The 140,799-nt window shown below is 35.8% G+C and overlaps 2 long non-coding RNA genes and 1 pseudogene across 2 annotated transcripts; 2 read left to right on the plus strand and 1 right to left on the minus strand.

Moving 5' to 3' along the window:
* Nucleotides 1–49,351: 49,351 nt before the first annotated feature.
* LOC141374762 (uncharacterized) lies at nt 49,352–94,322 on the minus strand. The gene is made up of 4 exons (XR_012381891.1): nt 94,251–94,322; nt 91,035–91,097; nt 78,904–79,028; nt 49,352–49,518 (listed from the first exon to the last, which is right to left on the minus strand). It is a non-coding gene; the product is annotated as an uncharacterized lncRNA (long non-coding RNA).
* Nucleotides 94,323–94,406: 84 nt separating this feature from the next.
* On the plus strand, nt 94,407–99,267 carry LOC141374736 (uncharacterized). Its single transcript, XR_012381858.1, has 3 exons — nt 94,407–94,464; nt 97,083–97,116; nt 99,175–99,267. It is a non-coding gene; the product is annotated as an uncharacterized lncRNA (long non-coding RNA).
* On the plus strand, nt 95,375–96,181 carry LOC112829791 (cyclin-A2 pseudogene; annotated as a pseudogene).
* Nucleotides 99,268–140,799: the final 41,532 nt, after the last annotated feature.

The following is a 140,799-nucleotide window of genomic DNA, read 5'->3' on the forward strand; positions in this document are numbered from 1 at the left end:
GAGATTAAGAATTCCTCATATCAGTGAGGTCATATGATACATGTCTTTCTCTGATTGACTTATTTCACTCAGCATAACACCCTCCAGTTCCATCCACACCGTTGCAAATGGCAAGATCTCATTCCTTTTGATGGTTGCATAATATTCCATTGTGTATATATACCACTTCTTCTTTATCCATTCATCTGTCCATGGACATCCTGGCTCTTTCCACAGTTTGGCTATTGTGGACATTGCTGCTATAAACATTGGGGTGCACCTAACCCTTTGGGTCCCAACATTTGTATCTTTGTGGTAAATACCCAGTAGCACAATTGCTGGATCGTATGGTAGCTCTATTTTCAACTTTTTGAGGAACCTCCATACTGTTTTCCAGAGTGGTTGCACCAGCTTGCATTACCACCAACAGTGTAGGAGGGTTCCCCTTTCTCCGCATCCCCACCAACATCTGTCGTTTCCTGACTTCTTAATTTAGCCATTCTGATTGGTGTGAGGTGGTATCACACTGAGGTTTTGATTTGGATTTCCCTGATGCCGAGTGATGTTGAGCACTTTTTCATGTGTCTGTTGGCCATTTGGATGTGCTCTTTGGAAAAATGTCTGTTCATGTCTTCTGCCCATTTCTTGATTAGATTATTTGTTCTTTGGGCGTTGAGTTTGATAAGTTCTTTATAGATTTTGGATACTAGCCCTTTATCTGATGTCATTTGCAAATATTTTCTCCCACTCTGTCGGTTTTCTTTTGGTTTTGTGGACTGTTTCTTTTGCTGTGCAAAAGCTTTTTATCTTGATGAAGTCCCAAGAGTTCATTTTTGCCCTTCCTTCCCTTGCCTTTGGCGATGTTTCTAGGAAGACGTTGCTGCGGCTGAGGTCGAAGAGGTTGCTGCCTCTGTTGTCCTTTAGGATTTTGATGGACTCCTGTCTCACGTTTAGGTCTTTCAACAATTTGGAGTATGTTTTTGTGTGTGGTGTAAGGAAATGGTCCGGTTTCATTATTCTGCATGTGGCTGTCCAATTTTTCCAACACCATTTGTTGAAGAGACTGTCTTTTTTCCATTGGACATTCTTTCCTGCTTTGTCAAAGATAAGTTGACCATAGAGTTGAGGGTCAATTTCTGGGCTCTCTATTCTATTCCATTCATCTATGTGTCTTTTTTTGTGCCAGTACCATACTGTCTTGATGATGACAGCTTTGTAATAGAGCTGGAAGTCCGGAATTGTGATGCTGCCAGCTTTGCTTTTCTTTTTCAGTATTCCTCTGGCTATTTTGGGTCTCTTCTGGTTCCATACAAATTTTAGGATTATTTGTTCCATTTCTTTGAAAAAAGTGGATAATATTTTGATGGGGATTGCATTGAATGTGTAGATTGCTCTAGGTAGCTTTGACATCTTCACAATGTTTGTTCTTCCAATCCTTGAGCATGGAGCGTTTTTCCATTTCTTTGTGTCTTCCTCAATTTCTTTCCTGAGTATTTTATAGTTTTCTGAGTACAGATCCTTTGCCTCTTTGGTTAGATTTATTCCTAGGTATCTTATGGTTTTGGGTGCAGTTGTAAATGGCATCGACTCCTTAATTTGTCTCTCTTCTGTCTTGTTGTTGGTTTATAGGAATGTCACTGATTTCTGTGCATTGATTTAATATCCTGACACTTAACTGAATTCCTGTATGAGTTCTAGCAGTTTTGGGGTGGACTCTTTTGGGTTTTCCACATAAAGCATCAGATCATCTGCAAAGAGTGAGAGTTTGACTTCTTCTTTGCCAATTTGGATGCCTTTGATTTCTTTTTGTTGTCTGATTGCTGCGGCTAGGACTTCTACTACTATGTTGAATAGCAGTGGTGATAGTGGACATCCCTGCCGCGTTTCTGACCTTAGGGGGAAAGCTGTCAGCTTTTCCCCGTTGAGAATGATATTTGCTGTAGGTTTTTCATAGATGGCTTTTATGATACTGAGGTATGTACCCTCTATCCCTATACTCTGAAGAGTTTTGATCAAGAAAGGATGCTATACTTTGGCAAATGCTTTTTCTGCATCTATTGAGAGGATCATATGATTCTTGTTCTTTCTTTTGTTAATGTATTGTATCACGTTGATTGATTTGTGGATGTTGAACCAATCTTGCAGCCTAGGGATAAATCCCACTTGGTCATGGTGAATAATCCTTCTAATGTACTCTTGGATCCTATTGGCTAGTATTTTGGTGAGAATTTTTGCATCCATGTTCATCAAGGATATTGGTCTCTAATTCTCCTTTTTGATGGGGTCTTTGTCTGGTTTTGGGATCAAGGTAATGCTGGCCTCATAAAATGAGTTCAGAAGTTTTCCTTCCATTTCTCTTTTTTGGAACAGTTTCAGGAGAATAGGTATTAATTCTTCTTCAAATATTTGGTAGAATTCCCCTGGGAAGTCATCTGGCCCTAAGCTTTTGTTTTTGGGAGTTTTTTGATGACTGCTTCAAAATCCTTAGTGGTTATAGGTCTGTTCTAGTTTTCTATTTCTTCCTGGTTCAGTTTTCGTAGTTGATACATCTCTAGGAATGCATCCATTTCTTCCAGGTTATCTAATTTGCTGGCATAGAGTTGCTCATAATATGTTCTTATAAGTGTTTGTATTTCTTTGGTGTTGGTTGTGATCTCTCCTCTTTCATTCATGATTTTATTGATTTGGGTCGTTTCTCTTTTTTTTTTAATAAGTCTGGCTAGGGGTTTATCAATCTTGTTAGTTCTTTTAAAGAACCAGCTCCTAGTTTCGTTGATCTGTTCTACTCTTCTTTTGGTTTCTAGTTCATTGATTTCTGCTCTGATCTTTATTATTTCTCTTCTCCTGCTGGGTTTAGGCTTTATTTGCTGTTTTTTCTCTAGCTCCTTTAGGTGTAGAGTTAGGTTGTGTATTTGAGACCTTTCTTGTTTCTTGAGAAAGTCTTGTATTGCTATATACTTTGCTGTATCCCAAAGATTTTGGACAGTTGTGTTTTCATTTTCATTGGTTTCCATGAATTTTTTTAATCTTCTTTAATTTCCTGGTTGACCCATTCATTCTTTAGTAGGATGCTCTTTAGCCTCCATGTATTTGAGTTCTTTCTGAGTTTCCTTTTGTGATTGAGTTGTTATTTCAAAGCATTTCGGTCCAAAAATATGCAGGAAATAATCCCAATCTTTTGGTATCGGTTGAGACCTGATTTGTGACCTAGGATGTGATCAATTCTGGAGAATGTTCCATGGGCACTAGAGAAGAATGTGTATTCCGTTGCTTTGGGATGGAATGTTCTGAAAATATCTGTGAAGTCCATTTGGTCCAGTGTTTCATTTAAAGTCTTTATTTCCTTGTTGATCTTTTGCTTAGATGATCTGTCCATTTCAGTCAGGGTGGTGTTAACGTCCCCCACTATTATTGTATTTTTGTTAATGTGTTTCTTTGCTTTTGTTATTAATTGCCTTATATAATTGGCTGCTCCCATGTTAGGAGCATAGATATTTACAATTGTTAGCTCTTCTTCTTGGATAGACCCTTTAAGTAGGATATAGTGTCCTTCTTATTACAGTCTTTGTTTTAAAATCTAATTTGTCTGATAAAAGGATTGCCACCCCAGCTTTCTTTTGGTGTCCATTAGCATGGTAAATGGTTTTCCACCCCCTCACTTTCAATCTGGGGGTGTTTTTGGGTCTGAAATGAGTCTCTTGCAGACAGCATATGGATGGGTCTTGTTTTTAATCCAATCTGATAGCCTGTGTCTTTTGATTGGGGCATTTAGTCCATTTACATTCAGGGTAACTATTGAAAGGTATGAATTTAGTGCCATTGTATTGCCTGTAAGGTGACTGTTACTGTATATTGTCTGTGTTTCTTTCTGATGTAAGCTGCTTTTGGGCTCTCCCTTTGCTTAGAGGACCCCTTTCAATATTTCTTGTAGGGCTGGTTTCGTGTTTGCAAATTCCTTTAGTTTTTGTTTGTCCTGGAAGATTTTTATCTCTTCTTCAATTTTCAATGACAGCCTAGCTGGATGTAGTATTCTTGGCTGCATATTTTTCTCGTTTAGTGCTCTGAAGATATCATGGCAGTCCTTTCTGGCTTGACAGGTCTCTGTGGATAGGTCTGTTGCCAATCTAATGTTTCTACCTTTATAGGTTACATATCTCTTCACCCAAGCTGCTTTCAAGATTTTCTCATTGTCTGTGAGACTCGTAAGTTTTACTATTAGATGTCGGGGTGTTGACCTATTTTTATTGATTTTGAGAGGGATTTTCTGTGCCTCCTGTATTTTGATGCCTGCTTCTTCCCCACATTAGGGAAGTTCTCTGCTATAATTTGCTCCAATATACCTTCTGCCCCTCTCTCTCTTTCTTCTTCTTCTGGGATCCCAATTATTCTAATGTTGTTTCATCTTATCGTATCGCTGATCTCTAGAATTCTGCCCTCGTGATCCAGTAGTTGTTTATCTTTTTTCTCAGCTTCTTTATTTTCCATCATTTGGTCTTCTATATCGCTGATTCTCTCTTCTGCCTCATTTATCCTAGCAGTTAGTGCCCCCGTTTTTGATTGCACCTCATGAATAGCCTTTTTGATTTCGACTTGGTTAGATTTTAGTTCTTTTATTTCTCCAGAAAGGATTTCTCTAATAACTTCCATGCTTTTTTCAAGCCCAGCCAGTATCTTTAAAGTCATGATTCTGAACTCTAGGTCCGACATTGCACTAATGTCCGTATTAAGTAGGTCCCTGGCCGACGGTACTACCTCTTATTCTTTTTGTTGAGGTGATTTTTTTCATCTTGTCATTTTGTCCAGAGGAGAATAGATGAATGAGAGAACAAAATGCTAAGAGGTTAACAACGTCCCCAGAAAATATACTCTAATCAAATCAGAAAAGACCTGAAACCAGGGGAAAAGAAAGGGAAAGAAAGAAAAAAGAAAGAGGAAAAAAAAAGAAAGAAAAAAGATAAAGATGAAAACAAACAAAAACGGAACAAAACAAAACAAAAAACAGAATATGATCAAATACGATCAGGCTGGTGCATAGATCAGTGCCACACAGTAGATTTTGAGTGTATTTTGGTCTGTTAGAAGAAAATGCCTCCAAAATTTTAAAGTAAGAGACTTATATATGTACAAAATAAGGGTTGATATGATGAAGGGATGGAATGTGACAGTAAAAATGAAAATTATAAAAAATTTTAAAAAAGGGATTGATCAGAAGGTGTTTGAAAAAATAAAGAAGAGGATTTAAAAAAAGGAAAGAAAGAAAGAAAAAAAGTGGAGAGAATGTGATCAGGCAGGAGACTGGAAAAAAGCCATACACTAGAGATTTAGTGTATATTTTGATCTGTTAGAAGAAACCCTATCTCAAAATTTTAAAGAGAGAACAACTTATATATATATGCCAAAAATAAAGGTAACTACTATGAAGGGATAGAATATGACTCTAAAAATGAAAAATAAAAATGTTTTTTTTTTAAAGGGATTGGTAAGATGTTGGTTGGAAAAGGGAAAAAGAAAAATTCAAGGAAAAAAAGTTAAAAAAATTAACTTTGAAAGACTCCTGAATCATGGTAAAAAAGCCATGAATTCTATGTGCAGTATTTCCCTAGCGCTGGAATTCTCCCATTTTCCTTGATTGGTAAAGTTGGTCTTGGCTGGCTGTTCTGCTGATCTTCTGGGGGAGGGGCCTGTTGTCGTGGTTCCCAGAAGTCTTTGCCGGAGGCGGAATTACCCCGCCCTTGCTGGGTCCTGTCTAAGTAATCAGCTCGGGTTTGCTGTCAGGAGCTTTTTGTTCCCTGCAAGGTCTCGGCACAGCTTTGGAGGACGAGAGTGAAAATGGTGGCCTCCCAATCTCCGCCTGGGAGGAGCCAAGAACTTGGGGCCCCGCTCCGCAGTTCGCCCCCAGAGAAAGGCAGTCAGTCCCTCTTGTCTCCCCGTCCTCTGGCTGCACTCTCTGCTCACCTGGCTTGTGACCAAGTGTTTCTATCTCTGGCACCCGACCCTGTGTGGAGTCTCCAAACCCAGCAGATCCCTGCAGTGCGCTCCCGCGCCGTTCCTCCCAGGGGAAGAAGGGGAGTCTCCCCGGCTCTGCCGCTTGTTGGGTCCCTGCTGGAGGAGCAGTGGCCCGACTGTTACCAATCACATTTTATGGCAACCCCGAGCTGAGAGCTTGCTCCTCAGCTCCGTCTCTGCAGCCGGCTTCCCCGCTCTGATACCTGGGAGTTCTGCTGCACTCAGGCACCCCCGGTCTTTCTGTGACCCCGAGGGTCCTGAGACCACACTGTCCTGCGAGGGTTCTAACCCCCGCTTAGCCACTGAAATGACGTCCCTCCGTGGAGCCGACTTCTCAACGTTCCGATTTTGTGCTCCGCGGCTCTATCACTTGCCAGAAGCGGCCGACGGAGGCCCCCTCCCCCGCCGTCTATCCTCCTGAATGTTGCCTCGGATTCACTTCTCCTAACGTCCGACCTTCCAGAAAGTGGTCGCTTTTCTGTTCAGAGAGTTGTTGCTATTCTTTTCTTCGATCTCCAGTTGGGTTCATAGGTGTTCCGAATGGTTTGATCCCTATTCAGCTGAATTCCTGAGACCAGATGAAATCCAGGTCTCCTACTCCTCCGCCATCTTACTCCCAATATGATAACTTTTGATAGCTGGATATAACTATGAAACTATCATCACAACCAAGATACAGTAAAAATTGCATAACCTATAGAAGATTCCTTATATCTCTTTGCAGTGCAACTCTTCCACTATCTTCTGCTCCAGGCAACTACTGATCTTCATTTTCACCATATTTTGCTTTTCATTTGTAAAGATTTTATGTAAGTGGAATCACAGAGTATATATTCTTTTGGATCTGCCTTCTTTAACCTGCATGGTGACTTTGAAGTTTGTCTATATTGCTATTTCTGTCAGCCTTCTGTTCCTTTCTATTGCTGAGTAGTAGTCAATTATATACATATACCAAGTTGAATGTATCCATTCATGTCTTGATGGACACTTGAGTTATTTCCAGTTTTAGGCTATTGTGAATAAAGCTGCAAAGAACATTAATACCTGTTTTGTTTATGCATATGTTATTTCTCTTAGCAAATAGCTACCAGAGAAAAGTCTAGACTTACGGTAAATGATCTTAAAGAGTTAAGAAACTAGTGATATCCTTTAACATCCACATTAAGACTGTATAATTATAGTTGCTTCACATGTTGACAGTTGATACTTTCAGTCAGTTTTGATTTTCATTTCCCTGAAAGTCACTAATTTGTAGAAACCTTTTTTGTACTCACTTCAGTGAGTTTCACTCATCTTCACTTGCAATGTCTACTCACATATTTTGCACATTTTTAATTTGAGTGAAAGAAGTTATATATAGGTATAGATATTCTGTATAAAAGATCCTTAGTAGATAAACAGCTTGTGAATATGTGCTTCTAGACTGTATTGTCTTTTTTTTTTCTCCAAAGTGTTTTTAGAAGGGCATTTTTTCCTTTTTATTAACATATGATGTATTATTTGTTTCAGGGGTACAAGTCTGTGATTCATCAGTCTTACACAATTTATAGTGCTCACCATAGTACATACCCTCCCCAGTGTCCATCACCCAGCCACCCCATCCCTCCCACCCCCCTCCACTCCCTCAGCTTGTTTCCTGAAATTAATAGTCTCTTACGGTTTGTCTCCCTCTCTGGTTTCATCTTGTTTCATTTTTCCCTCCGTTCCCCTATGATCCTCTGCTTTGTTTCTCAAATTCCTCATATCAGTGAGCTCATATGATAATTGTCTTTCTCTGATTGACTTATTTCGCTTAGCATAATACCCTCTAGTTCCATCCACATTGTTGCAAATGGCAAGATTTCATTTTTTTTTTGATGGCTGAATAGTATCCCTTTGTGTGTGTGTGTGTGTGTGTGTGTGTGTGTGTGTGTGTGTGTGTATATACACATATATATCACATCTTCTTTATCCATTCATCTGTTGATGGACATCTAGGCTCTTTCCATAGTTTGGCTATTGTGGACATTTCTGCTATAAACATTGGGGTGCACGTCCTCCTTTGGATCACTACATTTGTATCTTTGGGGTAAATACCCAATAGTGCAATTGCTGGGTCGTAGGGTAGTTCTATTTTCAACTTTTTGAGGAACCTCCATACTGTTTTCCAGAGTGGCTGCACCAGGTTGCATTCCCACCAACAGTGTAGGAGGGTTCCCCTTTCTCCGCATCCTTGCCAACATCTGTCGTTTCTTGACTTGTTAATTTTAGCCATTCTGACTGGTGTGAGGTGGTATCTCATTGAGATTTTGATTTTGATTTCCCTGATGCCGAGCGATGTTGAACAATTTTTCATGTGTCTGTTGGCCATTTGGAAATCTTTGCAGAAATGTCTGTTCATGTCTTCAGGTATTTTTTTTTTAATTAAAAAAAATATCTAGGGGCTCCTGGGTGGCTCAGGTGGTTAAGCATCAGACTCTTGATTTTGGCTCAGGTCATGATCTGAGAGTTGTGAGATCAAGCCCCACATGGACTCTGCACTGAGCGCGGAACCTGCTTGAAATTCTCTCTCTCCCTCTGTCCCTCCCCCCGCTCAGGCACTTCATCTCTTTCTCTCTCTCTCTTTCTCAAAAAAAAAAAAGCATGTGTACATTCCTTTTTTTTTTTTTAAGTTCATGCTTTCTATTTGTTTTTACCAGTGTCACAAAGATTTTACCTTTTTTTCTTCTAGAAATTGTATAGTTTTAGTTTCTACACTTAGAACTATGATCAGTTTCAACTACATTTTCCATGTAGTGTGAGATAAGAACTGATGATCTCATTTTTTTTTCCATATAGATATGCAATAGATTCAGCGCAAGATGTGAAAAAGTCTTTCTTTTCTCTATTAAGTTGCTTGAGTACCTTTGCTGGAAATTATTTGACCATGTATATGTGGGCTATTTCTGGAGTCCTGACTCCTCCATAAAAGGAGTCTATCCCTATGCCATAATCACACTGTCTTCATTTCTATACCTCTTTACTAAGTCTTTAAATGAGGTATAATTTCCCAATTTTGTTCTTTTTTCTCATTTTGGCTCATCCACAACGTTTGCATTCCCATATAAATTTTAGAATCACTGTCAATTTCTATAAGCAAGCCTGCTGGAATTTAATTAGAATTAAATTGAATTAAATTAGAATTAAATAGATCAATTTGTGAAGAAACTGCATGTTGATAATATTATCATCTTTATTTAGTTCTTTCATTTTGCTCAATAGCATTTGACAGTTTTCAGTCCAGAGATCTTATATTCCTTTCACTAAATTTTTCTTAAGCATTTTGTATTTTCAACACTTTAAAAAATGTAATTCATGGGGCACCTGGGTGGCTCAGTCAGTTAAGCTTCTGCCTTTTGGCTCAGATCATGATCCCAGGGTCCTGGGATTGAGCCCTGCATCAGGCTCCCTCCTCAGTGGGGAGCCTGCTTTTCCCTCTACTGCTCCCCCTACTTGTGTGCGCTCTCTCACTCTCTCAGATAAATAAATAAAATCTCTAAAAAATAAATAATGTAATTCATTTAATTTTATCTTAAATCATTTATTGTTGGTATAAAATTTTAAAAAATCTTAACCAAGCATTTGACAAATTTGCTAAATTTTCTTATAAGTTCTAATAATTATTCATATAAATATATTATGTTCTACAAAGTAGTCATAGTATCTTCAAATAGATATAGTTTTACTTCATTTTCCCTGATGTATTTTTTTTTTTTTTTTACTTTGTCTTTTTGCACTGACTAGGACCTCTAGCACATGATTAAATAGAAAGCATGATATTAGGTATCTTTCCCTTGTTCCTAATATTAGGAGAGAATCATTCAACATTTTATTATTAGGTACGTTGGAATAGTAGAGGGAAGTGTTCTATAGGGAAAGGGATCTATATGTAAAGAGGTTCAGAGACAAAAGAATATAGTAGGCTGATGAGTTTTCAAGCTGTTTAATAAAGTAAGACTGGAAAGTGTCAGGCAGAACTAGGGAGAAGTGAGGTGAGAAGCAGGCCCAGACACCAGGGGGTTGCTTCCAGATCTACTCCCCATTCATTCTCTATACCCATTTATCTGGACTATCTCTATTTTTAGTTCCTATCTTAATTGATGATTGTGTCTTGTTTCCATTGCTGAGTTAACTGAGGGTTCAACAGTTCCTACGGAATTCTCTCGTTGCTGCACCATTCCTTCACCTATGATTACTGTCTTTTCTATATCTTAGTGCTACAGTATAAGTCTGGCTCAACAGCAGTTCACTGTTCATAACTTTCTGTCTGAATCTCTCATCTCTTTGTTTCCAAACTGCAGTTGGAGCCTATGGTTAAAAAAAAAAAAAAAAAAAAAAAAAAAAAAAAAAAAAAACTTTTTTTTTTCTTTTTCCAAACAGATTTAATGCTCTGCACTTTATATATGGGTTGATGTTTTTAGGCCACCTTTTACTGGGATCTTCTTAGGCAAATTCTCAGTTGAGCCCCACATAAATTAGAATGAGATTCCATAATATAAATAGGGTCGGGGGAATTAAGCAACCTAGAAGAGTTTGAGATACATGCTAGAGGGAAAACCATTCTCTGCCTTAACTGGGCAGAAGCATGACTACAGCCATATATAATGAAAGAAACTGAGCTTAGATCTGTCAGCTCTCATAGTCATGAAAATCATAGACTTTGAAATAATTTGTTTCTGGATTTAAAGCCTAGCTCCTCCACTTATTACCTCATGACTTTGAGAACTTTGCCTAAGGTATCTAAAGCTCTTTTTTTTTTTTTAACTGCTTAAGGCAAATGTAAATAACATTGAATACCTTGAAGAGTTTCTATGAGGATAAAAGGGCTAATTCTTACAAAGTTCTCATAAACAATTCTGTCAGTGACTAATACATCCTGCTGGCCCCCATGGTTTCTGTTCGGGTCACCTAACTTCCATTGCGTCTGTGCTGGAGTGCTTTATCTGGCCACTTGAGCCTGCTTTGCTCAAAGATCTGCCAGATTATAAGACCTGGAGAATTATTCCTTGAGACCAGCTGTTATTCAATGGTTGGCAGAAGTAGGCAGATGAACATTTCAGCTTCTTCTCTGCTAGGGTGGAATAACTCTAAGACATGTGTTCTGTATTCGTTCCCAGAGTCTCCAGGGGGATTGAGCTCTAGTCAAATACAGTAGCAACTTGTTTGATAACTCCCTCTTGACTGGTTTTCTACCCTTCCCTGTTTCATCAGTTAGGGTTTGGTTAAAAAGATGGGACCACCATGAATGATATGCAATAAAGGATTTATTTTACAGATTAGAGTTTATAAAATTGTGAGAGACAGTTGAAAAGTCTGTGAAAGGCTGTTGCCTCTGCATTGTGTGAGGGACCGGAAGTTGTTCCAGATCAGCAGCCTTGAAGTCAGCAAAAAAGCTTGGTATGAAATGAGGGAAAGACGCAGTTGTAGTCCATGAAGACAGACAGGAGAGACATTTGTCTCTGTTTCTGCCCGCAGGAGCACAGATGATCTGCAGAAAAGGCTGGAGCTGTTTGCCATAGAACAGTTCCTGTGCTATCGGGGACTCGATAAGCCTGGAGAGGGGATATTGCAGGATAAGGAGGAGCTGCGGCCCTGGCTGCATCTAACAGATCAATGAAAGGTGATAGAGCAACAGAAAGCCTAGCACTCTCCCCTGATCTCCTAAGCATGATAGCTGTTACTTCACGTCTGCCTTCCCGATCTTGTGCACATTTACCTCTTGGCCAACTTTAACCTGAAACCATATAGGCAGGATAATTGTAGCAAGCATAATTGACGTGGTACAAAATTACCACACTTTGTTCTCCCCAACTCATGTTTCCTTCATTGTTAAACTAAACTATTTGTACTTGAATTCTTGTCTTGAGTCTAGGGTTTGCTTCTGGATGGAACCCAATTTAAGACATGCTTAACACAGCATATAGTGAGAATAAAAAATCTTGTTATTTATACTTTTAGTCAAAGCAATCTTCCCTGATTATTGTTAAAATAAATATGTAGTCTTTCTCTCTTCCAAGTCCTACTCACTTTGAAACTACAATTATTGTCACATTTTAGTATTTAGTATTATTAAATATCTATCTGTGAATCTTTCTATCATCTATCTATCTATCTGTCATATTTAGACTTTTAGGATCCCATATATTGAGAACATGATTCAGGAGGTGCTCTGAGGCATAGACCTCTACATGCTAAATAAATATTCCAGATGGTTCTGATGGAGAAGGTTGTCCATGGACCACATTTTGAGAACATCTGATCTAGTATGTACATAATATGTCCTGTATAGGTCTTTTAATTTCCATTATATACAATACTATAAGTGATTTACTTTTCCAGTTTTAGATGAGATACAATCTTACTTGTTTCTACCTGATTCAAATGTTGAGAAAGATCTAGAAGTAATGAAAATAGGAAAGAAAGTGCTTCACATTGTTCCTGTCGAGAAACACTAGAGTGAATTATCTCATAGGACAGGAAGACACCTGAATATTTATTGTTTTTAAGTATTTCATAGTATTTTTTTTGAAGATTTTATTTTTTTGTCAGAGAGAGAGAGCACAGAGTGGCGGGCAGAGCAGGTAGAGGGAGAAGCAGGCTCTCTGCCAAGCAAGGAGCTCGATGTGGGACTCGATCACAGGACCCTGGGATCATGACCTGAGCCGAAGGCAGACGCTTAAACAACTGAGCCACCCAGGCGTCCCTCATAGTATTTTCAAAAACACTTACATGAAATTATGTTTACAAGGAGGCTCATTATCTAACAGGAAAATATTTGAAAAATTTTAGCCAAATATTTCAAAATATACACAAAATATAAATATAGCAATTATAACTCTCTGCTGTTGAGAATTTTTAAAGATTTTATTTATTTATTTATTTATTTGTTTATTTATTTATTTATTTGACAGAGAGAGACAGTGAGAGAGGGAACACAAGCAGGGGGAGTGGGAGAGGGAGAAGCAGACTTCCCATAAAGCAGAGAGACCAATGTGGGGCTCGATCCCAGGACCCTGTGATCATAACCTGAGCCGAAGGCAGATGCTTAACGATTGAGCCACCCAGATGCCCCTGTTGAGAATTTTTTTAACCATCTTAACAATTAAAAAATAATAATTTGAGTATAGTTGACATTGTTACATTACTTTCAGGTGTACAACTTAGTGATTCAGCATCTCTACATTATCCTGTGCTCGCCAGAAGTATAGCTACCATCTGTCACCATGCAACACTATTACAGTACCATTATATTCCTTATGCTGTATCTTTATTTCTTTTACTTATTCATTCCATAACTGGAAGCCTGTATATCCCACTACCCTTCATCCATTTTGCCCATTTCCGGAACCACCTTCTCTCTGGCAACCATCAGTTTGTTCTCTGTATTTATAGGTTTGATACATTGAGAAATATTTTAATTGCCTGGCACTGACAATGCTGTTGTCAGATTTAAAAAAGGAACCAAAAGAGTTCCGCAAATTTTGTCAGGATTTCCCTTTTTCCCTACCACTATTGTGCAAATGGCCATCACAGTCTGTCTAAGAGACCAGTTCCAGGAAGGAGGCTATAATTAGAATAGATCATTGATCTCTTGCAAGAGGGTTTCAGGGTGAATTCTTTCTTCCTTATATCTGTGCTAACCTCAGTAACCACAGAAAATTCAATACTCACAGTTTACGCTTCATTCATCTCTGTAAACTCTTTTTCTAATCCCATCTCCTGATGCCCCAAACCTTTCCTCTGTGACCCCTGGAACACATAATATGGCTTCAGCAAAGTTAACTCTTCTCTAATGTTTGACTTGAATGTCTCCTTAACTCTCTCACTCTAACAGAAGTCTGGCTGTCCTCTGGGAACACTGTATCACATAATAGTACAACTTTATAGTCTCTCATTCCAAGGAATGTGTCATCTAGATCCTTACCTAACATTTGCCTATCACTATTATTCTCTTCTCCTTAACATCTACATTTGAAGCTTATTTCATTAGGTACTATCACCTGCCACCCCACTCACCTTGTTCCTAGATACCTTGTGTGGCATTCTCCTTCAATTCCTAATAACCCCCCACCCCCATTCTCTGGCCTCTCACATTTTTAAGTCTTCCATCTCCTGTTACCCTCAGTCCTCTCTCCTAACACTACTATGGCCTTATTTTTTCCTTTCCAGTAATTTCATACCTTCCAAATCTTAAAGCATCTCATTTTCTAAGGACTGTTCACTGTCTGACCATTTTACTCACTCTAATAGCCCAACTGACACATTCTTTGTTTTGATCTACCCCTGCCTCTCATCTACTTCATATTCTTACTTCACTTCTTTCCTGCCTTAGATTCAGTAATTTACTTGCTTATTGTCTTAACTCCATTGCCTCTCTCTCTGTCTGAAAACTCACCTGAATGCACTTCCAAACTGGGTTCAATACTAATATTTCTCTACTCTTTTCCCATGAGTATAAAGAAATACACAAGTGTACTAACTGGTCTCAATTTAAATTTATGACCATATAAGTCCTCAGTGGATTTCATCAGTTCTACTATATTTAAGCTGGTAAGTTTACTCTCTCCATCTCCAGACATTCATTTCGCACGTCCTTCCTCCTCAAACTTCCTACACGCCCTCCCCCCAGTTCTCATTCTTTCAAAGAGAATAATGTAATCAGAAAAGAACTTACCCACACATCCAACACTAAATCTACCAAGCTGCTTTAATTGGTGCCCTTATATTCTGCTTTATACTTGATGTTCGATGGATATACTTTCCATGAGTATAAGAATGTCCCTTCACTGTGCATTTGTTCCTAGTCCTCTTGCCTATTCAAGGATTTTGTGTTAAGAGTTATTCTCCTTTTTTTTTATTATCATCGATTTTTTCCTCTGTACTTGTTCGTTCATTACCGTCACTATACACGAACAATATAAGTTTACAAAACCCTTCCCTGAATCTATATTCCTGCCTGGCTACCACCTTTTCTATCCTTTCCTCTTTCTAACTCTTTGAACAGTTGTCCATATTTGTGATCTCTACTTGCTCTTCTATTCATTCTTAAACCCACTTCACTCCATTAAAACTCGTAGATCATTTGTTAAGTGTTCTTATCATATAATAATAGTAATAATAATAATAATTGAAATAAAGAAGGTAGAAGGAAACTTGGTGATGATGGATATATTTATGGCATGGATTGTGGTGGTGGTTTCATGGATGTATACTTCAAATTCATTAAGTTATATACATTAATATGCATAGCATTTGAATATTAATCATATCTCAATAAAGTGGGTTAAAAATCAATCATTTGATAAAAATGTTGTTATCAAGATCAGCACTAATTACCCTTAACACACTGGAGTTGAGCTTTGTTTTTTTTTCTGCATTTGCCACATTTTATTCAACAAATGATGTTGGAAAATTTCACTGAGTTTTCTAAATCCACCCTAATCCAATCTACAACATCTGTTACCTGGATTACTGCTATAGCTTCCTAAGGGTCTCTATACTTCCAATGGTCCCACCCCCTTATATCTGTTACAAACATTGGGACTGTGTTCAAATGATGTCAAATTGTGTTACTCCTCCTCTTAAAGCCTTCCAATAGCTTCCTGTCTCACACAGAATAAAGTTTAACTCTAATAATATTACATCCATATATTACTTGGTCCCTCTGCTAGTTGTCTCACATAATTTATCAGTCATTTGATTCCTCCATTCCCACTACCCTAGCCTCCAGGCTCCTCGTTGACCAAAGCGAGGAAACTACTCACAAAAGCTTTGTACTTACCATTTACTTTACCTGGAGGGCTCTTTCCAAGGTATTAAGAGGACTCCCTTTAGGTAAAAGTTTGAAAGGTAGAAACTGAACTGTTTCTGTTCTCACAAAAAGCTAGTGGAAATTTAGCAACAAAGTAACTATTGGTAGGAGAGAACAAAGAAGTGGGAGAACTGTGAACAGCTTTGAGGATAAAAAGCAAAGTTAGAAAGGGTTCACTTCTTTCATCCTCTCTGAACTGTTCGCTTTTTCTTTAAGATTTTCCAAACTTCGATCTATGGATAGGGCAAAGATTTATGCCTGCAATGCATACACTATGGCCATGTACATAGTTGAGAAGTGGAAATCTGTCATAGCAAAGAAGACAGTGTTTTGTTGAATTCGAAGTAGTTTATTTTGGACCACACTAAGTAAGAAATTTAAGATGTCTTTTAAAATAATAAATTCAAAGTGCTTCTTTATTAAAATACCATTTACTCTTTTAGACCTCTTTTATTCGTGTTCAAAACCTTGAAAATCATAGGTCTGTCTAGTGCTCAATAATAAATGGATCTTTCTCTTTTACCTAAATGAGTTTCTGATATTTGAAATTATTTCATAACCACATTGATAAATCAATTCAGGGCATTAAGTATTTACTAAGTATCTCTTTGTAAGATACTGGGCAAAGGAACATTATAAAAGAAGTACAGTAAATCCAGTGACTTCTGCCTAAGCCTAAAACAAACAACAAAGAAGCAAATACACAAAACAAAAAGGCAAATAAACAACTTTCTTCTGTCAACAGCTACTCTTTTGTCTTCCACAGTAGGAGACTCAAGTGGACTTTTGGCCCATCTGGCTCCCCCCCTTGGCTCTAGTTCATTCTGCATGTCTTCTAGACTAGTGTGCATTACCAGTCAACACTTCATTAATTTTTCAGTTTCAGGGTTTTATTGAATCATCACTCTATAGCCTCATTCCTGTTTTTTCATTATTAATATTATTAATATTTTATACTTTAAGAGTATCTTGGAAAAGAGGAGCATAACCCTGTTTTCAATCCATCATCTTAGATGAGAACTCTAGGTTTTCTTCTGGTTAAATTTTTTCATAATATTCTAATCCCTTCTGGTAATTTCCACTGACATCTATGTGCTAATCAGTCACACATCTGTTTCCTGGAAATTTGTTAATATCATTATAGGAAAATTAGAACAATTATGGCATTTGTTTCATGGGCAGCAACTGTCTATCAATTTGAAGAAACAGACCCAACAGTTAGCCACATATCCCCACTTGAGTCCCCCACACCCCTGAAACTTAACATGTATGAAAGCCTAACAAATTTATCTTTAACCACAACTTGCTAACTGATGATGAGTAATTGAAATAAGACACAGGTGGTAGAAATAGAAAGGGTGAATTGATTCCCAAGACATAATAAGTAGTATTAACAGAATTCCGTGACTGTTAAGATATGAGTGTTGATATAAAGATCAAAGATAATCCTAGGGGTGTCTGGGTTGCTCAGTCTTTAAGCATCTACCTTCAGCTCAGGTCATGGTCCCAGGGTCCTGGGATTGAGCCCCACATCGGGCTCCCTGCTCAGCGAGAAGCCCACTTCTCCCTCTCCCACTCGCTCTGCTTGTGTTCCCTCTCTCGCTGTGTCTCTCTCTGTCAAATAAATAAATAAAATCTTAAAAAAAAGATAATCCTGAGGTTTTGCTTTTGTTTTTGTTTTATGTTTTCTTCTTAATTTATGATGAGGTGGATAGTGACACCATTAATTGAGTTTGGAAATCATGAGATTGGAGTTGGAAAAGATGAGCAAGTCAGTTTTTGGACTTGTTAATTTTTAAGTACCTGTGAAACCTCTAGATAAAGATACTGGACTTAATTTGCCATGATAAAAAGTTTTATGTATAAAGTGATCAACTGTTCTGATTTGCCTGGCACTGTCCTATTTTAGCGGTGAAAGTCTGCCTTCTCAGCAATCTCCTTAGCCCTGAGCAGACTGGAAGAGATGGTCACCCTAGTCCTGTAATAAATATCAAGTTCTAGGAGAGGTCAAATTACTTGAGTACAAGTCTCAAAAGTGTTCTGTTGAGCAAAAACTTCTAGAAGAGTGCTGTCCAAGTGATTCATAAAATAAGCCACAAATATAGGCTACAAGTACAAACTTAAATGATCTCATAACCTCATTTTAAAAAGTTAAAGAACCTGTTGAGATTAATTTTAATAATATATTTAATGTAATCCAGCACATTTGAATTATAATCATTTGAACATATAATCAATATAATTCATTATTAATGAAATATTTCACATTATGTATATATGTTATTAATGAGATATGGTCATGTTAACTCTTTAAAATTAGAAATTAAGAGGAAAAAACCATCTGGTTGATGGTGGCTGACATTAAATCTACAATTTTATGGGGATAGCATAGTAGTAGAGCCTTTATTACTAAGCCTGCTTCCTATGATTATGTGAATTAATTAGGCACTAAGGAAAAAAGGCATAGTGTACTCTGATAGTAGAAATTTAGTAAGAAAATTTGGATTATACTAAAATCCATTTTGAACTGTTTTTAAAAGTCTCCCTTTCTCCGTCCTTCCTTTCTCTTGCTCATGCTTTATCAAGAAATGGAGGAGTTTATTACTTAGAACTTTTAAGTATCCATTTAACAATGCATGTAACTGTGTAGCAGCAACAAGTGCTAATTAATTTATGGTTTATATTAGTATAAAATGTATAGCATAAAGCAGATTAATTTTTAAAAATAGATTATTTTAGTGAATATGTATAATATAAAATTTATATTAGACACATAATATAAATTATATATGCTTATATATATAAATAACGTCAGTCCTATCTTTGTAGAATTCCAAAGACCTATAAGTGAATTATTTATGTTCTTTATTCAATTTTACTTTACTACATTTTTGAGGTTATAAACTCTACTGGAGTTTTTATGATGTGGAATTCAAAAACATCTCTCAATATCTTGCTCTTGAATGTAGTTTAAAGTACATGTATATAATCAAATTTAGAGCACTTTGTAGAGTACATTCTTACTGAATTGAAATAAATGTAATTCAACAAAATATTTTAAGCACTTCCTATGTTTGATATATTTTGTTAAATTCTGGAGATACAAGGCAAATAGGACATTGGTCTTGATAAAGGGTGTCAGAGACAAGTGTAGGAAAGAGACACCCATAAAACACACACACACACACACACACACACACACTCTCTCTCTCTCTCTCTCACACACACACACACCCCAAAACCTATAGTCTGAGATGGTATATACTTAATTAGAAAAGTGATATGTACTTAATTAGAAAAGTGGACAGAGAGATTAACTTTCCAAGGAAGTATCTGGGAAATCAACAAAGGGGTTGATATTTGAGCTGTGACTAAAATGGTTAGCATTATGCATGATGCACACACAAAGAGAGAGAGTGGAGGTGAGAGGAAACCTTCATGACCAAGGAGTAGTCTAAACAGAGCACTGAGGCTAGAGTGTGTATAATTTATTCCTGAGCGGTGAGTAATCTTGTGTAGTTAAATACAGAAATTGCATCTTCTGTGACAACCGGAAAAGAGGCTGGAATTTGAACTTGGTTAAATGGAGCCTTCTGGGAAGAGTAGACAGACATCTAAGCTAGTCCTGGATGGCTGTAGTTAAGGGGAATAGGTGACAGCTTCATTTTATATTATGGTTAGGTGGTGGGGTTGGGGTGAGGATTCCCAGGTAAGAGTACCAGGTTTTGTGTGGTTTGGATTTTTCCACTTGTTCCAGGCAAGGGAGTACTTGGCCTTTTCTACTGTCTTGTCCAGGTATGGGGCACAGGAGAACAAAGAAGAGTGGGGCTTGAAACTGTCTGCTATGAAATATCAAAAATATAGTTGGACTTTTATCACAGATTCACCTCAGAATGGTTTTGCACAAAACTTATATTATTCATCTAAGATAGAGAGTCATAATAAATATAACACTATATATTCCAGACTGTAATTTCAGTTTCTGGTATTTTCATCATGTTGACATTAGAACAAATAAGTACACTGAAAAAACTAGCCCTAGTAGAGACCTTTTCCATTTGGAAATATCCTTGAATTATTCATCCATTTTTATTTTTTATATTCTACAGATTACTACAGAGCAAAGAAAAGAGAAATTAAAAAGAATACATATTAAGCATCTGCTGTGTGCTACACAGTAAGTTCATGGAGGTTTTTAAAAATCGTTTTAATGAAAAGACTAAGTTAGGATAAATTTCATTTCTATGGGGTTGGAACTAAGACACAGAAAGATTGAGCTATTTGCTTGAGGTCAGACAGCTAGCAATTTGAAGAGTTAGTGGCTTAAGGCCAGTTCCTCCTAACCTCAGAGTTCAAGTGCTGGTTCCTGCCAGTACTGGATACTGTTTTAATCATTGGGCTTCACTCTGGTGACCTGAGCTGGCCATTTCTGAAAACCCTGTAGAGAAGCAATATATATTTTCTTTCTTGTCGCTTTTATTAATTACTAACTTTATTAATATTTTGTGTTTTTTTTAAATTCTGCTAATCCTTGTTTCTCTCTCTTTTATCATAATTGTGGTATGCTGGTTCAAACCTGCAGCACTAGCTTTTTTTACTATAGAGTAGGAAAATCCAACTATTTCACATATCAATGAAGTCTTCTTTGACAGTAGTTATTTCAAAATTCAGCAGATATTTTTGAGGTATGGCAGCAATTACCTGGGCAAAGTACCGTCTAGCTTTCTCCTGTGATATTTTAATGAGTATATATAAATTTTCCTGTGAGATCTCCAAGCATACATACATAGTTATTGTCATCCCCGGACTTCTGTCTTATCCCCATTCATGTTCATATACACTTGGGGCTCCAACAACATTAGCTCATTTTTTCTGAAAAGAAACATGATACATTGGAAAGAGGACTAGACAAACTATCAAGATATGGTTTGAAGTAAGTTCTGCTATGTATTGTTTCTGGGACTTTAAGCAAATCACTGTGCTTCAGTGAGTTGGAGTGACCTCATCTGTAAAAGGGAAACAATAGTAATAACTTCATAGGGTCATTCTGAGAACTGCATGAGAAAACTGAAAGTATTTTGTAAATGGAAAAGTGCTACAGCAATACATTATAATATGGGATTTTACTTTATTTGAAAGTACTGGTAGTCCCGCATGAGTAAGGTTCTGTGCTGGAGGTTTATGTATACTAGAAATGATGTTTCTAATAAAATGGATTAATTAACCTGTATATCAGCTGGGGGGGCGGAAAGCTCCCCAGTGGTAGCCATTTAATTCCTGTTGATAATCTTTCTCAAAAATACTATGATAAAACATAGTTATCTATCTTTTATTTTTAAAAAATATTAATTAATTAATTAATTAATTAAAGAGAGGGCGAGTGGGGGGAGGGGCAGAGGGAGAGAGAGGGAGAGAAGCAGACTCCCCACTGAGCACGGAACCCTACCAGAGGACCTCACCACTCTGAGATCGGCACCTGAGCTGAAATCAAGAATAGGACACTCTGGCTGAGCCACCCAGGCGCCAAAGTTATCTCTCTTTTAAGGGCACCTGGCTTTGTAGTTGCAATTCATCAAATTTGGGGTTAAATTGTGGATTTTCCACCCACCATCCATATTCCACTTACTTGCTTAGGCTCCCTTGAGACTCAGTTTTATCACTAGTAAAATGGATTAATAATACCAACTGACAGAATCAATCTGAGAATGCAGTTAGGCAGTAAAGTGCTTGGAAAGATAGTCATTGAAGAGCAGCTATTGCTTTTCTTATTACCCTATAATTATCATAATTAATTTTAACAACTGTAGTAGCTTTGTCCATTTTAATAAAAGGAATTTCACTGTTTTAACGGGTTAACTGCAAAGGCACTCTGAAAAATATTGTTTTCTAGTAATTAGATTTGCCTTGTGATGGACCTCTTAATCCTAGAGAAAATAAAAGTTGCTTCTAGAGACCCTTTCCTAACTTTTATGGCAGAGCATCACTTAATATGGTTTTCATTACCATGTTTTGACATATTATATAAATTCATATTTGATAGTTGATAAGTCTATGGATGAATGAATGACAATCTCTGCACTGCTAGCATGTTTGTTCTCTTCAATTCTCAGTTCAAAAGTAAAATATCAGGAAGAACTTTTTGGCTGGTTCAGTTTTGTGATAAATAGATCAGAAATCTAATCTGGAAGAAGGTAGGGGCGCCTGGGTGGCTCAGTCATTAAGCGTCTGCCTTCGGCTTGGGTCATGATCCCAGGGTCCTGGGATCGAGCCCCGCATCGGGCTCCCTGCTCAGCGGGAAGCCTGCTTTTCCCTCTCGCACTCCCCTTGCTTGTGCTCTCTCTCTCTCTGTGTCTCTCTCTGTCAAATAAATAAATAAAATCTTAAAAAAAAATTTTTTTTTTTAATTTGGAAGAAGGTAAGATGATGAATGTAAATGTAACCAGTATTAGTGCCACAAGATGTTTAGCAGAAATAATGCTGCTTGGAACTATAAAATGTAGCAAGCTTGAACCACTTACAAAACCCCTAGGAAGCATTATCTGTTCGTAACTGTAGATTCATGCTATTTTATCCAAACCCTGGTAATCTGGGTCTCAGACTATAATTTCATAATTCAAGCTCTTCAAATTTTGCTTTTAAAAATGCATGTGCTTGAGGGAAACACTAGAAATGTTCTAAACTTGAACTTTATATATCTTTTTGATTTGGTCCCCTATGCCTTTCCATATTGCAGACCCTGATACATGTTAGCAACTTTTAAATTAATATAAATTTACACAGTAATTGATAAATACGAGTCAAATTGCTTGGTTTCAAATTCTAGTTCTGGCCCAAAGATACAAATAATAATGCTGCAAAGATATCTCTTCAGTATAGTGTTTTCATTTCTTTCGAATATATACCCACAAGTGGAATTGCTGAATCACATTGTCATTCTATTTTTAATTTTTTGAGGAATGTTGACAGTGTTTTCCATAGCAGCTGTACCAATTTACAATCCTACCAACAGTGCTCAAGGGTTCCCTTTTCTCCACATCCTCACCAGCTTTTGTTATTTTTCTTTTTTTTAAAAAAGATTTTATTTATTTATTTATTTATTTATTTATTTATTTATTTGAGAGAGAGAGAGCAGGGGGAGCGGCAGAGGAAGAGGGAGACAATCTCAAGCAGATTCCCCGCTGAGCATAGAGCCAGATGCGGAGCTTAATCTCATGATCCTGAGATCATGACCTGAGGTGAAATCAAGAACCCTAGGCTTAATCAACTGAGCTACCCAGGTGCCCCTATTTCTTGTCTTTTTGATGAAAGCCATTCTGACAGGCATAAGGTGATATCTCATTGTGGTTTGGATTTCCATTGCCCTAATGGTTAGTGATGTAGAGTGCCTTTTCATGAACTTGTTGGCCTCTTGAATATCTTCTTTGAAGACACGTCTCTTCAGGTCTTTTGCCCATTTTTAAATTGGATTATTGATTACGATAAGAATTATTATTGTTATCTGTTATTGTTTGATTTCCTTATATCTTTGATATTAAGCATTTACAATATATATGCTTTGTAAGTATTTTTTGCCATCCCATAGCTTGTCTTTGCACTTTGTTGATGGTTTCTTTTGCTCTGCAGAAGACTTTTAGTTTGGTGTAGCCCCCCTTGTTTGTTTCTAATAATGTTGAATTGTGCTTTAGATGTCATATCCAAAAAAGATGCATATCAAGGAGCTTCTTTCCTATTTTGTTTCTTTTTTTTCTAGGAGTTTTTATGATTTCAGGGCTTACATTTAAGTCTTTACTCCATTCTGAGTTAATTTTTGTGAGTAGTGTAAAATAAGGGTTTAGTTTCATTCTTTTACATGTGAATGTCCAATTTTCATAGGGCCATTTATTGAAAAATTTGTCTTTTCTCTATGAATATTCCTGGCTCCTTTGTCGAATATTGGTTGGCTGAATATGCATTGGTTTATTTCTCGGCTCTTGATTCTGTTCTGTTGGTCTATGTGCTGGTTCTTATGCTAATACCATACTGTTGTGATTATTATAACTTTATAATATAGCTTGAACTTAGAAAGGGTGATGCCTCCCACCTTGTTCTTCTTTCACAGGATTGCTTTAGCTATTCGAAGTCTTTTGTGGTTCTACATAAATGTTAGGATTGTTTTTCTCTACTTCTGTAAAAAATGCCATTGGAATTTTGATAGGGATTGTGTTGAATCTATAGATAGCTTTGTGTAGCATAGACTTTTTTTAAAAATTTTATTTTATTATGTTATGTTAATCACCATACATTACATCATTAGTTTTTGATGTAGTGTTCCATGATTCATTGTTTGCGTGAAACACCCAGTGCTCCATTCAATACATGCCCTCTTTAATACCCATCACCAGGCTAACCCATCCTCCCACCCCCTCCCCTCTAGAACCCTCAGTTTGTTTCTCAGAGTCCATAGTCTCCATTGGTTTGGCTCCTCCTCCAATTCCTCCCCCATCATTTTTCCTTTCCTACTATCTTCTCTCTCTTTTTTTTTTTTTTACATAAAATGTGTTATTTGTTTCAGAGGTACAGGTTGTAACCCATTAGTCTTACACAATTCACAGTGCTCACCATAGCCCATACCCTCCCCAGTGTCTATCACCCAGCCACCTCATCCCTCACACCCCCACCACTCTAGCAGTCTTCAGTTTGTTTCCTGAGATTAAGAATTCCTCATATCAGTGAGGTCATATGATACATGGCTTTCTCTGATTGACTTATTTCACTTAGCATAATACCCTCTAGTTCCACCCATGTTGTCGCAAATGGCAAGATTTCAGGGGTTTTTTTTTTGATTGCTGCATAATATTCCATTGTATATCTATACCACATCTTCTTTATCCATTCATCTGTTGATGGACATCTTGGCTTTTACCATAGTTTGGCTATTGTGGATATTGCTGCTATAAACATTGGGGTGCACATACCCCTTCGGATCACTACATTAGTATCTTTGGGGTAAATTCCCAGTAGTGCAATAGATGGATTGTAGGGTATCTCTATTTTCAACTTTTTGAGGAACCTCCATACTGTTTTCCAGAGTGGCTGCACGAGCTTGCATTCCCACCAACAGTGTAGGAGGGTTCCCCTTTCTCCACATCCCTGCCAACATCTGTCATTTCCTAACTTGTTAATTTTAGCTATTCTGACTGCTATGAGGTGGTATCTCATTAAAGTTTTGATTTGGATTTCCCTAATGCCAAGCAATGTTGAGCACTTTTTCATGTGTCTGTTGGCCATTTGGATGTCTTTGGAAAAATGTCTGTTCATGTCTTCCACCCATTTCTTGGTTGGATCAGTTGTTCTTTGGGTGTTGAGTTTGATAAGTTCTTTATAGATTTTGGATAATAGCCTTTATCAGATATGTCATTTGCAAATATCTTCTCCCATTCTGTCGGTTGTCTTTTGGTTTTGTTGACTGTTTCTTTGGCTGTGGAAAAGCTTTTTATCTCTTGATGAAGTCCCAATAGTTCATTTTTGTCCTTGCTTCCCTTGCCTTTGGCAGGGTTTCTAAGAAGAAGTTTTTGCGGCTGAGGTCAAAGAGGTTGCTGCCTGTGTTCTCTAGGATTTTGGTGGACTCCTGTCTCACATTTAAGTCTTTCAACCATTTGGACTCTATTTTTTGGTGTGGTGTAAGGAAATGGTCCAGGTTCATTCTTCTGCATGTGGCTGTCCAATTTTCCCAACACCATTTGTTGAAGAGACTGTCTTTTTTCCACTGGACATTCTTTCCTGCTTTGTTGAAGATTAGTTGACCATAGAGTTGAGGGTCCATTTTTGGGCTCTCTGTTCTGTTCCATTGATCTGTGTGTCTGTTTTTGTGCCAGTACCATACTGTCTTGATGATGACAGCTTTGTAATAGAGCTTGAAGTCCAGAATTGTGATGCCTCCAGCTTTATTTTTCTTTTTCAACATTCCCCTGGCTATTCGGGGTCTTTTCTGGTTCCATACAAATTTTAGGATTATTTGTTCCATTTCTTTGAAAAAAGTGGATGGTATTTTGATGGGGATTGCATTGAATGTGTAGATTGCTCTAGGTAGCATTGACATCTTCACAATATTTGTTTTTCCAATCCATGAGCATGGAAGTTGTTTCCATTTCTTTGTGTCTTCCTCAGTTTCTTTCATGAGTATTTTATAGTTTTCTGAGTCCAGATTCTTTGCCTCTTTGGTTAAATTTATTCCTAGGTATTTTATGGTTTGGGGAGCAATTTTAAATGGGATTGACTCCTTAATTTCTCTTTCTTCTGTCTTGTAGCTGGTGTATAGGAATGCCACTGATTTCTGTGTATTGATTTTATATCCTGCCACTTTACTGAATTCTTATATGAGTTCTAGCACTTTTGGGGTGGAGTCTTTTGGGTTTTCCACATAAAGTATCATATCATCTGCAAAGAGTGAGAGTTTGACTTCTTCTTTGCTGATTTGGATGCCTTTGATTTCTTTTTGTTGTCTGATTGCCCTGGCTAGGACTTCTACTACTATGTTGAATAGCAGTGGTGATAGTGGACATCCCTGCTGTGTTCCTGACCTTAGGGGGAAAGCGCTCAGGTTTTCCCCAATGAGAATGATATTTGCTGTAGGTTTTTCATAGATGGTATTTTATGATATTGAGGTAGGTACCCTCTATCCCTATACTCTGAAGAGTTTTGATCAAGAAAGGATTCTGTATGATATTGAGGTAGGTACCCTCTATCCCTATACTCTGAAGAGTTTTGATCAAGAAAGGATTCTGTACATTGTCAAATGCTTTTTCTGCATCTATTGAAAGGATCATATGATTCTTGTTCTTTCTTTTGTTAATGTATTGTATCACATTGATTGATTTGTGGTTGTTGAACCAGCCTTGCAGCCCAGGGATAAATCCCACTTGGTCGTGGTGAATAATCCTTTTAATGTACTGTTGGATCCTATTGGCGAGAATTTTTGCATCCATGTTCATCAAGGATATTGGTCTGTAATTCTCCTTTTTGATGGGGTCTTTGTCTGGTTTTGGGATCAAGGTAATGGTGGCCTCATAAAATGAGTTTGGAAGTTTTCCTTCCATTTCAATTTTTTGGAACAATTTCAGAAGAATAGGTATTAATTCTTCTTTAAATGTTTGGTAGAATTCCCCTAGGAAGCCATCTGGTGCTGGGCTTTTGTTTGTTGGGAGATTTTTGATCACTGTTTCAATTTCCTTAGTGGTGATAGGTCTGTTCAGGTTTTCTATTTCTTCTTGGTTCACTTTTGGTAGTTGATACATCTCTAGGAATGCATCCATTTCTTCCAGGTTATCTAATTTGCTGGCATAGAGTTGCGCATAACATGTTCTTATAATTGTTTGTATTTCTTTGGTGTTGGTTGTGATCTCTCCTCTTTCATTCATGATTTTATTGATTTGGGTCCTTTCTCTTTTCTTTTTAATAAGTCTGGCCAGGGGTTTATCAATCTTGTTAATTCTTTCAAGGAACCAGCTCCTAAGTTTTGTCGATCTGTTCTATTGTTCTTTTGGTTTCTATTTCATTGATTTCTTCTCTGATCTTTATGATTTCTCTTCTCCTGCTGGGTTTAGGCTTTATTTGCTGTTTTTTCTTTAGCTCCTTTAGGTGTAGGGTTAGGTTGTGTATTTGAGACCTTTCTTGTTTCTTGAGAAAGGCTTGTATTGCTATATATTTTCCTCCTAGGACTGCCCTTGCTGTATCCCAGAGAGTTTGACCAGTTGTGTTTTCATTTTCATTGGTTTCCATGAATTTTTAAAATTCTTCTTTAATCTCCTGGTTGACCCATTCATTCTTTCGTAGGATGCTCTTTAGCCTCCATGTATCTTTAGGATTTTAGGATTTTCTATATATAAAATAATCAATAAATAGAATTTTACTTCTTTCCAGAGTTGATGACTTTCATTATTATTGTTGTTGTTGCTATTATTATTATTGCCTCATTGCTTTGGCAAGGACTTCTAGTACTATGTTGAATAAAAGTGGTGAGATGGGGCACCGTTATCTTGTTCCTGGTCTTAAAGGGAAAACCATCAACCTTCCCAACTGAGTGTGATGTTAGCTTGGCATATATGGTCTTTATTCTGTTGAGGTACATTAGATGAAATTTTGAGTAATTTGAGATCTGGCACAATTCATTTGGTGTTTTAGGCCATCTTGCTTGATGGTAACAAGCAAAATTCTAGAGTTGGAAGGGACTTTGGTTTTACTCATTTTCCCTTTAGTTCAACACACTCAGCCTTATATATCGTTCAGCCCATTTTTTGAACCAATTTCTCTCTTTGTCTATGACCTACCTTTACTCCAAATGAAACATGTTTATGTATAATTAAAATCTTTTTGAAAGGGTTTATTATTTGTAAGAGGGAAATCCAGAACTTTCTATTGTATATTATATAAGCTTTAAGTAGGCTCCACACCCAATTTTGAGGCTCAACCTCAAATCCCAAGATCAAGAATCACATGCTCTACTGGCTAAGCCAGCCAGACAACCCTTATATAAACTTTAGAAACACTGTGTTTTTACAGTCTTAACTATAGAGAACAAAATAATGGTTACCAGAGGGGAGGTGGGTGGGGGGATGGATTAACTAAGTGACGGGGATTAAGGAATGTCCTTGTGATGAGCTTGGCATCATCACCTGGATGTTGTATGTATGTGTTGAATCACTAAATTATATACCTGAAACTAATATTATACTGTGCTAACTAACTGGAATTTAAATAAAAACTTAAAAAAACCCACTGTGTTTTTTTATTCACTTCAATGCTTATTTATTAATTTATTATTTTACATTTTAATATAATCTGTCAATTTAATTTATTTTTAAATTTACTATATTAATTGCATTTGTTAACTTATTTTCTATTTAGATATTTAGGATCAGGCAGTGATACAACATTCAAATATTTCAAATTAAGATGCATTTCATGAAGAATAAAACATATACAGTCTGTGATTATGGTTATGCAAAATTGTAGATGCACATATAATAAAACTGGAATGGTACAAAGACATAAAAATTTGATTTGTAAGAAAGTATATCTACTGATTTTTTTCCTTTGGATTTTTGCTGTTATTATGATGTTTTGTGAATATTTTTAAATAAAACACTATAAATGTAAATGCCCACAATATACTACACTGTTTTTCTACCCTCTAGAGCTTGTCTAACATGAGATTGTACTAGGCCTAGAGAGATGGAGAATTAAATGCTACAATCTGCGGCGATTCATAGGCAGTCAGCCAATGATTTTTTGAAAAGCTGCTCACTGAGCTAGGCATAATGGAAGACACATAGTAATAAAGACACTGTCTCCTTAAGTTTAATCATATAAGAAATAATAGACTTTGTTACTTTATTGCTTTTTTTTCTTTGCAAATGTCTCGTCTCCATCTACCTCCACCTATGCCACTGAAACTTGAGGAGGAATTCCAGCATTTTAAAGCTAGAAGACATGGCAGAAACTGTTTTCAACTATATCTTATGTGTAGTTCCCAAACCAGAAATAATACAATCTTCTAGTCTTAATACAGTTGCTTCAAAAATAAGTTCATAAGAGTTTTGATCTTATAATCATCCATAATTAACAGAATAACAAGTTGTTCATTTCTGGATTTTGAGCAGGATGCCTTTTAACGCAGACTACTGCTCGAGGCAGAATTTAGTGTTCTTTTATAATTTGTAGCCTTGAGAGTTGGCTATATAACACTTCCCACTCACTGTCACTCGGTATTTTTGCCTGGATTAATTACAATAAAGTACATTAAAAGTCAAATAGATTTGGGTAACGATCTAGGGCAGTCATGGTGACAAGATTTGAATTTGTGATTTCCAGGAAGAGTAGGTTTTACTTTACTCCTGTCATGATCTCATAAATACTGCACAATATTCCCATAACAAAGTGTCTAAGAGAAAGAAATTGTATGTTGTTCATTTTAGACCTTTTTAGCTTAGGTTGTAGTTAACCACATAGCTGAAAAGCTGCCTGGCTTTATAGAGATTCTCTTTCCTCATCCAAGATTATCTTTTCATACCAGAACGGAAATATTTCATTCTTTTTTATGATTTCATAATATTTAATTTATGGATCTACTGTAATTTATTTCACTGCTTACTCATTGATGGATTGTTAGGATGCTTCCAGTTATTTGTTATTATAAGCAATGGTGCATACCTATTTCATTATTATATTTTTATTATAAGCAATGCTGCATAACTTTGTTATTGTATACACTTTCATGATTATATATAAAATAAATTTCTACAAGTGGACTTGATGGGTCAAAGTGAAAGTACATTTTCAATTTTGAATGATACTGTCAATTATGCTCTAAAGAGTTTTTAAATTTTTAAATTTTAATTTTTTCATTCTAAAGAACTTTAATGTTATAGGATTTTGCATGTTTTGCCATGCTTCATATTAACATTAGGCAATATCAAGCTTTGTACAGTTTTCTGCCAATTTGATAGCTGAAAAAAATAGGTCTTAAGATATATTTCATCAATTAGTTGTGATCTTTATATGAAGATTCTGAGAGCTCTGAGTACAGATTTGCCTTTATTGCAGCTTCTCAAGTTGAGTATTGTTAGCGGAGAATTGGCAACTTAAAGCCCATGAGGAGGCTTGATTATTCCCTTAATGAAAATCTCTATGAGAAACTCTACAGTATTTTCAGCTTATTAAAAAATATCCAACATAGGATGAGATGATGCAAGAAAGCAACTTGTAAAATTTAAAATAAATTGTTTCATGCAGTAGGAGAATGTAGGTTCTTGAACAAGAAGAGACATTATGAAAGTCATTTTGGCGGGTCAGGAGTTTTCATTTTACTGTCCACCCATTGGAGATTCGTTTGTCCAAGAACAAAGAAGGGTGTATTTCTATCCAGCCTACCTCCAACCCCTGAAGGCTTACCATAGTATGAGTTTGGTAGGGGCTAGATATGTATCTAGTTGTGGGTAAACAGGCCTTCTGATTTGTTATGAATTTATCAGGGCCCATATCCTCAAGAGATCGATGTGAGATCAGCTTCTCAGTCTCTACTGGGATTCTGCTTTGGCTAATCCTATTGAAATGACTATAGCCTAAGGAATCTTCTCTGACAGAAAAATCCTGCCCTGTTTGAAATTTCGAACTTTTAAATAGTAATTGGTTTTGCTAAAGCAGTAGCTCTTTCCCTAATATCTTCTCTCTCCACCCAATACAAACTTCAGTGTATTTAAATTGAATAAATGTGTAAGAAATTTGCATAATCATTAATATGCATGATCATTTTAAATATTATTAAGATAGCCAAATATTTATAGGCAATAAAAATAAAAACTGAAATGGCAAAAGAATTGATGATAGTTAATGGCAGTTTAGGAATTTTATATCCCACTGGAGGACTGGTTTTGGATTTTATATTGCCCTCTTGAGACACTGTTTAGTCACTATTTGTTATATACCACAGAAAGCAGGAAGACATGGAAGGAGTATTAAACACATAAAAATCATGCATACATAAGACTGCTGTTCCTAAGCAATGTTATAAACTCATTGATGTGACAGAATGGAAAATACCCTAGAAAAATTCTCTCATCATTCTACACCTGGGGAAAAAAAAATCTATTTTGTGCACATGACTAAAAAGACCATGTAACATCTAAACTAGGGATTCCTGGTGCCTGGTAATTAGCGCCTTTCAAAATCTCAAAGTAATGAAAGAAATGTGAAGTAAAAAATAATAATAATAACCCATATAATTGATTTATAGAGACACAAATGAATCTAAATAAAAATACCAGCAGTATTGTTGTTGTTTTAAGTGGCAAATTACTCTGAAATTTAATGGAAATGCAAATATCCGCAAACATTGTGTCCAAGAAGGACACAGATGGAGTTTATACTTCTGATAGTAGGACCCGTAGTGAAGGGACAGTAATTAAGATAGTGTGAAATTGGCACAAGGACAGACAAGCCCACAAATGGATCAGGATATTAAGTGCAAACTCAAGCTCACACATATATATTTACTGCTTTATGGCACTGGTGACTCTGCAGCATATGAATGGAAAGATGGTTGTTAGAATAAATGTTGCTAGGTCATTTGGAATCCATATGAAAAATATAAATAAATCTTGATCTCTATTTTACACCATACACAAAAATTAATTCCAGAAGGACTGTGGATCTAAGTGTGAAAGTTAAGCAGCAGGCTTTTGGACGATAACAGAGGACAGTATATTTATGAGCTATGAGTAGGCAAAGATTCCTTGGGACAAAAAAAGCACTAACCATACCAGAAGCATTAATGATAAATTACACTATATTAAAATTAAGAATTATTTATTATTTATATTATTAAGAATTGTTTATCAATAATTACCAGTAGAAGGGTGAAAAGATAAGGCACAGAGAGAAGGCATTTAACATGATGTAGGATGAAAACAATACCTAAATAAATGCTACAAATTTGCAAGAAAAAAAGATAATGCAAGTTTTAAAAACAGGCAGAGTTAAATAAGCACTTCACAAAAGAGATTTTTCAAGTGGACAATAAACATATACAAAGTTTGACCACTTCACTAATCATTGGAAACATACAAATAAAACTGTGACACTGTATCACACAAGAATACTAAAATGAAAAAGGCTAACACCACCAATAGTTGGCAAGCATGTAGGATAAGTAGAACTCCCAGACCTTGCTGGTAGCAGCATAAGTTATTTTAAAACACCTTGAAAAACTATTCTGCAGTGTTTACTAACATTCATGTATACTAAAATACAATATTCTGCAGTATTTACTGAATGTAGACATACTCCATGATCCAGCAATTCCACGCACCCATCAGAATCGTGTCTTGTGCAAATGCTCAGTAAAAGGCGTGTTCCTGAATGTTTACAGAAGCATTGTAATAGCCTCAACTGTACCCATTGCAAATATCTATCAACAGTACGCTCTATGTGTGAGTTATATATTTATAAAGTGCAATATAATAAAGCAAGAGGGATAAACACATTATTCATAAATATTATAACATAGACAAGTCTCCTAGAGAAGGCTGAGCTTAAAAGAAAAAAAAAATCCAGAAACAAAAAGTACAGACCGGCAGATTTAGCTGAGAGTTGCCCAAAGACAAAGTCTGAAAAGTATCCATTTGATTTGGTAATTGGGAAGTGGTTTGTGATATAAAACACCTGAAGAGAAAGCAAATTACTTGGAGTTGATGAATGACAAAAAGTGAGAGCAGGAATACTATTTTTGAGCAGTATAAAATGGAAGTGGAAAAGTGATTAAATCATACCTAGGAGGAAATCCAGAAACATAGGACAGCATAGAGAATTATTGAAAACATTAGAAGAAAGGATATAAAATGCATAACGAGGACTGATGAAACTTTGGAAACTTATTTGAGTGCAAAGAGAACTCAAAATTAGAGAAAACAATGCAAAAATAGACATAAGTGAAGGGATTAGGATGCAGTATAAAAAGCAGAAAAAAAAAGTTAATGAGCAAATAAAAATTTGTTTTAAGGATGGTAAGACTGGATAAGAATAAGAATGCTAGGCTTGATATTACTAGTAGTGAAAATAGCATTCATAATCTTTCTGATAAAAGAATTCTAGGAGAATAAAATTGATCAGGTAGTACAATCCATAAACTCACTGTGGACATCTTTAGAAGAGGAATGTGAATCAAGAGAAACAAAGAAAGTGACTCAGTCAGATATACCCATATCAGCTATAATAGCAATTCTTGAGCAAAAGGTTTGGTAATAAAAATGTAACCAATGCTTCCATTGTTTGAGATAGATGTAATTACTTGTAAATACAGGGCCAAGTGTTATAATGAGCATAATATTGCCTCATTAGGTGGATGACGGTGGCCAGGTCATATAGACTCTTGTACATTAGTTTTGTCATCTAAAAAAGGTGAAAATAGTTTTCCTTCTGTACATGAAAGGCTGCTGTGAGGATCAATTGATATAAACATATGTGAAAGTTTTCTATAGAATATATTTTCAATACCAGTATTAGTGTGGTCATATTAATTATTATGGTTATAATAACTAGAATAATTATTATATAACGATATAACAATGAGATAATTAAATACCATTATTATTAGAATAATAAAGAGAATAGAATACTAAAATAGGTATAGAATAATAATATCATTTTTATATATTTGAATACTTGGATAGGAAATCATTTTGAATTTGCTATCTTTTATAACAACACTGCAGTGAAATGATTTACTTTGTAATTTTCTTACCTATGTGTTGGGTTTTCCTAGCAAAATTAGCTGGAAATGATTACAATATGCCAGTGCTGAAGTTTTTTTTTTTTTAAAGATTTATTTATTTGAGAGAGAGAGAGAATGAGAGATAGAAAGCACGAGAGGGAAGAGGGTCAGAGGGAGAAGCAGACTCCCTGCTGAGCAGGAAGCCCGATGTGGGACTCGATCCCGGGACTCCAGGATCATGACCTGAGCCGAAGGCAGTCGCTTAACCAACTGAGCCACCCAGGCGCACCTCCAGTGCTGAAGTTTATAGGAAAATCTGACATCATAATTCCCTGGTTGACTAAAATATACTTTTCTATTCCAACAGTGAACCCTGGATGATAATTCATTCATTTGGCCTTGTTCTTTCTTAAGAGGTAAAGTGCTGTGATTCCTACATGTACCAGTAAAATAATAGAATAATTGAAATAAACATATGGAAAAAAACTACACCATGTAATTTTTGCTTTAATCAATAGGAATAATGCAATTTGTAGTTGACCAAACAGCAGGTAATAGATTTTCATTTTCCTATTGAATGGTTTTAAAATAACATGAATTAAATGCAATCGTATTAAGCAACTTGGAATAGATTTTGAACCTTAAAATGCATTGCTTTAAGGTATATCTTCAGGGTTATGAGTTCAAGCCCTGCATTGGGCTCCACGCTGAACATGGAGGCTACTTAAAAAAATAATAATAACTCAAAACATTTATAACTTGTTGACCACTAAAAAGTATCTTGGATTACTGAAAAATTTTAAATGAGAATACTGAGTCTTTGAACACTAAGTACACATGCTTTAAGTCTTACTTTCCATACTTGAGGGAAAATTAAAATGGTATTCTTTTAATATTTTATTAAGCTTCAAGAACGAATTTTGGGTTTGGGAATAATAATAGTTTTGATACAAGTAGTTTCATATTTATTTTTTAAAGATTTATTTATCCGAGAGAGAGAGTGAGAGAGAGTGCAAGCAGGGGTAGGGACAGAGGGAGAGGGAGAGAGAATCTCAAGTAGACTCCCTGCTGAGCGCAGAGCCCAGTGAGGGGCCAGATCCCATAACCCCAAGATCACAACCTGAGCTGAAATCAAGAGTCAGATGCTTAACCAGCCAAGCTACCCAGGTGCCCCAATTATAAATAATTTTAATTACAAGCTTTGGATTTTCACTTATGGGCAGAAAAATTACTGAATAATATTATCTCTGTCTGAACTTACTATCTCAATAAATCTGTTTGAATATCTTTCATAGATACTGAATTAAACTATGAAGACTTTCTTTATTGTACAATATTAGATTTCAGAGTTGAAAGAAACTTTGAAGATTATATATTTCAAATGTCTAATCAGTGTTTGATGTCCCCCAGTGTCCTTTTTTCTCCAAGTGGCTGTTTGAAGTTCCATTTTTATAATGCAAAACATTAACTTGATGGATAACATAATTATTAAAACAGTCTTCTTGGCAATTTCCTTGTGGCTCCCACCAAATGATCTTAAGTTCTACCCTCTAGACTGCACAGAACAAGACGCATTGCTCTTCCATAGAGCAAATTTTCCAATATCTGAAGGCAAACATAATTTCTCCTCTATATATTTTCTACAGGCTAACCATTCCTAGTTGCTTCAGGTTCTCTTTGTATGACAGTTTGTCAAATTTAAATGTGTTCAAACTCAAGCTACTTTTTAAAAAAGAAAGGTGCCAGAATTAGACACAACACAGTTTGGCTGAGAGAATCTAAAAGTTTGTATTCTGTGGATCTATCTTTGGCTCTGACATTATCTTGTTGATTTTCCCCATTGCCTAGATAAAGGTGAAATCTAAAACTGAGGACTCTTCCAGTTTTTCCTGTTGAGCTTTTTTGTAGTTTAAAGGGTAGACTAAAATTCCAAGTAGTTAATAATACATACTATGTTTCACTCAGACTTGGTTTAAGAGAGCTTCATATATTGTCCCCCTTTATGCTGCACTAAAGAAATATGGCTTTCTCTGTTGCACAAAATCATTTGTCTTCACTATACCCTTTAAATATTCCTCTCCCTAATGCTGGAAGTTCTCACCTGTTATGGACTAAATTGTGCCTCCCCTACCAAATTCGTATGTTGAAATCCCAACCTCTAATATAACTGTATTTGGAAATAGAGGCATTAGAAAGATAATTAAGGCTGGAGAAGGCCATCAAAATGGGGCTCTACTCCAATGGGACTGATGCCTTTATATGAAGAGCAAGAGATACCAGGGTCATTTGAGGACAAGACGAGAAGGGAGACTTCAGGAACAACTAAATTGGCAACAACTTGATTTTGGACTTTTGGCCTCCTGAACCGTGAGAGAATACATTTCTGTTATTTAAATCACCTTGTGTGTGGTATTTTGTTATGGTCGCCCTACCAGACTAATACAGTACCCCAGCGCCTTCTCTTTAGTACACAACCACAGACTACCATCCTAAGAGAGTATTCTGTTCCGCATTTATCTACTAATCTATCCTTGTCCTAAACTAACACAATTAAGTCAGGTTATATGTATTTCTTAACTGACAGAAAATAAATTTCTATATGCTAGGATCCTGTCATCTGTTACTTCTTAGAATGGGGGGCTTGACACATTACGGTTTGAGCATGAGAATCCTCTTCTTTAAAATATCTTCCCAGTGCCACTCTGTCTGGTTATGCTCAGTTCTCAGCCCCCCAGTTTGGATTATAGAAGCAAATTGGAACATATTCAGAGGAGAGAAAAATGGAATGGTGAGGGAAGCATGTTTTAAGACAAGCCCTACAAGGAAGGTTAATATTAACTAAGCAGAAATTCTTTTACTGTTTGAAGTACTGCCATGCAGAAGAGGCATTAGTCTTTATGACTCTCATACTAAGGGATAAAATAGAAAAAAATGGATTAAAAATATAGGTTTTTATCTCCTGTATCTAATATATATCTCAACTTCACAATTTCAAAACTGAATCCTCGATTCCCTCCTGAATTAAACCTCATCTGATAGTAAAACTCCATTTTAGTAAATCGAATCAACATTCACTTCCTCAAGTCAAAAACTTGAGGTAACCAACCACTTACTGCCTTTTATTTTTCTTTCCCTTCTACATGCAATCTATGAGCAAGACCTGTGAGTTCTACCTCCAAAACTGAGCCCAAGATAATGACATCTAACAATAGCCTCCTAACTGGTCTCTCTATTCCATTCTGGCCTCTTATCGTTGTCTCAAAACCCAACATTGCAAAGTTGCTGCTTTAAACAACAGAAAGAAGCTAATGTCCCTTCCTTGCTTAAAACCATCTTCTTTTAGAAAGAAACTCTATCTCCTCAACAGGATATGCAATGCCCCTTAAGTCCCAGCATCCCTCCCGCCCTTCACATACAGCCACTCTGACTGGCTGCTTTCTTTACATACAGAATAGGTCATGCTTGTTTCCCACTTCAGGATATCTGCATGAGTTTATTTTTCCCCCCTGCATGGAACATTTTTCTCCTTATCCTCACATATTATGAGTTTCCTGTCATTCTGGTTTTAGCTTAAATGTTTTTAGAAAGGCCTATAACCATTCAATTTTAAAGTACACTCCCATTCAGTCTTCATCCTATTAACTTGTTTTGGACTCTTCAAAGCCATTATTATTATCTATGTTTTCTGATTTATTTATTTGTTTTTTATTATCTCATCCATTAATATGTAAGTTCCATGAGACTGATAAGCTTGCCTTCCAGCTTGTGGTTGACTCTTAAGAGCATGGAGCCTTGTCTGACACTAGTATAGTTCCTCAAAGTCAGAGGAAGGTTGCCCAATGACAAAAAGAGCTGGGATGACTTATTTGTCTTTGGAATTATTTATCCATAGGTGGACCTTAGGTGTTGTGGAGTGGAATTCAAGTGTGTGTTTGGGAACATTGTATGAGATGAACATTAAGGGTATTTGTATGTATATGACACTATGGTCCTGTGCATGGACAATAAAGGATATTTTTCATGTGAGGCTCTTCGGCAGTTCATATGAGCTGAAGAGAAATAAAGACTTTGGAGATAGACTGACCATTTATTTACTGTGTTTCTTGGTACTATTAATTTAATTTCTCCATATCCCAGAATCCTTATCAGTAAAATGGTATGACAATAATAATATTTATCTTTTAGAGCTTCTAGGTGCACTAAACAGATATAATGAATATAATACAATTACAGAAAGACTGTCATAGTGCCTAGCATGTAGCTAATGCTTAAGGAATATATCGGTTTTCTTAGATTTATAGTGAAGTCATGGCCAAAGGAATTCTCAAAAATGGCTTTATCTTACCATAATGGTTATATGGCCCCTGTGACTTTGAATATAATTGATTGTATCAACATTATTCCAAAGCCCTATTTCCACATTTGGTTGCCGCATTTTTTTTCCTTCCTTGGGCCCCATAGCATCCAGTTCTGTATACTGTGGAGCTCAGAAAGTGTATTGGAAAATAAAGTATTTTTTTGTTTGTAATAGCAAAGACTCATAATATCTTCCAAATATTTATAAAGCTGAAAAAAACTTACTGATACTATTCTTCTAATAGTTTGGATATTAGTGAATATGTTTCTGGGGGCGCCTGGGTGGCTCAGTTAGTTAAGCGTCTGCCTTTGGCTCAGGTCATGATCCCAGGGTCCTGGGATCGAACCCCACATTGGGCCCTCTCTCAGCGGGGAGCCTACTTCTCCCTCTTCCGCTGCCTGCCACTCCCCCGGCTTGTGCCCTCTCTCTATCAAATAAATAAATAAAATCATAAAAAAGAAAAAGGAAAATGTTTCTGATAAACACTAGCCTACAGGCAAAGGGGTAATAATTTATCAAGTCATTTTTTTTACAGTAAATTGTAAAGACTCATTTGCAGAGGGAGAAAGAAAAATGATACGAATAGCCTGTATTCACAGGAGGGTTTGTTGGTTTGTTTGTTTTAATGGCTTCATTGTTTTCTAGATGAGATAGTGGATTCACTCTGGAATAAGATTCTGAGTTGAATGCTTCCATTCAGTTAAGGTCCAAGAGAAAGAATGCATGGTAGTTTACCCTTATGTTAATATTTGCATAATCTCCAGATGGTTTTGTGTTTAACATTCCAAAAGTAGAAAACCAATATATATATATATATATAAATATACACATTTGAAATTACACACTTATATAACAGTATGAAATGAGTGTAAAGGGAAAAGAAGTTAAGAAAAATTAAATATAGGAGCATCACTGTTGCTAGTGGGACATGCTGTTAAAATTCAAATAAATTTTGATCAGCTGTAGAGAGAGATTTTCAATGATAGGTCTTACATACTGATAGAATTAAAGCTATTTAAGTCTTCAGTTATATTTTAGAAACCAAAATATTCTGGGATGCTTGAATTCTACAAAGGGAAAATGGTTTTGTTAAATGATGTTGAAAATTAGTTCATTTCAGTGATAATAAAAGGGATGGCCTATAAAATTTAAAATATACAAATAAAAGCCAAAAAAAATTCTTTGTGTATACTCAAATACCTTACTTATTTACTTGAGCCAAAAAAATTAAGAGTAAAACATTTAAAAATATAAAATATATTATTGTCAGATTATTACTTTTATTACTTTAGGGTGCAGGATTACTGACTCTATTCTTTGGATTTATTATTATTTTTTAACAATTTTACTTCACTCAAAACAATGCTAATCCCTGAGAATGCATCTGCGAATAATAGTGTGTTAGTGTTTGTTTTCTCCAAAAGTTAAAAGGACACCAGTGTTGATCTAGTATTTTGGTGTGAACCCATAGAACCCAAATGTGTGGTTTTAAGAAAAAGGGAAACAAAATGATTGAGGACCATGAGGTGACACAGAAACCATGTAAACTGTGAATACTTACCAAAAAATGTAATTGTTTATTGAGCATTAATGCTCTGGTAAGGGTTTGAAGGCACTGAAAGAAGGTGATTATAACTGTTTTTATTTCTGAGGCGCCTAAGTGGCTCAGTCAGTTAAGTGCCAGACTCTTGATTTGGGCTCAGGTCATGATCTCTGGGTCGAGAGATTGAGCCCCATGTTGGGACCCTGCTCTGGCTGGGAGTCTGCTTCAGGTTCTCTCTCTCCCTCTTCCTCTGCCCCTCCCTTCCTCTCTAAAATAAATAAGTTTAAAAAATGTTTTTATTTCTCAGTTTCAGAACCTCTTTTTATAGATCTGCTTGTGGCTATAATGCTAGAAATCTTTTATTTTAAATAAAGTAGAACCATGGTTAATTAAAGCCCTATAAAATGATACTGCTGTACTAAACTTGGAAATTTTTTCTAGTATGTAAATATTATTATTTTGGGGCTCCTGGGTAGCATAGTCATTTGAGCATCTGACTCTTGGTTTTGGCTCAGGTCATGATCTCAGGGTTCTGGAATGAAGCCCTAAGTTGGGCTCCACACTCAGCATGGAGTCTGCTTCAGATTCTCTCTCCCTCTGCCCCTCCCACTTTGTGCTCTCTCTCTCTCAAATAAATAAATCTAAAAAAATAACATTTTGTGCTTGCTTCAGCAGCACATATAATAAAAAATAAAAAAATTAAAAAATATTATTTTGTCTAAAGAGCTGAGCTAGTTTTGTAACTAAAATAATTAAGCCATTTTTCTTCAATTTTGTGAGATATCAAATGAGATTTGTGAGATATCAAATGACATGTTGTGAAATATCAAATGAGATTTGTATAAAGGGAAGTTTTACCTCAACCAATAAATGATTCAACTTATTTATACAATGGAAAACAAATAGGTGAAATTATTTCTATAATAACCTCCAACTCCATTTTTTCATGTGATCAAAAAGGAAAAGCAAGGACTCTAAGATTTTTCCACATTACTAAGTTTATGAATTTTTGTCATCCTTTAAAAGAGTACAGTGTGCTGCCATATTTGCCATTCTTCTTATTTTGCCATGTTTATGATCAGAATTTCTATTTATCACTTAAAATTAAACATTTATTTGACTTCTGTTAAATTAAAATAATTATACAGTACAAAGTACCCTGAATTATTAACTGAATTCTCCCTTAGATTTTCTGATTAAGTTTAATGCACACAAGAGAAATCTCCTCAAATATGAAGTTATATAGATTCTATCGAAACTTGCTTTATGTTTAATTAAAGAAAAGCTGAATTATATGGAAACAAACAAACTAACATCATATGCCCCAGATTCTACTGGCAAACTAAGGTAGTTATCTTTAGAATAATAAATGTTGAAGTGAGAATTCAGTTAAAAATAAATTTATACTAAAAGTTCAGATGTGGCAGATGTGAGAGATGAGTGAATAGAAAAATACTCAACTATATGTAGACAAGCTCCAAAGCTTAATTGCCACTGTACTATTATATTTAAAACAAGTAGAAGAGTCATCATGCAAACAAATCTCAGTACAATGAAACCACATCTGTAACTCTTGGCTTGATAACCTGCCATTTTAGAACACTTTGTTCTAATTTAAGTTGGTTCAGTGCATATACATTTATTGAGAAAAGTTCATGATTCTTTTCTGCAGAATAGAGAAATTCTGATCAATAAGCAGTGAAAAATAAGCAGAATGGCACACGTAACAGAAACACCAAACTCTGTTAAAGGATAGCAAAAATGCATAAACTTAGCAATATGGAAAAAGCCCTCCACTTTGCCTTTTTGTGGGTAGCAGATCACAGAAAAAAAAAAACAACACAAAATTGGAAGTACCAGTTGAAATAATTTCACCTTTATACTTTCTGTAATAGATGAATTTACTGAAGCTCCTATACCGATGGGTCCATCAGGATGGTGGCATTATAGGGATAAACTCAGAGTTCTTTCCCATTAAACATTCTATGATGCATGTCGCCTACTTTCAGAAAACATTTATTACATTTTAAAGTACATTTGATGTTCTGTTTTAATGAAATTTTATGACATCTTTTAGATTCTTTGGACTGGTTCTAATTAGGAAGAAAAATTCAGTTAAATGTGAATATAATTCCCATAAAGGACAATGTCAAATATTGTCATCTCAATTATAGAGCAAAGTCAGCAGAGATGAGTATTCTTTCTTTCTTTTTTCCTTGTTCTTTCTTTCTTTCTTTCTTTCTTTCTTTCTTTCTTTCTTTCTTTCTTTCTTTCTTTCTTTCTTTCTTTCTTTCTTTTTCTTTTTTTCTTCCTTTCTTCATAGAATAAATACCTATCCTCTACTAGCTTCAAACAATTCCTCTATCTTTTTTCCCCTTCTCTTTTATGTATGTATGTATGTATGTATGTATGTATGTATGTATGTATGTAACCATGAGTAGGCTATTTAGCTTATTAGAGTCATGCCTACCCAATTATGAATGTTGAGAGAATTAAATGAGATAAACACACCAAAGTAGTTTGCATAGGACCTGGAAATAATAACCTTCAAGAAGATTTACCTAGTAAAGTCATTTTATTATCATTTATAAGGTAGAACTGGGCATATATATCTGAAAGATGTTAAGTAGACAAATTTGGTTGTAGAAAGTGCTCATAGTGGTGAGAAGACACTTACCTGATAAAGAACAAGCTATTCTCCTGCTTTAAGTAAATAAATACTTGGGGAAAGGGGGGGGGTTGCATATAAGTGATAAGAAATGAATTCAGTCAGATTTCCAAAACTAATAATTAAATGGTTAGTTTATTTTTTCAAGGGTCTGATCCTCCTCCTAGATCATAATCATCTCTTTAAATCAGTAATAAATGATGTCTATATGAAATGTTCCTACATATATTTAAATAAATTAAGGTGACACCAATCATATAAAATTTTGTTTAGCCTGATACAGTGTTTAAGTATGTATTTTACAGATACTTATTAGAAAGTCAAAGCACTTTTAGGAGGGGTAGGAAATGATTTTTTTGGCTAGACTTTGATATATTTTTAAGAAAATTTCATGGAAACATTGAATAATTTAATGGTGTTTGAAAAGAAAAATATGTTTACTGTTCTTTATTCTCATTAATTTGTCTAGAGTAAAAAAGCTGCTGAAGATTACATTATTGATGTTTCTGGTTTTGAAAGATAAACATACAAAAATATAAAAGAAAATGAAATATCCCCACCACCAACAAAATTACTTTTTTTTCTATTTTCCTGTTGTCTCAATCTTGTAAAAAATGATTTGTTTGCATTTGCTCTGATAATACCTTTAAAATAAAAGAAGCAAGCCTCATTTACACCAGATTTCTAATCTTTTATCTCCTAACCTATAATTACTCGACAATCTCAAAAAAAAAAAAAAGGTAAGAAAGAAAACATCAAAAGCTTTGCTATGGATAATGACTAAACTCAAAGTCACAGAGCATTGGCTTTGATCTTGAATTCATAAGATTTGACTATTTCAATCACATCCTACACATTGCCTTATATTATAGCAACATGCAATCATCTTATTCCTCAGAACACTATTTTCTCTTTAATCAGTTATCTTTAAAGGATTAAATTACACATACGCATGTTCTCAAATTTGTAAATTCCAAAAGTAGAGGTAACAAGGCAAAGTCCATCAGGAAACTTATAGTCCCTTGGTGGTACTTATTGTCCTGTAATTGGGAACTATATGACTTTTGCTTTGCAATAGAGGGGTTACTTGTATTGCGTGGCTATTTAGGGTGGGGCCGTATTGCTAAGGGTTTTGAATATCAAGCTGAATTCTTTAGGTAGCTGTCTTTTGGTAATGAGGAGATTTGAAATATCCTAATGAGGAAAATGAAGAATAAAAAAAAGGAAACTTATTCTTTCAATCAACATCTTTGAAGAACCCACCACTTACTAGACCCTGTGCTTGGTCTTAGAGGAACAAAAATAAGACTGAATCCCTGTTATTTTGAGTACTCACTCTTGTCTGGAAGAAATCATATAATTACATAAATAGGGAGATGATGTGGTAAATGTTATAATACAGATATGGCTCAAGAATATGATACACCATAAGACACAACTAATTAATTCTAGAGGATTGGCGAATGATGTCCCATATTCAAGAATAATTTGTAAGTGATACAAAGAGTGGATTTAGAGGGAAAATAAAACAATAGTTAATTGCAATTATATAGATATGAGTTGATAGCTGTGTAGGGTTGTGGTGGTGGTACAATTATAATTTGATGAGAAATATGAGATATTCTATTACTATTATGATTCCATCTTAATTTGAAGACGAAATTTACAATTCTTACTCTTCTTTACTCCATAAAATATTATCTTTATTAAAATATCTTTAGTCTCATTGTGGTTATTAATTAAAGATCAGGAGTCATCCATATGGGAAGTTACAGTATGGCTAGGTGAACCATACCACTCCATTTTCTGTGCTTGATTTGCTTCTGTGTTATTAGGGTAAGGCCTGATTCACCTTTAAAATTCCAGCATAGAGGAACAATATTTCATAATCACCCTTGCTGTGTTAGCCATATCTTCCCCAGGGATCCAATCAACACTTTGTAGTCCTCATTCATTATTTGATGTTTGCTGAGGGTCCAGGATGTGTCAGACATACTGTTTAGGTGCAGGGATACAAGATATAGTCCCTTTCTTCAATTGGTTATAATACATTATATTAGAGGAGAGAAAAATTAACATTAATTAATTAAGCATCATTCTATAAAAGATGCATACAAGTATCTAAGATCATTATTTTGAGTGGAAAGATGTCTATCAGATGGGCTGTTCAGGAAAGAAAACTATGAAGAGGTCACTTTTAAAGCATGTGAGAAAAGAGAGAAAAAATGCCAGGGAGAGAAAATAACTTGAGACCTTTTTTTTTTTTTTCTGTTTGAAAAACTGAAAAATACCCACCACAGTGGGAGCAGGATAAGAGGAGGGGAACAAGATAAAGGTTTTAAGATCTAGGTATAGATCAGGTGATGCAGACTCTTACAGGTAGAGTGATCCTATGACCCAGATTGTCATGAAGAGTATTTATATCTGCTTTATGTCTGTTTTTCTGGTGTAATTATTAATAGTGTCCTTTATTAGTCTCAAAGGTACCCTAATTTGGAAAAAGTTTATATGGTCATTTTACATGTTGGCCAAGGTAACTTTGAAATGTGTTTGATGTACAGTGGAAAGACACTGAAGTTTGCAATATAACTTTTAAAAAAAGATTACTCTAAAAATTATGTAGAGTTAGATTAAAAGGATAAATAGTGAAAATGGGTACAACCATATAGTAGGAGTGTGTTGACAGGCGAGGGATAATGATGACCTAGACGAGGAAAATAACAGCAAATATGGAGGATATCTGGATATATTTGGAATTACAATTTAGGAGGCAGAATTAATAGGCCTCGCTTTTGGATTGAATGTCAATTGAATAATTGACACAAAGATTTTTTTTTTTTTTTTTTAATTCTGAGTGCTTTTATTTGTTCCCCGGACTAATCACCTCTGTGGAGATAAACAAAGATCACCCACATGAGAACAGGAATCATTTCTTGAGGACGAGAGAGTCTGCGGGCGGCCACCCCCGCCTGGGTCTGGCAGAGACGCCAAGCAAATGCAGGCCAGGTGGAGGAGTGGAAAAGCTTTCAGGTGATTTTTAAGTATAATGATATTGACTCTTAGGACACCCTTTTGTAGGGCATTTTCCATTATCAGGTCACGGGGAGAAGTCCCAGAAGGAAAACATATTAGTCTTAAATACCAAATCCTTGTGTGCCGGACTGGAAAGTCCAAGTCAGCGTGGGTTCTCCAAGTGGGATTAGAGTCCTCCTTCAGAGAACATGTTTTACTTATTGTCTGAGGAGTGAACTCGGCTTTACTTATTGTCTGAAGAGTGAATTCAGAACACCAGAGAATTATTTAAATATGAAGAAAATGAAGCTCAAGAAAAAGATTGTCCATTCATGTCATAATAGAGGCATGGGAGAACATTTTAATCAAGTCATCATTTTCCATTTGCACGTTTCTCTTTCTTCACAGGCAGCAAGGACTTGCTGCTGCAGCACCTGCTCTACTCCTCTGATTTCTCTGCACTCACGGTAAGCAGCTGTTCATACCTTCTTAGTCCCAGTGTGTTCAGGTGACTGGTTTCACCAGGATGCATTTACTTTTGCTGGGCCCGAGGCCCGTTTTCCTTATATAGGGTTTGGTAAATCTTGGTTGACGACTATCGGATGCTTGTTTACATAACATCTTCCTGATTAGAGCCTCTTGATTTATGAAATACTTTTTATTCATAATGCATGTGCAAGAGAAATGATTTGCTGAGCTGAATACTGTGACTGTGAATTTTACAAATCTGAGAATAATCATTTTTAGGCAAAGGCAGATGACAAGATAGGAATCCATAGGACATGTATTTTTTCCCCCAATAATGATAAAGTTTTTGTTTGTTTTGAGTTTTTATTTAAATTCTAGTTAGTTAACATACAGTGTAGTATTGGTTTCAGGAGTAGAATTGAGTGGCTCATCACTTAACATCCAACACTCAGTGCTGGTCACAAGTGCCCTCCTTAATACCCATCACCCATTTAGTCCATCCCACCATCCACCTCTCCTCGATCCAACCCTCATTTTGTTCTCTATAGTTAAGTCTCTTATGGTTTACCTCCCTCTCTATTTCCTCCCTCCCCCTTCGTTCATCTGTTTTGTTTGTTAAATTCCACATATCAGTGAAATCATATAGTATTAGAAGTCACGTATTTTTGAACCAATAGTCGCCTTACTTGTCTTACCACTTTCTGATACTCAAGTTTTTTCTGGATCAAATAGGGAAAAATAACATCATTCCTCACCTTAGAGGTCTTTTTGACAACAATGTTATAAAAATAATATGAAAAGGTACTTTAAAACTGCATTGGACAGTTGCCCCAAAGTGTTTAGAGTGTTTTCATGCTGTACATGTATGAGGTTTAGCACATTTAGATGTTGAAGCTAAAGTGTCAGATTTGACTCACTATTCTACACAGTATTACTGCTCAGGATTAAAAAGTGAGATACAAACTACTGTTTCATAAAAATCGTTTCATTGTACTGTGCAGGAAGTAATATGGCAGTATCTCATTTAATTTTTCATTTCAAGCAGGAAAGCCCTTTAATGTAACTGGGATTTTTATTCAATTTTCCATCCCTTTTGTGTATCGGGGGGAAAAAGCTGATACTGTGGGTATAAGTCTGCCCACGAAGCAGCAAATGGAGTTTTGCAATTAAAGCAATGCCTCACAATTAGAAGTGAATGTCAGAATTACTCTGAAAGCCACTTAGGCTTCACATGCCATGGACTCAACCACTGGAATATAGTGAGAAGCAGGATCATCGGTCATTAAGAGCATGTGCTCTCAGTTGGTGTATTCTTGGTGACTTTGTTGAACATTAATTGACCATATGTGTATGGGCTTACTTCTGTTCCATTGATCTGTGTCTGTTTTGATGCTAATGCCATACTGCTGTGATTATTATAGTTTTATAATATAGATTGAAGTCAGGAAGTTTGATGCTTATTCCAGCTTTGTCATGATTGCTTTGGCTATTGTCATGTGTAGTTCCACATGTATTTTAGAATTGCTTTCACTCTTTCTGTGGAAAGTACCGTTGGATTTTTGATGGGGATTGTACTGAATCCATTGACCACCTTGGTAGTATGTACATTTTAACAGTATTAATTCTTCTGACCTGAGAACAAGGAATATATTTCCATTTATTTGTGATACCTTCAATATCTTTTATCATTGTCTTTTAAGTGTACAGATCTTTCACCTCCTTGGTTAATTTATTCCTAAGTATTGTTTTCTATCCTATTGTGATTATTTTCTTAATTTCTCTTTCTGATAGTTCAGCATTAGTGTATAGAAACAAAACTTACTTTTTAATATTGATTTTGTATCCTACAACTTTGTTTGAATTTATTAGTTTTAATAGTCTTTTTTGGTGGAGTCTTTAGGGGTTTCTGTAGATAATATGTCATCTGCAAACACACAGTTTTATTCTTCTTTTCAGATTTGGATGCCTTTTATTTTTTTTCTTACTTAATTGTTCTAGCTTGGACTTCCAGTACTATGTTGAATTGAAGTGGTGAGAATGAGAATCAAATCCTTAATACACCATGAGGAAAGGATAGTCACTTTTTTTTAAATTTTATTTTATTATATTATGTTAGTCATCATACATTACATCATTAGTTTTCGATGTAGTGTTCCATGATTCATTGTTTGCATATAACACCCAGTGCTCCATTCAGTACGTGCCCAAGGATAGTCACTTTAATAAATGGTTTTGGGAAAACTGGGTATCCACATGCAGAAGAATGAAGTTGGACCCATTATCATATACAGAAATTAACTCAAAATGGATTAAAGACTTGAACATAAGACCTGAAACCATAAAACTAGAAGAAAACATAGAAGGTAAACTTCTTGGCATCAGTCCTGGTAATGACATTTTTGGATTTGATCCAAAAGGAAAGACAATGAAAGCAAAATGAACAAGTGAGACTACATTAAACTAAAATGCCCCTGCATAGAAAAATAAACTGTTAACAAAATGAAGAGGCAATCTATGCAATGAGAGAAAACATTTGCAAACTACACATCTGATATCCAAAATATACAAGGAACTCAACTCACTAGCAAACAAATAGATAACCCAATTAAAAAACAGGCAAAGACCTTCAACATTATTGATCATCAGGAAAATACAAATCAAAGCTACAAAGAGATATCACTTCATACCTGTCAGAATGGCTAAAATTAACAACACGAAAACAACAGGTGTTGGCAAGGATGTGGAAAAAGGGAACCCTCCTGCACTGTTGGTGGGAATGCAAACTGGTGCAGCCACTGTGGAAAACAGTATGGAGGTTCCTCAAAAAGTTAAAAATAGAAGTACCCTATGATCCAGTAATCACAGTATTGGTTATTTACCCAAAGAATACAAAAACACTTAATTCAAAAGGATACATGCACTGCTGTGTTTATAGCAGCTTTATTTACAATAGCCAAATTATGGAAGTAGCCCAAATGTCCATCAATAAGTGAATGGATAAAGATGTGGTATATATATACATATATATATACACACACACACACACACACCACACCCACCCACCCCCACACACACACAATGGGATATTACTGAGCCATAAAAAAGAATGAAATCTTGCCATTTGCAAAAACATGGATGGAGCTAGAGAGTATAATGCTAAGTGAAATAAGTCAAAGAAAGACAAATGCCATATGATTTTACTCATATATGGAATTTAAGAAACACAACATGAACATGGTGGGGAAAAAGAGAGGCAAACCAGAAAACAGACTCTCAGCTATATAGAACAAACTGAGTGTTATTGGACAGGAAGTGGGCAGGGGGACGGGTTAAATGGTGATGGGTATTAAGGAGGGCACTTGTGATGAGCATTGGGTGTTGTAAGTAAGTGATGAATCACTAGATTCTATACCTGAAAAAAAAGAAACAATATAATTAGTAACTTAATAATCAACTAAATGCACTGTTGGTTCATAATAATATATTGAAATGAAGATATGCAAAATATTTATACTTGCATTATCCTATTATAAAATTTAATTATATGTTTATTTAAAGTCTGCTAACTTTATGGCCTTTTACTATTCAGAAATAATCCAGTTGTAATGTTATCTAAATCTCAGTTTTATGCTGTCATGGCCTATCTTTTAGGACTTTATTAAAGCAATAGTGAGATAAACAAAAATAACCCAAAAAACAAAAAACAGGCAAAGACTTAAATAGACTTTTCCCCAAACACACAAATGGCCAATAGGTGTATGAAAAGATGCTCAACATTGCTAATCATCAGGAAAATGAAAATCCAAACCACAGTGAGATATCATCTCATACCTATTAGAATGGCTATTAGAATGGCTGCCATGAAGAAAAGAGATAACAAGTTTTGGCAAGGATGTAGAGAAAAGGAAACCCCTGTGCACTGTTGGGAATGTAAATTGGTACAGCTGTTGTGAAAAGAGGACGAAGATTTCTCAAAAGATTAAAAATAGGACTCCCACATAATCCAGCATTCCTACTTTTGAGTATATGTCCAAAGGAAACAAAATCACAATCTCAAAGAGACTATCTGCACTCCTCATGTTTATGCCATTGTTACTCACAATAGGTATGGAAGATATGGAGACATTCTGTGTGTCTGCCAGTGGATGAATAAATAAAGAAAATGTGATATGCACAAACATGTACAATACACACTGGAATATTATTCAGTCTTAAAAAAGGAGAAAACCCTGCCATTTGTGACAACATGGGTGAAACTGGAGGGTATCATGCTAACTGAAGTAAACCAGACAGAGGTATAGATGCTGCATGGTGTCACTTATATGTGGAATCTTAAAAAAAAAAATGAAACTCACAGAAACAGACAAGAAGAGTGGTTGCCTATGGGGGAAATGGTGAGAGTGTGGTAAAGGATACCAATTTTCAGTTAAAAAACGAATAATTTCTGAGGAACTAATTTATACTATAGTGACTACAGCTGGTAATACTGTAATGTGTAATTGCAGTTTGCTAGGAGCATAGATTTTAAGCATTTTCACCTCCCCACCCTGCCAAAAAAAGAAAGTGACCAGATGGGATGATGGATGTGTTAACTAACTTGACTCTAGGAGAACTTTCACACTGTATATGTATGTCAAATCATGTTCTAGAATTAAAATATATTACCATTTTATTTGTTAATTATAAAAACTTTCCATCGTCTTTTACATTAAAAAAAACAAAAACCACAGTATGTGCTCTCAAGTGAGTTCACCCAGTTTGATTCCTTGTTTCCACATATATTAACTCTATGACCTAGGACAATTACTTAAATTCACAATGCCTTCATTTTTCAATCTGTAAAATGAGTATCATCTACATCACTAGATAATTTTTGAGAACTAATTGTTAATTAATTTATTTCTTCCAAACTAGACATGAAGATATCTTTCAGTGAAACATTTTTCAAACCATCTTTTTAGACTTTATTTATCTGAAAGAGAGAGAGAGAGAGAAAGAGAGAACAAGGAGAGGGAGAGGGAGAAGCCAGATGTGGGGCTCCATCGCAGGACCCTGGGATCATGCCCTGAGCCAAATGCAGGTGCTTAACCAACTGAGCCACCCAGGCGCCCCCTCTTTCAGTGAAGCATTATTTATTTATTTATTTATTTAATTTATTTATTTTTAAAGATTTTATTTATTTATCTGAGAGAGAGAGTGAGATAGAGCGAGCCTGAGAGGGGGGAGGGTCCGAGGGAGAAGCAGACTCCCCGCTGAGCAGGGAGCCCGACGCGGGACTCGATCCCAGGACTCCAGGATCATGACCTGAGCCGAAGGCAGTCGCTCAACCAACTGAGCCACCCAGGCGTCCCAGTGAAGCATTTTTTAAAAAGAGATAAAAGAAAACCATTTTGGGGATATACATATGATTCTTTATTATATACTTATTTAATAATACACATTAGTATACATATGATAATTATAGTATATTTATAATATTTAATATATACTATATTAATACTACATATTATTATGAGTACATATATAATTATAATAGTATGCCTATAATATATAATATATACTATATTAATGCTATGTATTATATATGACTGTATATTAATATACAGTTACATATAATAGTTTACATATTATGATTATATTATATAATATGTTATATTAAATATATATATATACAGTAGCTTTTTATTGGTATTCAGTTTGCTGTAACAAATCGTCACGGAATTAGAGGCTTAAACAACACAGATTATTATTTTATTGTTCTGTAGGCCAGAAGGCCAACATGGATTTTAAGGGGCTAAAATTAAGATGTTTGTGAAGCTATGGTCTCGCTTGGAAGCTTTATGTGAGATTCCATTTCCTGGCCTTTCCAAGTTTCTAAAGGCCCACTTCTTCCATCTTCAAAGCCAGTACCATCACATCTCTCAGTATCTTTCTTCTGTGCTCACATCTCCCATTGACTCTGACTCCTATACTTTGAGTACTCTCTGATTGCACTGGCCCATGTGGATAATTCAGGATCATCTCTCTATCTTTACATCAGCTGATTAGCACCCTTAATTCCATCTGCAGCCTTAATTCCCCTTTGCTTTATATACCAGAACAGATTCATCACTTCTGGAGATTAGGGTGTGAACTTCTTTGGAGAACCATGACTCTGCCTACTCTACTTTCTAATACAGGGCAAATCTTGGCACCCTAAGTAAGTACTCAGCAGTTAGAAAGCATAGCGGTTTTCTTTGGCAGAGCACACAGAAAGCCAACACTAGCAGTTTTTTGAGAATTTGAGTGATCACAGCTTTCCAAAAGAAGGTCTTAGTCAACATCCAACTGAAACATGCAAAGGTTATATAATATGGGAGATTCTCATCAGCTTCTGTCCTCATATCTGCTTCATAAAAATCCTTACAATTTGCACAGTCATTTCAGAATTCGTTGCTCTTAAGTATGTATAAGACGTTGTGTGAAGTCCTCATCATAGGATTCTTCTATTTCATTGACTTGCTGACTCTAACCTTGATCTTCTCACATTCATGATATTGCCAGAACTTTGGTATATCAAGAAAACCAGTAAGAGTAAGAGGTAACACTTCTTAGACAGGCACTGCTCTAATTGATTTGCATTTATTACCTAATTAAATCCTCACAACTCTAGATAAAGGTTTTATATATATATATTTATATAGGTTATATTTTTATCACCATTTATGAATATGAAAACTGATGCACAGAAAATTTCCATAAATTAACCAAAGTCTCACAGCTTGTTAACTGCTAGCTGGGTTCCAAATCCTGGCATTGTGGATTCTGAGCCTATTCTTTCCATCACTACATTGTAAGCCATGTCAGTAGACAGTTGGACATCCTATTATAATTCCCCATAACTTAGAATATAAAATTTTCTAGCATGAATACAAGACTTTCCAAATCATGTCCCCTGCTTACTTCTTTGACCGCATCTCCTAGAACAACAACAAACAGCATCCCCCTCCCTTCAATTCTATTTCAATAACACATATCTTAGTTCTTTATCATGCCAGGCTCTCTTCCTGACTCTGAATCTTTATACAGAAGAACACACACCCAACAAAGACATCTCCTTCGAAAATAGTTTCCCTGTTGAATAGGATTAACCAATCTTCTGAATTGCTATTTCTTCATTTTTTACCAAGTATTGGAATTTATTTGTTTGCATATTGATTTTGGCTAACAGATTAACAAAAAAATATGTCTTTATAAGCCGTCTTTGTATCTCAGTTGTCTACTATGTAGCCATGCAAGTAGTAGGAACACTGTAAATACTTTATTATATTAAAAGTGAATGAACATAACAGGAATTTTTAAGATTGCATCATTACCTTGGACATTAAGGTGCTGTCTTGATATGTGTGTATCTGTTTAAATGCAGATGGCTCCCTAGGAAAATAGATTGATTCCTAGGATATGCATTTGCTATATTCATTCTATTATTCATTTATTCTTTTAAAATATTTTTGAAATATTTACATTGTTCCACATAGAGTGACATGTAATTAGGAAGGTTTAAAATAAAGTCAAAAGCACTCCTTTCTCTTTGGGAATGCTGCAACACAGAAGACAATGTAGGCTATATGGAATGCTCAGTTTATGTTCTATGGAATTTCTGAGAAGAGAGTGTTTTCTTCTAACAGAATGGGGTCACCTCTTTAACTATAATTTATTCTACAACATATACTGAAAGCTCAGTCCAATGCCTGGCATATTGGCATATTGTAGGTTCTCAATTAGTGTAAGTAAATGATTTAGAGACACAGTTAGGTGGAAGAAAAACATTCAATTCAGAAACAAGAACATTTAGAAAAATAAACTTCCAAAGCAAAACTATTGAGGCTTATATGGGAAACGAGGTTCATCTGGGGTGCATGTGCCTGTGTGTGTGTGTGTGTGTGTGTGTGTGTGTGTGTTGGGGGTGATGTTGTGGTGAATGAGAGCAAGCAAGATGCAGAAAAAAGGAAATGCCCCTACAACAACTACTGATTTTCTGCCTAGATATGCAAGTGAGAACACATTTATATGAGGTTTGAATCCTTATTTTGAATTTTGCAGCACTGTTATCCAGTCCTGCTCTTCAGTACGGAGTTTGAATAGATGTTCTTTAGGGGCTTCCTAATTCCAGAAGTTGTTTAATTCTCCATCTTAGATGTTCAACAGCCATAGCAGGTACATGAATACATATCACAAATGAGAGTCACCCACACACATGTCCTCATGTGCACACACGCCCATACCATGCAGCTTTCAAATGAGTTGTAAGCAATAACAACAAAAGAGACACTTGAAATCTTGGCCCTCCTTTGCACTCAGAGTTTACAATTTGTGAACTCTAAACAGGATTTCTTTTTTTTTTTAAAGATTTTATTTATTTATTTGAGAGAGAGAGAATGAGAGATAGAAAGCACAAGAGGGAAGAGGGTCAGAGGGAGAAGCAGACTCCCTGTTGAGCATGAAGCCCTATGTGGGACTCGATCCCAGGACTCCAGGATCATGACCTGAGTCAAAGGCAGTCGCTTAACCAACTGAGCCATCCAGGCGCCCATCTAAACAGGATTTCAAAAACAGTTTGGGTCCTCAAGCCACTGTAATGCACTGTTGCACTTGTCTCCTTTTACATCTGAAATTCAAAGACCATGGAGCTTTGCTGAGAAAGAGCACAGGGGAAAGCTTTTATCGCTAGCATGTGACATGACAGGACAGCAGGGGAACTTGCAATATTAGGAAGCTATAGGAGGCCCTGGGAGGCCGTCTCATCTGTGACCTCCACTGAGTTTTGAAATGTAGGAGCAAAGATTCCTGGCAGCAGGCATTAACCTGGCTCTTTCTCCTTGGGAATGCTGTCAATTTAGCTAATTCCTTAGGTTTCATAGCTGACTTCCACAGCCCCATGTTTGAAGGTCTTTCAGAACTTGAGTTATTGTTAGGATATTTTCTGAAATTATTGGTGACATGTCCCTAGCACTGCTCCAAGTATCACAAACGTAGCAGTTAGAGTTTGAGTAACACTGCAGGGAAAGTTCAGAGACTTTCTCCCTTGTTAGCTGTCTCTTATAATTAGTTGAATAACAACACATGGCTTATACATAGCTAATCTTTACTGAACAATATTTAAAAGGAACTAGATGCCATGCTGAGTCACTTGTGGGCATGCCGTTTAATAATCACAGTGAGTCTGAGATATTGCTATTGTGGGCCCTCTCTCCACCAGATGAGGGAAATAAGGCTTAGAGAAGTTAAATAAGATTTCAAGCTCACTCAGTTAAAATCTAAAAAAGAAAAACACTGAGAGGCTTAGGCAGAATACATTATGAAGGTATTTGAAATAATATCATTTTTCCTGATATTTATAACATTATTCCTTTCCTTCGATCAAGAATTTGTCAGTTCTATGACTGCTACTTCAAGTCATGAATGAGATTTGGCAGAAAGAAAATACAGGAATTTTTCTGGGTTTTACAGCCCTGAAGTCTCAGGGAGCTCTAGGTAAGAGAGAGGTTTTGGAGAAACATAGGAGGGAAGGTAAGTTTTCCACCACTGTCAGTGTTCCATTCCCTTAAAATAAAAGATTCCATAGGGTTATAGAGAAAAGAGAAAACAAATGGAGGAGTTATAACGAGATACAGTTATTGGTGGTAACGAAAGAGGGAAATTCTGTCATTTCCCTAAATAGAGCCCAGGGTGGCAGCAAGCCTTCTGTGATGAAATGAGTGACACACACACAACCATGTAAAAGTACAATATTTTAGACAGCCTTACACATGTCCTGTAGTAGTCATTTTTTGGTAGCAAATTAGACTTGAGGCAAAGTCAGCCTTGGTGAGAGAGAGTCCGTGTTGCTGAGACTGTGGTCTGGCTACTTATAACTGGCTACTTATTCTTGAGCTATTTGAGTAAGCCCTGAGCTGGGTGGAGAAGGAGGCTGACAAATATCCAAAGATTAGATTAGCCTATCCTGCTGATTAGTAAGGGCACTTTTATCATAAGGGGTAGTCTTGTGTGCATTCACAAGATACATGAAAAGAAAACCTAGTTTTTAAAAATTGATTTAAAAGATTTGAAAAAGCACTTTGTAAAAGAGTTAAATTAATGATAAACGTATGAAAAGACTCTCAATTTCATTAATTACCACGGAAACACAAATTAAAATAAATTGGTATCCCAATACAACCACACAAGGATGACTAAAATGAAAAGTTTTGCTGTGAAACATAATACAGTAGCAGAGCATCTGGAGCAGTCAGACTTTTCATAATGACTAATGGAAGTTTAAATTAGTGCAACCAGTTTTAAACAATTTGGCCCTGTCTACTAAAACAGAAGATATTTATGACTCATGATCCAGCAGTTCAACTCCTAGAAATGTCTCCAAAAGAAAAACACAAGAATGTTCATTGCAAGACTATTTATAATAGCCCCAATCTGGAAACTACTCCAATGCCCATCTATTGTAAAATGGATGAGTAGCATATTCTTACCAGGGAGTACTATACTGCAACGAGACTGAACAGTTTACAATACATACAACCGTCTGGGTGAGCCTCACAAACACAATATTCAGTGCAAGAAGACAGACTCCGTAACAAATGTTGGGATTGTTTGTTCTAGGAAGGCAAACTCAAAAGAATACATATTGTATGTTTCCATTTCTGAAAAGTACAAAACTAGGCAAAACTCACTGATGCTGTTCTAAGTGAGGAAAGTAGAATGACAGGGAAAGGAAGTAATCCAAAGGAAATACTAAGGGAGCTCCTGAGGCTATCACAATGTGTGTGTGTGTGTTTTTTTCATGATGTCCCGGTTGTTAAAATTTATCAAATTAGATATGCATAATATGTATATGTTCTTGTATGTACATTATAATTCAAAACAAATTCTAAAAATAAAACCTAACTCAGATAGCATTTATTCAGAAAATGCTGAATTTTCAATTCCAAAGTCCAAGAAGGGTGGACTTGAGAACTTCCTTAATCGTTCCCTTATAACTTCCCCCATTGACCAGCTGTCTATACTAGTATTCTGTGTTCTTTGGCCTTAATATAAAATTAGAGCCACTACCCAGTAGTTCTCTATAGGTACGGATTTCACTCTTTCTCCAGAACAGGAACACTTAGTCTGCCTGTTCCATCAGTAAAGGCTAGAAGGAAGATTCACATGATGCACATGTGATATGCAGGGCCCCCTCTTAAGGGAATAAAGCCTCACCTCAGTCAGGTGTTCTGGGTGTGACAGATGAATGAAGGACCCAACTTTCTAGTATGGCAGTTTACATGTTGGCCAGATACTCTTTTTTGTCTATTGATTTTATCTTTTGAAATAACTTATTCAACAAACTAAACTGTGAGTTTTTTTGGGTAAACCAATCTCAGTAATCTGATTCTTTTGCTGACTGTGATGAGCACCCATTTCCACTTTATGATATAAAATTGTAGCTATCTCTGCTTGGCAGTTCTGAGCCCCTTCCAGCTAATTGAGAATGAGGAGCCTATTCTAATTGTAGATCTTCCCACCAGCATCTGCAGCATAGTAAAACGGCATGGAACTCTTTAAGATTCTGGCACACCAGTTGTGCCTCCAAGTCAGAATGAAAGATAAGTCTTCTCTTTCTTTTCTTTTTCCTTTTCCTTTCCTTTCCTTTCCTTTCCTTTTCTTTCCTCTTCTTTTCTTTTCTTTCTTTCTTTCTTTTTTTTTGGTCATTTTTAGAGGGAGGATAAGCACATGATGGATCCCAAACTTTTCCACCTCCCACATTATTTAAATAGCTTCTTCTACATTATATGAACAGATGTCTGTCCTACAGTATTTATAGTACAGAATTAGAACTAGGTTTGCATTAGCTAGGCCAGCAAGTAAAACTGCAGCTGTCTACTAGAGTTAGAATGTTGCATGCAGATCATCTTGTTAGGACACTTGTGTAAATATATTCTGTCTGATCCAAAATTCAATTCAATCCTCCTTGGTTGAGCACACTCGAATTCTGTTTGCAAGATTTTAGATGCTATGGATGAACAAATAGCTTTTGGGTATAACCCTACTCTTCTCTCTGTTATTTCCATTTTAACCCCCAGCCTACATTGAATTCAAAGTCTAGCAATTGTTTAGGCAACAAGAAGTTGTACAAAATGAGGAAAGTTTGCATATTGAATTTTTATTCTTCATACATACTTGTTTTATCTATCTTACAATTGTATTCATGTCTTTTCTGGAGGGCTAAATTTTTCTGGGGATATTTACTTCTTTTCCTAGGGTAACATTTTCTTCCAACTGGCTTCCTTGTCTTTTGCATACAACCTTCCATCTCTCCCTCTTTTCCTTCCTGTTTCCCTACTATTATTCTTTTCTTTCTGTCTGCCTTTGGTTGTATTATGTTTTCTAATTTCTACGTGAATATGTTAGAATAAAGCCATTGAAACCTGACTACACTTAAAAGACCTGTAATATTTGTATAATAGGTAGACTTCAGGTAGGGACATCTAGGTCCTTCATGGAAGATACTAATATCAGGGGCTCTGGATTGGCTTCCTATGTATCAACTGGCTTTTTCGTCATAGTTGAAAGATCGATTGAAGAATGCCAGGCATCATATACTCAAAAGAGCTTATAGTCTAAAAAAAGGGATCAGAAAGGCAAATGTCTATTATATTACTCATGGGGAAGAAAGTCTTCCTGTGAAGCTCCTTGCACCTCATTGACCAAAATACCATCCCATGGTCACTTTCTAGCTACAATAGTAAACTAAAAATATTTTTGAAAAGGAACTAAAGCAATCATGATTCACTTTCTAGGCCTGGGCAGTTGGCAGTGATGAATGAAATTGGGCTTTTCTGCAAGGATGCAGAAATAGCGGGGTAGTTTCATAGGTAAACAATTAAAAGTGACTGCGACATTATGGCATTTATTTTTGTCTTGTTCATGCAAAGGAGGTAGTAAGCAATGTTAAAAAACTTCGGGCAGACCATAATTTTATTTACTTATATATTTATTTGCCTATCTATCACAATCTTCATTTGTTTATTTAGTATAATGGATTTGTGTGGGTTACTATCTAAAATTTTTCCATCTTCTTTGAAATGACTAACATCCATATACCTGCTGCCAAAACCATACTTAAAGAACTGGGTATTATTTTTTGTCCCCTTTACTGCAACTTGAGGATAAAGTTGAGGAGTGGCATGGAGTGAGTAGATAGATTCACTAAAGAAGAATGCGGTTGTTCTGTGGAATCTGGGCTCTACAATATCCCTGAGGTTCTTTAAATGCCATGTATGAAGGATTAGCTTCTCCAGTCTGATAAAGCTTACTAATCCCCCCCTTCAGTGCTCTTCCCGAAAAGGTAGAAAACATGGTGGCTCTTCCTGTCCCTGATGAAGTTCAATGTAGGCATGAAGAGGATTCACAAAAGTTTCCCCTTGACTTTAGTACTAGGTTCTGTATTGATGGGGAGAAGTTTTATGATACTGTTGGTTTGCCCCTTTCCACTGTAACTGCTTATTTAAGAAGCCAGAATGAGGTTTACAGTTGTTCTGTACCAAGTACATTGTATAAGCATTTCTGCTTATTTCCTTGGCAAGAAGCTTGCAAAATTGTAGGCATAAGTTAATAAATATTTCTTATGGGGTTGCTCTTGTTATTATGGCTATTACATCACGATCATCATCATTACTATTATTTTCTGTTAGTTTTAGTAATTCCATTAAATTAAATGTTGTAAAATAATGCTGTCAACCTGATTTACAAAATAATCCTTAAAAAGTATTTTTTTTTCCGACGAGATCATTTTTCTGTATGTTTTTAATTGCTAATGCAGTTGACCAAAGTTGCATGTTTGTTGGTAAAAGTACTTTATGTTTTTTAAATATTTATTTATTTATTTGGGTGGGGGGTTAGGTGGGGCAAAGGGAGAGGGAGAGAGAGAAAATCTCAAGTGGACTCCCCACTGACCACAGAGCCAGGCCGTGGGCTAGACATGGGACTCAGTCCCACGACCCTGAGATCATGACCTGAGCCAAAATCAAGAGTCTGATCCTTAACCAAATGAGCCACACAGGTGCCAGAATAAGAGTACTTTAAATCCATTGCCTTGTATTCTTACTGACAGTGTTCTATTCTAAAGATCCTTTACCTCTTGTATATATTTGTACATATTGTACATATGTATATATTGTACATATATGTACAATGACTTCATGAGAGCACTACATACTTTTTTTCTCATTATTCTTCAAAATCTGTAATCATTTTCCTTGCTCACTGGATTAATCTGACACATGAATTGATGGACCTAAAACAAAAAACAATAAAACAAAACAACACTTGTCCTCTCTAGTCCTAGCTCCTATTGTTTTCTCCTCCTAAGGAAGGCAGGGAGATAAGAATCTGTGTGCCAACTCCACACTGCTGTGTTAAGTAGAACCTAGATAACATCAAGGCCTAGCAATGAGTGCTAGAACAGAGTTTTAACTTCTACTGAAGCTATATGAGAGGGTGGTACCACCGTGTTCCCCTGTTGTTTGTATCTTGACCACTTAAAACCATGTGGCTTTCTCCCTACCAAGTAATACCTTTCCCCTGAAACATCACTTGATTTCCATCATTCTCGAAATCTGTTTGAAGTGCTAAATTTTCAGTGCTCCATTTTCTAAATTCAATAAATATCGAATGGGCCACTTATTTGATATGAATATGCATACATGGTCTCTTTTATAATTATATATATATATAGATTTGTGTGCTCTTTCTCTACAACTATGCGTCGTGGTCTTTTGACCACAGTACAGTGCTATGTGTCTTGCTTCTCTGTGATGTTTATAGGTCCTAACACTGAACTCTCTACATGGCTGGTGTGCGGTCAGATGATGAAGCTCATATATCTACTTGTATTTTTCTTTAGTTGGTGATTAACTATGAGACTACACCTCAAATATTTTGTAGAATGAGGTGGAATATGAGCATGTTCATAAATAAAAACAACACATCTGTGAAAACAGGTATAATGTTTGCATTAATAATAGGGCCTGAGTGGCAACATTCAACTCTCATTTTAACTTTTGGGACGTCTTTGTCCTTTAAGTACCCTGGAGATAGGAGGTAGTAGTTCTTTGAATCATATAGAATTACATGGGCAGAAAGCCTCTTGCTCATAATAAATGATAATAAGTATTTTTTCTTCTATGCTGGTGAAAGCCCAGATCTCATGTGATTGCAAATTCAAAAATAACAAGAATTTCCTCATAAAATACTTATGAAGCATTATTGAAATACATTATAATGTGTCTAATGAACTATTTTGATGATAAGTAAGAGCAAATTTTCTTTACAAAATGGATTTAGGAAACGATATAGCTATATCACAAAACTCAAAATAGGAAGAATAATTAAAAGTCATGAAAAACTAGAACTAGCAAATACATTGTTTAGAAATGTTTTTAATCTCTCCATTTGCCCAAGTACACACGGACACATCTCTCTTCTTCTCTGGGTATTTGATTCATTCTTTCATGTTCTTCTGGTTAGCTCTTTGTGCTTCTTGGGCAGAAGAGATCCTATTTATCTCTTCTCAAAGTAAGAAGTGACTAAGGCCTGAGTTTTAATTTCAACTTTTCAAGAAAAAAGCATATGGTCAATTTGGAAGAGCTATCTGCCATTCGTGGGAAACAATTTATTTTCTAAAATGGGTACAATAAGATCTCCAATCTCATATTCTCTTTTTACAATGAGATGGTTAAAATATTTTCCATCAAGAGGTGGGGGGGTTATGTTCCATCCCCTTGAATCTGGGTGTCCTCATGACTCTTGTATAAATAATTCTATGTGATTTACAAGACTTGGTCATAAAAGGACATACCCCTTTTGCTCTAGTTCTCTTGGCATGCTCACCCTTGGAACTCAGTGGGTATGTTTAGCTACATGGAGAGGTTACATCTGGGAGTTGTGCATGACAGCCCCAGCTGACCTCCCAGATGATAGCCCATTATCAAGCTCACTGTGTGGGTAAAGAATCCTTTGAAATGACTCCAGCCATCCACTGACTATTGACTCATGAAAAACTTTGATGGAGAGCTGCCTAGCTAATCCTGGTTAACCTCAGACCCATGAGAGATAACACACAGTGATTATTATTGTTTTAAGCCACTGCTGTATGATATGAATAGTTAGAAACATTTTTAACAGCAAAATTAGGTAAACAAGGAGGAGCAAGTTCTTACTCTATAATTCTTACAGTATACACAAAGGTCTCATTCAAAGCTGACATCAATTCTCTGAGTGTTAATTTCAAGATAAAGGAGAGCCTGAAATGGCAAGGCATCACAAAAGTTGTCTGCAGTACAGATTGCATCAATAATGATACTTGGTAATTCTGGGTCAACAAATATCTGAAGTAGTCAGAGCAAGTGTTAGTTTAGGCACAGAGATAGGACTGCTAATACAGTTGTTTCAAACTAGAAATTCATTTTGTGGAGTTTTTCTACACTCAAATCTTTGATCAAACAAAATTAACAAATGTTTACTGAGATTCCATGGATGAGGCAACATGCTAATCTCTGGGGGCACAGAGACAAAATGCATACTTCCTTTTATTTAGGGAGGCAGCTGGTCAGGAAACATGAAAAAGATTAATTCAATAAATTGTTCAAGATGTTGTAATAGAGGTAGTATAAATACAGGCACTAGAGAGGAGTTACTCCTTTTTAGCGGGTGTTGAGGGATGAGTGGAGGAGTAGGAAAAGCATCATGTAGAAGATAATTCCTCAGCCGAGTCTTAAATCTTCAAAGTACTTAACGTGTTATCTGTGAGCTCTCTTTGACTAGAGTTTGTATCGCATATGCTTGATATTATTTGTGATATTAGTGCTTGATTCTGTGTATTTATTTTTACATAGAAGTATACAGCTATCATAGTTATTAAGACACGTCTCTAGTAGTGTATTTATATAGCATTATAGGATATTTTACACTCTTGCATCTATTTTTAAATAGCAACCCATATTTGAAACTTCATAGAAGTAGGTTTCATGACTGCTGGGATCTGTTTATTTCTGTATCTGTGGCTTCATATGGCAAAATAAATCAAGAAGAATCCTTTCCTCAATAAAATAAGAAATTATAGTGACTATATGGTATATGCCACACCATGAGAATTAAGTATTGTCTTGGGACTAGAGAGGGGATTTCATAAAGATTTTGCCAATTTCAAATTAATAATTTCCCATATCTTGACCTCCAGTTTTACTTCTCCTTCACATAATACTGCAAGTGCCCACATCCATTGCATTGAAAAGGGAAGGAGAACAGGAAACTTCTGAAAATTGCTTCATCCTTAATATTTTATTCTAGAAATTCTTTTTCATTCATTTTTTCCAAGTTAGCTCTAACCATTTCCAATGTCATAAAAACTAAATTCTAAACTAAATTCTCTTCATCCAGTAGATTGAAATCAACATGTGTCATTTTTTATCTAATTATACCCTCCCCTTTACTACTGACTTCTAAATGCTTTGATGCCAACACCTATATCCATCAGTGAGTCTTAAACAGAAATAGCATCTAAGAGATTATCTTCCCACATTAAAACAGAACTTAGAATCCACCAAGATTTAAGAGAGAGTTTTTTTTAAGAAAATCATGTCTTCAGCTTTTCATTTTACCTTTACTTTGAGACTATCAAGATGATAAAAATATAAAGAAACTAATTTAGTAACTATTGAGATGGATTAATTCTTAGAATAGCCTGCATGTTGATTTTTTATCCATGAGTGGGAGATGAAAGCCTCTTCTTTCCTATTCTCTGTAATCCAGAGAGACATGTTTCCATCCTTTTTCTCTCTGAGAGGTACAGGAAAAATAAAGCAGTTCCTCAATTGAATGGCATTCACTATTATAACTTATTTGTGGATAAAGAATGAATTAAAAGTGAACATTAGATTTTGAAAAGCTGGTATTTATTTATACATGTAACTTAATGTTTTTTCTTAACAGTTATTTACTAGCATATATTTCCTAAAGGAAAATAAGCTGAAAAGTAGAAGGATTTAATATGCATCTAATTTAGTGTCTGGTAAATTAGTAGTTCCTCATGATAATTCATTGTCATAGAATTTGAGAAAGAGCTCAATTGTATAGGACATTAAAGAATTTTTTTTTAAATTTCCGTCACTTATGGTAATGCTGAAATATATTTTTTAAAGATTTTAATTATTTGAGAGAGAGTGAGCAGAGCAAGAGAGAGAGTACATGAGTGGGGTGAGTGGGAGGGGCAGAGGGAGAGGAAGAAGCAGGTTCCCTGCTGGGTGGGGAGTCTGGGACTTCCTCCCAGGACCCTGGGATCACGACCTGACCTAAAGGCAGATGCTTAACCGACTGAGCCACCCAGGTGACCTGGTAATGCTGAAATATTAATGCTAAAATATTCATTGTACATAAAGTTTGGCAGAAGAAACACTTTATTTCCATTATTGACATCTGATAGATAAACAAGCCACTTAGTTTAGCTAAACATTACTTTGATTGCATTCATAGTTAAGTTCATTTTCATAGAATGTTTATTTTGCCAGCTGTTGTATAGAAGTAAATGAACTTGAGTTTAATTATTAAACAAAATAGTGTGATAGTGATAATTTGGGAGTAAGAAAATAAATGGTGATTGCAACTTAAAACCTTAATTTTTTCACTGACTTGTTTCTGATTGACCTCTACAGTTCCTCTCACCCTCTTTCCTTCATTTGTGTCCTTTCTGAACTCCATCTTGTCACCTTTGATACAAAAGTAGCAGCTAAAAGTAGCAGTAATGGTGAGAGCATTAATGAAATACCTTTTGTGTGAACTCATCTGACATTGCCTGCAACACAATGGAAGCCATTTTCCCACCCCTTCTGTCAATTCTAATTCTTGGTATGCTTGGGGGTATGATATGTGGTACTGAAGATTTGGCTGGGATCAAAAGTAAAGGAGGAAGAAAATGCATCTAGTGCCTTCTTTTCCTTATTTGTTCCTTAGCATTACTCTTATTGTACAATTTCTTTTTTCCTTGTTATTTCCTTTACCCTCAATGGAAATATTAGGAACATTATTTTTTAATCACTGTTCTAGGAAGGAAAAAAATGTAATTTTCTTTGTTATGCAACAATTTCCCTTTAAAATGTCTTCCTTCATGTCATAGCAATTCATCTCTTTAATGGCCAAATAATCCTAAGAGGGAATGCAACTAATATACTGTAAGGATTTAGAAAAGGAGAGAAGGTGTTATATCGGTGGTGGGGAAAGGAATAGAGGGGAATTAGGAAAACATTATAAAAAGGTATTAATAGACATTTCAAACATTCTAAAAAGGCAAAATGAAGAAAAATTTAAGATCACACACAGGAAAATATTCTATCAGGGATTGTTATAAGCTTAATTGTATCTCTCCAAAAATCCATATATTGATGTTCTAATCCGCAGTACCTCAGAATATGACAAGTTAGGGTCTTTATGGAGGTAACGAAGTTAAAATGGCATCATTAAGATGGTCCTTTTTCTATATGACTTGTGTCCTTGTAAGAAGAGGAAGTTTGGACACAGGCATATACAGAGGGAAGACAATATGAAGACCCAGAGAGAAGATGGCTGTGTGCTAGTTAAGAAGAGTCCTAAAACGGATTCTTCCTTCCCAGACCTTAGGAAAAAACAACCCTGTCAACACCTTGATCTTAAACTCTTAGCCCTTAGAACTGTGAGAAAACTTTATCTCTGTTGTTTAAGCTGCCTAGTCAGTGGCATCTTGTTGCAACAGCCATAGCCAACTGATAAAGGCACATTATGAAATGACTTGAGTTCATTTATGGGTGACCATTTTTTATTCAATTTTTACATCTTTATTTAAAGGTATATAGAAAAGTCAGGGGTGCCTGGGTGACATAGTTGGTTAAGCATCTGACTCTTGGTTTTGGCTCAGGTAGTGATCTCAGAGTCCTGGGTCAAGTCCCCCACTGGGGCTACATGCCCACTGTGGAATCTGCTTAGGATTCTTTCTCCCTTGTCCTCTGCGCCTCCCCCTGCCACACTCCCTCTCGCTCTAAAATAAATAAATAAATCTTAAAAAAGAAAAAAGAAAAATCAATGAATAATTATCATTCCAAACCCAATCTAAGTGACCACATTTTGTAATTGCTTACTAGGCAATAGTAAATGAAGGCAGTGGGGAGGGCGGGATTGATCTAAGATTATTATAAATACAAATATCATATAACCATAAGAAAGATATTACATAAATATGAAACAAAGCTTTTGAAAATGTATTGGTAATTAAATTTTTTAATTCTGGAAGAAACCTAATTATATTGAATGTAATTGATTGAAAACTCAATTTTGTTTTTAAAAATAATACTGCAGGTAACCACAAGTAAGGATTTGTGATTTGTAGAAACACAAGTACGAATCACAAGCTCTGTGAATCTAGTGGGTACGTGTGAGATATTGGATTGAAGAGGAAACAACAACTGACAAGTATCCGCATATAACTATAGTTATGATGCTGTTTACGCACTCTCATTAAGAGAATTTGTATTTATGCTTATTTAATTAGATGACATCAAGATATTTGAAAATATATTAATTCAATGTCTTTAACTCCTTTTTTTGCTACATTACATTGCTTAGCATAATGAATGGATACATTATCTCAAAAATGATTGAATTCAAGTATATCTAATTAATATGAAGAATCTACTATATTGAATTACAGGAATAGGAGGTTTTCTTGAACACAGCTTATAGAGAACCTAAAATTCTGGGCCAGGCAGTATGGAGTTTATTCTTGTGGTCAGTAATGTTAGTTGAAGTTTTATAAGTAAAAGAAGAGCACATTTTCAGCTGAGGCAGGATATCTGTTGTAATTGGCCAGAGATCACAGAAAAGGAATCTGTGAGCCAAATGACAAACAAGATATTGAATAGCATAGTCTAGAAGGAGAAGTTAGGATCATTATTCCAATGGGAACCTGGTAACATAGTTTGGAAAATGCCCTGAGTATACAACATGCTTCTGGGGGTGGATGTGAACAGAATGTAATAGAAAACCTGTAATACCTGGCTTGGGAGATGGGGAGGAAAGGGGGAGAGAGTTCAGGGAGACCAAAAGAAGAACAGGGCAGTCCAGTCTTGCGCCTAGAGCTGGTTCTCAATCTATTTAAGGCTGATGGGGAAGTAAAATACACTCTTCTCACTTTAATGCAAATTTAAAATATTTTCAACTTCTATGATTTCAATGTTAACAAATTCAGTTCTAAAGAAAGAAGCTCCAGTAGAAGTTTTGTTGAAACACAAGCTCTGTGAATCTACTCGGTACATGTGAGATACCGGATTGAAGAGGAAACAGCAACTGACAAGTGTCTGCATATAACTATAGTTATGATGCTGTTTAAGCACTCTCATTAAGAGAATTTGTATTTATCCACTTTTTTTTTTTTTTTACTTCCCTTAGATTTAGCAAGTGGTACAGAGGAAGTATACTGTAAATTGTTATTTAGCATTTTCAATTCCCTCACCTCATATATGTGGATGACTAGTAGGACTATACTGACATTATCTCTTGTGACTATAATTAATAGAAATTGTTTGAAATGATACAAGCTAAACCATCATTTCCATGTTTCTTTTTTAAAAATGCAAAGTGGTCATTTAATATTTAAGTGATTACTAACAATCTCTCAAGTGTGTCATGGAGAGATAAAACAATATCTTAATGTGGCTATTAAAATCCAAAATAAAATTATATTGATAAATATCATCTGATGATAAAAACAGTAATACCTTGAAGTGTTACACATTTGCATCACACTTTACAATGCTCTCTAATATATTTTCTTTTTTTTAAAGATGTATCTATTTATTTTAGAGAGAGAGGGAGAGAGCAGGGGGAGGGATAGAGGGAGAGAGAATCTTAAGCAGACTCTTCACTGAGTGCAGAGGCTAATGCAGGGCTTGATCCCATGACCCTGAGATCACGGCCTGAGCCAGACGCTTAACCAACTGTATCACCCAGGTGCCCCTATAATGTATTTTCATTCATGGCTGACTTAAATGTAATATTATTAATCAGCTGCTTGTGGGGACCTTGAATGTTCAAGGTGAGACATGTTTGAAGCTTAATGATTATCTGATAGATCTAGGAATCAGCTTCTTCAGATATTTTAAGGAAATAGTGGAGAATATTTTGATAGATCTTTCAAAAATTTTAAGTGACTTGACTATTTTCAGTTCTCCTGAGTAATAGTTAGTTGATTACATAGAACCATGGTAAAATATATAGACATATTTTCACTAAAATAATTTTGTTTGGATATTTTATTGCACTTACCACTTTCAATTAGAGTCTAGCTGACAAGAATAGTTTTAGGTTTGTGCAGCAGGTCATAATTTGAATCTCACTCATAAATGTTTTTAGACATGTTTCTCATGTAGCTATATAAAATATAACAAAAAGACTGAGCAGACCCATCTTGGGTATAAATTAAAACCAAATCAATAGCTTTCTTCTTTGCAATTTATATATAAGTAATTATGCTAAAATTTTATTGTTCTAGGGATATTTTTCACATTTGAGGTTGATTATGCATCTATAGGGATTCTTGTCCTACTTTGTTACCAGATGTTTAACTAAGGCAGAGTCTAGCCTACCAAGAAAATGCAGCCATTTCTAAATTTCTTAATGTGTTGTAATGCATCTCTCATTAGAAGGTCAAAAGCATTATAGTCAAGATGTTTTTATTGTTGTGAAATGACTGAAATTATTTTTTTATATATTTTTTTAAGATTTTATTTATTTATTTGAGAGAGAGAGAATGAGAGAGAGAGAGAGCGCGCACATGAGAGGGGGGAGGGTCAGAGGGAGAAGCTGAGCAGGGAGCCTGATGCGGGACTCCATCCAGGGACTCCAGGATCATGACCTGAGCCTGGAAGGCAGTTGCCTATCCAACTGAGCCACCCAGGCATCCCTGAAATTATTTTTATATGTTTATTATTATTTATTGGATACTTTTAATAGTTCATTTTATGTGTGAACTTGACTGGTCCAAGAGATGCCCAGAGAGCTAGTTAAATATTTTTTCTGGGTGTGTCTGTCAGGGTGTTTCCAGAGAGATTAGCATTGGAATTGGTTGACTGAGTAAAACTGGTGGCTCTCCCCAACGTGGTTGAGCATCACCGAATCTGTTGAGGGTCTGAATACAACAAAAAGGCAGAGGAAGCTGAATTTGCACTCTGGCTGACTCTTAAAACTAGGACATCAGTCTCCTTATGCCCTCAGTGCTCCTGGTTCTCAGGCCTTCAGACTTGGACTAGGATCTACCCTCTCAGCTTTCTAGCTCTTCCACCTCCAAACTATACCACTGGCTTTTTTGGGTCTCCAGCTTGCAGATGGAAGATCATGAGACTGATATATATTGTAAACACAGTGTTAGATACAACATGGCACAATAGAGCCACACACTGTTCCTGCCTTCAAGGAATTTTCAATCTAGTAGAGAATAAGACATCATATGAATACTCATAAAACAAAGTATGATTGCAAATTTAGATAATTTCAGTGATATAAAAGTTCAAGAATTAGGTAAGTTTGAAGAAGGGTAGGAGAGGTCTAACAGGGAAGACATGTTTGCCTAAGTGATGTTTAAGCTGAAGCATAAAGGAAGCACTTGTATTAGTTAAGAAAAGAGTAATGAGTAGATTATTTCCAGTAAAGAGATTAGTACAGCGGAGACCCAGAGGTTGAAGAGGCCTTTACTTGTTGGAGAAACAAGAAGGCCAGTATGGACTAGTGTGTACTGAGTGAAGAAGAAAGCACAGCAAGGTGAGGATGGTGAATAGGCATATCCTTTACAACCTGTGAAGGAATTTTAATTTTGAGATGCATTAAGGGTGATTCCTGGACTTTTTGATATGGGCAGCCAGGTAGATATGGTGTAATTTATTGAGAAGAGACATATGAAGAGGACTGTACACACTAATCATAGCCAACTTTCACTTACCTCTCATAATCAAAGACAAACCAGGTATAAAAGAACTTACACAGATCAAACCCTCAAATTCGATGATAGAAAATGCACCTTCTAAATGAATCTAGGCTATGCATAAAAATTGAGTACATTTTAGACCACACACTAAACGCCAATGAACTGCCAGGAATAAAATTAACAAAAGCATCATTCTCTGCACCTAAAGCGTAATACTAAAAATTAATATAAAATTTAGAAGATCCTTGTGAGTTAAAAATAATTTTAAAATAAAAACCTACTGTAAACTAACTGTTGAGTCAAAGAATCTATACAAAATAAAATTTCAAAATTTCTTGAAAATAGTGATAATGAAAACAAAATGTATCAGAATATGGGACAAAAACAGAGTACTGTTAAAATAAAATTTATAGCATTAAAATACCTACGTTAATGGGAATGAAATTCAATGAGGTAAATTCCAAAACCTCATTAAAACAACCAAAAAGTTAAACTAAAAGAAATGACATAATAAATATAAAATCAGAAGTACATCAAATAAATTGATAACTGTTCAACATTAGTGAACAGAACCCAGGAGAAAATTAAAAATTATACATCATGACCAAGTAAATTTAATTGTAGAGTACAAGGGTATTGAGATATAAATTTATCAATTAATAAATTCCTTCATATTAATAGACCCAAAAGAAAAAATTGTATGATCATCCCTATATATTCAGAAAAAATGATAGCAAAAGTCAACACTCGTTAGACAATCAGTAAAATAGGAGTTTATGGATAATTATTTAACAAGAAAACTGCATAATAGCAAAGGAAACAGTCAACAAAACCAAAAGACAACTGACAGAATGGGAGAAGATATTTGCAAATGACATATCAGATAAAGGGCTAGTATCCAAAATCTGTAAAGAACTTATTAAACTCAACACCCAAAAAACAAGTAATCCAATCAAGAAATGGGCAGAAGACATAAACAGACATTTCTGCAAAGAAGACATCCAAATGGCCAACAGGCACATGAAAAAGTGTTCAACATCACTCTGTATCAGGAAAATCCGAATCAAAATCTCAATGAGATACCACCTCACACCAGTCAGAATGGCTAAAATTAACAAGTCAGGAAACGACAGATATTGGCAGGGATGCAGAGAAAGGGGAACCCTCCTACACTGTTGGTGGGAATGCAAGCTGGTGCAGCCACTCTGGAAAACAGTATGGAGGTTCCTCAAAAAGTTGAAAGTAGAACTACCCTATGACCCGGCAATTGCACTATTGGGTATTTACCCCAAAGATACAAATGTAGTGATCCAAAGGGACATGTGCACCCCAATGTTTATAGCAGCAATGTCCACAATAGTCAAACTATGGAAGGAGCCCAGATGTCCATCAACAGATGAATGGATAAAGAAGATGTGGTGTATATATACAATGGGATACTAGGCAGCCATCAAAAAAAAAAAAAAATTAAATCCTGCCATTTGCAATGACGTGGCTAGAACCAGAGGGCATTATGCTAAGCAAAATAAGTCAATCAGAGAAAGACATGTATCATATGATCTCACTGGTATGAGAAATATGAGAAACAAGACAGAGGATCATAGAGGAAGGGAGGAAAAATTGAAACAAGATGAAACCAGAGAGGAAGACAAACCATAAGAGACTCTTAATCTCAGGAAACAAACTAAGGGTTGCTGGAGTGGAGGGGGGGTGGTTGGGTAGTGGACAATGGGGAGGGTAGGTACTATGGTGAGCGCTGTGAACTGTGTAAGACTGAATCACAGACCTCTACCCCTGAAACAAATAATACATTATATGTTAATTAAAAAAATTAAAAAAAAGAAAATTGCATATACTTCAGGCAGCATCTTAAATGAGAAATTAAGGATTTCCCATTAAATTGAAGAAGAAGAAAAAATGTCCACTATTTCCAAAATTTTTTAACATTGTGTTCGAAGAATTTGCCAAGGCACTTGGAACAAATAATAAGTTAGAGGCATAACAATCTGAAAGGAAGAACAATTTTTTTTTAAAAGCTCCTTTTATAAAAGGTCAAATAGCTAGAGAAGATAGTAAAATTAGTATACAAAATCAATAGCCTTGTAAACATGTATACGTATACAAATAATAATCTGAAGATATAATGGAAGAGAAAGCTCAGTTTATAGAAATAAAAATAAAACACATACAAATAGCTTAACAAGAAATATTCAAAACATCTTGAAAAAATATATAAAATATTCCTGAAGTACTCAGAAAAAGAATCGTCAAATGAAAAGATCTATTACATTCATAAACAGAAAAACAAAATATTATAAAGATGTCAGTTTTCATTGTTATATTACATTTGAATCAGTTCCAGTAAAATAATAACACATTATTGTAAGCTAGTTATTATGATTGTAAATTCATTTAGAATAAGCAACAGGCAAGAATTACCATGAAACTGCTTGTAAAAAGAAGAGCAATTAATGGGGAGCAGGACATTAACATGCAAAAACTCCCCATGACAAAAGTGGATTTACTGTTATTACATGAATAGAAAGACAAAGCAATGGAATTGAAAAATAATTTCATGAGCAGACTAAATTGAATATGGCTATTTAGTATAAAATAAACATGCCACGTGAAGTCAGCAAGAAAAAAGATGAACAAGTTAACAAACAAGTTTAGGATAACTAGAGAGCCTTAAGAAGGCAGATAAAATTGAATCCAGTTTTGAACCATATATGAAAATAAGGAAAAAAAAGGAAATATACCTCAATTGTATGAATACAAGAAGTAGATTTCCTATAATGTCATGATGTATGCCATTTTATATTGGAATTATATATATTCTTAAACATATGCTTGCAATTTAGGCTGTCTCAGTAGCACAAATACTATTCAAACCTTTATTTAATCAGGTTAGGCCTGAGGTCTAGGGTTGTCTCTTTGCCAAGTAGTTAAGGTATTCTGAGGGGTGCTAGGTGGTGAGAACTCTCAGAGTAAACATGATGCACCTCCCTGATTCTGTATTTTGATCTCAGATTTTATTGGAGGTTATTGTTGGTAATGTATTATAATTCACATATTTAAACCATTACTTTTAAACTCAAATGGACATCTGTGCTATGTAATAGAATATAAATTCTCTTGCTTTTAATGATTAAACTTGAGAGTTCAAAGGAAGTCTGTACTTGAGATGGGTAACTTCAGGCTATGCCCCCAGACTCACAGGAGGGTACGTCTCCACTCCTGTCTGCTATTAGCAGTAGTTCAAGGGAAAAAAATGGAAAGCACTGCCTTCAGTTCTTATTTCCTTTCATTCGCCTTCTTCCTTCCTCATTTCCATTTAAAAGCAGACCCTTCCAGTTTTTCTGTTCCTGGCCTGTGGGAGCAAGGATCTGTACCCTCAATAGATGAATTGCTGAAATGCTGAGACTTTTAACCAAAAGGGATGGTAAGAGCAGGAGTGAGCAGAATGTAACCAGTGGAAGAGTTGATACTCCAGCAGCAAAGAAATGAGAGAAATGAACATTCTGAAATATTAAATGGTGATTTATATTTATAAAGGGTTTATCTCTGGTCAGAAAGATAATAATCGCTTGTTGACTAAATGTAAGCTCATATATCAACTTGCCTTAAAAGTTTTCAGTGGCCAGATGTTTTTCCCTTGTCCTCTCAGTGCATTTTTTCAAATGTACTGCAAGTCAAAGGAAAGAAAAAGTTTATCTTCTCTTCTTTCCCCCTTTCCACAGCCACATCAGAACTTCAGGATGGTGGAGATTCTTCAGACCACAGGGGTAGCAGATCATGGGTCGTTTGGTTCATGGCGTTTGGGTTTAGAACATAGCAAAGCGAATATTTCCATAAAAAAAAAAAGAACTTAATAAGTAAATATCTACCCAAATCAGGTGAAGTATTCTGTAAATTCAGTAGATAAGAGTAAATTCAGTTAAGTGAGCCTGCTGGAGGGAACTTTACATATGGGTAGGAATAGGTCCCCCTTGATTATACCATTTCTCTCTCTGCACATTCTTGCCAATCCCTTCTCAATCCAGTTTTCCTCGTTGATTGAAAGTAGTGAGGGAACACGGGCTCTCTGCTCATCGTGCTAATTATAGGAAGAAAGATTAAGACCACTGTAGAGCTTTGGAGAACAATCAGTAAAGCTGGAGCTTGTTAAGTGAGGTGGAGAGTGGAGGGATATGGGTTGTGGTCAGAACGTGGCGAGAGGGAAGCAGATGTGTAGAAAATGGAATTTACAGTATTGGTAGAAAATGTATGTTTCCTAATCCCCTTTTAAAAATATTTTTTATGTGATCTTCAGCATAGGAACATATACCAAGCTCTTTCAACTGTATTTAATTTTCTTTTAAGTAATGAGAATACAGTTGATTCACAAGAATATGATCTTACCCAGTATACTTTGAATTTGAATGAGAAAGTAATTCTCTTCCTAACAATCCTACATGTCACTCCGATACAAGGTTCTTAACTTTTCAGGAGATGATGTGTAGATTTATGCAGTAAAGAGACCCAGGGTCTAAATTTCATTTTGACTCTAATACATTGAGATGGACTCTGCAGTCTTCTATTGTCATTATATAAACTATTTCTAATACCATTATTGTTTGTATAGTTTTCCTTTAAAAGAGGTCTCAACATATTATTATTTTTGTATGTATATTTTTATGTATGTGTACATCTATATCTATCTATATACACACACGTTTCCACTACTTTTATAAAATTTAAAGATCATTTCTTCAGATAATGGACTGCTTTTTAAAAATCTTTCTAGCTCTAGAGCCTGGGAAAGTGCAAGTGGTTAATATATGCTGAATAAATATATGACTTAGAGGCAGATGAGTAGCTGCATAAGAACAAACAGGAAAATGAACGTGTAACTGCTCTGCATTTCCAGATAAGCACTGTTTGCTTGGTGTTATTAAATGCTTTCTCTATATATTACTAGTAAGAATTTTGCAACTTTTTTATTCCTTCAGTATTTTTATTATTTTTTAAATATAGAAGACATGGTACAAAGTTATAACAATCTTCAAAGTTAAATATGCACACTATTCAAAACTAGTTTTTGTTGAACTATTAAATCACAGAAAATAATAAATGCAGCATAATTCAGTGTTATTTCCTTTAATTATTCATTAAGCGGGTATTTGGTGCTTACTGTGTCACAGGTCCTGTGATAGTCATACAAAGGTAAAAAGAATAATTTACTCCTCTCAATTAATTTATGGAATAACAGAGAGAAAATCATGCAAACAAGCAGCTTCAGCATAATATCCTGGGGGTGGAGATGAGGTGACACATAGAATTAGACCCATCCAAAAGCAGCCAAAAGACTAGGACTCCAGAAGTTAAGTATAGTAGGATGGGCAGACAAATTTTAGGAAATACATGTTGCTGGCTGTATCTGTGTCTGGGTCACTACAACTATCTCCATCTTCACTCTACCTTACCTGACAACCAGCAGAGATGTCATGAACAAAAAAGAAAAGGCTTTGGGAAGGCAGAGTCTGTGGTATCAGATAAATGCATAATGCACAAGAAGTCAATTTTAATACAAATTGAGGAAAATGGATGACAAGATGGTGTCTGTAAAGCTTGTCTGTAGAAAAGGTAGTTCTAACAAGGCTCTTCCAGGACATGCACCAGTGTTAAGACTAAGAGGTTTTCAGTTCACTTTCAATAATGCACATATTAAATATTGATATTTAAAAAAAAAGAAATGAAAAATGAATGCAGGGGCACCTGGGTGGCTCAGTCGGTAAGTGTCTGCCTTTGGCTCAGGTCATGATCCCGGGGTTCTGGGAGGGTTCTGGGATCCAGCCCCACATCGGGCTCCCTGCTCACAGGGAACCTGCTTCTCCCTCTGCTCCCTGCTTCTGCTCTCTCTTGCTATCTCTCTCTCTCTGTCTCTCTCTCTCTCAAATAAATAAATAAAATCTTTTTAAAAAAGTGAATGCATTTTCAGCCCTTGTTTATCAACATTGATATTTTAAACATGCTACTCGTTAGACCTAATACAAGTGAACTTTTATTTTAGAGTCGGTGTATGTTTCATTCTGTATCTTTCTATCTAGTTATCAAACTTAGTGTAGGGAACTACTAGATTCTATTTGGGTCATTCACCAGTTTTTCTATTTCATTTATGGTAATGAAATAATTTATAAATGTTAAAAAGAAATTCTTTCTTAACAAATTCCATTTACATGAAAAGATTGAATTTAATTTAAATTAATTATAGCTCAGAAATTCTCACAATTGAACAATCTGTTAAACATGGAAACCCTTGTGTTACATAGGAAACTGTATTCTCTCTCTGGAAGCAAGACTGGAAAGCGGGAAAAGGACTAAGATGAGAAAAAGAAGGGAGGAAAAAGAGAAGAAGAGAGACAGGGACTAAGAGACACAGAGAGAAGGGAATACACATTCAAACTGGGAGAACTTCACTACTAGAAGGATTTTTAAGACTTTTTGGTTAACCCTCTTCTCTCATTTTACAGAGAGGGAAGATTAAGCTCTGGAAGATTAAATGGTTTATAAAAAGACCCAGAGTGAGGTGGTGGCAGAGCCAGAGCTGGAAAGCTTTCCTATTTTTGCTGAGTGTTCCGTATTCCCAGGCACCAGACTTTTTTGTTGTTGTTATTCTAGCACTCCACTACATAATCACTCCTTGCCCAATTTGTATTTTAATTTTCTGTAGGTCATTGAAAACACTGTAAAGTTTGTCATTATTCAATAACATTTTACAGTTTGGTAGCTCTAGAAGACACAAACTGATTAGAATTGACAAAAACCTATTACTTCACTTCAGCAACATTTAAAAAGTTTTCTCTGGCAATACAGTGGAGCAAAGATAGACTTTTCAACAAGTGGTGCTGGAACAACTAGACATCTACTTTCAAAAAAAAAAAAAGACTAATTTAGATATTTAGAGACCTTACACTCATCACACAAACTACCTGAAAATGTATCACAGACTGAAAGTAAAACAGAAAACTATAAAACTCCTAGAAGCTCACATAGGAGAAAACTCAGATGACCATTACTTTTTAGATTACAGCATCAAAGGCACAATCCATGGAAAAACCAATTGATAAATAGACTTAATTGAAATTTAAAATTTCTGCTCCAGGAAAGGCAATGCCAAGAGAATGAGAAGACAAGCCACAGACTGGGAGAAAAATATTTGCCAAAGATGCATCTAATATATGATTGTTATCCAAAATATACAAAAACTTTTAAAACTCAACAATAAGAAAATAAACAACCAGACTTAAAAACGGGTCAAAGACCTTACATACTTCACCAAAGAAGATATACAGATGACATATTAGCATATAAAAAGATGCTCCACGTCATATGCCAGCAAGGAAGAGCAAACCAAAACAATGAGATAGCATTACACACCTATTAAAATTTTAGGCCAAAATCCAGAACATGACATCACCACTTGCTGACAAAATGTGGAGAAACAGGAACTCTCATTCACTGCTGATAGGAATGCACAATGCAGCCACTTTGGAAGGCAGTTTGGTGGTTTCTTACAAAACTAAACATATTCCGACAATTATTCCCCTTAGTATTTGCCCAAAGAAGCTGACAAGTTATGTCCCAACAAAAACCTGCACACGGATGTTCATAGCAGCTTTTATCTATGATCGTCAAAGGTTGGAAACAACCGAGATGTCCTTTGGTAGATAAATGGATAAGTAAACTGTGGTACATCCAGACAATGGAATATTATTCAGTGCTACGAAAGAAAGGAGCCATCCAGCCATAAAAAGACATGAAGAAAATTTAAATGCCAATCTGAAAGAAAAACTTAAATGCTAATCTGGAAAGAAGCCAATCTGAAAAGGCTGCATACCATATGATTCCTATATGACATCTTGGAAAAGGCATGAAAAATTCCTATACCACATCTTGGAAAAGGTAACAGGAAAAACATCAGTGGTTTCCAGGGATTGAGGAGAGGAAAGAATCAAGGATTTTTAGGGCGGTGAAAATATTCTATGTGATAACATATGATGGATGCATGTTTTTATATATTTGTCCAAACTCATAGAATGTACAATACCATGAGTGAAATGTAATGTAGACTATGGACTTTGGGTGACTATGATGTGTCAGTGTAGGTTCATCAACTGTGACAAGATTGTCACTCTGGTGGAGGATATGGAAAATGGGGAGGCTATGCATATGTGGGGGTAGGGGTATGTGGGAAATTCTCTACCTTCTTGAGTTTGCTGTGGACCTGAAATAGTTCTAAAAAAATAAAATCTAAAAAATGTCCTACCATTTTCAAAACATAAGGGTGATCATTTCTTTAATGTAGTATAAATATAAATGATTGAGTTTGTCAAGTGTTTTCTAAATGGAACCTCGCTTAGCCTTGAAATGTTTCTTTTAGCCGCTGCATTTCTCTCATTATTGTTCTCTACCTGTTACTTTGAAAACTGTGATCAGTTTTGGAGAATTCTGTCCTGACTCTACCCACCTTCACAACAAAAAGCTTTCAAGTTGTTGTTGTTGACTTTTCATATATGCTTTGCCTTTATGTAACTGTGTCTCCTGAGGCTGAATATTAAGATATAATAAGAGAAAATCCAAAGTATTTGGCACCTGGCAACCATAATCTTTTTAGTTTAAGGTTACATCCTCTTCCAGGTTCGAGTTATGAGAGAAACCAATAAATGCACTGCCCTGTTTTTATTGCCCTAAAAATCTTCATAAGACCATAAATATTTTAATCTGAAGTTCTTTCAACAGTACCTGACATTGGAATTTATCTGTTCATTTGTCAAAAGTATTGCATCAGTGTGTTCTGTATCAGCAATGGTTTAACTCTTCACTGGCACATCTTCTGTATCTTAAGGGTATGCCTTAAAAATGAACATCTATAAAGTAGAAGCAAATGCAACAGTTACTCTTAAGTTGTTATTTAGGTTGAAACCTCATTTTTTTTTTTTTTTTTTTGCCAGAGAGAGAGATAGCATGTAAGTGGAGGGGGTAGAGGTAGAGGAAGAGGAAGAGATTCCCAAGCTGACTCCATACTGAGCTCAGAGCCTGACGTGAGGCTCAATCTCACAACCCTGAGACCAGGACGTGAGCCGAAATCAAGAGTCAGGCACTCAATGGAGTGAGCCACCCAGGAGCCATTATGGCCAGATGTTTTTAAGTGGCAAATAAAACAAATAGGAAGAAATATGGCAGTTTTGCCTCAAAATGATAAATTAATCGCTTCTCTGTATGAAAAGTACAACACAAAGTAGCTCTGTCTGCAGGAAGAAGAAACAACTAGAAAAGCCATTAAACCACATTTTATTTACACATCTACTGTTCATCATGATAGTTTTCATAGCTTCTGCATATTCCACAATTGTAAATACCAGAACAAAATTTCAGATAACTTCTGGAGCAGAATTCAAGGTAGATAAATTTTATATTGACTTATGTGTAGTGTTAGTAGTACTTAAGCCTTGAATATATATATATATGAATAAAAATATATGTTTATATACATATAAAATTTCAGCTGTTAAGATTGAAGCAAATTTTTATCTACCTGTTTATTGTGTATACAGCAAAACACATTATTGTCTGAGACAGCAGAGGTGTGAAGGATTTCTAGCCCATATGAAATGCAGCCTCTCTACTCTCTAAGAATTTGCTGGTATGTTGAAGTGGCCTGCTCATTAATGACTTTGGCTTTTGTTCTTCTCTAAGGTAGTTCATATATATTGCTGAGCCCTTCAAAAATGGTTATGGGACATATGCAGAAAACAGAACAGCTGTCAATGTACTATAGTTTTTATGTTTTGTTCTTTTCGTTTTTTAAAGATTTTATTATTATTTAACAGAGAGAGACACAGCGAGAGAGGGAACACAGGCAAGGGGAGTGGGAGAGGGAGAAGCAGGCTTCCCGCTGAGCAGGGAGCCCGATGCGGGGCTCGATCCCAGGACCCTGGGATCATGACCTGAGCTGAAGGCAGATGCTTAATGACTGAGCCACCCAGGTGCCCTGTTTTTTTTTTTCTTTCATGTTTATTTATAACCTTTATAGTGTTCATCAACTTCATCAGATTTTAGTTAAAACTTGGGAAAAAATGTTTCATATACTAAGGAGTATTCAGAGGAGTGTGCTATATTATCCCTAGTGTAGTTTATTTAGCTAGTGCTGAAATTATTTTTTCTAGGCTTTCTCATATGTCTCAAATATCCACATTTTCTTAATGATGTTTAGACAGAAATCCATTGTGTGTGTTTATTTGTCTTTTAGAGAATAACATTTCAGAATATATGTCATTTAAACTTTTCTATGGAAAATAAATGAAATTTTTATACATGTGGTTTTATGTAAAACTTTTCCATAAGAACAAATTATCATAGAGTTTTAAAAACTTGTTTCAGGGGCACCTGCGTGGCTCAGTCATTAAGCGTCTGCCTTCAGCTCAGGTCATGATCCCAAGGTCCTGGGCTCGAGCCCTGCATCAGGCTTCCTGCTCCGCGGGAAGCCTGCTTCTCCCTCTCCCTCCCCCACTCCCCCTGCTTGTGTTCCTTCTCTCGCTGTGTCTCTCTCTGTCGAATAAATAAAATTATTTATAAATAAATAAATACTTGTTTCACTATGAATTATATACACAGCAATAAATGCCAATAGAATAATTTGCATTTTCTTTGATAAACAAAAGTTACAAATTCTTTACCAAAGTAGGAGTGTTAGGAAGTTATAATAGAAGTTACTAAAATATGAGTAATCAATATATTAATTAATGGGTTATATTTTCAAAATGAGATATGGTCTAAGGTATTATATTCTGAATGCTATCTCCATTTGTATTATTTTTCTTTCTCAGAAATGACTTTTTTTCAGATAATGCATAGTTCTCTTCCTTTGGAGCAACATTTATAAGAAACATAAGAATCTTTGGAGCCAGATTTATTTGTGTGCAAATTCAAGATCATTCCTTTATTTTTTTTTTTTAAGATTTTATTTATTTATTTGAGAGAGTGCGAGAGAGAGCGTGACCACGAGTCAGAGGGGGGGATGAGCGGCAGAGGGAGAGGGAGAAGCAGACTCCCTGCTGAGCAGGGAGCCCCACTAGGGGCTCAGTCTCAGGACACTGGGATCATGACCTGAGCTGAAGGCAGACGTTTAACTGACCGAGACACCCAGGCGCTGCAGGATCATTCCTTTAATAACTGTGTAACTTTGTTCTTTTAATTTTCCAAAACCTACGTTCCTACACACTTAAAACAAATATTTTGTAATCCCTATGTGTTTACTTTTTATAATGTACTATATATAATTAGAAGTAATAATGTGTGTGTGTTCTCTAGTTTTTGATGCCAGTTCTATGTTCCTTTGATCAAATTGTTAATTATTCTTTTAATTCTAAATTATTATTAATTTTTAACATTTAAAAAAATTTTTAACTTCTTGGTAGGATTTTATGGGTTTGTAAATTTCTTCTACTATTTCCATACATTTGAGCTTTAAATATTTCTTGTTGAAATATGATTGACATATAACATATTTATTTCATGTATTATAACGATTTGATATTTGTGTATATTGTTAAGTATTATAAAAAGTAACCACATAGGGATACTGGCTGGGAATACAAAATAGAGCAACGTTAATGGAAGGAAATTTGATAATACCAAACTGCATTTATCCTTTGACCCAGAAACTTCATTTCTAAAAATGTATCCCAAAAATATATTAGCAACAATATGAAAAAATATATACTTAAGGCAATTTATTCCATTTCAATTTGTAATAGCAAGAGAATATAAAACAACCTCGTGTCCATGGATAGGTTACTGCCTGAATTAATCATGGCATATCCTGATCATGCAGCTGTAAAAAGAAATGAGGAATATCCATATAGTGATATTCAGTACACACATTTTTTGTTTTATATTTCAGAATATATTTTAAGTGAAAAAAGTGAAGAGAAAATAAAGCATATGTGTGCAATGCTAACATTTGACTAAGAATGTGGTGTTATTTTTATCTGTACCTAGCTATATCTATATCTACCTATTAAAGGAAGGATAAAATAAAAACTTGTTGTAAAAGGTTGTGTATAACCTAGCAATTCCACTCCTACACATATACCCAAGAGAAACGAAAACACAGTATGTCCACACAGAAACTTGAACATGAGTGTTCATAGCAACATTATTTGTAATAGCCAAAAAATGGAAACAACCAAATGTACATCAACTGATGATTGAGCTAACAAACTGTGTTTTAGCCACACAGTGAAATAGTATTAAGGTACAAAAAGAATCAAGTATTGATTCATGCTACAAAAATCAGTGTACCTTGAGTACATTATGTTAAGTGAAAGAGGCAATATAATTTGTATTATTCCATTTATATGAAAAGTCCAGAGTGGGCAAATCCAGAGAGAAAGAAAGTAGATTAGTGATTGTCAGGGGTTGGGGGTGGGGGTGGAGAGGAGGGAGAAATAGGGAGTGACTGCTATAATAGGTAGGGGTTTTCTTTTGGGAGAAATGAACTACTCTGAAAATAGATAGTGAGGAAGGTTGGATAACTTTGTAAATATACTACAAACCACTGAATTGCACTCTTTAAAAGGGTGAATGTTATGGTATATTAACTATATCTCAATAAAATTTTTAACCTAAAAATGGAAATTTTATTGCTTACATGAAGTAGCTATTCTGTGGCTGAGATAATATTTGCAAATTAAATAGCAAGATGGTTAATATGTAGTAGGTGCTTATTCAGTGTTAGTTTCCCTTCCTGTATGATGTATGGTAATTATACTTTCACTTGTGATTGTGAACAGCTTGTGATTTTTTTTTTTTGGATGCATCCCTTCTTTGCATCTTCATAGCTCTTTGAGCTTACTACCTATTCTTGGCAGTAATTGCATATATAACATCCCAAAATGTGTAGTCATTTCAGACAATCAGTCAGATGTCTGTCTGCAGGATGCTGATCAACAGTTAGCTAAATTTGATATGTTTTTGGTATCAAAAGGACCAAAGAGTCTTAAATGAGATGGAAGATTCACAAATAACATTAAATTGGTACCTAGCTCTGCTGAAGATTTAAATACTGAAAAGCCTGTCTTATGGGTGAATTTTGCATTCGGAACTAAAATTGCTGTTGAAATCATTTTAGTAATGGCAATTCCTCACATGTAGTCTGATGGAGGGATAGTGAGAAATAAAGCTGGAGAAGTGAGTAGGAGTCAACTTGAAAGATCTTCTAAGTTACATCTTAAGGAAGCTTATTAAACTAATGGTTAAATTAATTCTGCTTTTCTCAATTGTCCAAGTTCTCTGAATGAAATTTTGACCCCATTGTATCTGTCTCTTCCAGGGACTAATACAAAAGACCTCCTGCAGGGAGGATAGAAGCTGGAGAAGGGAAGTGGAAGTTTGCTTTACGTTCTGGAAATAAGAAACCCCTTATTAGATACATGATTTAGAAACATTTTCTCCCAGTCTGTGCCTTGTCTTCTCATTTTCCTAACAGTGACTTTCAAAAAGGCAGAGTTTATAAATTTTGGTGAGGCTTAGTTTATCATTTTTCCCTCTTTAGATTGTCTTTTTGTGTCATATCTAAGAAATCTTTGCCTAACAAGATCTTGAATATTTTTCTATGCTTACTTCTAGAAGTTTCACAGTTTTAGCTCCTGTATGTAGATTTATCATCCCTTTTAAGTTTTTTTAAATTTCATACAAAATAGATTGTCCTTTTTTCTCAATTCATGTCCAATTGTCCAAGCATCATTTATTTAAAACATTCCTCTTTCTTGTCAACCTTGGCATCCTTGTCGAATATCAGTTCCTTCTATGTTGAGGTTCAATTACTGAACTTTATTTTTTCATTAATTTATGACCATATTTTTCACTGTCACACTCACTTGATTGCTCTTAAAATGAGGTAGAGGGAGTCATTGACCTTATTTGTTTGTTTTGTTTTCATTTTGGGAAATTGGAATTCCTTAGTTTCTATATAAATTTCAGAATTAGGTTGATAATTTCTATAAAAACTTCTGGAATTTCAATTAGGTTTGGGTCATATTTATAGGTCAACTTGAGCAGAACTCACATATTAATGCCATGAACTATTTTGAGCCATAAATATGGCATATTTCCCCAATTATGAAAGCACGATGGAGTCAATGGTAATACTCAGCTTATTGGCTTGGGTACTGTGTTTTAGGCCTGCCAAGTATCCCTGTTTTCCTTTGTTGCTTACATGACCTGGATTTTGTTTCAGTTAATAACGTGCCCAACTAAAGACTTGATTACCTATTTCCTATAGGTAGCTATAACCAATTGGCAGAATTTTTGTTAAAGAGCTATATTAAGTGTCTAGGTATGGCTTCTGGAAAAGCTCTAGCTTTACTGCTTAGAAGAAGAAGGTAGAGGGGGGAAGCAGAGTGGGGGAGAGGGGGAGAGGAAAAAGAGGAGAAAGAACAGGATAGAATGGTTGAAAGTTAACTGCCTCATTGTTAATTTTTGTTATATGAAGCCACCTAAACCTCCGTTTGTTTAAGACTCTGTGGGCAGATTTTCTGTTACATACAGCCAAAATCATTTCAGACAAGCATCCAGAGAAATGGGTGTACCATTCACAGATATGTGAAATAAAGAATAAGGAATAGATGTCTATCATCGTTCTATACTCCATACCAGAGTAGATATAAATACCCTATTCATGGGTAATTTAGAAGAAAAAAAAAAAGATGTCTGTTGCTTTAGCTTTAATCTTAGAGAAGTAAATTGGAATACTGTTGTTATACATCAAGTTTTATACCTTTTGTACTAGATGTATATTTGTTAAAGATTAAATGATTTAAAAACCCTGCCTTATACTTTGGAGATAATGAAATGGTCTCGAATTTGTCATTTTTTGTTGAGCCACTTTCATATATAGGTCTTATGTTCCTTGGAAGAAGAAGTTATATACCTAGCACACCTTTGTTTTCTGCATATTATTGAGTCCTGTAAGTTGTGAAGGTCATTGTGAATCATAAATATCTGTGCCTTAAAAATCCAAACTCAATTTTTTTCATAATACTTTACATAATATGTAAATCTTAGCCATACACTTTTGGGCAACTTCTGAAGTCACTTTTATACCCTTCCCAGCATCTCATCTACAACTTTATACTTCAAAGTATGACATCATTTATCTCATGAAATTTGGGTTCTAGGAAATAAATGTTAAGTTTTGCAATCTTGAATAATACTTTTTTAGTAGAGAGAATTTAAAAGTAACAATTTTAGAGGTAGCAAGAAAGTGACAGACACAAAAAATAAAATGAACTAATATCAAATTATTTCCAAGAATTCTATGTGCAAAATGTATTCTCTCATCCCAGATATTGGAAATTAAGTACAATCATCATCTGGATACCCAATTAAGTGAAGGTGGCGCTAGCATAATCTAACTATAATTCATGCTTAATATCAAGATAAAAGTGATATATTTTCCCATAATATTTAGTTTTTTAATTATTTAACTTGGCTTAGGTTGATGGTAAAATGAATCTTTTTAGTCTAGAATGACTTCTTCGTTATTTTTGCCCTTCGAAATATTTCTGATTGCCTAGTGCTAAGCCCCTATGCTATGAAAACTTTCCTCAACTCCCAAGTCAATCATCTGTTTTTTCTTTAGTATTTCCTTAGGTTATGTGTACATTTCTGCCATCCTCTTACTACATTATGCTTTGTACAATACTTAGTTGTGCGTAAAGCTGTCTTTCTCATTAGGAAGTATGTTACTTCAAGGCAGGATTATGGCCGCCTTCTTCCCTTTCTACTTTCTGTTCCTCCTTCATTTCTTCCTTTTCTTATTAATAATTATAGCTAAGAGAACTTGATAGATTTTATTCTCTACTAAATTTACCATTATGCATGGTACAGATAAACATAATAACATACACTTATATGAAGTGCTTAATATTCTCATAAGCATTGTTATTTTGAAATGACATTTTGTAGTAGAATAAAGTAAAATAAGAAATTATGTTATGGTCTTCAGAATCAATAATTTCCATATCTAAAGAGGATATAATTATAATCAAAGAACTGAGGTAAAAGCTACAGTATCCAAATTAAATTGGAAATATTACTTTAGACACATTTTAATTTTTTATTTTTATTTAGACGCAACATTTTAAAACATTTATTTCTTCAAACGCTTTTCACTGAGATGGCCTGGACACAATATTGTTCCAGTAGAAATGAGTGTCTCTAACCTCATAGTTGTCTTCCCTAATCCCTTCCACTAAAAGAAACCAAAATTCCTTAGAGAAATGTCTGATTTTAGAGGTGACTTTTCCCTCAGTTCTATTGCAAAGGCAACCTCCTTGTATCAACGTTTACCTTGGTTTTACATTGTGAGGCTCTAAGTCTCAGTGGATTTTTTGTTGTCACTGTTTTTTTTGTTTTTGTTTTGTTTTGTTTTTAAAGGTTTGCCTGCTCTGTTTTAGTGTTTCTTTAACTCCAGAACTGAGTCAGGTGCTAAAGTATCTTGAGTTCTGACAAAAAAAAAAAAAAAATCAGGTGGTACATGGTGCAGAAGTTTCTGCTCTTTTGGCTTTTGAATGAATAATCAGTTAATAATCAGAAGAGCAAACCATTTTTCCTCCACTTAGCTTCCAGGATCTCAGGTTTCCTGATGAAAGCATCTGTCTCTTTTCCAGTATCAGTGTTTGAAAATACTTCATCCCATGGATCCCACACCACATAGACCCTAGGGGAGATATGAGGCAGGGGAATTGGGCCATTTCTCCCTGGAGTAAACTCTGGGCCCGGGCACACACAGAGTTTCTCACAAGGTACTTACAGGCTTTTGTAGACTGAGTCTCCATCAAGAAAGCACAAAATGTTCATCTTCACCTGAGACCTAAGGAAAGACAAATATCTCCGTGGCTGGTCTGTCTCTTTGTAAACCTGAAGAACACGGTTTCATATCTGTTCCCAGCTTGGCAAGACCAGGCACCTAGGAGGAATCCTAAGCTTGTGATGAATGCTTTTAGTTTATTCCACCAATGTGCCTTTCCCCATTCTCAATCCCCCCCCTCTGTGGTGTAATTACAAAGTGAAACCGAGAGTGAGACCATCTAAAACTTGCACTAGGATTTTTCAAGAATTCTCTAGGTACTTGTTGAAAATGTGTAGATTTTTCTTCATCATATGAAACATAGACATAACATTACACACTTATTGCTATACTTTGTGAATGTTGGCTTTCAATATTGCTGATCCTTGTTCTATAGGGATAATGGCGAAAGCACATGTATGTGAATCCAGTCTTGAGTGCCAGTCACGGATTGATCCAAGGGAAAACGGCAGACAACCGTCTAGATTTTAAATTAACTCTCTTTACCTGGCTTTAATCTGGCAGACAACTTCCTGAGGCTCTAGAGAAGTGAAATGGAGATAAATCAGTCATGACTAAAGAAGTAATCTTAGTTAAAACTAATGAGGAAGCTAATTGGAGTCATTTATCTTCATGTCAGGTTCATTATTACACCGTGACTCTTCTTTGTGTTAAAGTGGTCAAAGTGTCGGTGTGAATCAACAAACAGGTTCTGGCGTTGTTGAAATAAGGGGATTAAAATGGGGGTTAGAGTTTGTTAAGAAATCCCTTGATTTTTCACTCTTTTAAGTGAAACTTTGTATTTTCTACATACTTTCCAATGAGGTACATAATTGAATTACTTAGGTTATATGACTCCATGGAGCCGTTTCTCCATTTCAGGACTGTTAAAATCATTCTACTGATAGACATTATTTCTCTCCTATTGAAGTTTATTTATTTAGTATTTGAATAAATATCATGAGATCAAATTTAAATTTGGTATGTTTTGTTTCATGCTTTTATTATATATCAAAATAAAGTATTTAAAATCTTTGATTATTAAAAAAACTCTCAAATATCACATACCAGTATTTGCACAAATGAAATATCTCTCCTGTATTTTTTGCCTCAGCTTATTAAAAAAGGAAACTTAGAGTAGCACTGCAGATCATCTAGTATAGTGGCTCTCAATCTTAGCTGTACATTCAAACCAGTCAATCTGGAAACTTCATTTTTAACTGGGACTCAAGTGTGCAGAGAGATTAGTGATAATCCTTGGCAGTAGATACATGGTTATCTTTGGCCTACACTTATGTGTTTACTTTGCTAATATAATGAGTATTACTAAACTTACCATTCAATGTTTTACCTACTCCTATATGTGTATATAGGCCTTTCCTATCCTAAGTCCCCTTCTCCTCTACAGATGAAACCACTATTCTGACTGTGTATTTTTTGCAGATGTATATTGTATGCCTAAATAATGCATTGTTTTATGTGCTTTTGAACTTTATAAAAAGGCAGTTGTATATTTTCCTTACTCATCATTAGATCACTAAAATGTATTTACATGTTATTGCATGCAAAAATTCATTTTCACTGGCATAAAGTATCTCATTGCATAAATATATCACAATTAATCTACTGTATTATTTTTTCATCTATGGGCATTTTCAGTCTTTTTGTTAATTTTTCTCCTTTTCTCTTATTTTTTAATCTGTTCTTACTTCTCCCCCCCCCCCCCCCCCGCCCATTAAGTAGTGCTACTATGAACATTCTTAAGTACATGTCCTCTTTAGAACTTTAATTTGGGAATACACTCGGGAGTCGAAATGCTTCTCACCAGGAAAACTTCTTTGACAGCAGAGGTGCCAGAGTAGGGTGAATGGAATCAAGAACAGTTGGTAGGAGCATAAAATCAGTGTCAGTTGTAATTTCAGGATAAACAGCAGTAGTCAGGGATCACTCATCTTTCTATATTCCCTATTGTAAATTTTGCCCCAGAAATTGTGAGGGAACATCATCTTGAAGAAGCCCTGGCAGGACACGGTGTAGTTAATGTAGGATGGAAGTGCATCAGAGAGATGCAGAAGGTGGACCATAGCAAGTGCGGCTGTCCTCAGAGGACTGCTCTTCAGCTACTCTAGCTACATTTCTCTATACATACAAGGATCTAGAAGTGCCCAAGTTTGCACTAATCTGGAGAGGTGCTAGTGCAGAAGTAATTAAACTTAGTTCACATGTCCCCAATTGGGACCACACCTAAGGCAGAATTTACCCCTAGAAATCCCAAGCATGATGAAGCTGAGGCTAAGATTTTGCTTGAAATTATACCTTTACTTAGATTCCTCTCCTCTCTCCTGCTTCCCTCACTCTTTTAAGTTTCTTATGAGAGCACTCAATAAATTGCTTGCATTCAAGTCCTCACACTGTGGCCAGCTTCTGAGGAGCCTGATGGGTAGAAATATGCTAAAGAATGGATCCAGAAACTCCATGACCTAAATTTTCAAAGCTTGTAGTTGAGTGGCAAAGGATTCCACTTCCCTCTAAGTTTCCTGAAAGTTTGATTTCAGGCTTCTAGCTTCCAGAACTGTGAGAGAATAAATTTCTGTTGTCTGAAACCACCAACTTAGTGGTAATTTGTTAGGGCAGCCCCAGGAAACTAATTTAGGTAATTTAGCAGAATATTACACAGTTCTTAAACATACTATTCTAAAGAACATAAAAAATATTATAGGGTAATATTAAAGAATAAGGAGGCTGAATATCATTACTAAAATGGGGACATAGGTTGTTCCTGACTTTGGCCTTCCTCACGAGAACAATAAACATCTATTCAAGAACGAGGCACCCCTAAGAGAATCCTAGAGGCAATGCCGAAGCACCCTCTTGCACCTCAGAGACAAAGACAGATCACATGAGAATGGTAAGAAAAGCAGCTACACATTGACCACATTACCCCTTCCCCAGGCCAGTGCAGCACCATGTGGAGAGGTCTCTGAACCTCTAGTTCCTTCAGTGGGAAAATAGAACTCAGGGGACACATCCAGCTCCCCCCTTTTAGCATTGTGGGTCACTTTGTGCGAGACCTTACCCTGATCTTTCACCATGGGAATTGTAGGAGAATTTGTGGGGCAGATTCCACTGGCAATCTGACTATGACAGAGAAAGTGGGGAGGGGCTTGTAACAACCAGCACACAGATCCCTGCAGACCAGGTTGATACCTCCAGTGCCCAAGTAGTAATCCCAAACAGCGGCTTTGCTCATCTACAAAATTAAATCAGGGACAGACTCTGATCAGGGAACTCAGCAAAGTACTGACTGGCCTGATTAAGATCCTGAAACAAGGAGTGTTGCTGACCCTAAAGCCCTGTTTGCCCAAGCTTAGGCAAGGTGCTGAGTCATAGCCCCACCCTCTGTGAAGAATGTCTTCCAGCCCCACCTGATCAGAGAGCTCCAGACCAGTCCTGGAAGCTGTACAGTCTAGCAGTGCTCAAGCTGGGTAGGCAGAGCTGATCACCCCCAGAACAAAGCCAGTACTAGACATAGAAGCTTCCTGTACTACATGCATGCAGGAGGACTAATTCATAGCCAAGGCTGAAGGTAACTCCCAGCCCCTCCCAAATAGAGAGACTGCTGGGGGTGGTGGGGGGCGGGTTTGGGAATAAAAATACCCTGGAGTGTTCCCTCCTCTTTCCACTCAGGCAGGGGGTCTGTACCATTACCTTACCGTGGTGGAGAGTGTATTCTGGCTCCATTTGACCAGAAAGGCTGGTGAAAACACTTGAAAGTTGTACAGCACAGGGGTGCTCTAGCAGAGAGAAGGTTTGCAGAGCAAAAGCCTGTGGCCCTGTTGAGCCAGGGAACTTGGGGTATGGATATGTTACTTCCACTTAAAGAACTTCCTTTAGCATTTCTTGTAAGGCAGGTCTGGTGGTAATGAATTTCCTCAGTTTTGTTTGAAAAAGTCTTTATCCCTCATTTGTTTCTGAAGGACAGTTTTGCTGGTTACAGAATCTGTGGTTAACAATCACTTACTTTCAATATTTTAAACATGTCATCCCATTCACTCTCTGGCCTGAACAGTTTCTGTTGTAAAATCTGCCAAGGGATACAAATGGATTGTTACATAATATATAACCATGACCATGTCTGTGAATGCATTAAGAAAAACCTGTGTTTATAGCTTGTCATTTATAATGCAACATAATCTATCCTACCCTCACCAGTAAAACCTCCAATAACACAACAGGGAAACTGAGAAAAGTATTTTATAACTGATTATAACTGAAAAAAAGAAAACTATTTTACATGATTAGATTAAATGGATAGAAACCATAATCACAAATGTTCTGAGGTTTGAAATGTATACAGATTTTCTGGTAAAGGATTAAGAGTCTATTTTTTTTTCTTCATATTTTGTAGTTTCTCTGAATTCAGGTTGATTCTGTCCAAGGATGTGCATTTGTCTATTTGTTCTTCTATGACATGTAGTAGAATCACCATGAGTATTATATGACTTCATTTAATACTAGTAGTACTTCTGCATGTCATTGATTTATTATTTCTTTTATTAATTTATTCACCAAACAAATATTTATTGCATATCTGTCACATGCCAGATACTATTCTAGGCAATCAGGATACAATAATAACAAAGTGAATTGCCATTTGTTGAGGACCTTAGTTGTGCCAGATAGTACTTAGAGTATTTTATTTAAATAATTTAATATAAGTAGTGAGATGTCTGATTATTTCTAATTTTTTTTTATGTAAGAAAACTGAGGGCCTAAGAGTTTAAATGAATTGGATGAGGTTACTTGTAAGAGGCAGAATTGGGATTCCAACTTTTGTTCAAATACAAAGTACACTCACTAGTTTGCTTATGCACATGTCCTGGTCCACTCAGGATTATTCTGGTTTACACCTTTTGTCCTAATATAATTACTAATCATGCCCTATTCCTCTCAAATGTGTTCTGATTTCTGAAGATAACTGATACTGTCACCGTAATATCGATACATTGTGACTCATGATCTTTGGTCAGAGTGTAGGGAGGAACAGTGCCTATGTGTGTGAAGATATTTTGAGATGATCAATGTGAAAAAGAAACAGCATGTCCAATAGACCTTCCTAACTCTTTATTAGTCTGTGTTGCAGACTGTTTTGTAAAAGATCGCTTTACAAAACTACACTGCCGTTAGAAAAAATTTACTTGTGTTAAGATTTAGTGACAATCAATATCTGAAAGGCCAAAAATTGTGGTATTTTATGTTTTGGAAGGCACACTACTGTATTTCACAGTGTTAAATTATTTAAGCTTCTGTTTTCTCCATCACTGGATTATGTAAGGGTTCCCACAGGGTGAGCTCAGACAGTAGCAGGAAATACAGAGAATATTGAACGCAAAGTGGAATATCCCTCAGTACATAAGCACAATCAACCCCATAAAAATTTCAAGAAGATCGTTCTGTGCAAATTTATTTTGTGACTATAAACGTTTAGTTTTTCAGACTATGAATCATTTCTGTAGTAATACCTTGAAATTAATGGGTGTTTCTGAGGAAAGTATGAGATTTACATAAATGTGACTCAGATACTAGAATATATTTTATTTTGAAGTAAACTCAATAGATACTACCTCCTTTCTAAACATCAAAATGAGGGTCCAACTCTAATAAAGGAAATTGAACTTGAAGAGCTGTAATCAAGGAATAAGAACCAAAGATCCTCAGCTGCACTTGAACAGATTTTGATGATGAGATTTTGGACCTTCAACCTAAGCCTAATACCATCATAAATGAGACTTTGTGAGATATCTTGAGGGAATTTTGCACGTGTAAAGATGATAAACTGCTGTGGCTAGAGGGCAGACTGTAGCAAATCTTACTTCCCACTAAAGTCCTTGAAAATATATTTTATCCTACATATGCTTCTTAAAAGGTGATATTGATATTCTTCCACTGATTGATGAGATCTTTGTTTTTTGCCTTTCAATATGGGTAGGCCTTGACTACAGTAAAATTAACACTGTATAACTGCTAAGGTTAAGTCCAAAAAAAGGTAATAAAACTTATGCCCGGTCCTCTTGAGATGTCTCAGGAAGAATCCAGCTACCAAGCCATTATGAAGCCAAGTAGGCACATCAGAAAGACACTTTTAGATGTCTTGTTTACAGCCTCAGCTGAAGTTCCAGTCAACAATCATCATCAACTACCAGACGGATGGATGACCAAGCCTCCAGGTGATTTCATTCCCAACATTCAAGCTATCTTAGGGGTTGCTCATTTGCAGTTAAAAAAAAAAAAAAAAAAGCTGTTTTACTGAGATCTGCCCAATTTGTAGATTCATGAGCAAAGTATTATTGTTGTTTTGAACCACTATGTTTTGGGTTAGTATGATATGATATGCAGTAATAGATAATTGAAAAAGATGGTAGGAGCAAAAATATTTGGCTAATAAAATGAAAAGATATGCTAGGAATTAAACAGAACATTTTGATGTGATCGGTCTGTCAATATGAAAATTCCTTGGTAAAATAGTAAAATCTGTACTACTTATTTTAAATATAAACTAAGTTCCTTTGGAGTTTTGGAATAAGAGATCCCTTGCCCACAAGACAACTGCAATCATGACTCTATACTGTTGTCCATTTATCTGTTGATTAGTAATAATCATAGCCCATATTTCAAACACATTATTGGTGAACTGTTGTAATAAACACATTTCAAAGATGAGTAAACATTTGGAAGTACATGGTGACATAAATGAGAAAGCTCTTCTCTTAATGAAAAATGATCTCATTACTAAGAGGTCCTTTGAGTTTCAGGTTAAGCACCCCTCCACTGAGCTATAGTCTTGGAGTTACACTTTGAATCTTATCCCTGAGTTGAATAAATGCTATACCTGTCCAGGAGCTAAAGCACTCAGCCAAGGATATTTTCTATGCAGTAGACTGCATGAGGTGTACTTCTCTTCACTAATTAAAGTATAATAAAATTATTTTTAGACATGTCGCTACTAAAAACACTTGAAAGTTGGTTCTATTGCTAAAAAGCAATCCTGATACAATTTATATACATACATCTTATGCATATTATTAAGAATATGATTAACTGAGATTAAGCACAATGATAATACAAAAAACAAATACAAAATTAAAGAGACTCATGGACAGACTCTTTGATAAACCCTAAACAACCAGGGAAAAAAAAGGAAGGAAGGGAGCAAAACCAGATAGCATAATTCTCTTACCTTTGTAGTAGAAAGATCAGTGACCTGAGATTTCTGAAGCTGATTTTCTGGTGCTAATTAGCTGAGTCACCTTTGTCCTGCCTTTATACTTTCTGTGATTCCATGTTCCGCCCCGCCTCCCAACATTCTACTGAGAAAATTATCTACCTATCCTGAGTAATCTATTTGGTTGGCTGTGGGAGAAGAAAAATAAATGTCAGCAGAATTTGAAAAGGTAATAATAATATCACATATAGAGTAGTAATAGCTAGTTATCTTACCTGACTGGTTCAACTAAAAGGGAATACATATTAACAAAGAGGGGATAAGATCCCAACCAAACTGTGTCACCATCACAAGTACCAGCAACATCTGTTAGGAGTTCTTTTAAATTTGGTTGCTTTCAATAGCTATCTTATTTTAGTATTTAATTCTTCTGGTTTGTTTTCTTTCCTCATTTCTCTGTCTCCTCTGTCCCTATATGCAGATTAATAAGGGAAGATGAGTATATTTAAAGAAAAATCCAAAAAAATGCATAACTACTTTTAATAGGCAAAAAGCAAGCAATTATGCAAACCTAGTAAATATGGTGAATGATGAATCTAAGAAATGTAATTTTAGATGGAAATCAAAGTGACCCCATAAAGTAATAATATTAATTTTGTATTTTGGATCATAATCTAAACCTTCTCATTGCAAAATGGAGTTGCAATGTCGTCTTGATAGAATGAGTCAAATGTATCAATTGTTCAAAAATAATATATATCAAATATATTAATTACTGAATAACCAATAAATATGTAGGTGCTGCTATTATTAACCAATGACTGTGTCAAAGGAAATGCTGATTTAGAGGAATATCATCATTTCTTAAGTAAATCATCACTTAGTACTCATCTTTTTAATCTCTTATGCTTGTTATTTTCTTTGCCTCTCTCTCCAGTGTAGTTCCTTTGAACTTTTTCTAGAAGCAGGTTTCCTGGTAGACAGTCTCTTCTGCAGCTTCTCTGAGATGCAGGACCTTCCCAACCATCTTTGCAGATACCTGGCTCTTTCCAGGGGCACAAGTTTGTTTTAAGGTTCTCCACATGAAACAAGGCCTGAGATGGACTCTCCATTGCCACTTCCTAGACAGAACTGCCGTGATGTCTGGTTTAAAATATAAAGGACAGAGCTTGGATGTGAATTCAGATTTGTTTCGTTCTGGAGCCTGCCTTAACCACTGGGCTGCCCTGCCCTTCAGGAGGTACTGTGATGTAACACGCTGTCGGTGGTGCCACATGTCGTGCTACTTTCTACTTCTGTGCATTTGACCGTTCTTCACCTGGAATGACTTTAAATCTCCTCTACCCTACTAGTTCCCATTTGTCATCTGAAACTCAGTATATCAACCATTCCCTCCAGGAAGGCTTCCCCAGATCCTCAATCCAATTAGGGAAGTTTCCAACATTATGCTTTTCAGGGCCCACAAGACCCCAGCACACAGTTTGTGTACATTACAGATGATACCTATACCAAGAAACCGGTCCTGAGAATAGAGCACCTAGTTTTGAAAGTGCTTGCTTTTGACCTAGCTGCACCAACAATAAATCAGTTTCTTACCCAATATTTTTTGCACCCCCATCTGCCAGCTGCAAAGTTGAAAGTTTAGCAATGTTTTTGGGAGAACTAAGTCTGATAGATGCTGACCCCCACCTGAAGTATCTGCCATCAGTTATTGCTGCAGCAGCTTTTCATTTAGCACTCTGCACAGTCACAGGACAGAGCTGGCCTGAATCTTTAGTTCAAAAGACTGGATGTACCTTGGAAAGTCTTAAGCCTTGTCTCATGGACCTTCACAAGACCTACCTTGGAACACTACAGCATGCACAACAGTCAATAAGAGAAAAGTCTAAGAGTTCAAAGTATCATGGTGTTTCTCTCCTCAACCCACAGAGACATTAAATGTGTAATGGTGAAAGACTGCCTTTGTTTTCTAAGATGTAAATCACTCAAAGTATATGGTGTACAGTTTTTGTAAGGTTTTAATTTTACAATTATTTCTGAATGGAGCTATGGTCAAGTACAAATTATGGTATCTATTACTTTTTAAATGGTTTTAATTTGTATATCTTTTGTACATGTAACTATCTTAGATATTTGGCTAATTTTAAGTGGTTTTGTTCAAGTATTAATGATGCCAGCTGTCAGCACAGTAAGAATAAGAACTAATAAATGGATTCGGGGGGGGGAAATAAATAAATAATGACCCCCTCACCTTCAGCTATCCATCACATACCACAGACTCTATCTTTGTGTTCTCGAACTGCAATTTACTCTACATTAGGAAACAGATCCTGTTTATCTCTTTTCCCATGGTAAGCACTCAATACAAGCTGCATAAATACATTCAACTGCTGTGAACCATTTCCCCCCTGTGGGGCAGTATCTTTTCTGTTCTAAGGTCTATATAAAGTCTTACCTTATAGAGTTTAAGTTCCATGTGACAACAGGATTACCAAAACTGCTTTTCCAAATGACTTTAAAGGTTTTCATAGGATGTTCATATATATTTCTATCTTTGTTACTATTTTTTTACATCAGATTCATTTGTTTTTTCAATGACTTAGCTGTTGTATTCAAGTTTTCCACAACTGTTCAAATGAGTCATTGTAGATTTCTTTACACTTAAGTGTGTTTTGTGGAAAGCTGAACAATGCCATTTTTTCCACATGCACAATGGTTGCTTTGCATTAGCTATTTCAGACATCTCTTCTAAAGTTTGATAATGCTGTCCAATTGCTTATTAAACTACAAGCATAAGAATGTTTCTTTTCATCACTTCTTTCTTAAAATATCTGTTTTTTCTTCTAGGAAAATGTAAAATTTTTTTTTTGAAACTTTAAAGGTAAGTGCAGAATCAGATTAATATCTTAAAATCTTAGGAAGCTTTAATTGTCTTAAAATATTTAATAGACTAAATCCAAAGTTCTTACTTAATATTTAATTATTTTCCCTCTCTTGATTTAATCTCCTTGTTTAGCTTAATTTATTCCGTTTATTCAAGCCTACCCCACGTAAGAATCAAAATGGTTCAGTTCTAATGCCCTAAATCCCTTATCCCCATCTTTCTTTCTGAGTCCGCTCCTGTCTGGAACATCCTTTCCTCTTGAAATCCTTTCCAATCCTTAAGGTTCAAGTCACCTTCTTCATGTAAATTGTCTCATCACCAAAACATAATACGAATTGTTGTTTCTCTTTTTCTCAGTATATTCCACCTGTATTTTTTTTCTAAATTTTTTATTTATTTGAGAGAGAGAGCAAGCAAGAGAGCACAAGCAGGGGGAGCAGCAGAAGGAGAAGGAGAAACAGACCCCCTGCAGAGCAGGGAGCCCCATGGGGGGCCAGATCCCAGGACCCTGAAATCTGACCTGAGCCGGAAGCAGACGCCTAACCGACTGAGTCACCGGGTGCCCCCCACCTGTAATTTTTATAGATGCTCTGCCTTCAAATTAAATTCAACAAATGTTTTTCCGAAAAGCCCACTTATTTGTATACTAAGTTTTGTTAGGAAGGTTTTTATGTTGTCATGTTTAAAGCAAGGGTGCTATTGTAATGCACACAGGGCTAACACAATTAGGTAATGCCTCCTGAAGTAAATGACCTTCAGAGATTTTAGAATGAATATTATTTAAACATCAAAATATTTAATTTGGGGTGGGCATTGTAAGCAAGAAAAAAAGATTCCAGGAAGATGGAACAGAACACAGAGGCAAGAAAGTATGGTGCCTGTTTAAGAATATTGTGTTCTGGTTTTGCTGGGAGAATCTGCCTTGGTGAGTCCACTTCAGCATTATCTGATTCCGTTAAAGTCCATCATTCTTCCCTCAGAATTGCCTGAAGAGCTCTGTCCCAAGTGCATACTGAGTGTCTAAAGCACTCTTCATTGCCAAAGGGACAGATGCAAAATTGGCTGGCCCACTGAGCCAAGTTCCTCTGTTGCAGATTCATTTGGAGTTTTTCCCTTTGCCTGTAAAGTGTTGTTCCTGTGGTGTGTGCATCTGCCTCTGATCCCATTTTGTCTGAGATTATTTAATTGTTCCACATGCTGGGAAGGTTTATTTATTTACCCACCAGACACCTGCATCTCTTTGATGCTGTCTTTTTGATTTGTTTATAAATAGAAAAAAGAAAATCCCATTGAGGGTGAAACACATTTTATGTCCAGTGAAAATGTTTAGCAATCACAGTAGAAAGCACATTGTTTTAATTTCACAGGCTGTTGGAAGCATTAGCTCATTAACAAACTAATTTAAAAAAAAAAAAGGAAAGAGAGGTGGTTTTGGATAGAGAGTATTGTTTACTCTAGTCAGCGTGCATTAGCAGAGCTCATAGATCTTTAACTGTTAAGCACATATCAGATCTCTGCTTAACCTCCTCGGGCACCTGACCCTATTAGGTTTGTACTTCTCTCTCTCCCTTCTGTGTCACAGGAAATAAAATAGTTTCCCTGATTGGAGGTGATGGGGTCAGTTTTATATTTCAGCTTAGTTTTGTGTCTTGAAAATCGAAGGGAATGAGAGAAAAAAAAATGCATTCTTTACCTCTTGTCTTCTTTCTTTAAACATTTCATAAGTGTTTACTAGGTGTGAGGCATAAGCAAGATGTAGAATCTGACTCTCAAGATAGATTTTTAAAGAAACTGTTTACAGTGCAGCGTGGTAATTGCAAAGATAAAGCCCTGTATATCAACACAAAGGAGTGGGAAGAGGGAAGATGGTTAGGAAAGGCTACCTGTTGAGTGGACTACTTAAGTTAGGCGCTCTATATTCCTTTCTATAGACCACACGGAATTTAGGAAAGAATGTGTATATGACATTTTTCTGTGACTACAACTCCGTGAGGAGGGATTAAGGAGATAATAATAATAGCTGACATTAATTGATTGTTTCCATACTTGTCTTAGGCGAATTAATTTACTGAATCCTCACAACAACCCTATGAGGCAAGTAGTGTTTCCATCACCTCCATTTTGGAGAAGAAGAGTCAGAGGCTTAGATCGGTAAGTAACTTTCCCAAAGCATCACCGAGAAATGAAGTAGCAGAACCAGAATACAAACTCAGGCAACCTGATTCTCATGCCTTTGACTGTAACCTTTGTGTAATATGGAAAAAGGAGCTTCTGAAAAAGGGAGACAGAAGACTTCAGGGACATAATATCTATCACAGTCCAGTCAGGAAACAGCACACCAATAATTTAAGCAGGGGACTTTGCACATAAGAATTATCAACAGTAAAGAGGAGATTAATTTGTAAAAGAGGCAAAGAGAGCTCTAGAGAATACAGGAATGACAGACAGATATAGGGAGAGGCTACTACCTTTAAAGCTAAGTGAGAGAATCTAAGGAAGAAGCCAGTTAGGAAGGGGACCTACCCTACACCAAGCTTAATATATTTACTTTATGGTAAATTCATTGTGTCTGAGGCCTACTGGATGGAAGAAAAATTTTCTGAGACCATAGACTGGAGCTGGGAAACCACCTCCGGGGTTCATACACAGCTCACAGAGGGGGTACCTGCTTTGCTGCAGGTAAAACTTTCTGGGGTTGTGCACCATATGTTCTCTTGCACACCACTAGCCAGGAAACTATAAAAAAAAAAAAAGCTCTAAACCAGGTTAAAAAAAAAAATCCTTTCCATTTGCAGTGACTTTTCAAGAGCCTACTGTTAAAGGTAACCAACAAAGCAGAAATGTTACAAGGTCCAGCTACGGTACCGTAAAACAGGGCAAAAATGGGTAGTTTTAGAGTTGAGACACAGGAAATCGATAACTGATGTGGAACTGAAGACTTTTTTTTTTTTAAGATTTTACTTACTTATTTGTCAGAGAGAGAGGGAACACAAGCAGCAGAGTGAGAGAGGAATCAGGCCTCCTGTCAAACAGGGAGCCTATTGCAGGGCTCAATCCCAGGACCTTGGGATCATGACCCGAGCCAAAGGCAGATGCTTAACGACTGAGCCCCCCAGGTGCCCCTAGAACTGAAGATTTTTAATCATGTAAAAATATGGTGTCCAGGGTGCCTGGGTGGCTCAATTGCTTAAGCAACTGACTTCGGCGCAGGTCATGATCCTGGAGTCCCAGGATTGAGTCCTGCGTCGGGCTCCCCACTCAGCGAGGGGCCTGCTTCTCTCTCTGACTCTCTCCCCTCTCATGCTCTCTCTTGTGCTCTCTCTCCCAAATAAATAAATAAAACTTTTAAAAAAAATGGTGTCCAGTCATATGCTATTCAAAATAAAACAATGATACTTTATAAAAAATTAATGACATAAGAGAAAGCCTTGGATTTCACCTAATGCCTGGATTGATATGTTCTCTCTTTCCGCACACAAACACACACACACACACACTTCGATTATCAAATTATTTCAAACAAATCTTGTGTGGCCATTACTTAATGGTAACAAGAAGTACATGCTTTGTTTTTCTTTTGGGAAATTTAGCAATGGAAGCATCTCTTCACCAATTTAAGAAAAAGAATATAATCCTTGTAAAATATCCCCCCATTTTCCTTTTTGTTTTTATTTTCTTTTTCCACATCTAGGAGAACTTTTTTTTTTTTTTTTTTTTTTTTTTTAGAGAGAGAGAGAGAGTGTGTGTGCACGAGTTGGGGGGTTAGAGGGGCAAAGTGAAAGGGAGAGAGAATTTTAAGCAGGCTCCATGACCGGTGCAGAGTCCAACTCAGGGCTCCACCTAATGACCCTGAAATCATGACCTGAGTTGAAATCAAAAGTTGGACACTTAAACCACTCAGCCACCCAGACACCTCTAGGAGAATTTTTTATTATTAATCTTAAAGTTTGAATTAGATTTAAATATTGTCCCTCCCATATCACAATGTGAATGTTCTAAATTGGAGTTCTGAAGCTGAGACATCTTTTGTATTTATGTACATGTTGTCCTGTACTCAGTTAAGAGCGGGGATCATAGGGCACCTGGGTGGCTCAGTCGTTAAGCGTCTGCCTTTGACTCACGTCATGGTCCCAGGGTCCTGGAGTTGAGCCCCACATCGGGCTCGGGGAGCCTGCTTCTCCCTCTCCCACTCCCCCTGCTTGTGTTCCCTCTCTCGCTGTGTCTCTCTCTGTCAACTAAATAAAATCTTAAAAGAAAAAAGTGGGGATCATAGTTGTCTTTTTTCCCCCTTAAGCCAATCTAGACAGGCTAAAAATATTTTAAAATATATTGTGACTTGTTCTTATCTACTCCCTAGAACCTTACTGTCTCCCTGACGATAACCCCAGACTCTAAAGGAACATATTTGAAAAAGGAAAAGAAGCAAAAAGACACAACAACACACTTCATTTCTATTACAATTGATGACTTAGTCTTTTATTAGGAAGAGTCCAATCTTTGAAATTAGAAAAGCCTTTAGGTTTCTTTATAATTCTAAAGAATGTCATTGACCTTTTCTATTTTGGGGGGGAAAAAGCCCTGTAACAAAAGTGTGCTATATCAGCAAGTTGGAAGATAGAAAACATAAATATTATGTCATGGTCTATATTCACTACAGAGAGAATAGGAAGAATATTAATTTGATTATCCAAAAAATATCCATTGTTTTGTTTTATTTTTTTAATTTTATTATTATGTTAGTCACCATACAGTGCATCATTAGTTTTTGATGTAGTGATCCATGATTCATTGTTTTCATATAACACCCAGTGCTCCATGTAGTACGTGCCCTCCTTAATACCCATCACCGGGCTAACCCATCCCCCCACCCCCTCCTCTCTAACACCCTCAGTTTGATTCTCAGAGTCCATAGTCTCTCATGGTTCGTGTCCCCCTCCGATTCCCCCCCTTCATTTTTCCCTTCCTTCTCCTAACGTCCTCCATGCTGTTCCTTATGTTCCACAAATAAGTGAAACTATATGATATTGACTTTCTCTGCTTGACTCATTTCACTTAACATAATCTCCTCCAGTCCCATCCATGTTGATGCAAAGGTTGGGTATTCATCCTTTCTGATGGCTGCGTAATATTCCATCGTATACATGGACCACATCTTCTTTATCCATTCATATGTTGAAGGGCATCTTGGCTCTTTCCACAGTTTCGCTATTGTGGACGTTGCTGCTATGAACATTGGAGTGCATATGGCCCTTCTTTTCACTATATCTGTGTCTTTGGGGTAAATACCCAGTAGTGCAATTGCTGGGTCATAGGGTAGCTCTATTTTTAATATTTTGAGGAGCCTCCACACAGTTTTCCAAGGTGGCTGTACCAACTTGCATTCCCACCAACAGTGTAAGAGGGTTCTCCTTTCACCACAACCTCTCCAACATTTTTTTGTTTCTTGCCTTGTCAATTTTTGCCATTCTAACTGGTGTGAGGTGGTATCTCAATGTGGTTTTGATTTGAATTTCCCTGATGGCTAATGATGATGAACATTTTTTCACGTGTCCATTAGCCATTTGTATGTCTTCTTTTGAGAAGTGTCTGTGCATGTCTTCTGCCCAGTTTTTGACTTGATTATTTGGTTTTTGGGTGTTGAGTTTGAGAAGTTCTTTATAGATCTTGGATACCAGCCCTTTATCTGTAGTGTCATTTGCAAATATCTTCTCCCATTCTGTGGGTTGCCTCTTTGTTTTGTTGACTGTTTCCTTTGTTGTGCAGAAGCTTTTTATCTTGATGAAATCTGAAAAGTTCATTTTTGCTTTTGTTTTACTAGGCTTTGGAGATGTATCTTTTTTTTTTTTTAAAGATTTATTTATTTATTTATTTGACAGAGAGAGACACAGTGAGAGAGGGAACACAAGCAGGGGGAGTGGGAGAGGGAGAAGCAGGCTTCCCACAGAGCAGGGAGCCCATTGTGGGGCTCGATCCCAGGGCCCTGGGATCATGACCTGAGCTGAAGGCAGACGCTTAACGACTGAGCCACCCAGGCACCCCTGGAGATGTATCTTGAAAGAAGTTGCTGTGGCCGATGTCGAAGAGGTTACTGCCTATGTTCTCCTTTAGGATTTTGATGGATTCCTGTCTCACATTGAGGTCTTTCATCCATTTTGAGTTTATCTTTGTGTATGGTGTTAGAGAATGGTTGAGTTTCATTCTTCTGTATATAACTGTCCCAATTTTTCCAGCACCATTTATTGAAGAGACTATCTTTTTTCCATTGCATATTTTTTCCTACTTTGTCGAAGATTAGTTGACCAGAGAGTTGAGGGTCCATATCTGGGCTCTCTATTCTGTTCCATTGGTCTATATGACTGTTTTTGTGCCAGTAACATGCTCTCTTGGTGATCACTGCTTTGTAATATAGCTTGAAATCGGGAAACGTGATACCCCCAGCTTTGTTTTTCTTTTTCAACATTTCCTTGATGATTCGGGGTCTTTTCTGATTCCATACAAATTTTGGATTGTTTGTTTCAGCACTTTGAAAAATGTCATTGGAATTTTGATCGGGATGGCATTGAAGGTATAGATTGCTCTGGATAGCATAGACATTTTAACAATGTTTATTCTTCTGATCCATGAGCATGGAATGTTTTTCCATCTTTTTGTGTCTTCTTCAATTTCTTTCATGAGTGTTCTGTAGTTCCTAGAGTATAGATCCTTTACCTCTTTGGTTAGGTTATTCTGAGGTATCTTATGGTTTTTGGTACTATTGTAAATGGAATCGTTTCTTTAATTTCTCTTTCTATAGTTGCATTGATAGTGTATAAGAAACTAACTGATTTCTGTGCATTGATTTTGTATCCTGCCACATTACTGAATTGCTGTATGAGTTCTAGTAATTTGGGGGTGGAGTCTTTTGGGTTTTCCACATAAAGTATCATGTCATCTGCGAAGAGAGAGAGTTTGACTTCTTCTTTGACAATTTGAATACCTTTTATTTCTTTTTGTTATCTGATTGCTGTTGCTAGCACTTCTAAGACTATGTTGAACAATAGTGGCGAGAGTGGGCATCCTTGTTGTGTTCCTGATCTTAAGGGAAAGGCTCTCAGCTTTTCCCCATTGAGGATGATATTCACTGTGGGTTTTTCATAGATGGATTTTATGAACTTGAGGAATGTTCCCTCTATCCTTATACTATGAAGAGTTTTAATTAGGAAAGGATGCTGTATTTTGTCAAATGCTTTCTCTGCATGAACTGAGAGGACCATATGGTTCTTCTCTCTCATCTTATTAATGTGTTCTATCACATTGATTGATTTGCGAATGTTGAACCACCCTTGCATCCCGGGGATAAATCCCACTTGGTCGTGGTGGATGATCCTTTCAATGTATTGTTGGATCCTAGGATTTTGTTGAGAAGTTTGGAATCCATATTTATCAGGGGTATCAGTCTGAAATTCTCCTTTTTGATAGGGTCTTTGCCTGGTTTGAGGATTAGGTAATGCTGGCCTCATACGATGAGTCTGGAAGCTTTCCTTCTGTTTCTATTTTTTGAAACAGCTTCAGGAGAATAGGTATTATTTCTTCTTTGGATGTTTGGTAGAATTCCCCAGGAATCCATCAGGCCCTGGACTGTTTTTTGGGAGGTGTTTGATCACTGCTTCAATCTCGTTACTGGTTATTGGCCTATTCAGGTTGTCAATTTTTTCCTGTTTCAGTCTTGGGAGTTTATAGGTTTCCAGGAAGGCATCCATTTCATCCAAGTTGCTCAATTTATTGGCATATAGTTGTTGATAATAATTTCTAATAATTGTTTCTATTTCCTTGGTGTTAGTCGTGATCTCTCCCCTTTCATTCATAATTTTATTAATTTGGGTCCTTTCTCTATTCTTTTGGATGAGTCTGGCCAGTGGTTTATCAATCTTAATAACTCTTTCAAAGAACCAGCTTCTAGTTTCATTGATCTGATCCACTTTGTTTCTGGTTTCTAATTCACTGATCTCTGCTATAATCTTAATTATTTCTCTTCTAATGCATGGCTTAGGCATCATTTGTTGCTTTTTCTCTAGTTCTTTAAAGTGTAAAGTTAGTTGGTGAATTCAGGATTTTTCTATTTTTTTGAGTGAGGCATGAATGGCTATGTATTTACCCCTGAGGACTGCCTTTACAGTATCCCATAGGTTTTGGATTCATCTGTTTTCGTTCTCATGGTTTCCGTGAATTGTTTAAGTTCTTCTTTTATTTCCTGGTTGACCCAAACATTCTTGAGCAGAGTGGTCTTTAGCTTCCAAGTGTTTGAATTTCTGCCAAATTTTTTCTCATGATTGAGTTCCAGTTTTAAAGCATTATGGTCTGAGAATATGCAGGGAATAATCTCAACCTTTGGTATCAGTTGAGACCTGATTTTTGTCCCAGTATGTGGTCTATTCTGGAGAAAGTTCCATGTGCACTCGAGAAGAATGAGTATTCTGTTGTTTTATGGTGGAATGTTCTGTATATTATCTATGAGGTCCATCTGGTCCAGTGTGTCATTTAAAGCTCTTGTTTCTTTGTTGATATTCTGCTTAGATGATCTTTCTATTGCTGAGAGTGGAGTATTGAGGTCTCCTACAATTAACGTATTGTTATCAATATGACTATTTTGGTTAACAGTTGACTTATGTAGATGGCTGCTCCCATGTTGGGGGCATAGATATTTATAACTGTTAGATCTTCTTGTTGGATAGACCCTTTAAGAATGATATAGTGTCCTTCTGTGTCTCTAACTACAGTCTTTAGTTTAAAATCTAATTTGTCTAATATAAGAATTGCTACCCCAGCTTTCTTTTGAGGTCCATTGGCATGGAAGATGGATCTCCATCCCTTCACTTTCAGTCTGGATGTATCTTTAGGTTCAAAATGAGTCTCTTGTAGACAGCATATTGATGGGTCCTGTCTTTTTATCCAATCTGCAACCCTATGCTGTTTTATGGAAGCAATTTAGGCCATTCACGTCGAGAGTGATTGTTGAAAGATATGAAATTATTGTCATCATGTTGCCTGTGAAGACCTTGTTTTTATAGGTTGTCCCTGTAAATTTCTGTTGCATATCACTCTTGGGGTCTTTCTCCTTTTATAGAACCCCCCTTAATATTTCTTGCAGGGCCAGCTTAGTGGTCGCATATTCTTTCAGTTTCTGCTGGTCTTGGAAGCTCTGCATCTCTCCATCCATTCTAAAAGACAGCCTTGCCAGATAAAGTATTCTTGGCTGCATTTTCTTCTCATTTAGTACCCTGAATTTGTCTTGCCAGCCCTTTCTGCCTTGCCAGGTCTCTGAGGATAGGTCTGATGTTATTCTAATATTCCTCCCTCTGTACATAAGGAATCTCTTCCCCCTAACTGCCCTTAAGATGGTGCTAAGATTTGCGAGTTTTACTGTTACATGCCCGGGCATTGGCCTGTTTTCCTTGATCTTGGGAGGGGTCTTCTCTGCCTCTAGGACACGAATGTTTTTTTTCATTGCCCAGTTTAGGGAAGTTCTCAGCTACAATTTGCTAAAATATATCTTCTAGTCCTCTCTCTCTCTCCACCACCTCAGGCGTCCCAATAATTCTGACATCGGAACGTTTCATGGTGTCACTTATTTCTCTGATTGTATTTTCATGGATTTTGAGTTGTTCCCCCCTCCCCCCCCGCCTCCTCTTTTCCCTTCTTGTCTATTAATTGGTCTTCTAGATCACTAATTCTTTCTTCTGCCTCGCCTACCCTAGCTGTTAGATTATCTATATTTGATGGGATCTCATTGATAGCATTTTTAAGTTCTGCCAATTCAGCTTTCATATCCGCCCTTAGAGACTCTATGTTGCCTTTAATTGATTTCTCCATTCTAGCTATCATCTTCACAATTGCTACCCTGAATTCCATCTCTGACATCTTGGTTATATCTGAATCCATTTGTAAATCTGTGGCGTAAGTCATAGTCTCTGAGCCTTTCCTATTTTGGGGGTTCCTCCTCCTAGTCATTCTGTTGATGGGTGGTTGAGGGAATGTATACAGTCCAAATTATTGACCACAACCTAAGCAAGATGCATCTGTTTTATAGGGACCTTAGGGTTGCTGGTATCTTGTTCTCCCAGCCTGTCTTCTGGGGGAAGGGCCTGCCATGCTGTTACTCAGGGAACCCTGTTTGGACAGAGTTGCCCTGCCCCCCTGTGACAAGGGATGGGCTCAGTGAAAACCGGTTTTGGGGGCTTTTGTTCTCTGACAGCTTTCCCTGGCGGCTTTCCTCGTCTCTTCCAAGAGTCAGAGCAGAAGAGACTGTTTCCAACCCTCTGCCACAGAGCTGAGAGATCACAGTCTGTTTTTCAGTGAGCTCTCCAGGCCACACTGTCTCCGTTTCTGTCTGTGCTGCTATAAACTGCATCATCCTGGGTTGTGCGCCCCTCAGCAGCGCTCCCAGTCCTCGCCTCCACGTCGGGGCATGTCTCTGCCCCTTGTGCTACTAAAACTGCCAGCTGTCCCCAGTTCACACACGTGGGCCCACCGCTCTGCTTTCCGTCTAGAGTCCTTTCCCTGCCGCTACCGGTCTGGGAGTCTGTGCCCCAACAACAGTGGCGGGAGGCTATTGCTCACTGGTGGTGTAGGATCCCTACAGCTCGGCTCCCTCCCCCTTCCATTTATCCTCCGATATCTGCCCGCAGAATCACGGCTCCCTGCTTTGTACCTCGAAACCAGTTGCCTGGGATATTCTGTTTGTAGAGATCCCGATCTATCTTCTTACATCTCAGGCTGATTTTGTGGGTGTTCAGAGTGGTCTGGAAGATATCTAGCTCAATTCCGGAACCAGTTGGAATAAGGTGCCCTACTCCTCCACCATCTTTTGCAGGTTCCTTAGTTGTTTTGTTTTAAATATCTGGAGGCTTTCTAAGAATTTCAAAGAAGAAGTGGCTGGAACTAATCCATGTTAAGTCTTTTCTAGCTCCATTTCTATGATTCTAACACAATGATGGAATAGAGAAATTTTTCAAATAAGAAGTTAATACAACCTAGTTGTATTTCAGTTCCTAAATACTATGCAAGATTTGGGACCCTGAAGAAACATATCTTTGATATCTTTGTTATGATATAGAAGGAAATTAATAAAATAGTACAAAATATTTTGTTGTTGTTTTGGAAATCGAAGAATATGGCTTTTATTTTGCAGTATGAAAAATGCTACTGTGCAGAAACAGAACTGTACTTTGATATTCAACAGTCTTCTCCATATTTAGAAATTTAGTGCACTAAGTATATCATAGACTTTTTAAAGTCTTTTTTAGCCAATGCATAAGCACTTATTTTAAATTCAGTGTGTTATTTGATAATGAGAGTAAACTTTTGGAATAAAGACTATACATTACATTTTTCAGAGGAAGGAATTACACTTCAGAGAGATTAAATAAATTGCTTAAGTTTGCCTAGATCACAGTTTGTAGTTACTATTCAAACCTAGGATGATTGATTACAAATCTTATAGTCTTCTCACTATACCAAACTGTCTTTCAAAGTCTGCTTTTTAAAAAATGTCTTAAACATGTAATCCATGAACATAAAAGAAAAATTATGGTAGATAGGTCTCAAAATCCCTAAGAAGTAGATTATCAACTTCTCCAAGATTGTATAAAAACATTCAGTAAAAGATAGAATGTTTTCAGGGGCCCTGTAATGTCCTACCTTATGACAATAACAATTGTTGCAAAGGACAGAGTGTTTCTAATGAATTACATCACCAAGAAGCATTATATTATGAGATTTAATCCTCACTCCATTATTCCTTATATTTCAAAACCCAGAAATTTATTTTAAAATAACAGTGAAAATTCTTAATGTTCAGTAATCTGTACTTGCAATCAACTTGTTTAATTTAATTAATTAATTCTTTGGTCTGCCTCTTGAATATTTTTCTAGTGTCATCTAAACATATTTTATAAAAATCAGGTCAGACATGAGGTTGTATAACAAACAAGCTCTGTTTAAGAAAGATTGTATTTTCTATTTAATCAACTGTGTTGTATCTGGGAAATATTTATCTTCAAATTCATCTATTGTTAAGATGGACATATCTTCTGCCTTATGTGGTTAGTTTGGTAAAATTCTGGAATCTCAGTTCAACAGATTCTAATTCCATTATTTATCTTTGGTGTGCCATGACCCGTCCCTTTTCAGGTCTCACTATTCAAATTCACACTCAGTTGATCTGATGAAAAAGGACTGCTTATTTATAATGACCAGATATCCCTAAAAAGAGATAGATTTGAAATAACTGCTTGTTTCAAAGAATAGCATGGATATTGGTCTGAGGCTATTTTTACCAAGTAAAAGCACATAGTTTTAGAGATGGTTATCTCTAGGATTCAGAATACCATGTGGAATTCTTCCTTTTTAGCAAGAGGTTACATCATATTCAACAGAAATCTTTCATGGATTTTGCAAATATATATATTAAAAATTATTTGTTCAGATACCTTTTTCCTTGCTTTAACCTTTTTTTACCTTTTACAAAAGAGTTTTACTCTTTTGCTCTTGGACCTCTCATAGAGCTCCTAAAACACCACATATCTTTTAATGTAATAATTAATGATCCAGAAATAATTAGTGCCTAGTTTTAATTCAGGACTTAGAAAATGCACAGTGAATAATATATAAATTTTAAATAATGATAAGTTTTAGAAAACTGTTTTAGAATTCTAGGTCTAGAGTGCGGAAACATTTAAAAATGAAAACTATTGAACTACAAATATGAAATATATTAGCATTTACAAATAATTTCTTATGTTTCATACTTACTAAAGAAATGTGTCATATATATCCAGATAAAAATATACTAGTCATTTATTTTGGATGAAAATGTAAGAAACTCAAAATACCTAAGAAAAATACCTAAGAAAATGGCATATACAAAATTGAAAAATAAAATAGCATAGGTAAATAATCTAAAATATCAGGAAATTGAAGTTCAATTCCCACATTTATTAAGAGAAAGTTTATTTTAATTGGTATAATTTATACATAATTTTAAAAATATATTAGTTGTTACAGCTCGATGAATTGTCTCAAAGGGAACGTGCCTGTATAATCGCTTAACTTAGGAAGTAGAATTTTACCAGTATTCCAGAGGTCCCCTCATGCCTGTTCAAATGACTACTCATTTCCCCATCAGTGACTGCTATCCTGATTTCTAAAAGCATAAATTATTTTCACATATTTTTAATATTTGCAATAGAATCTCACATTGCATATATTCTGTATCTTTTTCACTGAACATTATATGTATTTTTCACTAGTATGATGTAAATGAGACCTATCCATATGCTCCTACTCCTTTTCATTGCTAATTTTCACTACTGTATAACTATATTCTATTTATTAGTACTGCATAAAAACAAAAAACAAATCAGTTACATAAAGCAATGATTTTATTATTTATTCTCATTGATTCTGTGTGGGATAGGAATGTGGACTGGCCACAATAAGGAATTTATTTCTACTCCATGAATGTTTGGGGCTTCAACAGGGAATTCATGAAGGCTGGGGGTGATCCAGTGGCTGGGGTGGGAGCCATTTGGAGACTCCTTCACACATATCCATCCAGCAGTTGATGCTGGTTGCCAGCTAGGACTGCCACTGGAAAGGTGGCTGAAACATTACATGCCCTCTCTCTGTTCAGTCTAGTTGGGCTTCAGGGTGGCTCAGTTCCAAGAGTGAGTATCCAGAGAAATCAAGGTAAAATCATGGCATTTAATGATTTAGCCTCAGAAATCCCATAGCATTACTTCCTCCATATTCTGTTGTTAAAGCCAGCAACAAAGAAAAAACAGGCTTAAAGGAAAGACATACAGAAAGTACCACTATATGGGAGGAATGTTTAAGGCCATGTTTTAAGAAGGGCATATGGGATGGGAGATATTTTTGCAGCTGTCTTTGGAAAATACAATCTGCCACACAACATATTCAAATATATGACACTAGGATGGAAATAGAAGAGTATACATATCCATTAAACAGCTGATGGACTTTTGGGTTATTTCTAGTTTGGGGCTTTTATGAACAATGTTGTTATGAGCATTCCTGTGCATGTTATATGGTGTAATATGCATGCTTTTTTATTGTGGGCATATCCTAGAAAATGTATTATTGTTGGGTCAGAGAATATTTCAGGTTTGTGTTTTCAAGAAGCAGTGAAACAAATATTCAGCACTGAAACAAATATTCAGATATATTTGATTTTTTCGTAAGGAATGCTTTTTAGGAAAACCTACAGAAAAGTGAGGGAAGCAGAATAGAGATGGGGAAAAGCCCATCTAGAATGCCATCTCAGATAAAGTCAGGCCTTCATTGGTCTCATCCATAGGAGGGTCAGAAGCATAATTCCCTTTGCAGAGTAGTCTTCCCTTCCAGACCAGGGAGCTGGCATTTTGTTATATATACATTGATCTCTATCTGTGAGCTGTTCCCTTCACTGAGTGTAGTGGGGCATCAGGGGAATACCTCTCTACAGAGGTGTCTAGTGGGGCATCAGGGGAGTACAGAAGTGTCTACTGTCAGCTGAGAGCAATTCTCCAATGGAAGGAGTGGTTATGAACTGATAGGAAGAAACACTCGCACTAACTGGGGGATGGCACATGAACAGACATGTAGGTGGAAATATTAACTACATTAACCACCGTGCACCCTTTGCATTTGAATCCCACCTTAGGTTCATTTCAGATATTAGGTTCAATCAGATATTACAGTATCTGAATCTGAATTATCAATTGCTCAAAAATTTTACAAGAGGAAGGTTAGTGGTATGAACCACAAGCTTCATATGTTAGTTGCTTCCAAGTTTCTGTCTGTTGCTTATCTTCTCCTTCCTCCCTTAACCATCTCAACTCCTCTCTGCCACTCCCTTGGATAGTACTGCTGGTCTAGAAGCTTGCCTGGTAGAGTGACCTAGCCCCTTATCTCTGAAGTGTTAGAGACCTTGCCTACCATACATTTATTATACCATGTCACTGTACTTGTTGATGTACAGCTAAAACTGGGTGTAAGAATAAAAAAAAAGGTGCTTGGTGGATCACAGTGACAAACATTCCTCTTCACCTCCATTATGTAGCAGCAGTCCTATCTCCTTATGATTATCAAGGGTAATTACCCTTACCAGTGGTAATTGCTTCTGTTGCTTTCTATTGGTAATTTCTTATTATTTTATTTTATTTTATTTTGTTTTATTTTATTATTTTTTGCTGGTCTACTTACTCAAAGTTAGGGACCAGGCAATATCTATAACCTTAAATTTAATGGAAATCTTACTATTTCCCATGGCGGAAGTATTCCTTCATGAGAACCAGAATTTTCCAGCCAAGTAAAGAAGACACACGAACTCCCTGAGGCACGGGACGTGATGGGAAACCATGCCACTACTACTTCTACTCCTTGGTTCCTTCATTATGAATTCTACTTATTGAGTCCAACATGTCATCTAATGGCTGTTGGTTTAGAGAATATAAATACAATACTGCCTTATTCTTAATGGTGTCATTGTCAAGCTGATGTTTCAGCTGCATCTTTATAAGCCTATCCCAGTACTGTAATAGGCCAGCACCTACTTGTTGGTGTGATATGCAGAAGGACCAGTGAATCTCATGGTTATGGTTAGTACCTGCTTTGCCATAAGGAGTCCCTTGGTATGAAATGATGTTACATGGGATTTAATGTCGGTGAATCAGATACTCTGCAAATTCACAGATGGTGGTTTTGGATAAGGCCCTGAAGACAAGAAAGGCAAACCAACTTCTGGTATATGTGTCAATTCTGGTCAGGATTATGACTGAACTTTGTAGGATGTAAGTAAGGAGTCTGATGCGATCAACTTGTAATAAATAATTGATAATCTTATGAGAAACAACTTCTTATTGGTGCTTAAACATTGATCTCCACTGTTGACTTGTCAAATATCCAGCAGCAGCAGTAGCTAAATTATCTTTGGTGAGAGGGATTCTATGTAGTTGAGCTCATGCGCACCTTCATCTCTGACATCATGATTATTCTATTCATCAGCTCACTTTTCTAAGCTCTAGAGTGGGCAAGCTGTGGAGAGGCTGAATGATGTTCTTAACCTGCTGAACTATTTTCCATTTTTCTTTTTTTTTAAGATTTTATTATTTATTTATTTGAGAGAGAGAGACCATGAGTGGTGGGGAGGAGCAGAGGGAGAGGAACAAGTAGACTCTGAGTGCAGAGCCAGATGCGGAGCTCGATCCCATGACCCCGAGATCATGACCTGAATCGAAACCAAGAGTTGGATGCTTTAACCGACTGAGCCATCCAGACATCCCTTCACTTTTCATAAGTCTCTGTACGTGCTTACCTTGGGCCACTTCTCTTTATATTGCCTAAAGTTCTGTCCATCGGAAGAACTTCCCTGCACCATTGTTCTGCAGGATCATCTTGAGTGTGCATGTAGTGTGGCAGCTATCTATTTCGATTTTCGATTTTCTGTCACATATTGAGCTGATCCATCTGTGAAACAAACTCAGCCCTGGCACCATTTTCTCTCAACTGGTCATAAGGAAACTTGCAATTAGTGTTCAGGTCTTAGCTGAGGGACAGGCACTGGGGCAACAGGGCTAAGCAAAATGGAGGTTTGGACCTATGATTTATGTAGCTTAATTGTTGTGTTCTGAGCAATCTCTAGCTGAGCTGGATGTACTATTTTTATCAGTGGCCCAGTAAAGGGGATGAGAGTAAATGGGATAAAGTATGTGTATGTTCCTATCTGATAGATTATGTTGAGGAATTTATAGTCTCATTAGCAGGGTATAAGACTCCTAATTCATCAAAATGTTACTAAAATTGGTAATCATTAGCCTTTTAATTTTAGTTCATCTAATTGACATTTAAAGGTATTTCTTTCTGTTTTTACTTCAGTTCTTTGTTTTATTCTTCTTTTTACATATTTATTGGTCTTTGATTCTCTTTTGCAAATACCTGTTTATGCCTCTTGATCTTTTCTTTCTAATTGCATTAACTTTTTCTTACCAATTTGTATTCTTTATATATTCTGGATCTGGATACAAGGCATTTGTCACTTAAATGTGTTGCAAAAATCTTCTGCCAATATGTGGCTTGCCTTTTCACTTTCATAGTAATGTATTTTGGTGAACAAAAGTACTTAATTTTAATTTAGTATACTTTGTCAATCATTTTCTTTCACTTGATTGTGTGCTTAAGAAATTTCTGCCTACATCACAATCAGGAAGAGCTCCTTTATTATTGTTAAAAGTTTGTAAATTCTTCACTATTTTACCTTTCATGTTTAGATCTACAAGCCACACAATGTCCCATGTCTTAGAGACTTTTTTTTTTTTAAGATTTTATTTATTTTTTGACAGAGAGAGAGAGAAAGACAGCCAGAGAGGGAACACAAGCAAGGGGAGTGGGAGAAGGAGAAGCATGCTTCCCACAAAGCAGTGAGCCCAATGTGGGGCTTGATCCCAGGACCTGGGATCATGAGTTGAGCCGAAGGCAGATGCTTAATGACTGAGCCACCCAGGGATCACTGTCTTAGAGATTTTTAAGAGAAGGCCACAACTGAAAGACTCCAGGGAGAAAAGTAACCCTTAACTTTCCTTTGTTTACTTATTTATGAATTTTTCTTCATTCTACTCTAACTTATTTTAATGACAGTATAATTCAATGATTTAGAGAACATTTCAAATTGATTGATATAGCTTAGCTATTTTCTGATAACATCCATTTAGGAAACTTGCTGCAATAAATTAGAAATCTTCATTTCACAATAGGATGGTTTATCTGTAATAATAGACAACTCACCCATCCATGTAATATGAATCTCTTATCTCATCCTACACTCTTACATTCAGGTGTTATTATTAATCTATTGTATCATAGTCCTCTGTGTGTTGACTATACCTATTTTCTAAACATAACAACAAACCCCCGCCCAAAAAAAACTTACTTTTTGTTGTTGTTTTATAAATAAATGAATGTTCTTGTTGGAAAATCTCTATATATAACCAAGACCAACAGTGTGTTCAATGTTTCTTGATAAAGTAAAAACAATTTAACAAAAACTTATAACCCGATGTTGTAAATATTTGGAATTAGGCTTTTTTTTTAAGATTTTATTTATTTATTTGGAACAGAGCGAAAGTGAGAGAGAGAGAAAGCATGAGCAGGGGAGAGGAGCAGAGGGAGAGGGAGAAGCAGACTCTCCGCTGAGCAGGGAGCCCAGCATGGGGACCATGACCCCGGGATCGTGACCTGAGCTGAAGGCAGATGCTTAACCAACTGAGCCACCCAGGAGTTAGTTTTTTTAAGGACTTGGTTTTAGATGTGACATTATTGCTTTTGCCAATTAAATACAAAAGGTTTATTAATATCAAGATTATATAATTTCTTTTTTTTAAGATTTTATTTATTTATTTGAGAGAGAGAGAGCATGAGCATGGGGGAGAAGCAGAGAGATAGGGAGAAGCAGGATCCCTGCTGAGCAGGAAATCAGACTCGGAGCTGGATCCCAGGACCCTGGGATCATGACCTGAGCTGAAGGCAGATGCTTAACCTATTGAGCCAACCACATGCCCCAATTTCTTTTTTTTTAAGATTAATTTATTCATTCATTTGAGAGAGAGAGACAGAGTGCATGTGTGCATGGGAGCCAGGGTAGGGGCAGAGGGAGAGAGAGAAGGAGAGAAGCAGACTCCCCGCTGAGCAGGGAGACTGACTTGGGGCTGAATCCCATGACCCTGAGATCATGACTTGAGCCAAAATCAAGAGTTGGACACTTAACTGACTGAACCACCCAGGGGCCCCAAGAGTATATAATTTCTTTCTACTGGGGTTTATGCTTATTATGATTGTCTTTTGACTGCTATGATTTGACAATAATTATTGGTAAATACCAGACTCTAAGAGCTATATGTTGCAAATAGACTGGTGCATCTATGAGGATGGAGCAGGGATATTATAAAGGAGTGTCAAAGTACACAAAGTTGTTTCTAAGAAATAAATGGCTCTAACTGCTCTATTCCCTTATTCTCCACCTGCTACCTTCTTGTTTTTTTCCTTTTGGCCTTCTCCCTATATAGAAGCACCCAGTCAATCTCATTCCCTCAGATTTTAGATTTCCCATAGTATATACCCTCTCTTTACTTGGCAATAACCATATATACAAATGTACCCTGACTGATTTAATCTAATGTTAGTGTAGGTCTTTCTAGAATTTGTAATGGTATGTCATTCCTGATTTTCATTCTACCCTTCCTATTTCAGTGCTACCACCACAGAATTCTGATGAAATATGATAGAATATTTTTTATTTATTTTGCCTTTATAGGGCTGTGTCCATTCTACTTACATAAGAACATGAAGAGGGGTGCCTGGGTGGCTCAGTCGTTAAGCGTCTGCCTTCGGCTCAGGTCATGATCTCAGGGTCCTGGGATTGAGCCCCACATCGGGCTCCCTGCTCGGTGGGAAGCCTGCTTCTCCCTCTCCCACTCCCCCTGCTGGTGTTCCCTCTCTCGCTGTATCTCTCTCTGTCAAATAAATAAAATCTTAAAAAAAAAAAAGAACATGAGTTTTTTGCTTGGTGACATTTATTGATCTAAAGTACCTGTCACTACTTGTGACTTTGCCTCTCAGACTAAAGATCAGCCTGGAGTCTTGGCACAAATGGGCCTTGCCCCCTGAGAATGGTTCTGTTTCACACAGCTGCACTTCAGGCTGGTTTATCCCAGGTTGGGTCTCTCCTGCCACATAGGCTTTGAAACAGTCAAAAGAAGTGATGTTAAGATTAGGTCTTTGAACAAGTATGATTTTGAGTGAACATCTTAGTTTTCTTCAAACACGTAAAAGACTTTTACATGCAATAGACAAATATGAATCAGTTGTTGGCATTGCTAAGGAATTAAATTTCATTTTAAAAAATAAAACCATTCAAAAAACTAAGCTACTCATGTAAGAACAAATGTGGCATGATTCCACTTATGATATAGTGGGTGGCTCAATTGGTTAAGCATCCAACTCTTGGTTTCAGCTCAGGTTATGATGTCATGGGTCATGAGATCAAGCCCTGTGTCAGGCTCCACACTCAGCAGGTAGTCTGCTTGAAGATCCTCTCTCTCCCTCTCCCCCTACCACTCTCTCTCTCTCTCTCTCTCTCTCTCTCTCTCTTTAAAATAAATAAATAAATCTTTTTAAAAAATAGATAAAATAGTCAATCTTGTAGAAGGAAACAACAGAATACTGGTTTCAAGGGGCTGAGAGGAAGGGGAAATGGGGAGTTGCTACTCAACATGTATAAAATGTCTATTATGCAAGAAGAATATGTTCTATAAATCTGATGTACTACATTGTGCCTGTAGATAACAGTACCGTATTATGTACTTAAAAACATGTTAAGAGAGTAGATCTCATATTAAGTGTTCTTAAAAAAAATTGGATCAAGAGGTGCTTTAGAAAGTAGTTATGAAGTTACACATGAGTACTATTAGAAAGAAACAAACATTGACCATAAAGCTTAGCTTTTTGGCATTTTGAAAACTTGGTAAGTTCTGGGTGAAGATAGTGGATTAAAACTATGTATCTCACTGTAATTTCTCCCACATTTTCACTGAAGAGTAAAGCATTTTTTTGGAAATGACAAAAATCCACAAAAATAGAGATAATGAAGAACAGACAACAACAAAAATGCATTAGAGGTCAAAGAAATATAAAATTTTAGAAAAGAATTAAGATAATTAGGAATCTATTTTAGGATAACTGATATTCAAATAATAGGTGTTCTACGGGGAAAAAGACGTGGAAATAATTAGTGAAATACTTTTTTTAAAATAATTGCACACTGAAGGACTTTAATTTCTAGTCTGAAAGATCCCACATATCCTGAAAAAAAGTGAATTAGTAATGAAACCAAAATGAGTAAGAACGAAATGACCAGCCAACAAACAAACAACAACAAAAACGCACATTAGAATGGTTTTGGACTTCTCAACAGCAACATTGCAAACAAAAAGATTATAGAAACAGTATAGAAAGAGTTTGAGTTTGGAGTTGAATCAGTTACTGTTAGTTCTATAGAACATAAGGAAAAAATTAAGTCAATTTTTAGTTTCAGAAATAACAAAACCATTGGGAAGAAAAACAGTTTGCTACCTAGCTTATGAAGAGTTTTTATTTAGTCAACTTTATAAACATTGAACTTCAAACTAACCAAAATCATGGTATAACTTTATTGGAAAAATGGGATAATGGGAATTGTATGGCTTGTGTGTGTGCTCCTCTTCTGTATCTGTGTGTGTATTTGCTAGCCAGAGGTAGAAAAAAAAGAAATTTAATCTTCATCTTTCCATAGTAAGAAATAAGGCAATAATGCCTTAAATGGAAAATTTCAAAATTGTCTATACAAATGTATAATTTAGAGCCATGGAGGTAAATAACAAAGTAATACTTTGAAAGAAGTAAAAGCATCTTTTCCATACATACAAAAATATGAGGAGGATAAAGTGATTGCCTTATTCACTAAAAAAATGGGAATTTGACAACTATGAATATGTAAAACCTAGATTAAAAAAAGAGAAATTATACCAAGGACATATTAGAAATGATTTTATCATATTTGGTTAGCCCAACCTCTTGCTTATGCCCCATGTTATAAAATGTTACTTCAGCTTGCTTAAAGTGATGTCAACATTATGACAACATAAGACCTCCTTCTTTTTTGCCCCTCTTTTTAACTACTAAAATTTGGCATCCATCCACAAACTAAAGTGATTCTGTGGCAATAGTGGAATCCTGCGCTGTATGCCAAGGGACCTGGAAGCTATGGAAGATAAACTTATTTTTTTTTAATTAGTTTCCGAGGTAGAATTTAGTGATTCATCAGTTGCATATAACACCAGTGCTCATTACATCATGTACCCTCCTTAATGCCCATCACCCAATTATCCCTTCCCCCTCACACCTCCCCTCCAACAACCCTCAGTTTGTTTCCTAGAGCTCACAGTCTCTTATGGTTTGCCTTCCTCTCGATTTTCATCTTTAATTTCCTTCCCTTCCCTGTGTTCATCTGCTTGGTTTCTTAAATTCTACATATGAGTGAAATCATATGATACTTGTCTTTCTCTGACTGACTTATTTCGCTTAGCATAATACCCTTTAGTTCCATCCACGTCATTGCAAATGGCAAGATTTCATTCTTTTTGATGGCTGAGTAATATTCCATTGTGTGTGTGTGTGTGTGTGTGTGTGTGTGTGTGTGTGTGTGTGTGTATATACCACATCTTCTTTATCCATTCATCTGTCAATGGACATCTGAGTTCTTTCCATAGTTTAGCTATTGTGGACATTGCTGCTATAAACATTGGGGTGCAGGTGCCCCTTTGAATCACTATGTTTGTATCCTTTGGATAAATACCTAGTAGTGCAATTGCTGGTTCATAGGGTAGCTCTATTTTTAACTTTCTGAGGAATCTCCATACTGTTTTCCAGAGTAGCTGCACCAGTTTCATTCCCACCAACAGTGTAGGAGGGTTCCCCGTTCTCTGTATCCTCATCAACATCAATTGATTTGTATTTCCCTGATGCCGAGTGATGTTGAGCACTTTTTCTTGTGTCTGTTGCCAGAAAATGCTTCATTTAAACAACAACAACAAATTCAAAACACCTAAGGAAATTCAAACATTTTGAATTCCTAAGAAAATAAGTTTTTGTTGATTATTTTATATGACATAACCATAGAAAGGAAGAGGAGTTCTGTTTAGTTAAAAAAGATAGCAAAAGGCTAGAGTCTTAGGAGTTGTATTTGAAGGGTAAATACAGTTATCTAAGACCTTGCTTGGAAATGTGTCCAAATGTTAATATTTGGGTAAATGGCTCCTGGGTCAAATGTTGTAAGTTTAACCTTTTCTCAGCTGTCAGTAAAAGGCAATTGTCAACATGTTATACAGATAAAACCAAGTAAGAATATCAATCAATTTCTTTAAAGGATCAAGCTCCTTTTTGCTTTTTTTCTCCTTTAACAAATAAGAGGAGAAATATAATTCTTATTTTGGTTATTCCAGTGTGAAACATGAACCTAAAATAAGGCAGGACAGTTGTCTTTGTGCTGACAAAAGCTTCAAACTTTGTTCCCAAAAGCAGTGACATTGAGAGTTTTAGTAAAAATATCTAATCTTGTTTTTGATGCTGATTGTAATCTTGGTCTACAGGCAAAAGTTAGAGTCTTGCTGGCAATTAGCCAATGATTATCTATACTAACATAAACATTTAGGCAGACTGTGTTCCAATAAAACTTTATTTACAAAAATAGAGAGAAAGCCAAAGTTGACCCTCAGGCAACTTTTTTAATCTATTGCTTCTACACACTTAACTTGCTTTTTAAAATTTTCAGTATTCTCATTGATACCTTTCATATTATATATTTATTTGTTTATTGTCTGTATCTTCCAAGAGGATGCAAGCTTCAAGATGGAAAGGTCTTCATGCTATTCATTCATGTGTTCTCAATTCTTAAAATAGTGCCTGATACATAACAGGTTATTGTAGAAGATTGCATTATTGTGCCCAATTTTTTTTCTCAAAGATTTTATTTATTTATTTGACAGACAGAGACACAGTTAGAGAGGGAACACAAGCAGGGGGACTGGTAGAGGGAGAAGCAGGCTTCCCACGGAGCAGGGAACCCGATGTGGGACTCGATCCCAGGACCCTGGGATCATGACCTGAGCCCAAGGCAGACGCTGAATGACTGAGCCACCAAGGTGCCCCTGTGCCCAATTCTTTACTACTCTTTTATTCATGCTCAGTTAAGCTTTGTCACATGACTTTGAGTATAAACAGAAGGGACTGACTGGCTAAGCCTGGCCTTAATCATCACATAGTATTTCTAGACCCTCTGAATTATGCTGTCATCAATAGAAGAAAATCCCCTCATTATCCAAGACAAATGAGGGTAACATGGAGGAGACCTGGACTTAACCTGCAGCATTATTAAAAGCCATCTTTTCAGGGAAAATTTTAAGAAAAATGCTTTTAGTCCATTTATTATTGAGCTATTAGACATCTCAATTATAAGTATCTTGGCTCAAAAAGCAGGTTGACTTTTCCTAATACTTGGCACATTGAAAGAACTCAATTCTATCATTCTGATTCTCCATTGTGTGTCCTGGATGAGTCACTTCTACTATATTCACCATCTCCTTCTCATTAGCATTTCAATCTTCTTTACAGCCACACCTCCTACTTTCATTTTCTGGGGTTTGGGGAAAATGCAATTTCTCCTAAGCCATCTAGCAGGGAAGGCACTATTTTATTAATGAGCCTTTAATAAGGCTTCCCTACTGTGCATATTTCTGAGCTTTTGTGAGACAAGTAAGATTTGGAAACTAGATGTCTGTTATTCATGCACCAATGAGGGAAGAGGCAGCAGGCAGTTCTGGCAAGACTTTTCAAGAACAGTGTTGAATGATGGATTTATGATGAGCAGCAGAGTAAGAAGGAACAAGTGTCAATGGGGCTGGACCTTAGACTTGGAAACCTGCAAAGTCCAAGCTGTCAGTTCCCTCTAGATGCTATGAAAGGCATCTTTATTTTTATTTATTTTTTTAAAGATTTATTTATTTATTTGAGAGAGAGAGAATGAGAGAGAGAGAGAGAGTACTTGAGAGGGGGGAGGGTTAGAGGGAGAAGCAGGCTCCTCGCTGAGCAGGGAGCCGATGCAGGACTCGATCCTGGGACTCCAGGATCATGACCTGAGCCGAAGGCAGTCACTTAACCAATTGAGCCACCCAGGTGCCCGAAAGGCATCTTTATTTTGATTGAATGAGCTTGATTCACAGATTCTATCCCTGTCCAATTCCTTAGATTTTTGCACATGTGTCTCCTTGAAAATGCGTTTTACAAGCCTTCCCTGTTACTGTAAGATCATGAGTATTAGATTTATTTTAATCCTGGAGTTGGTTTCTTAATACTTTTCTGGTCTTAACCTTTTTCCTATCTCCCCTCTGTTTTGTGTATTCACACTCAGCTCTCCTCAGTTATATCTATTTCTTTGTTTTAGTAGAGCACATCTTAAGCTGAGGCTTTATTTTTCTATGTAAAATATATCACGAATCAATATATAAAATGTATCATGAGTCAAGTAATTTCCCCAAAAACTCCTTATGCAAGAAAAATTTAGGTATTATACTTTTTTTTATTTTAGTTTTAGGAAAAGTAAATTGATTTATTTTGTCACAATATCATATTCTTTCACACTGTATTTTGTTCAAATTTTCTTTATTTTTCTATAATTCTTTTTCACATATCTTACTTTATATCTCCTTCTAATTCTTTTTTTTTAATTTTTTTTCTTATTTTACTCTCAATTTAACAGGAAGTGCCATATAGAAAGGGGAAGAAAGAATTGCCATGGGGCAAACTTCCTGTATGCCAGGCCTTACTGTGTAATGGACATTATTCTACTGAGCAGAAGAATTTCTTAAGTAGAGAGATCTGAAGAGGTGAAGTAGCATGTCTAAGTGCTAGACAATAGTAGAGGAGCATCACCTGGATAATGAAGTGTACAGAGCTAGTGAATGATAATAAAAGTGAACTGTACATCGACTGGGGATATTACCCTTTCCTTTTAAAAGTTCAGGGAGCTTTTGGAGTTTCAAGGTGATTTCTTAAGACAGTGATGGATCCATGAGGAAACAAAGTTTTTCCCATGGCAAGAAAATATTGTTTAAATGGAATTTCTTATGCATCAACTACGAAGAAGTTACCACATATGCAAAAGGGCACTGAGGATAGCTACAGCAGAGACCCCAGGGGCTTACCAACAGGAAGTCTCTCTGAGCCCCTTGGGCAACTGTGAGTATCCATCTGGTGGTTCCTGAACTCTTTAAGGATGGAGACTCACTCTGGATCACAAAACCATGTGAAAAGGCCTTCAGCTTCTTGCCATAATTCATCTTCTATTTCATTTCCTCATCAATTCATGATCTTGACATCTGACCTTATGACTTCTCTTCCCATTTCTGTCTTGTTTTGCTCTTTAGATTTTATACTCAGATATACATCTCCAGATTACATGTTTCACCTCAGATATCAACCATGAGCACATTCTCTCTGAACCTATACTATTTATTCCACCCCAGGACCATGAACTGAATACTCTGTTTAAGCTCTGTGAGTAGTTTCTCTTAATGTCTTTGCTGTGGACTCAGAAGTAATAACAAGATGGAGATTTCTAGTATCATAAAAAAAAAAAAACGCTTGGCATTATAGGGCTTCTGATATCATATAGAATCTGAAAAACTAATAGGTGTTGTTGATATTACCTGATAATTTAACCAATTTCCACAGTATTGCATTAACAGTTTGTACAAACAAGGAGTGCTAAAAAGTTCTGGAAAGGACATTTTCTCACTACATTGGATGGGGCTGCAGACCTTAAAAAAAGTAACATTAACATTTTGGGTGATAGTATACTAGGAATTTAAGGATTATTTAGCAATTAGGAAATGGGTGAAAATATGTTTTGAGCTTTTAATGGTATAGTCATATGGAAACACATTTCACTGAAAGGTCAAACTTGTAAATGTTTCAAGACCAAATACTCTGTGCTTCACAATCTAAAATCTGTGACCTTTACACTGTGTTTATTCAGCTCAGGCAGAATAGACTCATAAGGCATTAGGCTGTTATATCATCCTGTTAAATTTCTAAGCTTGTCTACTGGTGGCTGCCATATGCATATGTATTTTGTTGAAAGATGCTAGTAAGAGATTTTTTTCTGTAGTGCAAGTGTGAAACACACATCCATAATTCATCAAAACAGCCATTTGGAAAATGAATTAACCATAGTAACTACACTTCTGAATCACAAGATTTCAGGTTTGCTTATTAAAATAACATTCAGTTATTCTGAATAGGTGTGAATGCAGTTCTGGTATGTAAATTTATTCCTTTTGGAAATATCTTTCAGTGTTTCTTGTTTAAAGTTTCCACTTCTTTTCTAATGAGACATGTAAATAGGAATCTTTTAAATTAATAATTTTTTCTTGGCTAAAATTGAGTAGTTATAAGTAAGTATATTTCCACATATCAAAGGACAAATTTACTAGAGAAAAAGAAACATATACTGTGAGTTAAATACAAAAATGTTTTATAGGGGCACCTGGGTGCCTCAGTCATTAAACATCTGCTTTCAGCTCAGGTCCTGATCCCAGGGTCCTGGGATCGAGCCCTGCATCGGGCTCCCTGCTCGGCAGGAAGCCTGCTTCTCCCTCTCCCCTTGCTTATATTCCCTCTCTCGCTGTCTCTCTCTCTGTCAAATAAATAAATAAAATCTTTAAAAAATGTTTTATCTGATATTCTTTAAAAAGTCTATTGAATAATTTATAGAACTGACCATGTCCTAGATAATAAAATGGGAAGCTTCTAGAAGCACACATAGAGGGGGAAGAGTAATCATAGTTCTAAAGCAGCTAATAAATTAAAGAAGAAAACTCAAGCACAAGGGATATTACAATAAGATTCAAAAGATATATATGGTAGGGGATCCTGGGTTGCTCAGTTGGCTGGGTCGGACTCTTGATTTCAGCTCAGGTCTTGATCTCAAGGTTGTGAGATCGAGCCCTGCCTCTGCATGTTGGGTGTGGAGTCTGACTAAGATTCTCTCTCTCTCTCTCTTCCTCTGCCTCTCCCCATACGCTCTTTCCAAATAAATAAATAAATAAATAAATAAATAAATAAATAAATAAAATATATATGGTATTGATATGCTAGAATTTATCTAGCAAGAGAAAATATAATTTTCCGAATGCTACTATTAAAGTAGTTAAAGAAAAACCTAAACACAACATAGAAGATTATGGTATATCAAGACAAAACCTTCTTTTGTGGTCAGATCCTGAACTTCCATGTTACCTTGAACCTTAGACAACTCATTTTATTTTTTATCAATACCATATTGTTTGTATAATGAAGTAATTATGTTTCTGCCTAGTCAAGGACTACATTTTTCTTGAATAACTTATACAAATTAGGAAATGTGATTACTTAGATATTCAGATCTGTGATAATGTAGTTGAAGAAGGAAAATCAGAGATGGCCTACACTTGAAAGATGGGTTTCTTTCTTCCCTGAGGGGTATATATCCTTCAGAGAGCTCAGTGGAGGGAATACCCCTAGAAATTCTATACTTGCATAGGTTTTTAAAAAATTCTAAAAAAGTAGAGATTGAAATAACAGTCTAGGCCTGTAACTCTATTGAAATCTCTTATTTCTCTTTGGAAGATACTTAAAGAGGACTATTGGATTCAAGTTCCCAAAGAACCAGGTAAAAATTTAGTGTCCTTTTAGTATCCTGACCCATTCCTCTCTTTGATAAAGCATCATCTTTTGTCATCAGATTGAACAAAAACTCTACTTTAAAAAAGCCAAAATATTCAGTGAGTGCTAACTTCTGACCCTTGAAATGCTATGAATCTCCATATCCTTGTAAAAGATACTAGCAGATTTGAATAAGGCAGGAAAACTGCAGAATGTATTAAAAGTCAAGTAAGAAATTATATCTTTTTATTTTTTATTTTTGTCTTTTTAAAGATTATTTATTATTTTAGAGAGAGAAAGAGGGTGGGGAGGAGAGGCAGAGGGAGAGGGAGAAAGAGAATCTCAAACAGACTCCCCAACACAGGGCTCTATCTCACGACCCTGAGATCTTGACCTGAGCCAAAATCAAGAGAGAAGCAGGCTTCCTGCAGAGCAGGGAGCCGGACGTGGGGCTCAGTCCCAGGACCCTGGAATCATGACCTGAGCCGAAAACAACTCAGCCACCCAGGCACCCCTAATGCAACAGTTTTTATATACCTTCCCAAGTACTGACTCTGTATTTGGCCTAGACCCTGAATGGAAAGCCATGTCATTATAGTTCTCAGTCCTGTGCCCATAAAAATTTAGAAAACGTCCTAAGCTCTTAAATTAAGTGGCTTCCTGAGAGGTTAAACTGTATTCACTTTTTAATTTATCAGAAGACTCTGGCATATTACTTGGTCTAGAGTAGAAGTACAACAAAATTTATAAGATAAACCAAAATATGCTTGCAATGGTAGGTACAGAAGGTGTTTTGCAACTCAAGAGATTTATCATAAAACTTTAAGAATTGCTTCTTTCATCTCTGTTTCTCTAAAGTCTGTTATAGTTATGACTCTAGCTGACATAAGCAAATAGTTGCTGCATTTCTATCCTTGGAAAACATTTAAATTTCACACATTTTTCAAATCAATAAATAAAAAAGCAAAAATACATTTAACTGAAGAAATCACATTTCATCATTTTTACAAATTTATTATTATTATTATTATTATTAGAAACTCTAGTTAAAAATTCTCTGCTTTAGTGACTTTTTAAAAACATTTACTCAACATTTAAGGGAGAATCACTTTTGATAATAGAACTTTGCATTATAATTACAAACTGGGCCTGGTCTTATAGGAGCTGGATGCAGTGTGAGATTATTTTAATTAATTTTATCCTGATTTTGCTGTCTCTCTCCCACAGGTTTTTGAAATTTAATAATTCCTGCAAATTACTTCAGCTACTAATATGGATTTTTTTAAAAGACATGATTTGATTTAATTCTCTGTAGTTAGCCCTTTAGTGCTTTTTAAAAGGTATTCTACACTGATTTCTGTCTTACTTTAGAGAAATGATGATCAGTGGATTGCTTCTTTGAGATGCAGATTTAACTATTTAGTTTATGAAAGAAAACCATTCCTTTGTTGGAAAGCTATAAAAATATTCCACTTTCAGCTATATAATTTTTCTTGTGAAATACACACATACTTTAAAAATTCAACATTAAGTTCACTCAGAAAATTCCAATAGATTTTCTGCTAAATGGCACTAAAAATCTTTGCTCTATGGAAATATGAAAATCTATGTTGTCTGCAGACAATAAGGGTTATTAATAAGGACATTTAAATATAACTTGAAATAAACCATTCATATTGAAAATAAGAAGAGGAAACATAAAACTGCACCAGATTGTGTTGCTGAATAAAATTTCATTGTATATCTTTATCATAAGTATTGTGAAAAACGTTGTATTCGGTGATTACAAAATTTTTAACATACCATTCAGTGGTCATAATAATCCCCACAAGAATGTCATATCCGAAACAGTTTGTTATACATTGTGTGTGTGTGTGTGTGTGTGTGTGTGTGTGTGTGTAAAACAAAGGATGTGCAAAAATTACTTTAACTACAAGTCAAAATGGAAAAAGGTCTGCAGTCCCCTCTGGTTTATTTTTAGTGGGGCATTTGTTAAAATGTTTAAAACATTTGCTAAAAGTTAATACTTCATAAACGATAATAATTTGATACTTATGCTAATGGGATCTAAATTTGGCTGACTTTATTTATATTGACTATATATTACTCTACGTCTCATGGAATTACTACCTCCATTGTTACTTTACCACTGCTATTGAGTCTAACATTATTATACAAATAATCATAACCCTAGCTAACATTTATTTAATGGATTTTTATATTCTTGGTACTATGTTAAATAATTTACATGCATGTGTCACTTAGAAGTTTATTATATGGCTTTTTGTTATGACATGTGGAATTTCAAGTTAAGCAAGGAGTGATGCCCATCACACCGATGCTATTATTTCCTGATCTAAGTTCTTAGGCTGATGCACTAATACCTCCGTAGTTCTACAATTGGTTCGACCAAATAGATTAGCCTTTCCTGAAAAGGAATCATATTTCTCAACCAGGGATGTATAAGCTGTACTTTAATATGAGAGATTTCAAATAATCTGCTACTTTCTTTTTGTGCCCCTACACAGGTCTGATATTCCAAATTTGAATAACTTTAATAATGGAATGTAGGCCTTGAAAGCTAATCTAATTTTATACTGATCAATAATCTTAGATAATACTTATACTTTTCAAATTAATGAAATATATACTCTTTCTGTCAAAAAAAACTTTAAATGTGAAATTAGAGGGGGAAAAACACCTTGTTTTTAGACAAAAATACTTATTTTCTTTTTAGATTTGTTGGACGCCAAACATTATGGTAGATTTTATTAGTCAAAAGGGGCCACAATAACATCTCCTGTCTTGCCGCTCCTCATTAAGAGGTGGTGTTTATTTTTTCTCCTCTTGAATCTGGACAGCCTTGTGATTTGTTTGTTACCAATATAGCAGAAGTCATGATGTGTGATTTCTGAGCTAGCTCAGAAGAAAGGTAAGACCACTTCTAACTTATTGACCAAAATAGTTTTTCTTGAAGCCCTCAGCTTTAAGTATGCCTTTCATATGCCTTGGGACTACCATGGTCTAAGAAGATGTAGACCTGCCCATGTGAGGAGCCTGGAAGGATAAGCCCTGGAAATGTATTTTCCAGGGGAGAGAGATGGCTGGCCATGTCCACTGGCCTAGCACCTGCTGCGATGTGGCTATAACCATGTGAGGGACCCATGGGCAGAAACACCCAATAAGTCCATCCTGAATTCCTGACTTATAGAAATCAGAGAATTAAAATAATTGTTGTTGCTTTAAGTTAAGTGTTGGTGTAAATCTTTATGTCACAAAGATGACTGAAACAAAATTTGGTATTGGGAGTAGGACTTTTCATAATAAAACTCCAGACACTTGTCTCTGGTTTTGGGATTGGACAGTAGATAGAAGCAGGAAAGACCTTGAAAAGACTGTTTGTGGAATATGATGGGCCTGGAGGTGGTGGACAATCAGGGCTTAATGGAAAGTCAGAAAAATGTTGCTGGGAGCTAGGAAAAAGGAAACAATTGCTATGTAGTGAGAGAAAGTTCAATGAAAGTATCACTTGTAGTTACATGGAAAATAGAAAAAAAGTATCTAATAAACTATGTCCTAAAGACCAGCAATTTTTTTCTTTAAAGGGTCAGATAGTAAATATTTAAGATTTTGAGCGCTGTACCCTCTCTGTCACATCTACTTAAGTGTTGTATTATAAATCATAGACAATATGAAAATAAATAGGCATGAACAAATTTGGCCAACAGTGAACTAGATTCAACCTAAAAACCATAGTTTGCTGACTCTTGATCTAGATAAGATTTCCATGCAAAGCTTGAGTGTATTATCTACCTCTCACACGATGATAGAGGAGTGAGATGAACAAAAGAATAAAATACCTGGTTTTTGAGTGGAACATGAAGAACATGTATAAGGTACAACACCATCTTTTCACCTAGAAAACGACTTTCAAAGCAAAAAATTATCTGAGGTTTAAGAACCAGTCCAGGGTTGGACTATAATATCCTTGGTTGAGAACTTAGAAAATCTAAGGCGATGACACATAAAACATTTCAGAAACACAAGTGGACTTCTAAGGATCTTAAAGTTGTGCCTTATTGATCCTGTCTCTTAACCAATAAGGATTCTAATATATTTAAGGAAATCATCCTAACAACTTCATGCAGAGTCCAAAATAAAGGATTTCTTTCAAAGAGATTTGTAGGCACAGCTTTTGTCTAGTGGAATGAATTATACCTGATAGAAAAAATATTCATGAATAAATCATAATAGCTTGTACTGAATGAGACAGAGTATCAAATGAAAAGAGGCTTTTGAGCTCCAAATATTTTATGAGTCGAAGCAGGCGGAGATTTTTCCAGAGAAGTTTTTCTTTTTCTTTTTGTTTTTTAAATGTTATTTATTGAAGCCTTCTTTTTTTAATTTAAATTCAGTTTAACTAACATATAGTACATTATTAATTTCCGAGGTAGAATATAGTAATTCACCAGTTTTATATAACACTCAGGGCTCATTCCATCAAGTGCTCTCCTTAATGCCCATCACACAGTTACCCCATCCCTGTACCCATTTTCCCTCCAGCAACTCTGTTTGTTTCCTATAGTTGAGAGTCTCTTATAGTTTGTCTCCCTCTCTGTTTTTGTCTTATTTTTCCTTTCCTTCCCCTATATTCATCTATTTTGTTTCTTAAATTCCACAAATGAGTGAAATTATATGATATTTGTCTTTCTCTGACTTATTTTGCTTAGCATAATACCCTCTAGTTCTATCCACATTGTTGCAAATGGCAAGATTTCATTCTTTTTGAAGGCTTAGTAATATTCTGTTATATACATATATATATATATATATATACCACCTCTTCTCTATCCATTCATCTGTTGGTGGACATCTGGGCTCTTCCCATAGTTTGGTTATTGTGGACCTTGCTGCTATAAACATTGGAATGTACATGCCCCTTCGAATCACTGTTTAATTCCTTTGGGGTAAATACCTAGTAGTGCAATTGCTGGGTCATAGGGGTAGCTCTATTTTTAACTTTCTGAGGAATCTCCATACTGTTTTCCAGAGTGGCTGCACCAGCTTGCATTCCCACCAACAGTGTAAGAGGGTTCTCCTTTCTCCACATCCTTGCCAACATCTGTTGTTTTTGAAGCTATTTCTGAAATGAAGGATGGCCTGTAGGGCAAAACCTAGAGTCTAGAAGATAAGGCTAAGAGCTATGGAAAACAATTCATTGGGAGGTGGAATAAACTCTAATCAGGGAATTGGCAATATATGTACACTTGAAATATCGAAATGGTATGGCTCAGTTTCTCCTATGCTTTCTTATTTTTCTCTTCTTTGGAGCTATCTATTGAGATTTTCTAATGTCTGCCCCACTGCCATGTGCTTTGAGAGATCGTTAGTATGTTTTGCATGTGGAATGAGTATAATTTGTTGAGGCCAGAGAATGGGCTGTGACAGCTTACATATTCCAACAATATCATCTGCTCCACGTACTTTTCTAGAACTTTGCTACTAAATTGAGAAATGAGATCTATGCCCTTACCCTTGCATATGGTTGACTTTAAGGCTTGTTTGTAATCAGTAGAATGCAATAGACGTGACCTTGTGTGACGTCTGAGTCTAGGTCAGAAAAAGAGAGTCAGATTTGTATACTGGTGCCCCGTCTAAGCATATAATTAGATTAAGGTTATATTCCCAAGAATATCTGCCTTCCAGAATCGAAAGTAATTCATCTCTAAAGAAAGAAAGCATCATTCAAAGTTACATTTTATCCTTTTTTTTTAACATATAAATATGTTACCCAATATAAATAACAAGATAATACACAGAGGTAAGGTAAGACAACAACCACCCCCCAAAAAAGAAAGAAAGAAAACAGACAATAAAACCAGATACACAAGAGATCTAGGCAATGCAATTTATCAGACATCAAAATATATTTGATAGATGACTCATATCTAGACTATATAGGGAACTCTTAGACAAAAATAAAAAAGGCAAATAACCAGTTAAAAATGTAGACAGGACATGAATAGACATTTTACAAAAAGTGCATAAAAATTTACTTAAGTTAATCAACAAAATGCAAATTAAAATCACAATAAAATAACATTTCACATGCTCTAGAATAGCTAAATTTTAAAAGATTGGGACTATCTAATGTCAGCACACATCAGAAACAACAGGACTCTCTCAATGTGTTGCTCAGTATGTAAAATGGCATAAATACATTGAAAATGACTTGGGAATCTCTTATAAAGTTAAGTATACACCTATCTCTTGTCCATGCCTGGGTATTTACTGAAATTAAAAGCAAATATATCTATAAAATACTTGTACAAGGATGCTCATAGCATCTTAATTCATAATAGCCAAAAGGTGAAAAACATCTGAATGTCCAGCAACAGAAGAATGGGTAAACGTATTGTAGTAGATACAGTGGAATGCTCTTCTGCAATAAAATGTTCCAACAGCTGGTGCATGCAACAGCATGGATCAAACTCATATACAGTGTGTTGTGCAAAAGAAGCTAGACATAGAAGGGTCCATGCAGGAAGATTCCACATTTAGGAATCTCAAGAAACAGTGATAGACATCAAAATGCTCGTTATCTCACTGGTGGGAAATTTACTAGATAAATGCATAAAAGAATCATCAAGAAGGTGAAAGTGTTTCCTATATTAATTTGGTGGTGGGCAAAACATGTGCTAAACTGATTGAATTCTATACTTAAGATCTTAGCATTTCATTGCATGCAATTTAAAATTCAAGAGATTTAGGGGCACCTGGCTTGCTCAGTTGTTAGAGCATGTGATCCTCGATCTTGGGGTTGTGAGCTCAAGCCCCATGTTAGGCATAGAGTTTACTTAAAAATAAAATCTTTATAAAAAAATTTAAAAAATAAACTAATGATGTACTATATGTTAGCTAACTGAACATAATAAAATAAATAAGTAAATAAGTAAGTAAGTAAATAAATAAATAAATCTCAAGTGATTTTTAAAAGATTAACCAAACAATTTTGAAGAAGAAAATAAAATTTAGAGTATTTAATCTATAGGCTATCAATACTTACTTTAAAGCCAAAGCAATTTACTGCTGTGGTGAAGTTGCAAGGATAGACAAATAGAATAAAGGACCCAAACTATAAAGCTCTAAATATTTTATGTGCCTTTCTGATCCCTTTGAGTGGGGAAATAGAATTTACATGATATGCACAAAATTGGAGTTTTTCAAGATCCCAAGATTACTTGAATACTTTTTTGGGGGTTTATACCAGGTTGTGTGCTGTCCATGCAATATCATATAACAAATTCATATAACAAAAAATATATCCTTTTTACAGTAAAAACGCTTTTGATATATTCACTTAAATAAGGATGACATTAGTAAAAATATGTTGTGCTGTCTTATTAAATAAAATGGTTAGTGAGAAGCATACCAGGTTTTTTACTTATATTATCTTATTTAATACTCACAACAAGCTTGGGATATATATTAGGTGCAAAAACTGAAACTCATAGAAGCTAGGTAATATTACCAAGTACATATGGATAGAATCAGGATTTATTTATTTATTTTATTTTATTTTTTTAAAAGATTTTATTTATTTATTTGACAGAGAGAGGAAGAGAGCACAAGCAGGGGGAGTGGCAGGCAGAAGGAGAAGCAGACTCCCCACTGAGCAGGGAGCCTGATGCGGGGCTCAATCCCAGGACCCTGAGATCATGACCTGAGCTGAATGCAGACGCTTAACCGACTGAGCCACCCAGGAGCCCCTAGAATCAGGATTTAAATCCAAACTAATCTATCTGCAAATCTCTGCTACGTACTATCTTTGAGAAGTATTTTTGGGAAAAGTTTCTTGGAGAAACTTTTCTTAAGAAACTTTTCTTTAAAATAAGTTTTTTGGGAAAAGTACATATAAACAACAAATCATCTATCTCTAGATTAGAAGCACATTTCAAGAAACTAGAAGCACATTTTAAGAAATTAGTTTTAAAATTTTTGAAATAAAAAAACTAGTAATAAACCAGTAATCTTTCTCACAGAAGAACCGATACATTTCTAGTTTTTGTTTCTGTTTTTTGTTTGTTTTAGTGAAAGAATGCTGGCTTTGTAGTTTATCATTGTTACAACTGTGCTTTTTCCAACCACCAGTAACATGAGGAGAATCACCTTGGGCAACATGTAACTCTGGAAATAACTTCAAGAAGGAGCCTTAGGTAGGAAATAGACATTTCTCTAGGGCCATCTTTAGAGCTAGGATGTTACCTTTTCAGATCTTGGATTCCCTCATCACTTCAGTTTTCTTATGTTTTATCAATATTGACATCCTAGTCATATATTTCTGCTAACATTATTAAAGCTCGATTTTGAAAAGAAAAAAACAGGGCACATCAGTTAAGCTGCTTGGTTAAATGTCTAGATCTCCAAAATTAGAGAATGAACCAACCATTGATATGGATTTAGATTATAATATTTTCCATAAAATAATAAAAAGGATCTCTGCAAGATATTGCCTTTCAGAAAGCATTTAAAGATAACAAATTTACATCAAAATATAATGTAAAATTATGTTACCTTCAACTGACACATTTTAATACATGCTGAGGTTTAGATTACTAAAGTAAGAAAACTAACTTAATTGTTCAAATCCCATTATTAGGGATGAGTTACTAAGTATTTTATAATAAATGCTGTGATAAATATTTGAATGTTATGAAAGAAGATATCCCTGTCTTCAAGGGTCTCAGATACCCTATGAGGAAATGAGGTTGGATTATGTGAATAATATTGAATGCAAAAGGGCCAAATAGTATCTGTGAGAGAGCTAAGAACTCAAACATGGACATTAGGAATGTAGGCTAGAGAACTCTTAGGCTTCTCTAGAGAAGCAAATCTTGATTTTCTTTTTAAAAGGTCACCAGAGTTGTAATGAAATACTTATTAGTGACCTAATCCAGGCTTCACGTTGAGATAATATTTTCTCTTACTATGGATCTTACTTTCCAGCCAATCTAACTTTCTTCAGTGTTACTCATCCAGTCTGGGCATTCCTGCCTATGTGCCTTAATGCATGTTTTTTTCCTTTCCGTGGAATGTCTTTCCCTCCATTTCCTTATGTCCATCAAAAACTAACCAAAGTTTAGTTCAAACATCAATGAATCCTTCTATGATCCCAACACTTAGTGGAAGAGACTGTCCCTTTGTGATATTATCATACCATTTTAATATTTTGATTTATATTTCCATTTCTACACTTTTTTTTGGTCAGCTATGAACTCTTTGGGGTTAGGCTGTGCGGTTATTCATTTCTAGTACCTAAATAACATTGTTCTTGGCACCTAGTCATGTTGAATAAATAGACAAAATCTTCAGAGAGTTGATATAATTAATTTAGAAATTATTCTTAGGAGTATCAAAAGCATGTGCACTACCTATTTTCTCTGATGTATTCTCAACCTTTGTAATATGCCAGGAAGTCCTGTCTTTAACACTACTCCCAGCTGTTCAACTAGGCTGTGTTAAAATACCAAGAAGCCATCACATGGAAAGATCATTATATGTTTTTCCATTCTGTGTTAAAAAATTCGGTTGGTTGACTTCAAAATGAAAAAAGGGAAAATGCCAAGTGACATTTAAAAAATAAAAATAAAATAAAATAAAATAAAATAAAATAAAATAAAATAAAATAAAATAAATTGCAACCTTAGTCTTAACCAGCTGAGGCTGAAAAAGGACAATGTATAAAGAAAGCCAAATGAGGCCTGGTTGTGCCAGAATGTTCAACAATTCTCTAATCTGCAGGTAAAATTAAGCCTTACAGCCCAGCCAATGTCAGCTTCAAAATGATAGAAAATTGTGTCTAAGCCCCTGTAATTCCCCCAGCAATTATGCTATACTGTGTGAGCAAGTTTTCTCATTAAGTTATGAATTAAAAGTAACACATGGTTGTAAACTCACAAACTGGGCCATCATATTCAGCCATATAAAGAACTTTATTACTGCTATTCTGTGCTCATGGGATTTTCTGTAGACTTTTAAGGAAATTTATAATCTCCCTGAGAAATAGAAATTCCCATTCCTTGATGCTTCAAAGGATTAACAATAGAATATGTGAATCAAAAAAATGAGATTCTACTGAGTACCTGTGGAAATTTTCCTTAGTGCATTTTATATTATATTATAAATATATTATATTAATTATATTATATTATATTATATTATATTATATTATATTATATTTTAGTGTGTTTGTTTATTATTCTCCTTGGGTATCTCTATTTCTTAACCCTGATGTTTTTCTTAATTTTATCTCCATTTCTTTCAGTTCCTGTGAGAGTGTTTTATAACAAGTTTTTAGAGAATGAACATATCTTACTGATAAAAACAAATATGTAAAAAAAAGAAAAACTTGTAAATATAGGAAAGTTGGAGTTTGTTTCAAACTATGTTTTATTTCTATCATTATGTTCATTTCATTGAAATATATTTTCATTGTATAATTATGCAGAAATTTTAAGAAATACTCTTAGTATTACTCCCCAACCCCATTGTTTTTTTTATTTTTTTAAAAGATTTTATTTATTTATTTGAGAGAAAGAATGAGAGAGAGCACATGAGAGGGGGAGGGTCAGAGGGAGAAGCAGACTCCTTGACGAGCAGGGAGCCCGATGCGGGACTCAATCCCGGGACTCCAGGATCATGACCTGAGCCGAAGGCTGTCGCTTGACCAACTGAGCCACCCAGGAGCCCCAACCCCATTGTTTAAAGACAAATCAGACTATTCAGTGTCCCATTTAAGATTTTGTCTAACCCAAGCACAATGTACATTTTATTCTCTGCTTCTATTATTTTTTCTTTTGTTTCTTGAGGTTACAATCAAGCATATCTACAATTTACTACCAGGATATACATTTGACTTGTTTTAATTCACAGAATGGAATTCCAGAAACTCACTGTTGGAGTGAGTTAATCTAGTACCAAATTTTCTACTGCAATCCCCTGTGCTTTCCATTTTTAAAAAAATTTTGGCCACTAGAAGATCTTTTTTGTTAACTGTATGGCAATTATTTTATTGCTTTGTCTTTAAGATTTTACTTCCTAATCATTTTATTACCTCAGGAAGCTAAACTCTGTACCCCTGAAACAAATAATACATTATGTTAATTAAAAAAATAAAAAGAAAGAAAGCTAAACATAAGGAGGCTGAGTCATTTTCCAAAGTTTGCATATTTTTATCTTTGGTTTCCTGAGTTTTGTCTTCACTCCTGCAAAATGATTTTGATTCCTTCTATTCTATTGGTCTCTTTTATGAAATCTTCCTTTTTTCTGTGTTTCTTTAAAATCTCAATTCAGAACTTCATCTTCTAAGGATGGTTTGATCGGTAGAGAACTGAAGTTAATGATAGACCAAGGATTATCAAATAAGGGAGAAAAAGTCCTCCTCTGGCAGCCTATCACAATGACTGTTAGTATTTTATTTTTTTAAATTGTACAGTATCCATCTTAGCACCTTATCTCTGTCTTGAGACTTCTGAACAGAATTAAAAATAATCACTTGAGGGCACCTGGGTGGCTCAGTTGGTTAAGCGACTGCCTTCGGCTCAGGTCATGATCCTGGGATCGAGTCCCACATCGGGCTCCCAGCTCAGTGGGAAGCCTGCTTCTCCTTCTGACTCTCTCCCCTCTCATGCTGTTTCTCCCTCGCTCGATCTCTAATAAATAAATAAAATCTTCAAAAAAAAGAAAAATAATCACTTGAACTATTTTTATTAATAGAAGTGTGTTTACACTTATAAACAGAAGTTTAGAATCATTAACTTACATAATAATATCCTGTCAAACCCCACCTACACAACAAAACAGAATTAAAATTTGTGCAAATCTGTGTTAGTTAAAACAAGTTTTCTTATGAGTTTTGTCATTGATTAGATGACCTGAAAACAAAATCTTGAGTTAATTACGTTTAAAAATTAAAATAGAATCTTTGGGAAGAGTGGCAGTATAAGAATGAGCTTACAAACTCTTCTCAGAAAGATACAGAAATAACCAAAACAGCACATTTTAAATCAGGGCATTGTCTTAATTTCCTAGGAATACCAGGACAACTTATCACAAACTTGTTGACTGAAAACAACAGACATTTATTCTCTCCTAGCTCTAGAGGCCCAAAGTCCAAAAAATCAGGGTATCAATAGAGTCACACTCCTTCAGAAGGCTCAAGAAGAGAATCCTTCCTTGCCTTTTTAAGCTTCTGATATTTGGTGTTTCTTGCCTTGGGCTCCAATCTTTGCCTCAGTCTTCATAGAGATTTTCACATGGCCTTCTCCCCTATTTGTATGTCCTTTACTGTCTCTCATCAGGACATTCTCATTGAATTTAAAGTTTATCCTAATTCAGTATGATCCCATATGGATTTTTACCTTAATTACATCTACAAAGACCCTATTTCCAAATAAGGTCACATTCTGAGGTTCCAGGTAGACATTATTTTGGGGGAGGGAGGGGACACTATTTAGCCTACTGCAGGTAACAAAATCATATCTCATAGCTTCAAGAGATACCTGATAGAGACAGTCCAGTTGGGGAATACCAGAAGTTTACTTACATATTCTTTTTTATTTAGAATAGTAGTTAGCAAGTAAGGAAACATTTTGAAAACCCTACTATTCTATTTTTGGGTAACAAAGGCTAGAGACATTGGCACTTTCTGTTGTGGATGTGGACCACTATATGTGGAACACTTTTCTGCTACAAATAAATACCATTAAAAGCCTGAATTTACTGGGTAGGAAAGAAAATTACATTATCATTCAATATCATTTTTAAATTCCACTTTACAATTGCTATAATACCATTCTAATATAGAAGTACTTCTCGGGGCGCCTGGGTGGCTCAGTCGTTAAGCGTCTGCCTTCGGCTCAGGCCATGATCCCAGGGTCCTGGGATCGAGTCCCGCATCGGGCTCCCTGCTCCTAGGGAGCCTGCTTCTCCCTCTGCCTCTCTCTCTCTCTCTCTCTCTGTCTGTTTCTTATGAATAAATAAATAAAATCTTTAAAAAAAAAAAAAAAAGAAGTACTCCTCCTAACTGGGACTTTTGTGTTAAATATTGAAAGGTAGGGAAACTAGTACATGAGTTGAGAGCTCACCTCTTAATCTTATTACAAAACATCATGAAAAACTTGAAAGAAATTGCACTTGGTTTGACAAATATTAAAAAAAAAAACAACCCTTTTATGTGGGCTGTGAGTCCTTAATTTCTTTCCACTAGGTCTGTCTTTTTAGTAATCTGATGAGCAGTTAGTTTAACATGGGTAAACCCCAATTAACTCAATTCACTCCTTGATTTCGACAGAGCTAGATGGACCTCAGGTTATTGTTATAAGACAAAGAGGACAAGAGAGACATGAAGCAAACATACTAGAGACCAAGTTTTCTGACTATATAAATTCTGAGAACCCCAGCAATCTTCCTGATATCTCAAAAGACTGCTACTGTTGAAAAAAATAAAAAAAGAAAAAAGAAAAAGATGGATATCCATTTATCAATCATTATCTCAATTTAAATTCTGACAGAGTTTTGTATGCATAAACAGGAAGTGGTAAAATACTCATGTAACTTTTCCAAACCCACAAAAGGCTTGGGTAGGTGTACCCCACCTATAAGAATGTGAAAACATGAAAACAAAATATTTTTTTAAAAATTCTGTAACAAAACAAAAATGTAAATGGTAAACACAAAGCTTTGTATGTGAAATTTTATATATATATCCTCCCTAAGGGAACATAAATTGTTTTGATATTCTCAAATTATTTTAGTGTTTGACCATGTGCATTATGAAACAAAAGATGATTGATAAAAGTACAATCTGAGAGCAAAGGAAATTGGAAGAAATACAGAAATATGATAGGGAGAAAAAAAATTCCGTCATTGCAGAATTTAAAATGCCATTAGAAGCCAAAAAGTGTAGGAAGAAAACTAGAGAAAATGAAACTGATGATGTCAACAGCAGATTTGAGAAATCAACCCAAATTCAAAATGAGACCAAACAAAAATGTTTTTAGAGGAGGATGAGATATATATAAATGGTTGGAAGTAGAGAACCAAAACATAGGCGTAAAAGAGACAGAAACAATAGTCCTAGATATACAAGAAAATTTTACTGTTATATGCATTAGTCTACTTTTTGACAGAGCTAATCCAATGATAAGTGAAACACAGATATACCTTGTGAAATTATCAAATTTAAAATTTAAAAAAAAAAAATTTTTAGAGAAGGGGGAAATCAATATTTTATCCTTCAAAGAAGAAAATACATACATATGTCATATATATATATATATATATATATATATATATATATATATATATAAAATGTTGAGGGGGAAAAAAGAGTTTGTGACACTAGAATTCTAAATATAACTCCCAAGATGTTTTCTACATTTAAAAGCCACAAGAATATTTTTTAAATTGTGGTATAATTCATATAACACAAATTTTATAACCTTAACCATTTTGAAGTATACAGTTCTGTGGTGTTAAGTATTTTCATATTGTTATGCAACAAATACAAAAATGTTTTTTAAATATCTGAGGGCTCATGAATTTCAGTATCCAACTAATCTTCCTAAAAAATCTTATTTAAATAAAACATAAATTAGAATAATGTATTAAGTGCTGGAAAACTCATTAATGAAAAAAAATCTGGTCAACTCTATTTAAATAATCAAACAATCTAAATAAAAATTTATATATAAGTAAAAGAAAAATTTAATCAACTCACTAGGATTAAAAATTTTATTGCATATCAATTAAAACTGGAGTGGAGGTGGGTAATGAGGTGGAGAAAGGGAAAAATAGTATTTATTTTTCATCTTGATTAAGAAAAGATATATTATTTCTGAATGTTCTGAATTAAAGTCAGAGGTTATACTTATTTAAATATATACCATTAGAAGCACTTAAAATAGTTATAGGATATCAGTCATATAGCTCGAAGAACTAAAGAAAATTATACATGTATAATAGCATATATACATAGAAACATATATAGTAAATAAAGTAGTAAAAACTGTAACATGTAAAATAAAATAACATCAACCGATCTGTTATGACATGAAGTAAAATGAGATAAACCTACCTATAAGAGTTAACTCAAAAATATGCACTTTATGAGAGATATGCCAAATATAACATCACTGAAATAAAAAGATTGAGGTTTCTACTTCAGGGTCAAGGGCCTACCCTCACTCATAAGAACACTGGAAATGACAATAAAGGGAACTACAAAAGGGAATAGATTAAAGATTGATTGAGAAAGTGTTCTACAGCTCTTTCTTTCTTTCTTTCTTTCTTTCTTTC

Source organism: Callorhinus ursinus, unplaced genomic scaffold (assembly GCF_003265705.2).
Source record: "Callorhinus ursinus isolate GAN/ISIS: 27379988/994484 unplaced genomic scaffold, GSC_fseal_2.0 scaffold21, whole genome shotgun sequence".
Lineage (NCBI taxonomy): Eukaryota > Metazoa > Chordata > Mammalia > Carnivora > Otariidae > Callorhinus > Callorhinus ursinus.